The 102,919-nt window shown below is 38.9% G+C and overlaps 4 protein-coding genes across 8 annotated transcripts; 1 reads left to right on the top strand and 3 right to left on the bottom strand.

Moving 5' to 3' along the window:
• Window positions 1-483: 483 nt before the first annotated feature.
• On the bottom strand, window positions 484-11,407 carry LOC103058878 (uncharacterized). Of its 3 annotated transcripts, none has more exons than XM_007436022.4 (4): window positions 8,976-11,407; window positions 6,357-7,273; window positions 5,000-5,126; window positions 484-3,764 (listed from the first exon to the last, which is right to left on the bottom strand). In XM_007436022.4, the coding sequence occupies exons 2-4, from the start codon at window positions 7,053-7,055 to the stop codon at window positions 2,722-2,724; spliced, it is 1,869 nt and encodes a 622-aa protein (XP_007436084.1). In that variant the 5' UTR covers window positions 7,056-7,273; window positions 8,976-11,407; the 3' UTR covers window positions 484-2,721. The 3 variants fall into 3 exon arrangements, with proteins under 3 accessions (XP_007436084.1, XP_025027467.1, XP_087999016.1); XM_025171699.2 differs by lacking the exon at window positions 8,976-11,407 and adding an exon at window positions 8,127-8,964; XM_088142890.1 differs by lacking the exon at window positions 8,976-11,407 and having other exon boundaries at window positions 6,357-8,964.
• Window positions 11,408-11,538: 131 nt separating this feature from the next.
• LOC103058636 (uncharacterized) lies at window positions 11,539-24,664 on the top strand. Of its 3 annotated transcripts, none has more exons than XM_025171701.2 (4): window positions 11,539-11,657; window positions 13,441-14,424; window positions 16,618-16,726; window positions 18,570-24,664. In XM_025171701.2, exons 2-4 carry the CDS (start codon window positions 13,726-13,728, stop codon window positions 19,553-19,555), a joined length of 1,794 nt encoding a protein of 597 aa, XP_025027469.1. In that variant the 5' UTR covers window positions 11,539-11,657; window positions 13,441-13,725; the 3' UTR covers window positions 19,556-24,664. The 3 variants fall into 3 exon arrangements, with proteins under 3 accessions (XP_025027469.1, XP_007436083.1, XP_087999017.1); XM_007436021.3 differs by having other exon boundaries at window positions 16,600-16,726; XM_088142891.1 differs by having other exon boundaries at window positions 11,552-11,628; window positions 16,600-16,726.
• A 6,895-nt stretch (window positions 24,665-31,559) lies between these two features.
• Window positions 31,560-68,399, bottom strand: LOC103057442 (scavenger receptor cysteine-rich domain-containing protein DMBT1-like). Its single transcript, XM_007436017.3, has 13 exons — window positions 68,221-68,399; window positions 53,325-53,672; window positions 51,603-51,908; window positions 49,994-50,308; window positions 48,371-48,676; window positions 46,603-46,917; window positions 45,670-45,975; window positions 42,317-42,631; window positions 41,261-41,575; window positions 38,256-38,585; window positions 35,513-35,836; window positions 35,289-35,417; window positions 31,560-33,433 (listed from the first exon to the last, which is right to left on the bottom strand). The coding sequence occupies exons 1-13, from the start codon at window positions 68,312-68,314 to the stop codon at window positions 33,270-33,272; spliced, it is 3,567 nt and encodes a 1,188-aa protein (XP_007436079.1). The 5' UTR covers window positions 68,315-68,399; the 3' UTR covers window positions 31,560-33,269.
• A 21,069-nt stretch (window positions 68,400-89,468) lies between these two features.
• Window positions 89,469-102,763, bottom strand: LOC112542690 (uncharacterized). Its single transcript, XM_088142550.1, has 9 exons — window positions 102,673-102,763; window positions 102,073-102,147; window positions 100,183-100,473; window positions 98,652-98,717; window positions 97,665-97,745; window positions 96,692-96,749; window positions 95,601-95,653; window positions 90,109-90,140; window positions 89,469-89,795 (listed from the first exon to the last, which is right to left on the bottom strand). The coding sequence occupies exons 1-9, from the start codon at window positions 102,692-102,694 to the stop codon at window positions 89,781-89,783; spliced, it is 693 nt and encodes a 230-aa protein (XP_087998676.1). The 5' UTR covers window positions 102,695-102,763; the 3' UTR covers window positions 89,469-89,780.
• Window positions 102,764-102,919: the final 156 nt, after the last annotated feature.

The following is a 102,919-nucleotide window of genomic DNA, read 5'->3' as shown; positions in this document are numbered from 1 at the left end:
GCCAACCAGCACAGAACCACGGCTTTCGGCTCCTTCCCCATCCCCTTGCCTGGCATATTTAAAACTGTAGGAGGGGGTGGTTTATAGAATATCCCACATTATGCATGATAATACAAGAAGAGACATGGTTAAGAATGAATGAAGCAAGAAGGGAGATTGGATGCAAAAGTGAATGGTTTGGTTGCACAGAGAATGGATGAGGATCCTATCACAAAACAAATACAGAGAAGAGTGAATGGGTCAAAAGAAATAGGAATACTGAAGTCCTTCGATAAAGTTGATGAGATTCTCAAAAAGAGAAGGGTGAAGAGTTCAGAGAATATAATCCAGCCTTCAGGTTGGCTTTTTTGTGCTGGCACAGTAAGGAGGAAGCACAGATATGTCCATGAGAAGTCTCAGAAATGTTTCCTGCAATGTGTGGTTAGATAATGGCATTCACTTTTCTATATGTAAATGAAGATCAAGAAAATCTACAGCAAGCAATTAACTTTATCAGGCAAGTACTTTAATAAATCATAGCATTTATTTTATCTCATCCAATATTTCAAGTTTGTCTCTGTTTCCCTTTCCACTTTCAACTTCTGTCTTGCCTTTTCCAGCTATTTATTATTATAGATACCTTCAAGCATACCTTGGCCTTGCATGCAAATTGGCTAGGAAGCATTTCAGGCTGAAGTACTATTCTCAGTTCCAGAAATCAAAACTATCCTCTCAAACGCCACTAATAAATTTCTAACTGGATTGCTGCTCAAATATATTGGGAAAAATCTGTAATCTAATCTGGAAACCAGATTATAGAAGATGCTGAGGAGAAGCATCTCAGTAGCCATTACATTGCTCTCCAAAGAATAGAAGGAATCCTCAAAGATAGAACAATAGATAGAACAACATCAACCAAAAGAAAAAAAAAATAGACCTCTACATCAGGAGTCTCTACACATCCAAGGGAAAGTTCCTAGAAAGTTCCTTTTACTAGTCACTATTTCTTTTCACAAGCAACAGACCTTACAACTCTCAAAAGAGTTTCATGTTTCACCCTGAGGTTTTAGAAACAGCTGGGAAATAGAAAGCTTAGAATTCCTGGTGTTACCCATGGGCAATTTTTCAAGCATTCTCAAGACTCAGGTGGTAACAAAGATGAGGAAACAGAGAGATATATGGTTTTCAAGCACCATCCTCCATTTCTCTATCAACTTAAAACAAGTTCTATCCAGCCTTGGAGGCACACACAACAGCAGGCTATTGGCTAAGAGAGATCAAAACCTACTGTAATTCATTGAAGAGCACACACTTGATAAATCTGAAGTACCCCCATTTGAATTCTAAATTAGACTCATAAAAGTTTCATAAAAGTTTAATCCAAGATCAGTAGGAATTGAATGTATTTAGGTGGGAGGCATAGCAGGAGGTAGATCCTTTTCTCCTTCAAACAGGCAGACAGAAGTTACTGATTAGTCCCTGACCATTTACTGTGCAAAAGTTCTATGATCCTGTCTTTAGGAATAAAGGCTGTCATTGGAAAATATGCCAAGAAAGCCATCAAGCTGGCTGGGATAATGTAAATGAGAAGGCAAGACTAACCTGAGTTCATATTCTTCCTTTGCTGTGTCTTACTGGAGTGGACTGGAGCGAACCATTTTTCTTGGTCACAGTTTGTCATCTGGGGAATGAGAATAAAAGTGTCCCACATAATAAGTCTGGAAGTCAAAACCAGTGAACACTGGAGTGTTCTGGAGGTTCTTCCTTCTACTTTTTACTTCTGCTAAAGGAGTTAAGGAAATGATGAGGAAAGAAAAGCTAACGTGAACCAGCACATCATCATCATCATCATCATCATCATCATCATCATCATCATCATCATCATTTCAGTTTTCTATTCCATCACAGAATTCTGACCTTGGATGTATCAATCGTCCTCCTTCAGTCCCTATTTTGGAAATATGGGGATAATGATTGACTCACTTCATTAAACTGCCAACTCATAAGGCTGTTTCATATCATCAGGTGACTACATAGAATCATACAAGTTCCACCTTGATTTGCTTGAGATCAACATACTGTACTCTAACAACAATTGAATTGACATAGCATTTCATGCACAAGATCAGGGGACAAAATAGGATTCACAAACAGGAAGACCCAATGTAATAACAAAGAAGCACTACAGAAAACAGCTCAGGAAACCCAGCCTCTTTCACCCTTATTTACCTACTTCTTCTATAGATTCTTGAAGGAAGAGCCCAAACTTCCCACCAGTAAAGTATCATTATCATCATCATGTCACAACTTATCTTTGATGTGATAAAAAGGTTTTCATGTCACTGGATAGAAAGCGACCCCAATAGCTTCCATCTCCATCTAATGGCTCTTGATCAAGAATAATGAATAATCACCATTGGCCTTTTGTGATATAAAGTGGATGGAAAAGAAAGAGAATGGGATAAGTGTGTGGCCTTAATGGGTCTGGAAAACTGTATTTTACTGGAAGGTTCTCTCTAGGTTAAAAAGACTGGAAACAACTGGAAAAAAATTTTTTGTTGATAGCAGTAGGGGCAGTGGATAGGAAAAACAGTGTGATAAGATAAATGAGGGTACTGGAGTTAAATCTTTGGAATTAGATCTTTTCCTTCACCCTTTCTGAATTTCAAAGACTGCAAATATTCATTTCCTATATATAAATCCAATGGCAGGAAGGCTTTTCCTTTGCTGTGGGTACTGCTGTTACAAATTTGCTATTGGGTGAAGCCTTTGATGCTTGACCAGTGTCTGTCTCTGCCGGAATCTCCTCCCACATGCGATGCAGCGATACGGCTTTTCCCCTGTATGGATTCTTTGATGGATGTTGAGGTCGGCCAGCCGAATGAACCTCCTATTGCACTCATCACAAGGATAAGGTTTCTCTCCTGTGTGGATTTTCTGGTGCCTGGTGAGAGAGGAGAGCTGGTTGAACCTTTTCCCACACTCAGTGCAGCTGTGAGGTCTCTCACCCAAGTGCGTCTGCCGGTGTCTGTGAAGGTGAGCGAGCTGGTTAAATTTCCTGCCACACTCGTCACAGGGGTGGGGCCTTTCTTCTGAGTGGGTCCTCTGATGCCTGGTTAAAGCAGAGGAAGCAATGAACCTTTTCCCACATTCGGGGCAGCCATAGGGCCGTTGGCCCACGTGGATCCTCTTGTGCACTGTGAGTGCTGAGAGATGACTGAAAGATTTCTGGCAAGAAGTGCAGTGATAAGGTCTTTCTCCAGTGTGGATTCTCTGGTGGCTGATCAGATGGGCCCGCTGGCTAAAGGTTTCCCCACACTCAGTGCAGGCGTGAGGTTTCTCACCGGTGTGAATCCTCTGATGCCTTGTGAGGTGCGAGAACTGGTTAAACCTTGCTCCACACTCAGCACAGCGGAAGGGTTTCTCTCCGGTGTGGATATGCTGGTGCTTGGCTAGATCTGATGGACAATTGAAGCGCTTGCCACATTCGACACAGGGGTGGGGCTTCTCTCCAGTGTGGATTCTCTGATGCCTAGTGAGGTGTGACATCTGAATGAAACTCTTGGGGCACTGACCACAGTGATAGGGCTTCTCCCCTGAATGCGTTTTCAAGTGCTTGGCTAGGCCTGATGGGCGGGTGAACCTTTTCCCACACTGGGCACAGGCATGAGGTCTATCTTTCTTGTGAATGCCGCCGTGAGCTCTAAGTTCTTCCTCTCCCCGAAACCTTTTCCCACAATCCGGGCACTGGAAATACTGCCCAACTCTTCCCAAAAACTTGGCACCTGTTGAGAGACAGAAAGGAAAGCCAGATGTGTTTTGGTGGCAAAAGACCCTCTGAGAAAACTACCGTATTTTTCCGACAATAAGACGCCCCCATGTACAAGACGACCCCCACTTTTCCAACCCAAAATTAAGAAATCAGTATTTTAAAGATAGTGCAGAACACATTTTTATTTAGTAATTAGTTAACATTTACCTGATACACTCGGTGGGAGGAGGTCCAAACCGTGTCTCTGCAGCTCTATTTCCAGGCTCTTTTGCATAACTGATTACATTCAAGCACGAGTGAAACTGCTTGTCTCTGCAAACAGCCTTCCTCTAATTGGTTTGTTCAGCATCAGCTGATGTCAGTTACATCAGGCTCGTGATTGGAGGAAGTCTGTTTGGGAGACAAACTATTTCACTTGTGATTGGAGGCTAGCAATAGGAGGAAGCCTCTCTGCAGAAACAAAGTATGGGCAGTTTTGCAACCGCGCGATTCTCGGCTGACTTCCTTGAATAAGACACCCTTCAATTTTTAGGGTAAGGATTTTAGAAAAAAGTATCGTCTTATAGTCGGAAAAATATGGTAAAATATAAATATCTATATACTGTTTAAATATTATATATTAACTCTGCTCCTCAAGAAAAAAAAGATGCTTGGAACTTAACAAAAAAAGATTTGCAAAGTAAACTTATTCAACATCATTTAGCTAAAAAAATCCATAAAATGGATCTGTAAAATGCGATACATACTGTTCAGTACAGCGTAAGCAAATTAATGCACACAAATAGAATTGCTGTTTAGTGAGACACCATGGCACTGAACTTTTACAAACTCCATAATTTGAACTTATCACCTCAGTTCAATTATTAAAGTACACCACTGCCCAACATATGAACTTCAGAAAAATGGCTTTCCATTGACTGGAGGTGGCAAATAGTATTTAACTAACTTCTACATATTTTGACTTGGTAAAAGATCTAAGATACCACTCCAGAAATTGCATTAAAAAAAAAATAATGTCAATATATTGGACAATTTGACTGTGAACTTTTTTTAAAAAAATAAGATAGGAAAATATGAAAATAAAGGGATGGGGGAGGGTGTATACTGCAGAAAATCAGTTGATTTTGCCTACGCTCACTGAGTATTTGAAAAGCAAGAACTACAGTGGTGTATTGTGTAGTTATCAATGAGAGGCCTATGGGAAAGAGACTCTTGTAAGATATCATGCACAGCTATTCCCAACCTTACCCAATATGCCAGCATTCCCATTATCTTGCTGCCTGGCTTCCTTATAGATGTGCTTTGGCCTGATGCTTGCTGGAGGTCGTTGTGCCTTGGAGCAATTGCTGAATCCTGTTTGGATTGTTCCCCTTACCTGAAACAGCAGCAACCGTTATGCTGATACTGACAGGGGGGAAAAAAAAACAACAACCCACAAAAGCTAAGGCAGCCCTCCCAATCCCTGGATCATGATCCTTGGGAGTTCTTTAAGTTCTAGCTCCCACTCATTTGAAGAAGAATGAGGAAAAAAATATCTAAACTGCAAGCATTTAGATAACCACTAGAGTCATCTTGGGAATCTCTCCTGCCATTTAACAATCACCTCAATTTTTGAAGTCCAGTCAGACTAGCCCAACAAGAGGTGCCTCTTGCCATTTTATCAAGTTTTAAACTAGCTGACACTCCCTGGATTACAGTGGGGCTGAATAATGACAGAAGGCACGGACATCTCTCCAGAGAGGCAGTAAACTAATCTTATGCAAACTAAAGCAGACAGCTAGATTTGGCTTACTCCAAGGCAGACAGAAAACATGGTGCCCTGGCCTGGCCATCGTTCAGGTCATTTCTTGCAAACCTAGCATGGAACCTTAGCAGCAGCTTCATTCTAGCTGAACCTTCCTCATAGCAAACTGGGATGAAAGACCTCTAAGATCTTGAAACCTTCTACAAAGAGTGAGCTTTAAAAACCCTGTGTGCAGTTGCTGGGCAACTATGGATGCACTTCCCTGAGGGAATAGGTGTACTGTTGCTATGCAACCACAAGGTGCACTTCTCTGTATCTTCTATATTATTTCAGTGCGTCAACCAGACATGAAGAAATAGCTTGTCCCTGAATTACACCACAAAGGGGTGGGGGGTGGAGGACATGCTGTTCATCCTTCAGTAAGGTTTGGGATCAGATGTGGATTCATTTTCAGATTCAGTGTTCATAGGTAATAGCACACATGCCTCTAAGTGCACAGAAAGTACATTTTACTATTGTTGGTTAACCCAAGGCTGGCAGTCTGCATCAGACAGCATAACTTCCAGGTGGTAACACCACCACATAAAAGAGATATCTTTTTCCCTCCTACTCCCCTGCCCTCCAATGACACTTTCCTTTTCTGCCCCCTTCATAGTTTCATTTTGTTCTACTGGAATGATTATTCCAGCAAATTCATTTTCTGCAAATTACAAAAGGTATACATACAGGTTAGTCACTTTATTAATATTTTTATAGTTTGTGGTTGCTGCAGTCCCACAATGTATGGACTGTATGTTAGGATCCTTGGATATTCTGATGAATTGTGGAATCTTTTCAAAAAGATTGATTAAAGGACCTGACCTGTTTTTCTCCCTCTTGCTGCTTTAGCAGAAAACCCTCCACCAAGGCCACAGCCTGGGCACAGGTCTCCGGCCCACATTCTCGAACTTCATTTTGGATTTCCTTTGGCAGAATTGTCAAGAATTGCTCCAAGATCAGCAACTCCAGGATCTGTTCTTTTGTCCGACTCTCAGGCTCCAACCAGCGATGGCACAGTTCCCTTAAACGGCTACAAGCTTCATGGGGCCCTTTGGCTTCCAGGAATTGGAACTGACGGAAGTACTGGCGCTGCAACTCCACATTTGTAGACCCTCTCTGTAGAATGGGAACCTTCACCTTTCCACAACTGTCCCTTTCTTTGGCTTCAAGACTCTTAAAGGCCTGCTGGGTTTCTCCGTTGAGATTTGGCATGGCTTTGGCTATACCCTCGCTTCGTGGCCATTGGTAAACATCAACCGCCCGCTCAAATACAGACAGCTCATCCCAGGGTGGCAACTCTGGCAACTGAGAATTTGCCCAGCCTGAGTGAGAGTTCTTTACTGTTTTTAGAAATCCTTGCCACTGGAGTTCTCTATGGGGGGTCATTCCCTCCTGTCTCTCAACTCTACTGTGCTGTGGCAAGGCCCATCTTAAAAACTCATTGATTGCCCCATTCTGAATGACCCAATATTTTCTTGCCCCTTCCCCTGATTCCAGATTTGCTGGGTTTGGTTCTTCCATTTTTTTCTCTCTGGATTGTTCATAAGGGCAGATACATTGGAAGAGTCAGTCTTATCATTTTTATTGGATTACAATTATTTTCTCTCCTTGATATTGGCCTTAGCTCAGATCAAGTCCACATCTCCTGCCCCAGAACTGTTGGATCTTCACTAGCATTAAGTTAGCTCAACAACAATACACAATATAGCAATCTTCCATTCTAAGGAACTCAGCTAGTTCTGAAAAAGAGAAAGAAGCAGAGAGAATCAACCTAGAAATCTTTGCGCATAAAGAAATGCAATGATCATAATTTCCTATTATGCAACTCTTGCTCCAGCTGTTGGCTGAGGCTATGGTGTCACAAAATGTTTACCAAAATGGTGACTTCTTGTAGAAAATAGTAACTGAATCAACCCAGCTGCTTCAAGGAAACAGAAGGCAAGTTTCATGAGGTGAAAAATATTTTCTAGGACCTTGACGTGGGGAGGGGAAATTAAATACTGAAGACCAGGAATGAAATCAGCTGAAGTCCAGGAATGGAATCTAGAAGACTTGTAATTTAAGAAAATACAGAGAACTGAGAAAGCCTGTGATAACTTTTCTGAGAGGGTTTCCTCCAAATGTGTTGGATTACAATTCCCCAAATTGTCATTGGCCATAGGACTGCAAATTCCAGGAGTTGTAATCTAGCAAACTGGAGCCGTTAGCTTACAGCACGTACTTTATGCTTTACATATCAATTCAAAATTAACGAAATATATATTGAACAACAGCTGCACCAGGATCAGGAACTGAAAGAGAAATGATTCAGGTCATCCATGATTCAGGACCAATGTGCCTTTTCCTGGGAGAGCTGCACAAGCCCAGGAAAGTATAGTTTCTTGAAGCAGTTGCCATGTGCTCAAAATTACCTTTTCCGTTCTGAAACCAATTTGCTGCAGCCTTATTGGACAACTTGCGGAAAATCACAGCAATGCCACAAATTACTTTTATTGCAATATAGGTTTGTGTGCGTGGCCACCTGTCTGCCTGCTTGTGTTGGGGTGAGGGAGGTGGATGTGGCATTCTCGCAGGTATGGAAACATTGCTCACCTTTCTTTCTGTCCCCTGAGACTTTAATCGCAACCGCTCACGTGCTTTTAGGCTTTCTTCACAACTTTAAAGGCAAACTGTTGCAATCTGCAAGTAGTTCAGTATCTTCCCGCAAGCAAAGTGACAGCAGAACATGTGGCCATGAACAATCTAATGTTCTCTTGATGAAAGTGCCTTGTCATGATATTATTCTAAGCAATTACAGCAGTGGGGGGGTATTTTTTGCTAACTTGGTAATAATTTCTTAGTCTTAAAGATGATTCACACATGCACGTGCATGATTTTGTCTGCAATCCTCTTCCTGCTTACCTGGAAACTACACTGAATACTTACTTTGGAGTAGATATACTATAAGATTATACTGGTACTGGCTTTTCTGGATTTTTAAAGAAAGGAAGGTAAACAAAATATCTTTAAAAAAAATAAAGGACACATGCATATGAACTGCAGATATTTGATCTGTGAGCTTGCTCAAGAAAGGTAATTTCACACATTTAAAGCAATGCTGTATATTGCAATCCATTGACACAATAGCCAGGGAATATCCTTAGTTCTCCCCAAATGCAGAATGGGGGCAACAATGACCTGTCTCACTGAATAAACTAAAGATTGTGAAGGACCTGTTCAAGATTTTTAGCTTGTGATGTGTTATTATAAGATTATTAGGGCCATGGAGCCCTTAATGGGAAGGGCATCCATTATTTCCAGTGATTTCTCCCAAATGCTGAGGGTCATCCTAATGGACCTGCCTTATTCTTGAAGACTCATCTTCCCTCTTGTTAACAAAATGTTCATCCAGAACGTCCCTCAGATCACAAGGATCCACCTGCAAAACCATTGCTGACTCACCTCTTTACTCAGCTTGGAAGATTCTACTGCCAGATGTTGTTTTTGCTGTTGCTGGAGGGGGGGTGGGGGGGGGACCAAACTGCCTCTGAAAGAGGAAGCTCTCTACCGAATTCTGTCCCCCTCTCTCTCCACAAGCAGTAGGAAGCTCTAGGACCCGGAAAGCTCCACTCGTTTAACCCTGTGTGATCTGGTTCAGAAGAGTCTCCTGGTTACAGGCTCTCTGATTCAAGGCAAGGTCTCATTCAGACCAGTTCAACACTCCCCTTGTTTAAACTAGCCCCTGCCACTGCCATCGAGGAAACCGGAAGGCTAATTTGGAGTGCTTATTCTACAGTTAGTTGCACGGACTTCATAGAAACTCATTCATAAATAAGAATATGCAGATTACAGCCCTACAGGCAAGTATAATTTCTTGCAATTCTACTCTGGTTTCAGTTTGCTATCTGTAAGCTATCAGAAATACTGACCCAACTCACATCTCATGTTATGCCATAATGTGGTTTATTTAATACTGGCTTAGTGTCTTGTGTGAACCTAGACAATAGTGGCTTACCTAACAAATCATAGCTAAGCAAATCATGGCTTAACATAATGTATACATCAGACAGTTGCTTAATGACAACAGCTAATTTGGTATCCTGCAGATATTTCAGACCATAATTTACATAGTCTTTTGCCACAGGCTATGCTTTCTGGCGCTGATGGGAACTGAAGTCCAAAAAAATTCTCCAGATGCTTATTTTACAGATCTATACAATCTTGCAAGTTGTGATGCATTGGGAATACTATGTCCAGTTGTTCCCTTCAGTATCAGACAGTTCAAAAATGTGCACGAGAAAAAGCTTTAATGAAAATATGTTCAGGTGCTGGGATTAAAATTAAAATTAAAAAAATAAATTTAATTAAATTCTTTCTACCCCAAGGGAATGTTGGAAAGAAATTAGATAATGGGATGCAGGACTTTGTCCATCTGTCAGCAGGGTAATTCTCTGAAAGCGGAAAGAATGCAAAGAAATTTGGTGTGCTGGCAGAAGCTGGAAAAAAAAAGGTTAAGTTTGGAAATGGGTGAGGAGAAAAACTGCAGAAAATTTCCTGGATGCACCCCTATCAGACAGACTTTGGATAGCAGCACAGCACATTCTAAGGCCCCACCCTCCTAGTCATGTGACCCAGAGGGGACCCTCTGCTGCCTGCCCTGGGCTTCCCAGTACACAGTGCACAAAAGCATTAAAGCACACCGTTTTGTATAACAAGGTAATAAATCCAGCTATGACTTTTGCTGACAAAGGGGTTGGAAATACTTCAAAAGGCTCTCTGCATGCTTTTGCTTTCCTTAAGTTTAAAAAATGGATTGCTAAGAGGGGACATAATGGAGGTTTCTAATGTGCTACACATGGGGGGGGGGAGAAAAAGCAGAATATGTTTCCCACATTCTCTCACAAAACTAGTCATCTCCTGAACAAGATGCAGGGCAAAAGATGTGACTGGCTCCTTGAGGAGGAGATGTTGGACTACTGTGGTGAGCCTTTTATTTGCGTGCTTTGATATGAACTCTGAAAATTAAAGAGCTAAATATAGCTGCAGAAGATGTTCCATTACTATTTTTTTTTTTTAATTCTCTTGTTATTAGGACACCTTCATTTCTCCCTCTTTGTAACAACAAAAGAATGAGAGGACAAACCGGAAAAATGGGGAGAGACACCACTTTTTAGTTAACTGACAGTGCAATTTGAAAGACAGAAAACTTCTGAATTCAGTGGAAGGTATATTTTGGCAAGTTTAGGTTTGCAGTGTTAATTAGCCTAGGTGTTAAAACTGGAGGACTGAAGTTAGCTATTAGATGAAAATATCTGTACACAAAACGCAACTTAGAGCAGTATCTTTATTAAGGCAACTACATTTTTAGTTTGTGCTCTAATAAAAACACTACTATTATACATGGTAGGCAGAAACCCTGCTGATACAGCCGCCTCTCCTCTATTCCCCCCCCCCTTCAAACTGAGAAAATAATGCCTTGTTGAGCATCTGCCTGTTTGCTACGGTAAAGAAGCCTGTTCAGGAGGGAGGGAATACTGGGGACGTATAAAACTGAGTTTTGCCGCCGCCCCCTTCCCCGCAATACATATATAGCAATGCAAGTTACAGCCACAAATCTTTTCTGTGCTATATGGGGTTTCCTTCACAGAGCTGAGCCCGAACAACCTTGAAAGAACCGCCTGCGGCTTCTTGCAGCAGAAGCCCAAGTCTGATCTGGGCTGGGGTTACTGCACGCGTTCACACGTTCTTCTCGCAGAACTCACGGGCAGATAACCTCGTTCGAAACCAACCCTTCCCGCGAGCCGTGGTGTTTTCCCCGGGAAAGCCGTTTTTCAAACCTTGCAAGGAAGCCCCTTCATCTGATTTGGCTTTAATTGCTGCTTGGAAAGAAACCAGCCCTACCGATTTGAAACACGCCAAGAGTTAAACCGAGTGTGAACTCCCAGCCCTAGAGAGGCTCAGGAAGCTGGGCATGAGCGAGAAGGGGATGCTTTAGTCTAGGACACCCTTCCTGCTCCTCCTCTTCCCAGGATCAAAACTTGGGATTTGATTTTAATAAGATGGGTCTCTCCGGGGTTGCAGATCGGCTGCAGCTGGGCTTTGTTGGAAGGAAGCAGTGAGTGGAAAGGTGGAAAGCGGGGGGCGGTGAGTAGGTGAACAGAAATGGGAAGTCGTGCTGCAAAGATCGAGGGGAGAAACATCTGGAGGGGGTAAAAGGCTGGTGGACGAAGTGGAAAATTCAGGGGATTTTTGCACGGCTTTATAACCCGGTCTCCTCTGGCGATCTGGTGCCGTCGTAGCTTGTACCGGACTCTGTTTACAGTCGTACTGATTGATTGATCGACCGTATCTAGTGGGCCAAAATATTTCACAGCCATCGCTTTCCCAATTAAAATCTCTACCACCGTATTTTCAGTGCCTGCTTTTTTTTTTTAAGTAAGGAACTTTGCATCATTTAAGAATTTAGATTCTCCTCTTTTTGTTGTTTATTCATGTTGATAATTATAATTCCAGTCAGAACAGATGACTCTGTTAATTCTTGCCCTAGCCCTTGGAAATGGATCACAAGTTGGTGCATAAGGTACCCTATCTGCAAGTTAGCTTCTGGCAACAGAACTTCTGGCATCATTTGTGGAACTAATTTTATTTATTGCAATTTGTAGTTCATGGAGTGTTTTAATGATGGTTTGTCAAACACACCATAATGGCCTGGTTTATGCATAACTCTCAGCCATAAGTATGGGTTTATAAGCCACAGTGGGTGATTTGCTCATCAGCTAAGTCAAAACTCTAAATAAGCCATCCTGTGACAGCTTAGTGTGTAGTTATACCTTAGTTAACATCTTAGTTAGATGCTTGTGTACACGTGGTTTGAACAATTATAAGTTATATAAGGTCTCTGGAAGTTTTTGGGGAGTTCATATAAGTTCCTTTGTGGCAGGAAGACACAACTTCCTTCAGTTTGAGGACCACAATAACCCTTGTGAGTCATGCTGAGTCTACATTCTATAAGCAGACAGGATAGGACCCATTTTGCAGCCAATTCAGTCATTTTAAGGGGTGAAATGGGTTTCTTTAACCTCTTCGAGGCTCAAAGCAAACATTGGCTCCTTAACACACCCACCCACCCCATAATATCCCAGAGAAAAAAGGCTGATAATTTGGGCTCTGTCCACTCTGGGAGTTGCAGAAAGCAGCTTTTTGCTCCTTTGGTTTACAAGATCACTCCATGGTGTCATTTCGGGGTTGTGGGGGGATGATAGTTTGCCCACTGGTACCAGTTATCTTCTTGAAAAGCAAAGAGCAGAATGTTGGTTTTGTTCTTGAGTATACTCTCTATTCGCTTTGAGAAACAGTGAGCCCGGTAGGCTAGGCCACAGCTCTAGCTGTGCACTCAGACATGCTCAAGAACCTTACAAGGTTCCTCATCAAACAGATCAGTGTAGAATGAATGGCCAAAGATAAATAGTCTTTAAGTCACTTCTCTTTGTGAAAATACCCTGCCTCCTCCTTTTTTGTGGGTTACAAAGCAGATAATTCTAAAATAGTGTTAAGCTTGCAGTTGTTTTTCAGTGTAGTTGCTTTTGGGAATAAACTACTTTTCCTGGGCTGGTGTCTACCCATTCTTCTTCTAATCTGGCTACAAGTTGGAGTTTGAAAATTTTTTGCCTGGCAAACTAAGGTTAACCTTAATTATAATGAATCTGAAGGCAGTTTCAAATAATTATTTTACAAAATTGGTTTGTCTCAGCAAACCATGATTAAAATGAATTGCTATTTAGAGTAAAGCTATAATCCTATACGGTGAAATTCACTGAAATAGGAAAAAACAACTGGGCATGGAGCACTCAAAAATAGGATTTTTAGTAATGTCAGGAAATAGTTATAGTTTGAACTTTTTTTCCTGCTTTTTTCTCTCTTTATTCAGGAACAGGCATACTTTCTTGGCTGAGAACTTCTTGGCTTCAGATTTAACTGCTTTGTAAGCTACAACTTCTGGGTTAATGAGAAGATATCTTCATCCAGTTTCCAAAGTGGGAGCTGTGAGGTGGTATGAGGTCTTTCTTTCATCTATTTGAGATACCACACATGGATTTGGAGAGAGCAGGCTTGATTTTTTTTGTTGAGAGAAGTTCAGTCCCTTAGCCTCCAGGTGGGTAGAGGTGGACTTCCTTCTGAGGGATCCAAATCTATGTGACTTTTTTTTTTCAAGATGGAAAAAGAGGCCCAAGAAAGGCCTGGGTCAGGAGAAGGGCCTGTGGGACCAGGAAGAGACACTATTTCAGTACACTCTGGCGGTGCTCGAGATCTGTTCCAGTGGGCAATACCAACACAGGAAGGGATTTCCCAGTGCCTCGAAGGCCAATGGCAAGAGTACTTGAAAACAGTCCCATATCCAACCTCAGGATGGGGAGTCTCACAGTTGCCAGATCTGACCTTGTGGGATGACCTGGCTACCCTTGACCGTGTGGTTGGTGCCTGCCCGTGGTCTTGGGAAAGGGTGAGCCGCTTCCTGCCCACACTTAGGGCTGAAGCCCAGCAAGTCTTAAGTAATCTGAATGCTAGAGACAAAGGGGACCATAGGAGGATTAAAACTACTGCCGGGAGCAACAATTCAAGTACTGCTGAGACCCAGCGCCAGCGCTTCCGCCATTTCCGTTATCAGGAGGCCGAGGGACCCCGTGAGGCCTGTAGCCAGTTGCGGGAACTCTGCCACCGCTGGTTGGAACCAGAGAGCCGTACAAAGGAGCAGATCCTGGAGCTGCTGATTCTGGAGCAGTTTCTGGCAGTTCTGCCAAAGAGAATTCAGAGCCAGGTCCGAGAACGTGGTCCTGAGACCTGTGCTCAAGCCGTTGCCTTGGCAGAGGGGTTCCTCTTGCGCCAGCAGGAGAATTTGCAAAGTGAGCCCCAGGTGAGGAGATGGATTGCAGAAGTTACATAGAAAACAGTCAGTAGTTTATACTTCAGTGAGACCAAAATACCAATTATGTTGCATAAAAAACCAACACATGCCAGCAGCATAAATATACATATCTTTCAGTTTATCATGGCTGAGTTCACATAACAAGTTAAACCTTAAATCTAGATTAACAATATAACATTGCTGAGTTCATGTAAGCTTATGCCCAAACAAACCTTATGATGACTTAATGAATGTTAAGGCAGTGGTTAGGGTCCCAGAATACACGAAGCTTGTGAACCTTACCCATATCTAGTGCCTTGTTTCAAACTAAAAATGATTCTCTGACAGTTATGTGGCAGTTATTTATCCAGCTCAGAGTGTTCACATGAAAAGACACAGCTGTCCCCCCCATATTAGTCCAGTGAATCATGTTATACAATGTGTAGGGCATTTTGTATAGCAGGCTGTTCAGTCATGTTCAGACTATGGGGTTGCTGAGAGTCATTCACCAAAGGTTGAAGGTTGAATCCTAGCAAAGATGTGATTTTTGACACCCAACTGTTCATGGCCAAAAATATATATATATATATAAGTCTCCTGGGATTGGAGAGCAGGTAGGCTGCATATATCTCACAAATTATCCTTACTTGGCATTGACTCTGGGGCCCTGTGGTGGTGCCCATGTTATCAGTGTGTAATGGTATGTGGGAAAGACCTTGGGAGATGGGGCAAAGAGATGCTGCCTAGGAAACAGATAAGAAAGAGCATAGCCTGCAGCTGGATAGTGGGCAGGGCAAGAGGCTCAGAAGGGACCCTCCCTAGTTTCTTGGGCTGTAAAGGAGACAGCGGGAGAATTGTAATTTCAGACTTGCAAGATTGATGTCAGCCTTACCAGGTAAACCAGACAGGAAACACAACCTAATGAGCTAATTCTACTTTATTGTAAGGCTATGTTAACAGAATCTTGCAAGTCTGAAAGTACAATTCTCCCACCATCTCCTTTACAGCCCGAGAAACTAGGGAGGGTCCCTTCTGAGCCTCTTGCCTTGCCCACTATTCAGCTGTGGGCTGTGCTGTCTCTTATCTGACCATTCCCTAAGCAGCATCTCTTCACCCCATCTCCCAAGGTCTTTCCCACATACCATTATAGTGTGCCCAGCAACACTTTTCTTTGTGCCTGCGGTACACCCTGCCCCATCTGATGTTTTATATATTTTAATTTTAAAAATGGGGAAATTGCATCAGTTACAAGCAAAATCTGTATTTCTAACAATGTCTCTTGCACCCAGATACCGCAGAGGCATTCTTAGAAAATGCAGTGACAGATGGTACGGCCCAGAAGTTGGTTTGGAAGTATACTTGAGGCCCAAGCAAGAGAGAAGTATAGACTGAGTTGGGTCGAAACCATTCTGGGAAGCTAGAGGGGATGAGGGGAAGCAGTCCCTCCATACTGCTTCTAGTGTAATTAGCCATGCATACCATACCTGTTTTCTCAGAATGCCTATCACGTATTTTCAAAATTCCAAATGTCCCCACAGGTCCAGAAAGTTACAAACATTTGGCCTAGCCTTGCAGTCTAAACATGCAGGGTTTTCAGGCATCAGAGTGGGCAACTTGTTGGCACAAGCAGCTCTGGAGCCTCTTATTGTGGCCTCTGGTGCCAAGATAGCAGCAACAAATTCCAGCTCATTCTTTTGAAAAGGGGGGAAAGCTAAAAAAATAAAGTGTGCTAAGACCCTAGTAGGAATGTAGTACAATAGGTGCCCGTCGGGGTGGGCATCTATTACACTATGTAAATATATATCCTCAAAAAGTAGGAAGTGGGTGAAATCCTAACTCTTCTGAAATCATTGTGTTACTTTCCTTGGCCTTGTGACCATCAGTTGACCTCCTCCCCGCCAAAAAAGAAAAACTTTATTCTGTGCTTTGGCCAAATATGTAGAACTTAGGGGTAGTGCCAATGGGTTTGCAGGTGATGGTCCCCTCCTTTCTGCTTATTTACTAAATGTTCAGAAACATCTAAACAATGTTCTATATAGTAGCTAATGTTTTAGTGCATTACTTCTTATCTGCAGCTGTTTTCATCCCTGTTTTTGGCTTTATCCATTGGCATGATGTCATTTTGCTAAAAATTGTTTTTGGAAAAAGTAGGGGCTTGGATATTAACTTGCAGTGTCATTTCAGGAGTCTGACTCATTTCAGGAGGCAGCTATGAACCTCTCTGAAGGCCAGCAGGCTGCGTCAGATGCCAGACAAAGACTTCTTGCCAAGGAAGTCAGGAAACACGATAATGGAAAGGCAAGCTTGTTAGGTAAGCCTTTAATTTGCAAGTGGTGATAGTCCTGCTCTATTCAGCACAGTCTAAGGTCACGTGCTCAGGCCAATGTCTCATTCTAGATTGCAGTATTCTGAAAAGGAATGTGGAAATGCTCAAACTGATGCCAGGAAAATTTTGAAGATCCTTGGCTGATCATGAAAAGCCAAGATGAATTAGACCTAATTAGTACTTGAACAGGAAACCATCTGGAAATCCTGGGGTTATGAGATAGACTGTGAAGGCAAAACTTTTCCAGTAGAAGAGAGTGGCAAACCACCCCCATATTGGGACCTGGCTTAGAACAGGTGGTAGACCTGTAGTGGGGTGTTTGTATAATTGATTGTTGCTTTTCTCCAGGCTCTTTTGGATGATGTATTTTGTGTTTTATTGTTGCATTTTGTAAGGCACCTGGAGTTACACAGATTGGGGCATCCTCTCAATCAATCTAATAAATATCTAATAAATATTGTTGCCAAGAACACTGTATGGACATGTCCATCCTCAAGCCTTGAGCCTAAGAGATTTTACCTTATGAAGATGCTACACTTGAAAAAGGTTAATTCAGTTGTGTTATAAGAGTAAAGATTCCTCCAGCAGCAACTTTTAAGAACACGCAAATGGATTTTGGTATGCTCTGGGGAAGTTCTGATTACGATGTGCAGACTGAACTTTAATCACTGTTAGCACAAGTATTTCTTCTCATTTCAACTCCTGGGGCTTAGGGGCTGCTGCAGGTGACAATGAGAATGACAGCACAGGATGCCCTAGCCACTATTTATCTTAAGAGTCAGTGGTGGTTTACCTCTAAGAGCACATCAGTCATTTGTGGTAAAACATTTCAAGTATGACATTTTGTAAAATGTCCCACTTCTAGTGTGAAACAAATGCTGTTAGCATAAAACACATTATTTCTAATGTTTTAGAGGTATTTTGAACTCAAAATAGAGATGTTCCACCACAAGGTGTTCTAAGATGTTCAAAGCAGCCCGCTTCACTCTTGAGGTGTCCCTTTTGCACTTTGGATAGGCCATTCTGCACAATTTCACTCTCAAAACATTTCAAAACTACGTTTTACAAACTCCTAGCTATATTTCAAAAGAAGAAGATTTCTACAGCAAAATTAGGAATTGCAACCTGTGAAACCCTTTTTTTGGTGACTCCTGGAACCCTTTGACTGCACTGCTGAATTTTGGTTTCTGGGTTGGAGCAAAAACATCCACAGATAAGCCTGAAATAGAAAAACAAAGCTGAAATCCCAGCCCACGCTATCAACGTGATATAAGGTAAGGTTAAGTTTGAGTCAAACTTGATATCCAGTGACTTCATGGACATAGTTCCGTATTCTTAGCAATGATACAGGATGGGGTTTGCACTGCTTTTTTACAGGACTTTTTTCTGTCTAGCCTATGTCTAGGGATTTCTTGATTTCCCATCCAGGAACGAATGCATCCTGATCCATTGTAGGATCAGCTAAGGTCAGCTAGATGCTGCCAACCAGCTGTGCATAAACATGAGACAAACCTGCCCATTATACCCTCCTCTCCTGCCAACTACAGCCTGTGGTCCTCCGCCTCCCGCAAAATACCAAGTTGTGGTTCCTAGCCACCAACAGGTTGCCATTCTCTGCTGTACAACATTATCTCTGGAAGTTTTCTAAACAATTAATTTAGAATAAACCACTGGTTCCTATGTTGCAGAGGTATGAAATATCTGTTGCTGGTAGAAAAGAACTTTTAACAGATTGGGATATCTTTTCACTGTTTTCAAGATCTTGATCATATCAGTGCATTAAGTAACAGTTCAACCTCTGAATTTTTTTTCCCACACCATCTTATAGGTTCCAAAGTCACAAACAGAGGAGCAGAGGCCATTCAGAATCAAGAGGTCAGAGAGGAGGGGACACATGATGCTTTTGGGGGGACTGTCAAGAAGGAGAAACCCTACATCTGTATCGACTGTGGGAAATGTTTTGCGAGGCCATCAGACTTGGCAAAACATGACAATATTCACACAGGTGCCAAACCTTTTCGCTGCATGGAATGTGGGACAAGATTTAGTCAGTTGTCCCACCTGACTAGACATCAGAGAATTCACACAGGGGAAAAACCACACATCTGCAGTGAATGTGGTGGATCATTTGCCCAGAGAGCATCGCTGGTTAGTCATCAGAGAGTCCACTCCGGAGAACAGCCTTATCACTGTAATCATTGCCAACAGTGCTTCAGCCACCAGTCAGCACTTAAAGTGCATGAACGTATCCATACGGGCCAGAAACCTTATATCTGCCTGGAATGTGGGAAAAGGTTTGTTTCTTCTTCCACACTCAAAATACACAAGCGGATCCATACAGGAGAGAAGCCGTTTTCCTGTGCTGAGTGTGGGAAACGATTCATCCAACGCTCCAACCTGATTTCGCACCAACGGACACACTCTGGGGAGAAACCTTTTTGCTGTGCAGTGTGTGGAAGAAGATTCAGTTACCCATCGGACCTCACTCGGCATCAGAAAATTCACACAGGAGAAAAACCATTTCCTTGTGATGAGTGTGAGAGGAGATTCACTAGGTTTTCAGATCTCCTTATACATCAGAGAATCCATACTGGGGAGCGTCCATATCGCTGCCTTGAGTGTGGGAGGAGATTCCGCCAGAAGAGTGCATTGGTAACGCACCAGAGAATCCACATGAAAGAGAAGGCAGCAGAAAAAATCAAGCCTGTAGCATCCACACAGTCACAGGAAAATAACGAACTGAAAATCAATGAGACAGAAGCAAAGGCGTGCATTCCAGAGGAAAGACAGGAGAAAGATGCCGCAGAGACTTAGAAGGAACCAACCTCAGCTTGTCTTCCTGATTCCTGATCCATCATTTTCTCATGATCTAAGGGAGAAAATCTTTAGAGGTCCTGTATTGTTTCCTTGATCACTCCCATACTTCCTCCGGTGCTGATCTTCTGAGGAACATTGCTGGACCTTGTCCCTGGTCTTGAGACTTAGCCTGGAATGTAGTAGAAGCTGGAATATTCTGCCTTGGTTTTACTTCTGACATTTAGCTGTTGTCTGACACTGATTCATTGGGGCATTTGGACAATATTTCTTCATACTGCAATGACTGGAAAAGAAATTCAAGCCCTGATTCCTTGCTTTCTTCCTATTTTCAGTTTGAAAGGATGACAAAAGCAGTAGTAAGAAGAAGGTTTTTTACTCTCCTGATTTGTCAGGTAGGAAAAAGCATCCTGCATAAGACTTCAGGAAAGATCATATTATTGAGGATAATCTACGCCATCATATTTTATAAAATGGAGATGGGAATGGGTCTATAAGAGTTTGTGAAATAGGCATCGCCATTTAATCCAAAATAAAAACCTACAGGAGAGGAGAATATGGAGCTTTTTATGTTTCAGAGGCAGCACAAGAGCTGATCTGGCAAGTGCTGAGGGCAGACATGAGGGCTCTTATTTGAGAACTTCTCAGGGGCTTCTAGTTTGGCTGTTTGTTGGATACAAAGAAGTGAAGGATTTAGACATTAGCTTGATCTACAGGGTAATTCTTATGCTATGAATCAAGGGCAGTGGAAGATTAGGAAATAGGTCATGCAGAATTTTGCACATCTTTTCACCATGTATGTTTCATGTCCTACATTTTGTGAACTTTGTCTTCTAGATCACTGAGGTGATTGATATATGGAAGTAATAGAAGTTGTGAACACTGGTTTTTGGCAGAAAGGATCTGAATTCAAATGCTCTGGAGAACTATGACTTCACTGTGTGGCCTTTAGCACGTTGTGCTCTCAGCCTGAATTGTCCATATATAAATGGAGTATAACAAGGGCTTACTGCATAGGCCTCTAGGACACTAAAAGGCAGTCAATACACTGAAAATACCATAGAAGTATTTCATCATCATTTCAAGTCTGAGGTGTTCGCCATCTTTCCGTAGATGGATAGACTATTGTCAATGATATTGCCCTGATTTGAAATCAGTTGCTGTGCAGTTTAGTGTCTGGATGAATCCTTCCTGAGAAGGAAATCCTGCTGCATTCAGGGGGGTTTACTCTCTAAGGAATATGTTCAAGATTGCTCCCTTAAGTGGATCTTCACATAGCAAAACATCTCTTAAAAATGCAGTCATGCTCAGCCTTTTTGTAGAGTCAGTATATGTCCTCAGCTGGATTTTACTTCTTTCCTCTGTTGCAAATTCTGAAAATAATTGCAAAGTTCCCTCCCTTTTCCTGCCCTCCCTCCATTGGAGAACAGCATTATACTACAGGTGCATTCTTAGCTTTGAGCTATATTCTCTGTGGCATATCATCACCCCTATTTCTTTCTTTCCACTGAGGTACCTTATTTGCCCTCTTTTCTCATTGTGTTTTCTTCTGCTATTTTCTCCTTCCTGGTTCATGGCATATCTATTTTTAAGGGTGTGGGGGGAGAAGAGGAGAATGTTCAGGATAGATAGCACCCTTCACAATCATAGATTTGCTTCTAAACTGCTAAGGTGTTGGCAATGGAGAGCTGCAGTGGTCTTATTTTTTGGCTTAGAATTTCATTATTCTGAGCTATGAATGACAATCACATTTATAATACTGAAGGAAGATCATACCTCATACTGGGCTTTGAGTAAGAAATGGTTTGTAGCACTCATGTGATGGGAAAACTAGGTATTTGGTAAGGCAATACCAGTGTTATCTATGTGCCAGTATGTTTATCTTTTAAATTAGCTGTATCTGCTTTCTGAGCATGTTTGCACTAATGGTCAGTAATATTGAATTCCAGCTCACCATGTGGAGAACATAAAGAATCATACTGAGAACCTAGACCTCACTTGTTCCTTGTTATTGGCTATGCTTGCCTAAGACTGATGAAGGTTGGAGTCCAAAACATCAGAAGACCATAGATTATCTACATTTGGCTCACTCTGTCAAAGAGCTAAATTGGGTTTTGATATACCTGGGCTTAATCATGGATGGCTGACTATAATTTTTAAAGTCTATCCCACACCTGTGCTTCAAATTACAGGGCATATTAATAATTTGTAGGTTAGACAGACTACTATTTGCAAATAAAATTACATTATTTTACATTATATTACTCTGCAATATTGCTTTTCTCTTTGTAGGGATTTATTTCTGTAGATGAGTATTCAGAAATGTGATCTGTCAGTTGTTGCCTAGAGTACAGCCCCAACAAAGGTGGGCAAGCTGTGGCCATCTAGATAACTGGTGAACTACAATTCCCAACATTCCTCATATTAGTCATGATAGTTGGGATTGTTGGAAATTGTAATTCAGCAACAACTCATCCACTCTTGCTCTATCACTTCATTACCTTGCATATATGAACCCAGTCTGAAAGAAATTGGTGCTGTTTGTGTGCTCATGAGAAGCACGTGTAGGAGAAGAACCTGCCCTAACACAGAAATTCTGCTACTGGTTATTCTGACAGTTGTCTCAACACATCTGGAAGCTATGAGACGGGAAGGGAAGTCTGGCTAACAGGGATAGTAATAAGGCAAACTTAAAGACCTGGGGCCTGGTTTCCTTTGATGCAAGGATTACAGCCTCTGCAAATGATACATGAATCTTTTTCAGTTGCGTGCCTTCCTTTTTAATATACGGATTAGTTTGATCCTTTTGTAACTCAAATTGACATGGCAGTCAATTAAATATGTATATTTCACCCTACTATATTACTTCCAGTGAAACTTTCAATGAATGGAATCCAACAAGTTTCAAACATACAGATAATTCTGTATGTATCTACTTAGAGGTAAGACTTATTAGTTGTATGTCAAACAGGTATAGAATTGTAGCCATAGGTGGAAATTCTACCTGGGTGGAAGTATTTGGGAGGGGAAACAAATTGAAAGTACAAAGCATTGGAAGGTGAAAACTGACGTTTAAATGCTTTGGTTTATTGAGAGACTGGCAGTCATAAAAGGCTGAAGAATGTCCAGTTTGCGGATTAACATTATATGGAGATGCTGAGGGGTCTTAATTCATTTCTGTACAACATTTTCCATTATTAAAGTTGGCCATTTGTGTGTTTATGGGATAAGGGCACCTATCATTCCATATATTGAATGTGGCCCTCTCTTTCCTTCATCATATCCTTTTGTACAGCCAGAAAAATGAGTATATGGTATCCTAATTGCATAACTTCATTGTCTACATTAGACTAGGGAAAATGGTATTTCAGGGAGAGAGAAAAGTAAACAAACCAAAAAACCCAACAAGGTCATTGCATGTAACAATAATCACTTAATTTCATTACCAACAATTCAGCCCTACAGAATAGATGGCATTCAGTTGAGAAGCCCTGCTATAAGGTGTAGGCCTCATGAATATGCATAGTAGGAGTTACTGGATTGATCATAGCAGATGTGATCTGGTGTTCTGAACTGATTTGTTAATTTTCTTGCCGTTATATTGTACTTCCACTCTTCTTTTTTATGGGAAAAATTGAAAAGTGGGAGGGAAATACCTGTTGAATTGGAGTTTTGCCAAAAACCCTACCCCTTCTCAACAAACATGTATATACCTCCCACATTTAACATAGGTACCTCTAGCAAAGCTGTGAATTTAGAAGTGAGCATGAACCCTCATACCGTCATGTCCACAGTTGTTTCACAGATTGGATAAATTCCACAGTGGTGGGGAAATTGCTGCTCTCTATTTTAGATATCATATACTGCTAAAAAATTGGTTTGAATTGTTTTGAGCCTTTCTGCTTTTAGATTGTTAACATATCTTATTTAATTCCAACACTGGCAGCTCTGAATTACTTTGTAAAAAAATAAAAGTAGTGTTCATTTATGCAAGTTATTTTTCTGTTTTTGAATTAACCACTTTACCTGAAGTCTCAATGAACTTTTTTTCCTCTGAAAAAAACCCAGTGGGGATTATTATGATGCAAACTGGCATAGAATTGATATCTAAAGTAGTAAAGTTTTCAAAAGGAATGTTAGTCACAATGTTAGGTAACAAAACCAGAGTCCTGGGTGTGCAAAATATAATTCTACCCAATAAGCATGCCTTTTTATGCAATTTCTAGAGCAGACTTTCATATGCAAATCTGTTATGCTAAATCTGTTTAGTTCTTAACAGACTAATCAGGTAATTTAACTTGCCAAGATACTCCTTGCAGTTTTGCAAAAGACACCTAAGAATTTAAGGACTTTTAGTAGCCCAGTGCAGGGTTCATAAAAAATGTATGCTAGACATAACAGTCCTACATAGATTTACTCAAACTAAATTCCTTTGTATTCAGTGGGATTTAATGTCTGCCTGTCTGACTATCTACACATACATAAATACATACACATTTTATATTATTCAGAATCATTGTTAGTTTTCTTTTAGATGGCTGGATGATCAGTGTCTGAGATATTTTCCATCCCTGCCTTCTGCACCTTAAAACGGTGATCAGAATCTATGTTGTGATCAGTGATCAGAAAAAAACAAAGCCTTTTGAAAAATAGATGTGTGCTCAAAGAAGGAGTATAAACTGTTCTGGGAACTTGAATCTAAGGGAAAGGTACCCTGTTTTTTTGAAGAAGGGTTTTTGGGGCCTTTGAAGGAGTGATAGCCCTTCCTAAGATCATTTCTGGATTTTGGCTAATGCCCATTGATATAAGTACTGTTCTTTTAAACAGTGTGTTATATACTTTTGCTTGATGACAGTTACTACACTAATTTGCTTTACACTGAGAAACCTGTAGTTTCATTCTCTTGATCTTGCTCAGTGTGACAGAAATGCCTAAATGCATATCTGAATGCACATACATTTCCTAGTTTATCTATGCAGAGATGGTAGCTCTGAAAAATTGTCTAGACCTGCTAGAAAATAATGTACTCTCCTTTTTCATATCTGGGTCACAAAGATTCTTCCAAATTGGATGTAAATGTTATTTCTGTAAAATGAAGAAAAAATAAAATCTAGCTGTTATTTTGCCTTATTGCTTCCACTGATGTAGGATGGAATTCATATATTTATATTTGACTTCCTGGCTGGGGGTTCTTGAAAGTTGAAGACATCATACTGGGGAAAATTACTCTAGGTCAGTGATTCTCAACCTTTTTGAAGCTGCCGCCCCCCTAAGGAGTAGAAAATTTTTCAACGCCACCCTTTGTGAAAATCCTGTAATTTAGGGTATGGGGAGGTGGGGGGGGGAATTACTGAATTATAAAAGGCAAACATTTTAAGTAATTTTTTTTCAATAGACTTACACACCAAATTTGTTCGATTTAACTTGAAACTTTTCCCCTGGAAGGTAATTGCATTCCGTTTATTAAAATTAAAATGACTAATGCAAAAAAATAAAGAACTAATAAGCGCACTTACCTAGCCGACTGGCCAAATAAACAATGAAAGTAAATCGAAACTGAGGGGAAAAAACAGAAATGAAGCGAACGAAAAGCAACTCAAGAAACACGGGTCAAATCAAACATTCATATTGAAAGGACGCTCAACGCACGCACTGTGATTAATCGCGCGGGAAGACACCTGACGCATGCGCTGTGCTGGTTGGGATCGGAGAAGAATCGTAGTGTCGAGTTCTTCAAGGTCAGCCTACCTAGAATACAAATTCGTCTCACCATTCTTAGAAGCGCGTGAGGGCAGCCGTCGCGTAAGTTCGTTTTATTGCTGGTACAAATGGTGTAAACCGGATAATCGATTTAATAATTTTTGGGGGAGTTTTAAAATTAAGTTCGAATGCCAAAACATGCTCATCGCCCCTCTACCGCCCCAAACATGCCCACCGCCCCCCTACCGCCCAAAACAAGTTCACTGCCCCTCAGCATCTTCCCACTGCCCCCCGGGGGGTGGTACCGCCCCCGTTGAGAACCAATGCTCTAGGTGATAATGCTGTCTTGACCCAGACAGAGACTACAAAGAAGAAGAAGGGGATCTATTTATTTTTTTCTATGTTCTACCTTTCTAGACCTGGCATCAAACACAGATACATGTTCATATCCTGAGTAAGCAAAAAATATACATTTGTTCTCCCTGCTAAGTGACCTGCATTATTGTTGCCGCTACTCTTTTTATTTTTTATAATATTTAAACTAGGGTCTGCACAGACACCAAGTGAGTAAAAAAAGAACTGCATTGTCTGCTCAACATACTTCATCGGGTTTGGGGTGGAAATGAAAGTGCTCTGTTTCCCACCCTCAGTCCTTCGGAGTTAGGTAGGATAGAAAACAGGTACAACAAAAAATAATACTTAAAATTTTTGGACTCTGTATAGAAAATGATTGTCTAAGACAGCATATTGCTGGAGATGTAATAAGGACAATGCTTCTTTAAAACACATGTTTTTACAATGTCATATACTTACTAAGTTTTGGGAAAAGTACTGAACAATGTAACTGTGCGACAAAAGCTAATTTTTTCAGAGGATAATATTCTCTTGAATTACGTACATACTACATGGAACTTGACAACTGGACAACGTAAATGGATCTCTATGTACTTACTATGGCTAAAAGACTGATATTGCAGCATTGGAAAGATAAATGTATGTGTCAAAAAGTGTGATGCTCAGTTCCCAACGAAAGCAATTTCAAGGATTTTGACAGGATGGCCCCATTCACTCAATGGACTGAAGACCTGATTGCACTTGCCACTTATGAGAGGATTGCCTATAGAGGTAGACTTTGTATGGACAAGTATAACGAAATACAGGACTCATTTATACAAAATACAGTAGGTTAAAAAAATGATAAGTCATATAAATGTATTAGAATACATACTTGAATAATATTTGCATTAGGTAAGTATATATAGAATTGTAGCTGTTAATTGTTATAATGACAATGACATATCATACTGTGTTTTTTTCTTTATTTTTTTCACTTCTTTGCAAAACACTTTTTTTTCCTTTGATGATATATGTGTCTCCATCATTATCATTGTTTTCCTTTTTCCTTTTTCTTTTTGTTATTAATTAAAAAGCTATATAGATATAGATATAGTAGGGTAGAAAACAGATTATGAAATTTATGTATATTTAATAAGAGATAAATAATTGCTCCATTTCAGAATACAGAATCATGACATGACTGGCATTTAATTTCCCAGATTTAAAAACTCAGGGTAAAGTGGTACAGTTGGTTTCTGCATCCAGCTGCAGTCTGGTAGTGATCCCCATATTTTTGCATTGGGGGGCAAAGTTGTAATTTTGAACACAAGCAAAATGGCTGCTGGAGGGTCACGGCCAATCATTAAATGGCTGCCCTCAGGGACATAACTAGTTAAAAAGCAACAAGTTACTAGGATGTAATTTAGCACTCCTTTCGCTCAGCCTAGAGGCGGCTGCTTGCTGTCCCTATTTACTAGGGGAGGCCACTTCCAAGCCAAGCATAGCATTGCATTCATTCATTTTTATTTTCTAAATATAGGGTGATCACATAGCTTTTGCAACATGCCAACTTACCTTAAAAAATTAAAATTGGGAAAGGGGAAATAATTTTGGCAGGCCCAAAGTTATTCTCTGCAAGAGTGCTTGGACCCATTAGCACCATGTTGAGTATCCTAGTGTAGCCTGATTTATAGGCAATCCCCATCCTTGTATTACACCAAATGTTCAAGGTCATATCCTTACACATGGCTTCAAATTGGAATCCACTTTTCCTCCCTCTTCTGATCTTGCACTTCAGCTAACATAGGTCAGCTGCACAGGTTACACATTAACAGCCACCCAGGATGTGCTTTGGTGACAGAAGTGAGCAAATTCACAGGTTAAAGCAAGGGAGACAAATGACAGATCTTAGAGAGGTTGAGGAAGCTGGCAAAAAAAAAGGGGGGGGAATGTAGTTGCCCAGGTATGTTTTTGCTGCTACATCCTATGCATTTAAATATACTTGGATGATGTTCTTTGAAGGGCAGTAAGAGATTTTCCTTGGTAAGACTAGAGGTCTTATAAAGTGACAGCTTTGAAGGAATGAGTTGAAGGGGTCAGAAGCATGAGAGAGAAAGCAGAGGGCAAGGTCCCCTGAGGATCAAAAGGAAATACCCCCTCCTTTGTTGTCAGAGGCCAAGAGTGGAAGTACAGGTAGTCCTCAACTTACGACCACAATTGAGACCAGAACTTTCATAGCTAAGCAATGCGGTTGTTAAGTGAGTCACCCAATTTTATGACCTTTTTTGGTACCATCATTAAGTGACTCACACAGTTGTTAAGTGAATCCAGCTTCCCGCATCGGCTTTGCTTGTCAGAAGTCCCCTGGGAAGGTCACAAATGACGATCATGTGATCCTGGGATGCTGCAACCATCATAAATACATCTGGTTGCCAAGTGCCCGAATTTTGATCATGTGACCACGGGGATGCTGTGATGGTCATAAGTACAAGGACTGGTCGTAATTCACTTTTTTCAGCGCCACCGTAACTTTGAACGGTCATTAAATGGTCATAAGTTGAGGACTATCTGTAGCAATGTCATTTTGATAATAAATTATTGTGTCCCTGGACTTTAAAAGTTCTGAAAGAAAAAAGTGCATTGCATTATTTCATCAGATTTTAATGTACACAGCTCAGGCACAACTATTTTTGCGAAGAGAGGATATCTGGTCATCTTTCACAAACAAGGTTTCCAGTATGGGGCCCATTTGAGTTTGATTTCATTGCACCATTGTTTAATGAACTATGTTTATTCAACTATTGAAATTCAGGTTATGAGTAACAGACAAGAACTGGTAAGACCTGATTCAACTTCTATTCAGTCATGAAGCCAATTAGTGTCCTCAAGCCAATCAGCACTCAGCCTCACTTATAATCTGAATTCCTTGGATGAAGAGAAGGAAGGATTATAAACATATATAAGACATTCAGATTAGATTTAAACTAAGCTAGCTGAAGTCTGGCCTCACTGAAATCTGTGGTCCATCTTAGTGGTAGCTGAAGTTTAGTCCCTTAGAATTAAATGCAATTATTTATATCCTTTGTAGAAAATCCTCTACATCTGACAGTTTTGCTTTTCCTTCAGCTCTCTGAAGCTGAGTTTTGGTGTTCTCACATACCTCTTCAAGGCCACCAAGCTCTGGGTCTTCCTTCTACTCACATATACGCAATTGAAAATACCACATCAGTATCTCTGGGATGACTTCCTGGCTCTCAGTCCTGATCTGTGTGGTGGCCCACTGAAGGAACTCCCAGATTGCACCAGTCAGGAAGTTGCAAGGCATTTTTCCAAATTGTGCCAAGCTGGTTGAGGAAGCTCCTCCATCACTGAAGCAAACAGGGCAGTCTGTAAACTCTTAAACCACCACAGACTCCTAAATTACCACTTGCTTTATGGCTAGTTTTATTCCACAGATAGTGTACTTTCACACAGAAGAAACTGGCTTACTCTGCATGTATGAGTGTGTGTGTGAAAATTGGCTAGATGGGAAATGGAATATCACAATGCAAGCCCTGCCTCTTTCGTACATGCATCAACACATGTATGTTCAAAAGGGACAAGGCTTGGATCATGACGGTACACCTGCCATCTTGTAGATTTTGACTTCTTGCGTGTGTTGCTGAATCTTATCATGCTTGCATAAACAGTAGCAGGAGTTCCTCAAGACAGCCCAATGGGGAAATCCATAGTTTGTAGATGGGATGTTTTGGAGTGACCTTCTCTTTAGCAGGCAGCTGATGCCTGCTGTTGGTCTCAGGCCAGTGGGTAACTCAGCTGACGCAGAACAATGGCAGAGAATCTGAACAGCCTATGGCTGCTTGTAGGCAAGAAACGGAGATTATGGCTAAGGGAAGCCTGTTGCCCTGCAAGGAAGATTCTGGTAATTTGGAAAGATGTCAGTATTTCAGGTACTTCTCCTACCAAGAGACCAGGAACCAGAGATCTAAACATATCTGAGAGCAATTCTTAACCATTTAGCCTAAGGAAATCCAAAGCCACTTTCAGGAACCTGGCCCAGAGAGCCAGGCAGAGAGTTTCCTGCTAAGGCTGAAGGAAGGCAAGAGACTGGAAGAGCAGATAACAATGTTTACACTAGTATGTCATAATCCTGAGAACTTCTGAGGCAACAAAGGAACATGTATTGAGAAGTAGTATCTTCTTTAAGAATTCTATGCCCTTACCTAGCAGTCGGCCCCCCTGAAGGTTTAATTTATGCCTGACATGTAGAATTGGGAGGGCAGAATATCAGAGGAATTGTCCAGCAGGGGACTGTGGTAGTGGGTAGTCCAGACTGAGTCCCCGGCAAGCTGCCTCTGATGTTTCCCGATCCAGACAGAATTTCTTGAAGCCATTTTAGAACCAGTTGGCATCAGGAGAGGGCAGAAACTTTGATCAGTAGTTTTGATCAGGGTCACCAAAGGAAACAAACCCACAGGTGCAGATGTCACCTAGTCACGAATCCTACAGGAAATGACATGTTTGCCTCTAATCTTTTTAGGAAACCTGTTGCTAACCCTAAAATTAATGATTAACAGCCCTGAAGAAGTCATTTTCAGTAAACCATATCCCTGAACTTGTCTGCATTGATCCTAGGTCATTAGTAACCCTTTTTTTAAAAAAAATGTTTTGAAATGCACTATCTGAAATGAACATAGCAATCAGCACCACCCTCACCCATTTTGGGGTATTTTCGAAGCAAATGAAACCCAAATGTTTTAAAGCTGTTTGACTTTTGAAATCTATATTTCTGTGGTGTTTTAAATGCAATGCTTTCAATGAACATAGCAATCACAGCAACACATGTAGAACAGGAGCGGGGCTTTGTGTTGTCCAAGCTGCTATCTTGACTTTTTGACTCTGCTATGAATGTCCCTGCTTGAATGAATTGTAAAATGAATGTTTGTAAGAGTTCAGTTCATATCGTGGCCAAAAACCAAAACAAACAGAAGACCCTTTTCCTGGCAATTCTCAATCAGGAAGAAAAAGAAAACAAGGGATTCAGGGAAGGGAAGGACTCAGGGAAAGGAGGGCAGCCGAAAGAGAGAGAGAAAGAGAGAGAGAAATGGTGTCAGAGAGAGGAAAAGAGGGTGTCCCTGTTTACCACAATCAGCTTTGCATTTCCAGACTTTGGGCTCTGGATCTAATGGGTTTATGGAGGCTTTATTTTGTAACCAATGTTCCTCTGGGAGGGGAGTGTTTTGATGGCCAGTTGGTATTGTTTGAAGAATTTCAACATCTAAAAGCCAGTTTGCCTATGTTTGAGGACACTTCCTACTCCTGCTGCTGCTGTAGAGAGAACAAAGAGAGGCTAGCAACTGTGCTAAAATCCTGAATGCCAATTCCTCTGCTGATGAAAGACACACTCCCTTCTCCAACCCCACCCCTCTTATTAGCCCAAGAAAGAACTATGATAGTATTATATTACAGAGACCTTGGATTTCTGTTCTAAAATCTGTCTTGCTCTGAACCCATTTCTACTGAGTTGTATTTCAGTAGATCTCCTGAAAGGCTATTCTCTGAGACCCAAAAGAAAAAAAGCCATCTCCCCAGCAACAAACTTCAAATTTCTAATCATTTTAAGGCAGCTCGAACATGTTAGATTCAGTGGAAGGAATTAAATGGAAGAAGAGGCAGAGAATTAGGAGAAAAAGGTTAGAGAACTAATCAGGAGTCTAGTTTGACTAGAAGGAGGGGTTACTTTTTAGGAACTGGAACAACACTTTTTAGTACATTAAAATTCAGTAGCACCTTTTGGAGGGGCTACAGTCAAATTTTGGGGACCACTGGATTGTACACTGCTTTTCTGAGACATAAACCTTTGAATCATTAAAGACGATTTCATCAGCGACATTACGTCTTAATTATAGCTTCTTTCCTATTATAAAAAAACATTCATTACAAGATAGCCAGTAAGTTTCAAATTAAAATTCCTAGTTTCACTTTTGTATTCTTCAAATGGATGGAAGGAACATGCCCATTGTCTTCCTTCAAGCCTGTGTCTGTATGTCCTGTTGGGTGAGGTCTTCTTTGCCCTCCCACACCTTCTTTCTTAACTAGAATATTGACAGCTTATTGATGGGCAGCTCCCCCTTTTTCTTTGATTTTATGTTTATTGGTTTCCCCCAATCATGTATTCTTCTTATACAACAAGAAATCTTAGTTGTACAGATTGTTCCCAGTAGAAATGCTCACAATGAAGTTACAAGACAAATATTTTCATAGTTTAGCTTTAAATATAAAATTCAATTCATCTGGATCAACACAAGCATTTCCCCCAGTTAAACCATTTGCCCATTAGACCAGTGGTCAATTTACCAAAGGTTAAAATAGGCAAGATTATAAAAGGGAGTGAAGTTTCAGATAGACATACATAGGATGGAAAAGAAATTCCATACAGATTTTAAGGGGCACAAATGGTACTATTTGCTAAAATGGCCTCTGGTGTAGCCTATATGCATTTGTCTTTCCCTACTGAAAAAAAATTGCACAAAAAAAATGAATATTTGGAAAAGATATATTAAAAAATGCCCATTTTGAGGGTAGGAAAATACAATCTCCCTGAAGCTGAACTTGGCTTCTGATGATTACATGGATATGTCCATGCTGTTTCCTTAACAGTAATACTGAAATGGTTTTTTATTGCTGTCTTCAGGAATGTTCCCAGTTTAGCCTACATCATTGATATTTCCTGGTGGTTTCTCATCCAGTAGTAAGCTGATCTTACTCTTAGCTTTTTTTGAGATCAGCTAAGGCTAGCTGGATTCTGCCACTTAGCTAGCTGATGTAATTGGGGTAGTTGTATATAAAAAAGTATTTGCCAATATTTATAATTTAGAAAAATATACCCAAACAACTTGTTTAAAAAGGGAATTTTGAAGAAGTTATAAACAACGAATGTACCTTGTCCAGCATTCAAAAAATGCAAAGAAATTTTTGATAGAAAATATAATAACTTGTGAACACCCTTAATACCAAGATGGACCTATTTCAGATTGATCTGTTTATCCTAATATGCTTCACAGATTGTCCAAACCTAAAAGCTAAGTCAGTTCAGCTCTGCTTATATTTTGATCAGGGTCTGCAGGAAGATTGATTCAAGTGTGTGAGATAGGACTTGTCTAGCCCTTATACAAGGTCTGTACTTTCTAATATTTTTCACATGGAGAGGCACTTCCATCCTGTGTGAATGTTGGCTTTTTTTAATAATTGTATTAGAGCTGCAGAAGGAAGCATGATTTCTAGGTCTTACTTTTTAGTATGCAGCAAGTGTGATCTGTGATGGTTCTAGTAGGGATATTAGATCAAGGGTTGTTGCCTATAATGAACAATAATAGTTTGAAAGCAATTTCCCAGAGCTCCATCTTATAAAAAACATTAGCATTATGGATATCCCTAAGTACTTCCATTTTGTTGTCTTCAGTCCTTGCCTAATTAGTTCAATTTCTGGGGTAGTGGGGATAGTTGTATGATCCCAGGGATGCCAGCAAAAAAAGTTCAAATCTCTAGACATTCATGCTAACAACACAAGAACTGATGACATGGTTATGGCCTCCTGTGAATGGATCATAGAATGACCTATTTTCTGACAGATGCTTCTGTATCCCTAGCACTTAAGCTGTTGTCCCTTCCCAGTCTATCAATCAGTGCTGCTTGTTGAAGGATCAGAGGGGGCTTTCACGAGGCAGATGGTGTCACCTTCAGGATCCTCCTCAGAAGTGATTTGTTCTCTTCCCCGACTATACATCTCTCGAAGACCGTTAACCATATTTGACCCAACACTGATGTTTTCCATGAAGGGTTCTACAAGAACAAAGAAACGTGTTACACCCACCTCCTTGTATTCTATTTCTATTGGATTTTTTTTTTTTGTTCCACTTGTTTCTTCACACCTTTAGTACTGAACCTTCAGGATGTTCCCCATTGCCATTTTTTCAAGAACAAATTTTATTAAGAAATGTTGTTATATTGTTCCCATACCTCTGTGGAAGAGTGTCTAAGAATGAGAATGGCTGCAAAACATGCACAATGGTTTTGCACAATATTATAAAAGCTCCTTCAGTATCTTGGAGAAGAGTCTTTCAAAAATCCATCATGGTCTGATCCATAGAGTGAGTACTATGACTATATCTTCCAAAATGGTCATTGTCCCAAATCATCAACATGGACAGAAAACTAAAGTGGAGCAAGTGTTCTGGGTCCTGTGGCATACTCTCACTTTGTAGAGTTGCTTGAGATTGATTGCAGATCAAATACAGTATATCAATTCACAAGTTTTATTCTTGTTGCACCCACCCATTCTGCCTTGCCCTTGAACTCTTTATATCTGATAGTGTTATGATTTTCATTCTGGCCATTGGGCAAAAACTATTATATTTTTGCATCTAGAATCAGATTCAGACATGACAGAACAAAGAAACAGATGTCATCTTCTGAAACTGTGAATCTTAAAGCAGTCTGTTGCACAGGGAGAGATGGATGACCTATGAATGAGCTTTTTTCTGGTCTCCATTCTGTGCATTACCTTCCAGAAGGGTCAGCAATCCAAGCTGGAAGACATGAGTCCCTAACCCACAGTTTATAAAGCCTTTTCCCCTAGAATTCCTTTGATTGTATAGAGAGGCTCAGAAACAAAGCAAGATGGGGCCAATTTGTTAGTACTTGGATGGGACTCCACCAAAGAGTTCCAGGACTATGGGCTCAAGTGGGAAGTAAAAAAAGCACCTCAGAAGACAATGGCCATCTGCTTCCATATTGCTTCAAAGAAAACTTAAAGGATGTGCCTGTATTTTCAGCAGGAGTCAAGTACAACTTGACTATACATGTGCAAATAAGGTGGTTAAGTAATGATCCAATTAAATATTTTTACAAAGGGAAAAAAAAAAGAATCTGTTATTGTGGTGGTTGAGAATAACCTGGACTACAACTTGGATTTAAGGCAATGTAGAATTCTTATTCCAATAATTATTTGTAACATAGAGAAAATGCAAAAACGCTAGTATGTGCTTTACCAGATAGAAATCTGGATCCCTCCCTCCCTCCCTCCCTCCCTCTCTCTATATATATATAAAATCAAGAGGAAATGAACTAACTGAAGTAGGACATAATTATTAGGAGGCAGCTTTTAGAAACTATGCACGTATACCTTCCTCTTTTTTTCCTACATGCTCTCAGAGAGTTTTGTGATTTTTATTGGTCTGGGCCTCATGCTAGGGGCCTTAAGACTGCCTTCCCATTAGGGAGTGGGGCTTATATAGCTTTAGATATTATATTAGCTAGTGACCAGTAGGAGGCACTAGATGACTGGTTTCATCCTTATTGGGACTCTTCAGGTGTAGGTATCCTCCATACTAGATGGTCTACGTATCCTGGGCCTGGGGCCGATATAGCTTTAAAGTTAAATGTGCTGTATGTGCAAGACCTGTGGGTTCAAATCCTGTTAAAGGATAAAACATCTCATATGGAGGATGCCTAAACTGAAAACTTCCAATAAACACAAACCGGTCACGTAGTGCCTCCTATCGGTCACTAGCTAATATAACATCTAAAGGAAGAGACTTTGTCAGCTGTTCTGCAAATAGTGAACTTGTGCGCATAAGCATATAAAATCTGGGGTACAAAAGTGGTCAAGCGTACAAAACTGTTGTTAACTTCTTACCTCGCTTCCGATTAAAAGGATTCAGTGTATATAATTTCACTCCCCTTTTCCGCAGGTAAAACAAAACACCACCAATGAGCAAAACAATAACTAGCAGGCTCAAAATGACTGCAGCGGTTTTGGCTGAGCCTGGAACGTGGGAAAGAAGAGAAATCAAGAGTGAGAGAGCTGCAATGATGTTCTCTTACTGATCATCATTCCTAAAATTTGGACTGGAGATATACCTGACTGTCCTTCACATACGGCTCCTGCATAGGAGCCGCAGATGCATTTCTTAGGACCTGCAGCTGTGGCTTGGCACTCGGTAAAGAATGACTCTGTTCCTTTACATTTCACACCATCCAGAAATGCTGGGCCGACACCCATGCCATATTCATTGCCCTTTGAGATAGACAATGCTGAACCGCAGCCCAGTTGCCGACATATCACTTTGGCTTCATTAAGACTCCAGCCAGAATCCCCAACAGAGACCCAGGAGCCATTATAGTTCAACTCTACTCGTCCAGCACAGGAATTGGGGCCATTTGCTAATCGTACATCCAAGGGACCTGGAAAACAAAAGGGAGGTAACTTGATCTTCCCAGCTGATGTGGTGTGTCCTGGTGCTCACTTTGAGGTCATTTCAGCCCCAGTTAAGATTTTAGAAATATTTGTTTTCCTCTCCAGCATTCTAAGTGTGAGTTTGATCCTTCTTGTTCAATTGTGTTTTAACTTATCCCCTGTAGAGGGAATAGGGAATGGCCTTGAAGGATAGGAGGAAGAGCTGCTACCAACACAACAGTCAGTTAAGCAGGGCTTGAGTCTGGGCCAAGAAAATAACTTGAGAAAATGTCTCAGATAAGCCCCTCCCTAGTTCATCCAAAGATAGAGTGAGGGAGGGGAGAAGCACATTCAGACTGGCAAGAATCTGTTACTAAAGTTTTACAGTACATATTTCTGATCTACAGTATATGGTATTGGTTTCTTAGTCTGGTCTACTTTGAAGAGCTGACAACCCTTGCCCATCTTCAGCTGTTCAATTTTCTAGTTTTATTATATAGTATAAATAAAAAAACTTATGTGGTTGGCATAGTTTTGTAAGGAAAGGCTTTAATTATTTCATATAAATTCACCTAATTCATTATTTAATTACAAATTGGAAATGAATACTGAAAACATTTAATTGAGCAACAAATCACATCAGGCAGCATGCTTTTTCAGCCACACTCTCTTAGAGTTCATTTAAAATCCAAGCTGACAGATGTTAGTAAAGTAGTTTACTGTTTTTTGCAGTATGTTAAGAGCAACTTTATTATTAAGTGATAGCTGACAAATCGACAGAGGTGGCAAGAGGAGGAAACATTTATATAATGCTTCAGAATGATGGTACAAAACTTTTTTGGCAAAGGAATAGACTTGCATTGCCAAAGACCAAGATTGGATGGGGCCAGGACAAAACACATTGAATTTATTTTAATTAACTTGAACTACATGAGGATTAGGCTATTAATCATTCACACAATTAGTCTCCATGTATTTAATTGTGTCCTTCTGCCACATGACAGTTTGATAGTAACTTCTGGAGAGGTGCAACTAAGGCATCAAGAGGCCATTATGGACTAGGCTGTGCACTCATTTTCATATATTTACTATAAGGAGAAAGTATGGTTTCTTGATACATGCATAATTCAGACCAAAAGGGTTAGGGTTTTTCATTTCCACTTTAAAGTAATCAAAGTTCCCTGCTAATCCTAAACTTGGAAAGTATGATTTTTTAGAACAAGCAAAAAACCAAAACCACAGTTTGCTCTGGCTTATTTCTGCAAACTAGTTTAAAGGAAACGGCGGGGGTGGGGGGACTGTCAGGCCTTGTCTAGCACTGATCAAAAGAAGTAAAATAAATTGCCTCTGATAGATCTGCTTCCTTGAACATAGCTACTAACTCTTTAACGGAGGGCTAATGTGAGATGAGGGGGCCCATCTGAGAGATTTGCTTTGAGGCCCAGAGAGCTCTCCTTATGCCCTTGTGGGGAAATTTATGAGCGTGCAGGCTTTTGCACATAATGGAAAGCCTACAGTTATATTTGGATTGGTCTAACATGCAATTTCTGGGTGGGCACTCTAATGGGGAAGGAGTATTGCCTTCTTTGAAGAAGGATGTACACTAACAAACTGAAAAGCTGTAGGAAAGAGGGACGGATAAGTGTTTTTGGCTCCATCTTCCTTCCTGTTTGTTGCTTTCCGTTCTCCATGTTTTCGCTTGTGCCTTTGAGAGTAAATACCCCTCAGGAACACTTAAAGGATTTTGAGCTTAAAAGCAGCCCCTTCCTTTACTCCAAACTGGAGTAGAGCATGCACATGCGTGCACACACACAATATTGATGGCAGCAAAATTGGAGTTAATTGATAGAGTTAGAGTCAGATTGGGGTCATAAACTATTGAACTTGCATCCTTCAACAGAACATGCCAGCAAGCTCTGTGGTTAAGTTTGCAAGAGAGTTGAAACAGGAAGATATTGATCAGGTGTGCAAGTTAGCTAGCAGAAGAACAGGAGCAGAGACGTAGATATGTATTCAGATAAAGCCTAAAATAAAGATGTTCTAAAACCACTAAGCGTCCCAGATACAGAAAATCACCAGTTGTCATGGACACAGGCACATATGGTTTGAAAATGTGTTGTGTTATTATGGGATGTTAGCTATTAAGTACGCACGCTCAACTATGTGACCAATCATGTAACCTCTGATTATGATGCCATTTTTGAAAAGGTATAAAAGATTTATGCTTTCTATTTTCAGGGCTCTCTTCTTGGGAAGGAGTCCTCAGTTACTAAGGTGCCTTAATAAATGAGTAACTGAGTTTCTCGAGTCCAGTCTTTCATTGGGTTAAAGGGCTGGGCTGAAAACCACAATTTGTGGCCAACAATATTAAACTTTCAGCTACAAGCATTTGTACTTAATTTGTAATTTCCCCCATCTGTAAGTTACCTGAGCAAATCACACCAGCATCTTCTCCATGATCACAGTCATGCTCTCCTACAGAGCGTCCTGTGCAGTCTTTGAGTGATCTTTCTGTCCCAGTGCAGTTCACATCATCCAGGAAAATAGGACCAGAACCTCTTCCAAAGTGTGCCCCAGACAGGGATTCCAAAGGAATGCCACACTTTAGCTGCCTACACACAACGGCTACATCTTGAAGGCCCCATCCATCATCACACACAGTTCCCCACTGCTGTTGGTGAAAGACTTCAATCCGCCCTGCGCAGGAGTTTGGACCATTTTCTAGTCTTATGTTCCCCACATTGAGGGTGGATGTTTCTACAAAATGAACAGATTTAAAACAGGTTAAAGGGTTTGACTCAGGCTTTCCATCCACTCAAGGCTGCAAGTAGAGCTTCCTGCCCCCCCCCCCCAAGAAAACCGTTCTGATGACAGCCCCCAAGCATGAGAGAACTCAAGTGCAAACTATCCCCATCATGTTGTGGCAGTTGAGGGCTGGAGGAAGAAATGGAAGAGAAGAGTCACACAGCCACTTCCCTGCTATAGCCTCAAAAGTATCTTCCTTCCTCTTCTTCCACCCAAAGTATTGTATTCTTTTCTACCCTTATTCACCATTCAGTTCAGGAAGAACCTTCTCTCCCCTCCCATTCAGAATAGACTCATGACTCCTCCTCTCAGAAAACCCCTTCCCACTCAGCTGCCTCAAAATCTTTATCTTTTAGACATACTAGACCCGCAACTGAAAACATCTGGACAATCACTAGACAGCAGCAGGAAGTTTTCTGCATCTCTTCCTTACCATGTAACGGTCACCCAGATGTTTGCAGCTCAGATACATTTGGCGTATTCTCTTTCCCCTCATTCTTCATGAGCCAGAAGGTAGTGGAGGAAGAGGGCCAAAAGAGGGAAAAAGCAGTCTGCAGCAAAATTTGGGGAAGTGTTCAGGGTCTCTGTACTACCAGCAAATGCTGGGGCAACAGCTGACTCAGGATTAGCAACAGAGAAAGAGGTAGTAGCAATAATGTCCCTTTACTCACTCACTCCTTCCTTCCTTCCTTCCTTCCTTCCTTCCTTCCTTCCTTCCTTCCTTCCTTCCTTCCTTCCTTCCTTCCTCCCTCCCTCCCTCCCTCCCTCCCTCCCTCCTTCCTTCCTTCCTTCCTTCCTTCCTTCCTTCCTTCCTTCCTTCCTTCCTTCCTTCCTTCCTTCCTTCCCATTTGATAATGTTCCTACTGAGGCCCAGCACTTGTGCAACCATGTCCAATGCAGAAATCCAGGCAATCACTAGATGGGGCAGCAAAGATATTTATATAATGCTTCAGAACGATGGTACAAACCATTTTTGGCAAAGGACTAGACTTGCATTGTCAAAGACCAAGAACTGGGTGGGGACAGGACAAAAGATGTTGAATTTTATTTTAATTAACTGGAATTAGGTGATGATTAGGCTATTAATCATTCACACAATTAGACTCCATGTATTTAGTTGTGTGTGACATATACCATTTCTTTGCTTTCCTCTAATAATTATCCACATTTTTGTGGTCCAGATGGAGTAGTCTTTCCCTGAGCAATGAAGGTGTGGGGCAAGGAATGGGCAAGGGAGTGTGATGGGGACCTCTTGCCCCCAAGCTCCAAGGAGTCTAGCTCAACTGCCTTCCCTCTGTTTCCACCACTGCCTCTATCTAGCATGATATTTGGCAAAAGAAAGGAAAGGAAATAATTGTAGGCTCATCCCAAGTTTGAAATGAAAACAAGGAAGATTCATAGTAGGGAAAGTTCAGTTTTGACAAGACACACAGCTGAGCTAATACGGCAAAATGTTTTCCATTGATTGAGGCCACAGCTTTGTGGCCAGTGATCTTGCATCAGAAAGCTCAGAAAAAGATAAAACTGCCACCCGGAAGTAAGTTTTTAAAAGAAGATTTTAAACACAGCTGCTGACTCAGTGGTTCTTCTTTTGTTACAGTAAACAAAGCTTTGTATCTCTTATTACTTTACACCAAGGGGGTCCAACCTAGGCTCCACCCCATTTTTGCAATCCCAAAATATTTCCTTCAAATAGAAAATTTGGTAGTACATTTATTGTGTTTTCTTGGATCTCTTATAACATAGATGCACTATACTTTTGTAGAACTTTTGTAGGACTTACCATCCTTCCCTAAGAAATCAAAAAATACAAACTCTGCTGAGGTCACTGCTATGTCCTTTTGACTTGCAAATTGAAAGAAAAGGCCCAATTGTCTAATGTCTATCCCTGTATGAGAATATTGTTCCTATTTTTTTTTTCATTTTAAGTTCAGAACCTGACACTCTTCCCCTTTGCACATATACTGTACATAGGTGATCAAGCTGGATGGCCAAAGAAAACGAGAAAACTTAATAGTCTGTGTTCCCTGAATGCAAAGGATGTCATCCATTTTTAAAAGATGTTGCTTTGTTTGTTTTAAGATGTTTCTTTGTATGTGTGCTAAAAGGGCAGGTAGTCTTTCCCACATTATTAGAGCCAGAACCTTTTCTGAACTTTCCCCCAAATATGATTTCTAAAGGAATTCCACAATTTAGATACCTATACACAACACTTACTGTATATCTGGAAGGTTCCATTTGTCATCTCACACAATCCCCACTGCTGTTGGTTTACCCACTTTTAATCTGTTTAGTAACAGTTAGAGGCTACAAAGACTTAGCCACTAGTGCAAAAATGACCACAGAGAAAATTAAGGCAACTGTCAATTTTCTCTCCAGTGCTGGGCCAAGCTAAGCTCCCAAGAAATAAATCTAGACCTTGTTATTACCACCATATCTAATTGACTGTTCAATCCATATAGCTTCTTTCAAGTTTGTCATGCTACTTATTCCAATTCCTTGTACTAATTGTTCCCTCCACTTCTCCATCATAGATGACATAGAATTCAGGTGGTCTCTTCATCCCATCCCAGGGCACATTATTTCTCCTCCATTTTGCAAATCACAACTTTGGCATCATAAATTACCTGAACAAATAACACTTGCATCCTGTGCATGAACACAGTTGTTAGTCCCCTTGGTATTTGCTCTGCATTCTTGAATGGAATTTTCTGAGCCTTCACAATTGACATCATCCATCCAGATGCGGCCTGATCCATGCCCAAAATGAGCTTCACCTGGGGCTGATCCAGCACTTCCACAGCCCAGTTGCCTACACACAACTTCTGCCTCTTTTAAGTCCCAAGTCCGGTCACAGACTGTCCCCCACTCGTCACTATCTGGTGTCCGAATCTCAACTCTTCCACTGCAGCGATTTGTGCCATTGACTAGCCTGAGATTCTCTGAAAATAAAGAAATCAAAGGGATAAATGGATTAGCCTCCTAGAGAATGAGTTTAGATGGTTCTGAAAGATCAGGATGTGAATAAATATTTTCCCAAGAGACAGGAAGGGTATTTCAAACTATGCTGGACCTACAGTGGTCTTCAGAGAAACCAGCAAGAACAGAATTGGGAGAGATGATTTTCTTTGTAAACGTATGTTCTGATTCAGATTATGGGGATACATCGGAATTACTTTTATTAAATCCCCTCTCTCTCTGGCTGATTGGGTGTATGACAGATGATACCAACTTGTTTCCAGTGTGAATTTGAGTCTTCTCTAGTTTTCTTCTCTTGTTGGAATTGATTACATTTGCAATGCAGCACACAACCACATACTACTCTTTCTAGAAATTAAATAATCTCCTTTCCCTGAGGAAGGAATCATCACCAGCTGACAAAATTTAGGAAGAAGTTGGACTGGATAAGACCAAATGCCAATCTAGTCAATATCCTGTTTACCACAATGGCCAAACAGATGTCCTTGTGAAATCCACAAGCAGAACATCAGTGGAATACTCAATGACTCCTGCTGAGCATTATTCAGAAGACTTTGCAAGAAGAATATGAGACGGTTTACAAAACAGTTCAAGCCAGTGATTTCTCTGAAGATCAGGAACAGTTGAGAGTTGGAAACAAACCTGATTTCACTGTCCTTGTGTTGCTTTCTCCTAGTGTAGGATACATGCTCAAAGCCAGTTACCTGAACATACAACGCCAGCATCTTCCCCATGGTTACAGTCATTGCTTCCCCAAGGCTTGGCTTTGCAAGCAGAGAGGGAAGTTTCAGCTCCTGTGCATTCAACATCATCCAACCATATAGCGTCGGATCCTCGGCCAAACCGAGCTGAACGAGGGGCAGAAATGGCTGTTCCACAATCAAGGTATCGGCACACAACAACAGCTTCATTCAAGTCCCAGTTGTCATCACAAACGGTCCCATACTGCTGGAGATGAAATACTTCCACCCTCCCAGTACACCGGTGTGAGCCATTGACCAACCTGATCTCCACCGGATCTGAAATGATAGAATATATTACAGCAAAACAATTGACATTGAGGAGATTCCCCCTAAAAGCGATGTGAACATGTTTACACCTGGAAATTCTAACAGCCCTTGTCTCAGCTAATTTGAGGGGTTCTGTGTCAAGGAAATCTCCTCTAGGCTGAGATCAGCACAGTATCTTATTCTGACAAATAAGATTCTTTGAAATTCTTTCATTTCTCAAATGTTGGTTACCTGCAAGCACACATCATTTAAACTCTTTCATTGTGAAAAATCAGCAAGTATGTCTGGAGGTGCTAATCCTTTCCTGAACCTGCTGATTATCCCCCCAAATATATCCTGGATTGTTTTCGATTATTTTTTTTTTCTACTGTGCCATTCTACCTTCAGAATGCACTGGGTCAAGAAATGTGCCAGGCATCATTCTTCTTTGTTTATTTTTCAGCATCAGGTTTTTATCTGCTGCTGCCTGCTAAGTGTTGTGTTTATTTCTTAACCTAGCCCATTGTTACTTCTTGTTTCTATGAAATTTAGTTATTATTAACTATAATTAAATTAACTGTGATTTTGTTACTATTAACTGTTATGGACTGTGATATTATTTTTCTATTGCTGGCCACTGGAAGAGCATTAATAAAGACTATCCTTATTTCCTCTCTTTTCATGTATTTCTCAACCTTAACAACTTTAAGATGTGTGGACTTCAACTTCCAGAATTCCCCAGACCTGGGGAATTCTGGGAGTTGAAGTCCACACATCTTAAAGTTGCTGAGGTTGAGAAACACTGTCAGACTTTAGACTGCATGTTTCTTTGTGGGAGCATGTAAGGCAACAAACAAACATTATTTCTCAGCTTGGTAGGAGGAAAAGCTGCAGAAAAGCTGACAGATAATGGAGCAAGGGAAGAGCTAACTATTCCACCCATCCCCCTTTAAAAATAAGCAATTAAAGAATAACATTAAGGTAAATATTAGTTACTTGCAAGAATTTTGGAATAAGAGGTTGGAATACCTCTTATTAAATCTCAATAGTTAAAGGGTTTAAAGACTATTTCTTCTTTTGAATTTAAGATAAAGCTAATTCAAGAAAAGTTTGTTTTTTAAAAAAATCTGTATTGGACACAGATGCTGGCTGTCAATTTCATTTCCTTACATTGGGAATTGGAAATGATGGAGGGGACTCTCACATATATGATATAGGTCTGTCCCTCTATTGTACCATTTTGGTTTAATATTCATAAGTTTATTAACATGATTTTTGGAAGAGTAATATAGTATAAAGACGTAAATGAGATTTTGAATTATCTATCTATCAACTCTATATCTATCTATCTATCTATCTATCTATCTATCTATCTATCTATCATCTCTCTCTCTCCCTCCCTCCCCCCCCCCTCTCTCTCTCCCTATTAGGAGACAGAGAGAATGGAAACTATCAAGCATGTGGAGTAGCAAGAATAATTACTCTTGTAGAATGGAAAGTCATTGCTCCCTTGGGTTTACAGTCTTAAACTGATGGTATGTGTTCATTTTCTGCTTATGAACTTGCTGTCAGTGTAATGGAAAGAGTTATTAACTTTGTGGTTAGGGTCCAGTGCTATTTGTTTGTGTGCTTGCTTGTTTAATGAAATGTTTACTATATATACCTTTCCCCCTTTTCTTTTCTTTTTACCCCTTTTTGCCTGTTTTCTGTTTCTTTCTTTTTCCTTTTTTGGCATATTTTTTTCTTTTTCTTTATACCTTAAAGGAAGAAATAAAATGTCCCACATCCCTTATTTGCTGAGTTTTCTAACAAATGTCCAGACTTTAGATACTCCAGTTACATCTGGTATTATTATCGTAAGATCCCTGGTTGAGCTGTAGTTGAAAGAAAGAAAGCAGCTTTTGGAAGAGTTTAATCGATAATGTCCCCCTCCCTCCATCTTCATGATGTCATCTGCTGGAGGAGAAGGGCTCTCTGTCTGTTATGCTCCCCTGTAGTAAACACCCCACTGGGAAGGACAGTCTGAAGCCTTTTTCATTCTACACTTCACAACTAGCAGAGACCCAACTTCACACATTGAGCCTTGCCACACCGTCAACTGTTGGCCCAAGGAGACACAACCCTAAACTGCATTTGCTTCTGGTTGTTCCCACTTACATTCATTCCCACTTACATTTTTCAGAAGATACAGAGAGGGATGACAGAGAATGCCAATGTTAGGAAAAAAGAATCTTGCTTATTCTTTCCATTGCTAATGGCAGCAGCTGTTCTGCTCTCAAAAAAAAAAAAAACCCACAAAAAACACAAATAAATACTCAACCAAGAGAACCATGTATTCCTTCCATGCTAGGGGGCTGAAAGGAAGCAAAACCTGGCTTTCCTGATCTGACCAGCAGTCAGAGATTTTTGCATTTTATTCTGAGTTTCCATCCCTTTGTAACTGGCATCACCAGAGTCTCAGGAACTGATATGGGATTGATGCAGGTGATAATGCTCATTGTGGTAGGTCATAATGTAGCTTATTTGCTTTTGATGTCATGATGCAATGTGTGAACCCGGTCACTGTGACTTGCAGATGATGGATTATGATTATAAACTACATGAACCATAATAACTGAGTTTTTCAACAAACCAGGATTTAAAAACCCTTGGCTTTGTGTGATGTGTGAATCTAGTAACTGAAAGACTCTAGCCTGATTTTGCAAATATCAGGATGAAGGTCTCTTTACCCTCTCTGCTTGTGAATTGATTCCCAGCCACAAGTTCATTTAAAACTTGTGAGAATTGCTGGTCTACCTTGAAACTACCTTCAAGCAGAATCTGAGAGCACTTTTCCTAATTTACTAAGAAAAGTAAGCTCACCCTTGTTGGAAATAAGAGGAAGATCTTGTAGATGAGACAAAAACATTATTTCAACCATTTGTATCTAATGCTCCCTCCGTCTCAACTGTATATTCTTTATAGGCTTATGAAATTAGAATGTATATCCCAATTTTCAGCCATAATAAATATCCCCAAAGCAGTTGGAATAAATTTTTTTTAAAAATCCAAAGACAACTAAAACTAACCTGCACACTCCACCCCAGCATCTTCTGCATGGTTGCAGTTGTTCGTTCCCCAAACGCTTGCTGTACATTCACTGAGGGCGCTTTCTGTTCCTTGGCAGTTCACATCATCCAGCCAAATCGGTCCTGTTCCCTGTCCATAATATGCTTTGGTTCGGGCTCTCAAAGCGACGCCACAGCCCATTTCCCTGCAGATGACCTCAGCATGCTTAAGGCCCCAGCGGTCATCACACACTGTCCCCCACTGCTGGTTGTGGAAGATCTCCACTCTTCCTGAGCAGCGGCTTGAGCCATTCACCAGTCGGAGTTCTGATGGGAAACAAAAGGTTGAAGAACCACAACATTAGAAAATAAGTTGCTGGCAAAGTTCTTGAATATTTAACTGCTGGGCTGCTTCACCTGAAGGGGAGGAATATAAGGCATAATGGCTTCTTCAGAGGAAGCATGGTTTTACACATCATCGTCATCATCATCATCATCATCATCATCATCATCATCAACACATCTCATTTTTATTTTTCTCCACAAGGAGAAGCTGTTCCTTCCTGACTCTTTTTGCTTCCAGAAAAGTTGGTTCCTGACATTTACAGAAGAGCATTTTTTAAAAAAGCAAATGACTTTCTTGAGATAAGCAAACTCAGTCTTATTGAGGAAACAGCATTTTAATCTCAGTATATCAGAAGTAGAGGTAGCAGGAGCTGAGAGGGAACGAATACCCAATCAAATAGACACTTACAATCTCCTTCAATCCAACAGCTACACTTGGCCATTGGACAACATGCCAAGAGCCATACGTAGGGCAATTGTATGTGGGTTGCCAAAATCTGAATGACCAGTAGATGGCAGAACAAAGAGAAAAAATGCTAACCTATTATTTGTGGTCAATCTCCAAGCCCACTATATATTACCACCACCACCACCACCCCCAGTGCATACCTGAGCATATAGCACCAGCATCTTCTCCATGGTTGCAGTTGTGTTCTCCCCAAGATTTTAGACGGCAGTCACGGAGGGCAGCTTCTGTTCCTTTACATTTGACATCATCCAGCCAAATGGGATCATTTCCTCTTCCAAACTGTGCTCCTCGTGGGGCTCCTAAGGCTACTCCACAGCCCAGTTCCCTGCACACAACTTGGGCATTGCTGAGATCCCAGCCATCATCACAGATTGTTCCCCATTGTTGGTTGTGAAGCACTTCAACTCTCCCAGAGCAACGACTTGTACCATTCACCAGTCTGATTTCATTGGGGTCTGAAATGGTTAGACTCAGTGTTACTTTTCCACCTCTCACAGTTGCCAGTATGAAAGCTATGCAGAATCAATATACAGGAGTCTGGACCTATATCTGGCTTCATGTATTACACTATCCCATAATGTGCCTTGTTTGGCTGTGATTGTGAATGGTCAAGGATTAAACCATGATTTATTCTAACATAGTAAGTCATGATCTGACATTGTTGGCTTCAACTGATGCTTAGCATGCTGTATCAGCAGGAATATGCAGTGTATGTATCATTTCCTGATTTATTCCTGATCTGTTTTATGCCGCACTCAAGACTTTAATGAAGCCTAAAGGACAAGGACACAAGACGACAACCGCCAAAAAGGAAGGGACACAAACTAAAAATTGGCCAAACAAGATATTCTTTTCTTAATCTACAAGACTGTTTTTCTTTTGGCTTGGTGTGGTCTTGAAACAAACTATGGCTTAAAGTGATGCTTGAAAGCATGTATTTATGAACAATTTCTAAACTCATTATTAGTGGCATCCATCGGCGGGGAGCAAGGGGGCATTCATAACATCCTGATCCAAGCCCTGCTGCTTTGGTCTGTGTGTTGACCCATACAAAAGGGCAACGCTTGGAGAGTAATGCTGCAACTGGCATCTTGCCTGTTTCGACAGCCTCCCACCCCCATGGAGGCTGCTGCTCATTATACAAGATTTCTTACTTTTTCACCAGGACTAAATGACTAAGAGGTCATCTTAGATTGGTTATGTGCCATCAAGATATTGTCAACTCTTAGTGACCACATAAATAGATTTTCACCTTGATTATTATTATTATTATTATTATTATTATTATTATTATCATCATCATCATCATCATCATCATCATCATCATCATCATCATCTACCCAACTCCCAACAAGTTGGGGAGCTTACAATAATTAAAACATTAAAAACAAAGAACAATAGAAAAAAGAAAAGACCACCCACACAAAAACAGCACAAGGCAGAAGAATATTGATGCAAAGGAAATAAATCTATTATCAATGAAATGCTCTGAATATTTAAACACAATAAAACTTGGGCTCTCCCTCCCTCCCTCCCTCCCTCCCTCCCTCCCTCCCTCCCTTCCTTCCTTCCTTCCTTCCTTCCTTCCTTCCTTCCTTCCTTCCTTCCTTCCTTCCTTCCTTCCTTCCTTCCTTCCTTCCTTCCATAGATACATACATACATACATAGTCTTGTGAGAGACTATTCAGGTACTGCTACTTTTAAGATTATTTGCAGCACTTTAAATGCTGGTATGATCTGTCTGCATATCTGCCAAATATTCCTAACTTATTTCTAGGAATCATTGATTACCCTGAGCTGAGCCAAGCCATGTAGGTTTCATCCAGAAAGTTGCCAAGCAACTGGCAACCCAAGCAGGAGTCTGATCTTGATCTGGGTTCCTGATTCCAACATAGCTGACCAAATTACCTGAGCACTCCACACTTGCATCCCTGCCGTGGTCACAGCCATGTTCTCCCCAAGGTCTTTTCGGGCACTCATTCAGAAAAGCTTCTTTCCCTGTGCAGTTCACTCTGTCTAGCCAAATGGTTCCAGATCCTCGGCCAAACTGTGCTCCTCCAATGGCTTTTGTGGCAGTTCCACACTCCAGTTCCCTGCATACCACGTTGGCATCATTTAAATCCCAGTCTGTATCACACACAGTCCCCCACTGCTTGTTGTGATACACCTCAATCCTTCCTGAGCAACGAGTGGGTCCATCCACTAGTCGAAGTTCTGACGGGACAAAAGACGTAAGTGCAGTAGTACATCCTCTGAGCAAAATTTCCACAACCTTGAGGGGAAACATATTTACCGGGGGAGACAAAATTGTGATGTAAACATTGTTCACACACACACACACACACACACACACACAATTTTTAAAAATATAATCATGTGTTTGAAGAACCTAGATGCTATTCTTGGGGTAGCAGAAAGGACTCTGTAAGCAAAATCACATCCAATACTTTCTGACATGTCCATGCCAGTCCAGTTAAAGCCACCCAGGTTTTTTGTCATTGCTCACATCGGCTCTCTGGGTGACCATTTGAAGGGCTTTGAGCTACGGTCTTTTGGACTGGTCTTTGCTACATCACTTAATGTGAAGTTTTTCTTTCCTATCCTAAGATGAGCCCAATTAGGTAGCGAGACCTTGGTTGATCTAGAAAAGTAAAGCAGCACTGGGTCTATTTAGGGCTTGAATGGGAGAAAGCAGGATGTCCCAGGGCTGTAGGCTAGACTGGGATGTCAAAAAACAAAACAAAATAAAGCCCATGCAGCAGACAAACTCCCTCCTGGAAGAAAGCAATAGCTAGCAATGTCCATATTGCTTCAAGAGAGCGGCATGGACATGTGCAGATAGTCAACTGGAGTCAAGGCTTATTGCACAGGTCTTCATCGTTCTACCCTGTCAGGAAAACAAAGTGCTAGGTCACCACCCCTTCTCTTGGCAAAAACACTTATCAAGAGAGGGGAAGAACTGTCTTATTTCCATTGGCCACTTCCTCTTCTTTCAAGCATTCCTGACAGCTATCTGGAATAAGAGGTGGTAAAGTGTTTATGGGAAAGATATGTTTCAGAAATGTTTGCATCTGGTGTATCACAACAGGATACTGAAAGCTGCATGTATTTTATTGCACTGCGGTGATTTTTCAATATTATGTTGATTATTTATTTTGTCATGTTTTTCCAGGTCTTCTTTCCTCTTGATGAGGAAACAACCTGAAGGAAACCACAAACCAGTTTTAGCCAACTTCTGCTTTCCTATTACTTTTTCACTTAGGTCTCTATTATTCTTTCCTTACATTGAAACCACTTTGGGATTACTTTTAAAGGAATGCTGTTAAAATGGATGCATATATAAAATAAATAAATGGACAAATATAAACAAAAACAAATAAACAAATACATGAGTAAATACTAGGCAGTCTACTAACAGTATCCACCAAACCATGAAAAATGAATCTATGAGATGTTTTCAGAAAAAGATTGATCCAAAAAAATCTCATACTCAGCTTCAATCCTGAGCTGAATGTCATGAGTGCTTCTTACCTGCACATATCACAGCAGCATCTTCTGAATGAGTGCAATCATGTTCCCCCCATGCTTTTGCTGGACATTTGCTGATGGCTGTTTCTGACCCTGTGCAGTTCATACCATCCAACCAGATGGGACCAACTCCCGGTCCAAACCGAGAACCTCGCGGGGCCGACAAAGCACTCCCACAGCCTAAATACTGGCATACAACTTTGGCATCATCAAGGTCCCAGTCGTCATCACAAATAGTTCCCCAGAGTTTTTCATGCAAGATCTCAACTCTCCCAGAACAATGATTGGGACCATTCGATAATCTGATCTCGGGTGGTTCTGAAGAGGAAAACATCGATAAAGAATGAACATTTCTGGAGATAGTTTACTGCATAATTGCTTTTCTACAAGGTACCAATGTCTCTTTTAACACTGTGGCCTGCAAATGAATATAAACAGAGTCTTGTGATTGCTGAGAAGAGCACTAGCTTATGTTTGATTGAAGAAGAAAAATCTTCTCCTAGTAATGGCCTAGAACCCCTGACATGATGGCTCCCTCATCAACTGTTCTGAGTAGTTTTGCAACCATTTTAAAGTTTAATACTGAAGATTATTATGTTATTTTAAGGTGAAAAACTGTATAAAATCATGCTTTTCTTTGCCATTCCAAGTGATCATTTTTGTATGTCATTCCCAGCCATTATGTTGCTTATAATTCCATACATCTGCAGTTATTCTAACCATAAAGCATAAACGATCCTTCCTTTCCTTTCCAGGTAGAAATGCCCAGATGTATGAATGCAGACATACAAGTGCGAAAGTGTGAGGGAATTGAAACAAAGGGCTGAGCATCTGAGTGGAATTTTTGGAAAAAACATCTCTAAGTTGCTATGTGACAGGAAAGGGAAATTATTTTCTATTTTTCATAAAAAAATAATCTCTAGCCTTTTCCTTCTCTGCAAATCAAATATTATTTTCCTCTATGGGTTTTAAGAACACCACAGAACCTTGCTTTCAGAAGGTATAGTAGGAAATAAAAAGAGATTTTCGTAAAGATGATTTAGAGGATCTTTACCAATGCAACACTGAGGAAAACAAGAGAGAAACAAAAAAACAACAGTTAAACAGCTCTTTTGTCCCATCTTTAATTTCTGGAGGGCAGCAGCTCCCCTTGGAAAATTTTTGATGTCATCCTTATGACTGGTGGATGACATATGGAGAAAAAAGGAAGGGGGAAATTTGTCAGATCTTTTATCTCCATCAAGGAGTCTTTGGGCAAATTTCCTATTATTCCCCTTCCCCAAGGCAATAATTGCCAGGCTATTTCCCTTTTTTCCTTTTTTTTTTTTTTTGGTCTAAGCTCCTTTTCTTTTATACCTGCCTGACATCTTTGAAAGAAAGGGACAATGACACTATGTAAGACAATTGATGAATGAGGAACACTCTTCAGGGAGTGATTTTCATCCCACAGTCTGCCAGTTTCTAATCCAGTTTGGTGCTGGAATAGGTACCACCGCTCCAGAATTTTAAAAAAAGAAAAAACTGAACATAATATGAACAGAAGAAACAAGGGGTATAGACTATACGATATTTCATTAAGATTTTTTTTCCTCCAACATCTTGTGATTATTACCTGCACACTCCACACCAGCATCCTTGCTGTGGCTACAGCTGTGTTCTCCCAAAGTTTTTGGTGGACATTTTCTTAGACTGTCTTCTTCCCCCGTGCAGTTCACGTGATCCATCCAGATTGGACCAGTTCCTTGTCCAAATTTAGCTGCACCTGCTGCTGCTAATGCATTGCCACAGCCCACTTCCCGGCACACCACATTGGCATCAGCTAAATCCCAGCCATTGTCACATACTGTTCCCCATCTTTGATTAAGCAGCACCTCGACCCTGCCAGTGCAAGAGGTAGAACCACCTGCCAATCTCATCTCTGTGTAGACAGAAAAAGAGAGAATGGAAAGCTAATTCAGTGCAGTGGATGCTAACATGGCAGGCATTCAGAATAGCCATTCCTGGATTAAAAAACAAGCAAAGAACATGTTCATAACTTGCAAACAAAAGCAGTCACAGCTTCAATGACACTAATGCCAACATTCTCTGCATTTGGCAGGAGCCCATCTAATTACTTGAGTGGGATCACCAACAGCATCTACGGACAGAATCCATCACCTTTGTTTATTCCAACATCATAGAAATCTACCAATTCTGTTTTATTTTTAATAGTTGTGGGCTGACCTACAGTACCTTCAGAAAATCTCCTGAATTATTTTAAAAACAAATATGGACCACATTACAATGGCAAAGTGATAATTAACTTGACGGTGGAAGGAATGCTTTTGTTCGTTCCAACTGAGCAGCTACTGGGAGATGTTAAGTTTTCAGTTAAGACAATTTTGCCTTTCTCATCCTTGGCCTGCTATCTTTCCAGAACTTGATCCCATCTGAGACTAGGTCTTTTGGATTTCATACTGATTGTCACTCCATCTCCTTTCTCTCATGGAAAAATCCTATGTGAAAAATAAATATGTTCCCCTTGAGGATGGCCGTGCTTTTGTAGCTTCTGGTAGGGTTCTTGTAAAGAAGGTTAGAGTCCCTTCACACAGAGAGTAACCATATCCTTTTTCTTTCATTACTCCTCCCCTTCTTAAATATAACAGTACTCAAACTTGGCTGATCTCAGAAGCTAAGTACAGTTAGATCTGGTTAGTACTTGGACAGGGGACCTTGTGGAAAATCCAGAACTGTTAGTTGGATTGAGATATCAAAAAACCATCTCAGGAAAAACAATAATCATGTTTTATTGTTTATAATGATGCCAGGAAAACTACAACCACCAGAAGTCAAGCTCAACATGAGGAGGACATCTTTACCATTTTTAACTCTCATATTAATTCACAGGTATTGCTGGTGTTGCAGACAGGTCATTGAGTTTAGTTCCAAGTGACAGTTAAATTGTCCTCTTGTAATATCCTGGAGCTATTCTATGTATATGCCTTTCCCTTGTTGTGGTAAATACCACTTATCACCACACAAGAGCATGTTTTCACTGAAATATGTACAACACAAAAGTTATCTGGTACATTATTGCTTGTGATAAGTTTATCATTCCAAGGTTGCCATTCCAAAGGTGCTATTCAACTACTATCCTGTAGTGCATATGTACACTACAGTTGCATAGTGTTCAGATATTAGTGGGTTAAAAGAATTCCCTCCAGGCCATGAAAAGCTTCACTTGTTGAAACCTCATATCAATAAGCTTTAATAGTACATTCACAGGCCATGCCAGCTGGCAAACTTGATTGTGTTAGAAGGCAAGTGTGAGATAACTCATAGTTGATGAACTCACCTGAGCAGATAACACTAGCATCTTCTCCATGATGGCAATCATTGTCTCCCCAAGGTCTTGCTGGGCACTGGCTGAGGGAGCTCTCTGTCCCTACACATCGAACTTCATCCATCCAGATGCGTCCAACTCCTCTGCCAAAATGTGACTCCCTTGGTGCTGATATTGCACCTGCACAGCCCAGCTGCCGGCATACAACACGGGCATCTTCAATGCCCCAGCTATCATCACAAACAGTACCCCACAACCCATTATGGAGTACTTCCAGTCTTCCAGCACAGCGACTTGAACCATTCACCAGGCGGATCTCTGCTTGCTCTGTATCTGTTGTGTGAATGGTCCAAGCTATACCTGCAAAAGCAAATTTCACAGAGTGAATTAATAAGAGGAGGGGACAGGATGGGATGGATAAAAGAAAAGCTTCCTTTATATAACTGCTTTGAGAATAGCAACAGGAGAAAAAGAAGGGAATAAGGGAAAAGGTTTGAGAAGCACTTGCTGGATTAAAATAATATGTAGGAACTCCTGATAGGCTATAAGGGTAGTGACATCATAGCTTTGCCAAAGCCTCTTTCACCACCTTTGCTTGAATGCCAAACTTACTACTTACTACTTAAGTAAAGCAAAGCAAAACAGGTTGTCCAGGAATTTAGAGTAGGCTAAGAAAACAATGATAAAAGAAATGGTTGATTAATTGAACAGATCCTGATAATTTTGGGATCTTTCTTTTTTAAAATGTCCTGTGGCTTACAACTCTGTTCAGTGCTGCTCTAAAGAAGTTAAAAACATTAATGGGAACTTACCTACAATTGTCAAGAAATCTTTTAACAATAGCAAGATAGTAAGATGGAAATCCTGTTTCCAAACTGAAATATAACTTATGAACTGAACCTAAAGAAATATTAGTGAGCACCATTACTACTTTACTTTGTTTAGCTTTATAAATATATTGGGGTTAATCACAGAAGCACAAATGATGCCTTATGGATATCTCCCAAGACACTTTATTGCAGGTCTTCATTTTGGAAAAAAAAGAAACTTAACAGCACAATTGACCAAGAGATTGTTGAACTCACATCCATCAAACGGTTTCAAGCTATCTCAAAAGGTCTCAACAAAATGGATTTTATAACACATTACAATTGTTAAGTGAACCTGTGTAATCTACATCTGTATAACCAATCTGCCTTTCCTTCCCTTCCCTGCCTCCTCCTCCCAATGTAACTCCTATCTTAGTTTAGCCACTCCATACATCTGATAAGTGAGCTTAGTTCATGAAAGCATATGCCTTTTAATAAGTCTGAAAAGGTCCTACCAGACTCCTTGAGAAAAGATACAGTGTTGTAACAATATCAAAAATACAAAATCTTGCAAGTTTGCATCATACAACCAATTGCTCTTTGAGAACAAAAATGCAGTGTATACTTTACAGAAATACTGTTGCTGCTTAAAACAAGAATGTCATACATGGCATATTGATATGTACTGTGACTCATTGTCAGCAGATCTTGATCACAGTGTCTCTGGCACAGTTAATTCTCACTGGACTATTGCAATGCACTCTGTATGGGACTGCTATTTCATAAGGTCATACACTACAATTGGTCCAGAATGCTGCAGCCAGACTCTAAACAGAGATCACATATACGGAAGTATGTAGTACTTTATTTAAACAGCTATGTAGGTTTTCAATTCATTTATGAGCATATTGTGAAAGACTAATTTTTAAAACCCTTAAAAAAAGATGTCTAAAGGATCCTTAATTTAGCCACCAGCAAGCTGGTGACTTTCTGCCAATGTAGGCTAAACTATGAGCTGAAGTCCTGGAAGGCAACAGCTTGGGGAAGATGACCAAACTTCATATTAAAATTTGTACCTATTAAAATCTAAGATGGAACCTGGTATATCCTAACATCTCCAGAAAAATTGAGGGTTTTAAAAATGGGTCAAAGAGAAGGCCTTTTCCGTAACTACATGAAACCTCGGGATCTCACTTGTTATCTCTTCTTTAGCCTAATGGCCTTCTGTAAAGTAGTTCAAATCTTCCTTTCTGAATATAATTTTTTTAAAGAATTTTAATTACAATAGTAAAAACTAATACAAACTAAACTTAAAGAAAGAGATGAGAATGGAAAGAAGAAAAAGTGCAGAAAGAAGGAAGAAGAAAAAGAAAATAAAGAATATAATAAAGAAAAAGAAAAGAATACATACATACATTTGACTTCCAACCTTCATCAGAACAAGTATAAACAAATTTAATAACTATTCACCCCCTATAAGGTTACAAACAGATATCCCTTCATTTTATATCCCACCCCTTATCTATAAGCAAATCCATAGAACATCAAACTTTTCAGTCCTGGTGTTAGCAAAAAGACCATAAAGCATTGCCAGAACATTGTAATACACACACACACACACACACACACACACACACAGACAGACATATAGAAACATTGATCAAATAAGCCATCTTTATATTCCTTCCCTTTACTTCTAACAGTCTTAATTTTTAATTCAATCAAATATTGTCATATGATTTGATTTCTTTTCAATTCTTCTTTATCCCATCACACAGATTTCAAGGATTTAACAAGCCTTTTTTGTAGATCCAATAAGAAAACATTTTCCAGGTCATTCTGTTGGTTTATCATGTGTATTTCCCTTTTAATTTTTAAAACTTCTTTTGTATATCCAGTAAAGTATCCTTTTCCAAATCATTCTCTTGGCCTGTCATTTGTATTTCCATTTTTAATACTTTCTCTGTCTTGTCAGATAAAATTTGTTCCACATTGGTCATTCCTTCATTAACATCTTTTGGACATAGTCTATCCATAGAAGCAGACATCATTACTGACAGTGTTGAGATTGTTGTTACTAATTTCTGGTTCCATTCTTCAAAGATCTCCTTTAATATTTCTGATGTTATAATGTTTTGTGTCATTTTGTAAGTCCCAGTATTAACTGACATCAAGAACAGGCTTGTATTTTTTTTCTTCTGCTTAAAATCTTTAGTCCCCTCTAGTGTCCAGTTTCTAAAATCATCACTTATCTTTTGTTATGACTTGCAATAGCCAGGATGGGAAAATAAGTCTGTTTCCATGAGAAGCTGTTCATGTTTTATAGTTAATTCCAAAATCTTATAGTAAAAGTCAATATTCCAAATTTATCTGGACCCTTAATCCATTTATAACTTTCTTAGATCAAAGTCTTATTTCATTTTTGCTCTTTATTTCAAATTCTTTAAGTTCTTAAGCATATAATTAATTTTCCTTTTGTTAAGAATTCATCAACTCACCCGATGAAGACTTTTCGAACTTCTTGTTCCAAAGGTCTTGAATAGCTTTAAGATGGTTAATAGACAATTTCCAAAAGTGATTAGAAAGTGAGGTTTGTGAACTTAGTGTCCTTTAAAAGACCGCTGTGGTCGCAAGCAAGATGGCTGATCCTGTCATCTCCTGGTGCTCAAACCCATGAGAAACCACTGTTCTGCAGATTCCTCATGAGCAGCAACTGTCTGGAGCATATGTGGGTGATCTGCCATCCTCTGTTTATCTGGAGAATTTTTAAGGAACCAGTCTACTCACAGGTTCCTTGGTCTTTGGCCACAGTTCCCAAACCTTCCTTTTTGGCAAGATTTAGATCATAAGTCATTGTTTCCTTACTTTCTTAGAAAGATGTAATGTTATTGCTAGGCTAAATTATTTTTTATGATTTTTATCTGCTCTTTTGGTGCTTTGCTTGGTCATTCAGATATACATTGCCAAAGAAATTGTTTTGAAAAATTGTTAAAATGTTATTTATTTATTCCCTTTATGGAGCCTCCCATCTCACAGCAGTGACTCTGGGCAGTATACAAAGATTAAAACCATTACAACAATGCAAAGTCATGATGCCCTGATTAAACAGTAATCCCCCAAATGAAACCACATCACCAACTGAGCTTGCCTAACTATCTGGCCCAAGAGCTTGGAAGAACTGTTTTATAGAATGTTTCTTTAGCTAGTTTGGGTCTGTTGAAGAATGGTTGGAATGTAAATATGTTTCTTGTCTCGTCTCGTGTCAGAAATGCAGGAACTGGAAGGGAGATCATTCTTAATCTAAATTTTAAAATTTTTAAAAACTTTAATAAAAACATAGATTTATATAATTCTTGCCGAATGCCGGGCCACGTTGATGGCAAAGGTATTTCTGACCAGCAAGTCATTCTGTGTGCATGTCAGTCCCAAGGGGCACTGCAAAAGATGGATAATTGTTTGAATAGTGCAACATTCACAATAAATGTGAGGCAAGGAAGGAACCTCCAAGTGGTGCCCCTGGTAACAGCAAATTTAATTTTTTTGCTGGCTAATCCTTCCAACCCAGAATGCAGGAAATGTAAATATGTTAAATAATTATAAACCATAATAGTGCACTAAATGTGCTAGAGGATGTGAAATGTGTTATGAAAATAATGTCATAGGTTTCATCTTACATGTGACTCCAGTGTCAAACTACATAGTCCATACTGCATGAACCATTATGAAATTCTCTCAAAAGCTGCCTAATACTGAACACTGTACTGCAAAATCCATGTTTGCCACATATCAGTTTAGAAATGAGCCTTTTAATGGAACAACCTACTCCATTCTTAATCTGATTTTCATATCAGGTAAGATCTACAAATCCAGTTTGCATCCCTGAGTTCTATAAGAATGTGACAAATAACAGACATGGTCTTGGTTACGTAAACTTTTTGTTTTGTTTAGTGGTAGTTTTAAGAAATGTGAATTCCTAATCAATTATTTCCCTGTTTTAATTTTTGGTTAAAATGAGCTGAGCTACTCTTGGCAATCATTAATTTTTCCCTTTCTCAGAAACCAATCCTGTCCACTAGATTTTTTACATACATAATTTACTTATGTGCTCCAACATCAGAATGCTCCAGAATCTATATGTCCTATTGGCTTTAACTCTCCATCCTGTGTGCATCTTTCCATTCCCTTCCTGGAGTTATTTTTGTTTCCTTGTGTATTTTTGAAATATTCTTCCATGACACCCAACAGAAGAAAAAGATTAGGCAGCAAAATGGGAAATCTAATTCCCTTCTACCAGGCCAGAACCATGCAAAGGACAGATGCAGCTTAGGATCCCAGGTCACTTGAACCTTGCTCATTCCTTCTTGCTTATTCCCAGCCAAACTCTTGGTCCAAAACTTTTGCTGGTTTCCAAACTCAAATTTTTCCTGTCCCAGAAAAATCTGGCCTCAGAGGGTAGTGAGGATGTCCTAATCTTACATTCCCTCCTCTAAGACTGCATATCTGTTAGAGCTGGAAACCAACTTCTTTCATGAGACTTGGAATACCATCCCAGGGATCATGAGATTTCTCCATTCCTCTTACACTAATTTGAGTTGGAGATTTCTTGATACCCACTGATAATATAATAAATGAATTCTAGTTTCAAAGGCAATGTTGTCTCTCATCATCTGACTGAGAGAATCTTGCTAACATGAAGAATGTAGCAAGTCATTCAAATACTCATAACATAATAATATGTTGTCACCAGGCACACTATCTGTCAGCCCTATGAGGTAGACAAGACCATGAAATAGACTCTATAGAAGACTAATAACTACTTCCATTTGGACTGGCTATAGTAACATAATCCTGTAAGTCTGACTGTGCTTCTCCTCCCCCTTTTTTATTTTTGTGAATTAGGGAGGTGTCTGTCTGAGATGTTTTGTAATCCTCCCTCACTGTTTGGACTTAAGCAATGTTTCCCTTTTTGTTGCTTTGGTAATGGACCTTCCCTCTGTCAAGGTCATCCTCTTTACTCTCTGCACTGTTATACCAAGTCCCTATATGCTCCAAAGAGTTGAACCAGCCTGCCACCACTTTAATCTGCCTCTTTCCCTTTTCCTCCTACAATTCATTTTGTAAGTCCTTGCAGCAGGGACTAAGAAATGCAGTAAAGTCTGAGGAGTGGGGAGGCAATTCAGGTATCTGAAAGTATTCAGTATATACTTATTTGAAAGTAGTTTGATGCAGCTCTTTTCAGGTTGAAGGAATCCTCGTGTATTGGTAGGTTACACTGACAGAATCTCCCAATGGAACCATCACTATCACCAACACAGGACTCTCCTTGTACTGGTGATGGCAATGCTGGTTATAGCAAAATGTGGCTTCTACTACTTTACAGGTCCTGACAGGACTCAATATGAGCAGGGTAGATGTAATGTGACCTTGGATTTCCACCCCCCTCCTCCAACCCTCTAGAAGTTATTGCCATTTTAATTTCAAGGAATGCAACAAAGGGGTTGATTACATAAGGATCACTGTTTGTACTGGGATGAACCATAGATTTACTGTATCCACAAGTTTCCTAATCCTCAGATAATTTCAGTAGCAGTGTGTGTGTGTGTGTGTGTGAGTGTGTGACAATGTCTATATGTTTTAAATGGTCAATGAGGTGGACAAATACCAGTCTGCTCCATTTTCATCCTACCAGGAGTCTGGTGATAGCTTTGGATTTGTTGAAGGCTTTGCCATTAGAAACTCTAGATAGGACTGCTGTGCAATAAATAGATATAGATAGATAGGAGAGAGAGAGAGACAGAGGAAGAGAGAGAGAGAGAATACACATATTTAGAAACAGTTCTGTTTTTTCCCCCCCTCATGCTTAAAATTGGAGTGTACTGTACGCCAAAAACTCTGAAATGCCCTGTAAGATCTAAGAGGTCTCACATTGGACAGATTGAGAGAAACAGAAGCATGACGGAAGTTTGCTGTTAGTTCTAGCTCAAGAACACTCCCTTTTAAGCAACCTATGAAGGTACTGCCTTCTTTCTGGGAAAACCAAAACAGTACACACAGATGAGTTTAGTGGCAGATATTGAACTTTGGAAGAATGACTCAATATGTTAACTTTGAACTGCACCCTCCATTGCAGGGGAGCAATGAAGCAAGCAAAGCTCTGTGAGGGTCCAAATCTATTTGACTGGAAATCCAGATTTTGTGTTTTTCACAAAATTTGTTCTTCCCTAGTTCTCTGCATGAGTCTATTGAAAATGGCTAACTAGCACCATAGAGGCCACGTTGCTTTAGTCACAATCCAGATGAAAATTACAAGCCCCCGCTATTTGAATGTTCCCATTGACATTGGTCAGTGAGACAAAAGATTAGAACTCTTCTCTCCCCATGCCTTGGTTTCAATGTGGCTGGGACAAACAAGGCTACACAAGGGTGACTGTCATCCGGTTTAGCTTGGCTCCGTGTCTGTACTCTTAGCAATCAGCTTTTATTCCATGTGAATGCGTCATCTTTTACTTGCATCCTTGATTTATTTTACTCTCTCAGCATTTTTCAGCTGCTAATGCAACAGATGTTCTCTATTTCTGAAATGCTCTGCAAGGAACACATTTCATAATCTTACTGAATTTCTAAGAAGGGGGCAGTTGCTTAGAACAGTTAATCATGAAATAGAAAATGGGGAATATTGCTCCGCACTCCTAGCTGGTTTGTTCTATGACAGAAGTTGCTTCAAACCTCAACTATAAGTGCTGATATTGCTAGCTGCAGAGCCAGAAAGTTTCCATGCAAGATTGGTAGACATTTGCTCTCTTCCCCATTGTTTTCAAGGCTTTGTCTCTCTTTTTACAAACAATTGCTACATACAGTTATGGGCAGTGGTGGTGCTTGCAACTAGTTATCTCTGATGCATCTGTTATGTAGCCTTTTTATCTGATCTGCACATCTAAGGTATGTTTGCAGTTCTTCTAATGAGCTATCTATATTGAAAGTTTTGTTCTCTTCAAGCTCTTAGGGAATATTGAATGGGGCCTGAGAAAATCACTCTGTATATTACATGTATGTAGCTTGATTCACAGATGAAACTCTTGCACCCTAGATTTTTAAATTCCCTCCAATAGAACATTATAAAGAGTCTGTAGTTTCATGGTAGTTCACATCCCTGATTGAAAACTTGAAAAATTGCTGGCATTAGATTAGATTGACCAACCTTTTCTGTTCTTGTATAAAGGGTAGGGTTTAGGTCCCACATTAGGCCATAAACCATGGTTTACAAACTACAAAGAGTGGCTGGGTTCATGAAACAGATGATAAAAGAGGAAAAGCCAACACTATTATGCTTAGAATGATGTATGAATCAGTCAGGGAAAATCCTGATTAAAAAGATCTCACGTGCACTAATTGGCATAATTTAATACATTTTGTTACAACAGTACACTAAGAAGCAGAAAAGAACCCAGATTTGACTTAGCTAGCTATCCGGGATTCACCATTTTAAAGTAGCAAATGTAGAAACATTGTGGAAAAGAGTAAACTTGATTTAAAGCAAAAACAGGTAGAGTAACAATGAAAACTGAAACTTCATTAGTAGATTTTAAATCCAATGTAGTATAGTGAGGAGTCAGAGTTTTGGATAGGTCTGGAGAATCCCAGTCCCATTTATTTATTTATTTATTTATTTATTTATTTATTTATTTAATTATTTTATTAAACATTTTAATTATAACAGTGAAAGATAATACAAACTAAAAAAAAGAGGTGCAAAAAAGCAAAAAAAAAGAAAAGAAAAAAAAGAAAAAAAGAACCACCTAAGAAAGCAACTTCCCACCATCATCATGACAAGTATAAGCAATTTCATAATTTCTTCACCTTCTCTCAGTTAACAGATATAAAACTCTTCATCCTATAACTCATCTCTTAACTATAGGCAAATCTAATAAGTAACATCTTGTCCAATCCAGTTATCAGCAAAAAGTCCAAATAGAGCCCTAAAACAATAACATTAACATATATAAAAGTCCACAATGTTTTTCCATTCCAAATGCCAACAGTTCCAAAGAGAACCACCCCAAACAGCAACATAACAAATAAACATTTCACATCTCAAATCTTAACTATAAACAAATTCACATTTAACAAATATAAAGTAATCCCAGTATCCTAGTATACATAAAAGACTAAAATTTAACATAACAAAGAGGGATATACTTGACAGTTAAATGCTGTCAAATTAGAATAATAAAGTTACTGTAGAGAAAAAAGCTTCAACACAATGTTAAATATAAGCAAATCTAATACACATCATTTTTCCAGTCCAGATATCAGCAAATCCAAAAAGAACCATCCAAAATAGCAATATGTCCCATTTTAGCCCTGGTCAAATAAACTGACGTTGTATTCTTTCTTTTTAGGCAAAACAAATTGTTCTTTAATCTGTTCAGATGTTTGTTGATCCTTATTTTGAATTTCTTCAATACTTTGTATAGCCTCTTTTGTAAGTCCAATAAAAAGAAATTGTTCTAATTGTTCTCTGAGATTGTTGTTTTTTTTATTTCCCTCTTAATTTTTAAAGACTCATCAATGTTTTCTTTCTATCTGATGACAAAGTTTTATTCAGAATTTTGAATACCTCTTTCTTGGGTAGATTTTGTTGCATTTTGTTTTCGGTAAACAAGAAAATTTTCCAAAGAAAATGCAACATAGCTGACATAATTGATTCAAAGTCCCTGTGTAGTTCCCAGTGCAGTTTCAAAGATATCTCTGAATGCCATTAATAAGTTACTTATCTTGTTATGTCTCCAGTATCAAAAATTTTTCTTTCCCACAAAAATGCATTATTCTTTAAGATTGATTTCAAAGTCTTAATATTCAAAATCCAATATTCCAACATTTTCTGAGCCCTTAATCCATTTAAAACTTTCTATAGCCAAAACCTTGTCTTGCTTTTTGCTGTTTATTTTAAATTCTTAAAATAAAATTTTAAAGAGTATAAAGATACATCTTCATTTTCTTATATTAAGGATTGAAGGCACTCAGTGTTTACAGACTTGCCACTTTGAAGGTGTCTAATTTCTTTGAAGGAGTTAATAAGCAATTTCCAGAAGTGGGTTAACAAGGGAAGTGCAAACTTAGCATCCTTTAAAAAGGCTCCATTGCAGCTGGAGCAATTATGGTGAATTCTCTTATCTCTCAATTCTCCCACCCTCTGGAGACAACTACCTTCTGGTCTCCTCACACAGAGCAATCATAAGGAGAACCGCTTGGGCAATCTCATGTCCACTCTTTGCCCAGAGAGGGTCAAAGGAGCCAATCTATTCATTGGCTCCCTGTTCTCCACTTTTTGTGGAGACATCTTCAGTCTGCCATCTTCCCTGGAAGTCCTGGAGAATCCCAGTTTCAATTCACCTTAAGCTGAATTAACTGAATGATTTGGGAACTAAAAATACTAGATTATCCTGATGATAACATAGTAGGTGAGTGAAGAGTATGACACACACTAACTTAAATGATTGAACAAAAGGAAGGGTATAAATATAAGAAATATTTAAATGAGAAACAACAGAAGGGGCAAAAAAATTAGGGTAGTCCAAGAAGAGTTATCAAGTTTGCTTTTTTGCTCTGTTTTAGAAATGGTACTGGAGGAAAAAAAAATTCTTATAAGATATTCGTGATTGCATAGTTCAGAATTTTTTGTTGATACCTTCAATTGCCAATTACTCTCACCTGATATTTTGTTACCTCCCCTCTCCACCCCATGAAGGCTTCCTGTTCTGAGTCCAGCCAATGAGTGATCATAGCACCAATGTAATTAAATTAGCATGGTAGTGGTTTATGAGAGAAACATTGTTCTTCCTATTCATATATTTATTTTTAATTATGACAGCCATCCTCGTGTTAAAGTTAAAAAATCTTTCTAACTTCCCTTCAGGAAGTTTTTCTGTCTAGAACCCTTTAGAAGGCACCAGGTTGGAAAACTGGCATACATTCTGCTGAAATAGTGAATCTGTTGGTAGAAAAGGAGAAAGGAAAGAAAAATTATGTCAAGTAGAAACTGGAAACTTAACTATTGAGAGGTAGAGTACACTAAGCTTACTTTGAGACAAAGAAAAGAAGGAGCAAAGCCAGAACCATTGAAGATAAAGTAAGAAATGGTCTGAGGACAAAAGAATGTAATCTCATATGCCAAGAAGAACTGTGGTCCTATATCTTTGACAATTACACATGAGAAAAAATTTGCTAGCTCAGCTTTTCTAAAACCAATGAAGGAGGATGACGGTATGATACACTCCTTTGCTTCTATGTACTCTTAATAACCTGGGCTAGTGTGGTAGATTACAGTCCATAACTTTCAATGAAAAGGACTTCATCCTGCAGTGCATTGATTTGGGCTGATAATAGGTAGATAGAGATTGAGAGATAGATAGATAGACAGAGAGAGAGAGAGAGAAAGAGTCTGGAAAGAGAGACAGGGGCATGAGTTGTAAAGAAAAGGATTTATTTTTCTTTAAACTTTCAATACTTTTCCTATTCTTACCAAATACATTCCCTGCAAACCACTATTTGTGTTAGGTATGGAAGCTATTGACCCGAATAGCAGCTTTGGGAGAGTGCGTTTTGCTAGGGCTAATCTGGAGTTAAAAACTGTCCTCTTGGCCACGATCCCACTTTTAGCTCCATTCCTGGTAACCACTATTTAGAAATTATTTGAAAAAAATAAAATAAAAACATGCAGGTTCAACCTTTGTGTAGTTTGGCCTGGAGGTATTTTGTTTGTGTGCCTGGGTTAATTTGGCAGCCTTGTCGTCAGTGATCAAAGTCTATGTTTTCTTTATCTTCCATTTTTAATTATTTTTTTAGGAAGCAGGAAATGTTCCTTGTCTGATGTCTGGGTCTGGGTGGTCCAAGGAAACCTCCCCACAGCTCTTGAAGTTTCACAGGCTCCTGGAACAGGCAGGGGTGTGGCCTGGAAATGATCATAACCATTCAGTCTTCTCAAAGAGCAGCATCTACTCAAATAATTGGAAGCTCCATCTTTACAACCTACAGTTGCTTGCAATACCAATTGTATTTGCATATACAAATTGATGACTAAATCCCAATACCTTTAATACACACGCTCCTTGTGGCCTGAAACCTACTGTGACCTATGAAATAAATTTAGGCTTTGTGACAACACATGCCAAATATTTGCTTTAGGTATCATTGGACTCTGACATACATCATACAAAACCATGATTTTTTGAATAATCCACAAATTTTATTCAACATGCTAATGCAAAAACAAACCATCTAATTCTGTTGTGGGAACCAGTGGCCATCCAAATATTACTGAATTTAAGATTACCATATTTGGGCTGCAAAATTCTGGTATTTATTTATTTTATTTATTCCTCATATTATATAGCCACCCATCTCACAAATATGACTCTGGGCAGCGTACAAAAAAAAAAAGAACTATAAAAAACATTCTATAATAAGAACATCAGTATTATTAAAAAAAGACTAGGAGTATCCTCATGGTGCTGCCTTAGTCTCATCCCCAACTAATCTTGGAAGCAGCCTTAAGTTGTATATAGTCACTGATGTTAAAATAGCATTTTTCCTCTTCATCTGAAGCATCTTGCTGTTAGGAACAAACTATGAAGCCTCCTTGATGATGCTGGTGATGAAGTGGTCAGGGACTAGGATCTACCCAGTTTCTGTTAGCCACTTTAGGGTCTGCAGGGACCTCCTCCCCTCTGGTCACTCTACAATATCCTCCATAGCCATTTTAGCTTGGCCTGATGAAGAGATCAGACATCTAATTTCCATAGAGCTAGTTTGTAAATCACTACTCACCCACCTCTGCTTGTCACCCATTTTGGCAAGAGTAGCGAAGGGTGCTATTTTTCAGTATGAATCTTTCAGTCTTCCACAAAAAGGCATTGGTGGGAAGGAGATTAAAACACGCCCCTCCTCACATGGTTTACAGGAGAAGTGGAAAGGGTTACTTTTAAACAAAGATGCTGCTAGCCAGATGTAGCCATCTGTACAAACTGCCTCCACCCTTGAAGATAGCAATGAATGGTTGTTGTTTTTCAAACTGGCAGGTGACACCAGGGGAATCTATCAATCACTTTCTTTAGACTGTCCTGCATGAAATCAGTCACTGGCCTCATTGCAGAGGGACAATAGGGGTCAGCAATCAATGAAGTAGAAAGTTTGCTGGCATATTTTCCTGTTGCCTGAGGAACTAGAGGAAAGCACGTTAAGATGAGGAACAGCCCTCAGAAACCTTAGACTTCATGGCCAATAGTGAAGGACAGTATTTGGAAAGTCCTATTTCCCAAAACCTGGCTTGGAGCAGGGTCTGAACCCAACCTATGTGTTATATATATATATCTGTCCAACAGATCCCAGGAACAACATCAGAGCTCTCTGTCCAGAAGAGTGCAGTGCTAGGAACAGCTAAGATACTGCACAGAACCCTCAAACTCCCAGGCCTCTGGTAGAGGACCCAAGATTGAGGAAGACACATACCACCCATAGGGGTGAGAGGGGGATTTTTTTTTTACACACACACAAGCACACATATAAATACAGTGAAAGCTTAAAATTAATTTTGGGGGAAGTGGGCAAACTGGATCCATTCATTGCCCCCATTACAAGTGTGTTCAGACCTGCGTTCCAAAATTCCAGTCAACCATTACAGTGCAGCAAAGTCTGTATCTCTTTCCTGCCATCAAATTTCATCTGGATTTTTACAACCTCAGTTGTTTTCTCATTGTATGTTTATGACTCCTTTCAATTTAATTTCAGTTCCTCAGTGGTTTAAGTGGGGAAGAAGTACTTCCCTGCAGCAAGCCCACCAACTATTTGTTTGTCATTTGCCTGACTGCTGAAATATATCTCCAAGTATGCCTTTCTTTCTCCTTCTCTCTTCCTGGTCTGAAATTTAAACAATATGAAGAGAATACAGATTCAATATGCTAATTATTTGCATGTCACCATGATCTTCCCTAAGCTAATAAAGACCCATCTAAACACCAGAACTGTTGTCTGTTGAATCATTAGAAAGAGCATAGTCCAAAACAGATTATTGTCCAAGACAGAGAATACTGCTAGCTTAAGTAATTCCCTCACATTTCTGATAAAGTGCTACTCTACAAAAAATGCTATGTGGAGGAGAAAAGAAAAAGAAAAACAACCCAGGATCCATGACATATCTTTCCATGCTGATCTTTCTGATCCACCTTTTACTCACTGAATAATTGTAGAGGCCTTTCCATGTGCTTCTTGACTGTATTCCTCACCAGAACAATGAGATAAAATTAACATGCTCTAGTACTTACTTTTTAGCGGCAGGGCTTAATGAAAATTTTATCTGGTTTCTAAAAAAGATCTATATCACCTAAAGATTAGTAACACTTTATTCATGCTCAAAGCAGTTTTCATTTTGGAATTCATTTATTCCAGGGCTGAGATTTAATAGTCTAATCTGAGAATGGGCTTATTTAGTATTGTGAGAGTAATGCTATCACTATTAGTATCATCATCATCATCATTGTAAGGTACAGTTAAGGCACAAGGTAAAGCACTTCTAAGCATGCACTCTTTTTAAAGAACATTGAGAAGAGCTACTGGATCAGACTAGTCTTTATTTAGTAAACATTTCTTTGTAAGAACTTTGGCAATCATCAGATACCAGATATGCCACCAAGTAGATCATCATCCATCTTTTACCCACTCCGGTTTTGGCTTGAAAGCTTATATTCTGATAAATTCTCTTGATAAAAACACAATAAAAGAAGCTAGCAGGCATTAAATGGTCCATTAGAAATTAGCTAGTGAGACCAGTAAGTCATCAGTAAGTTACAATCATTGACTAGGAAGCATCAAGAGGTCCACCAGAAAAGAGTCAGGAGTTACCAATAGTCAACAATCACTTTATACTAACAGCTGACTTAGTGTGATTTCTAATAATTAAGTACTACAGAGAGAGAGAGAGAGATTGATAGATATAGAGAGAAGGAACTTGCTCTGGCACATCCACAGTGGTGGAAGGAGCTGAAGTTGGAGGAAACAAATACTTATTAGCTTGTTGTAGGATAAACAAGAAAAGGATTACTCACCCCAAAGAAAGGTCTGGAATAAAAGGATCATTGTAACCTCTTTGAATCTTTTTCCTAGGTATTTCTCCCCAGAGAGGAGAGAGTAGGAAGCCATAGATTCCAATTAGGTAGAAGCAGATTATTCACTTGGCTGTAGTGCTGAAAGCTTGGATTTTCACTTAGACCACAGCTTGTCCTGATGGGACATCTCATAGGTCAATGCCACGGGCAAAGGTTGGGAAGCAAAATACCTAGAGGGGGCTGGCTGAAACTGGAGGGAGGAGTCTAATAACTTCACTTGGCTATTTGCCAGTACTGCAGATATTTTCTACATTTCGGACATTGGAAACAACTTTCAGTTCCCCACACATACCAAGAGCCAAGAAGTCATTGAGATGAATCTCATGAGTACAGTTATGGTTTAATGTGCATCATGTCTCTATCCCAGGATTAATTTTGCTGTCAGAGATAAGCTTTAGACTATGCCAAAAAATAAAAAATGCGCCTCTGAGCATATGAAGTGTGCCTTTTTCTCATTAGTGAATGGTACACACATACATACACCCCAAACTCTTGATGTAGGTTTGCAGTTCCTAAGTAAAGTTCATTTTCTAAGCAGCCTATATTTCCCTCTTCCTCTGTCTCTCTCTCTCCAAGTAAATCACTGAATTAATACCAAGGGGTAGCAATGTGAAGAGGAAAATCTTTCAAAATGGTTAGTATAAAATGTGGCAAGTAGATCACTGACTGGAACTGAGCATTATGATCACATTATGCCCGTCCTGTGGCATCTTTATGAGCTCTAGTTCATTGCCATGTACAATTCAAAATATTGCTATTGGTTAGACTAACAGTTTTTCCTCCCTGCATTCTATGGCGATGATTTTCACAGGCCCTGTTCTAAATGCCATCCCAGCTTGGTGGTCTCTTTATTTTTAATTGCTGTCCCAGAAAGGCACATCAAGTGCTATCATCATCATCATCATCATCATCATCATCATCATCATCATCGCCAAGCAAAGTTTGTTTTTTTATTCTTTTAGTGAAATTGTCTGTTTTTTGTGCTAGAAAGTTGTTTTTGAATAAAATAGATCTTTGCTGTTTTCCACTCCTGATTAATGTTACTCTGAAACAGATTGGTTTAATGTACTATTTTAAGATTTTGTAAAAAATGTGAACTGTTTTTCCTATGCAATTTGTTTTATACTATTGCTTTTAGTTTAGATTTTTAAACATTTTAATAATAATTCTTGTATGCCATTTTAGGAAACCTCCTTTGAAAGGTGGCATATAAATTTGGTACATACACAGATAGATGAGGATCAGAAAAATCCTTATTTATGTAAGGTTGCCATATTTTGAACCTGTAGCTTAATGGTGGGGTAGAAACTTTGCACATTGCTTAACCTTCCAGGTACAGATGGAAAAGGATTTTAACAGATGAAATCAAATTTTAAAAAACAGGATCAGGCATACACATACATATATACACACAAACACACATTTTTATATTTTGAATATATTTTCATCATTTTACTCTTTGTTTCTGAACCCTGGTCATAACAAAAACCATCCTTCCATTTAGGACCCAGTAAGGGTTTCTATTCTATTGGTGGAATAGTCTTGTAACTTGTATCCTGTTCCTGCAGCAATTCATAAACCAGAGGCTAAGGAGCACCTTTATGCTTGCTCATCATGTGATTACTCGGGGGAGCAGGGGGCTGCTAACAGTTCATTGACACAGGGTTGGATCTAAATGTTGTTTTCAAGTTGTTCCATTGACTTTAGTAGATCTAGGTAAACTTTCCTTTTAGTCAAGCTTGACGCCTACTCTTCATGGAGACACTCACGTAGGTTTTCTTTTTTTTAAACAACAAACGCAAGTGATTTGTGACTGCCTTCTTCCACATTTTTTTTTTTTTTTACTTCCCATAGTAATGTATACCCTTCAGATTACCTGTTGGTCTCCCATTAACCAGTTCTTATTTTTTAAGGTCAAGTGACAATTAGATACTGCCAGTTGGCTGTGGGCTCAACTGATCAGCATAAAAGCTGGTTTAATCCCCTATAAATGTTAAGAGCTTATGCCTAACTTGAAAACTTGCACATTCCTCACTGACCCATTGTTTACCGATAGAAGATACTTTCTTTCTTTTATACAATAATGAGCTCTATTGTAAGTGTTCGAAGAAAGATTTTTTTTTTAGATTTTTTATCCTGCCTTTATTATTTTTATAAATAACTCAAGGCAGTGAACATACCTTAGATACCTTCCTCCTCCTATTTTCCCCACAGCAACAACCCTGTGAGGTGAGTTGGGTTGAGAGAGGGCTTTCATGCCTAAGGTGGGACTAGAACTCACACTCTCCTGGTTTCTAGCCTGGTGCCTTAACCAGTAAACCAAACTGGCTCTCTAATTTGGCCAAAGTATAATGAAAAGTGTCCATTCTGATGCAAAAATAAACAAATTGCCTTCATGATGGTATATATTTACATCTTAACCATTTAATTAAAAATAGGAAATTATTAAGAGATGGTTTCACAAAGAAAGGAGTGAAAAGAGAGAGACCATCTTTCCTGCTTTATTGCTTCCATTTTGGGGCAATAGCCCACACGTACACATCACTGATCATTATTCATTCTATCAACCATAGATCTGTCTATCAGCAAAATTTCATTCAGCCTCTATCACTTATTAAAGAAATGCATTGCTAACTAAGTTGCCTTCGACCTGGATGTGTTGACATTTTTCAAGCGGTATGATCAAACAGAAAATTCCCTTGGGCACGAAGGTATCTGTTTGCTGAAGCTAACTTTCAACCATACACAAACATGACAGAGAATTGCCCAACATGAGGAAGATCATCCAGATCATCACATGAAAGGCATGTGTGCAAATGCTTGAGCCCAACCGGGCTTTTGTTAACAACTTTCTCTCATATGTTCACTGTGTGGATTGAAGCACAGCTTAGATTCAGTAGAGGTGCTACTGATAGAGAAGTAGTTGGAAATGAATTTAGTATTTGGCTTATTTTGGATGGGACTGCATTTGTATGGAAGGATCAGGCTTACAGATTGGGTATGTTATTAGATCTAACTCTGTGGACTCAAGTCCTCCTATAAATTATAACACATATTACTAGCTTTGGTTGGTATATCAGCTGTACCTAGCATTTACAACATAAGACCTGATTCTGTTCCAATGAAATCACAGCAGTGCATATGTTTTAATGCAAGAGAGACTCCATTCTGAGATTCACCAACTGGATGTGATCTTCTCAGTTCCATTTCCAGAAAATCTGGTTATGTTCCAATGTTGATTAATCAGACATGAACTGGGCAGATTTCATATGCCTAGTCATTTCTTTAGAACACACTGTTCCTCTTTAAAGCTCAAATAGCTTCTGGAGTTTGACCACACAGTATTTATACTGTAACATAAGAAAAGAAGAAAAAAAATCCTTAATCACCGATATTCTCTTTAATTAATAATTTGAAGACAGTAATAGCTCCAGCTCTATAGTATATATCAATAACTGAGCTTTTATGAGTATTGAACCTATTAATAATGCCTGATGAAAAAGCTAGCAGTTCTCATCCACTTCTACCCAGGAAGAAAATGAGATGATGAACCAAGAAAATGTGCAGTAGTTACAGCAGAAATAAAACATGTTAAATTGAATGTTTTAAGAATAATAAACTTAGATGGACAAGAATGGGCCACATGAAATCATGACTATACTATTCAGAGTATGAGAAAGAATGGAGTATCAAATATACTCAAAAAGGGCATACCGAGGAGCTTTTCTCAGCAACTCAGTTAGTGTTCTCCATCTGTCCTTGAACTAGCAAAAAACTAAAAAAAAGTGTAACATTTGCTTTCCCTACTGCTGATCCCTATCCTGTCTCTATATCCTTTGTTCTACTTTGGCTGCCAGATAGTAGTATCCCATTTTAGGATGGGCAAGACAGGTAAACCATAGCCACAGGTTCAACCCCCTGGCTTTGCAGTCCCCCCTCTTTCTCAACATCATAATCTGGTAGGAAACCACTCACCAATCACAACATTGTTACAACTGCTGAGTGGTTTTGACAGACAGCTAAATCCATGGATTTAGCCATCTGTCAAAATCTAGGACCAAGACAGCAATCTGTGGGATGGGGCGCTTCCCTCCTTTACAAGGCAGCATCTACCTCCTTCTAAATCAGGTGTTAAGATTGCAGCTGATTAGAACATGAACTGTATAGTAAAGGAGGAAATAGATAAATTGAGGAACAGAGAAAACAGGTTAAACTTGTAATTAAAGAGAGTAGATATGTCACCAAATTTGTCCTGGAAAATAGTTACAGTATAAGTTCAACATAAGGAACAGATTCAATAGATTAATGTTATGTGAAAGTGAGCTTGAGTTGCTATGGGAAGAAATAAGAGATATTGTGAAAACTGAAGAGGAAAACAATATTCCCAAGCAGAAAAGATCTAAGTGGATTTCAGCACATGCCATCTTGACGCCTAAGGAAAGATGGAGAAGAAAAGTCTTGGGCAACAAGAGGAAATCAGTAACAAGAGGACTCTCAATATCATGCAAGGAAAGACAATGGAAGAGATTTAAATTAAATGTAGACAAATAGGGTAAACTATCAAAACTAACAAGACAAGAAAATGAGAAATGTTTTTAAGAAGATTAACAATAAGATTACTCAAGAATAAACATGGATGAAATTTAATAGAAGAAAACATGAAATGAAGGTAGTGAAAGATCTTTTAAACGGGATTATAAAATGACAAAATATTTGGAGAATGTATTCAGGAACCAACCCCAATAGAAAGTGAGATATGAGAAATGATAGAGTTGCTGTGAAATAGGAAAGCAACTGGCACAGATAGAATATCCACCGAACTGCTTAAAATTGTGGGAGAAGAGGCAAATAACATATTAATTATGTCAACAAATATGAAAAAAGACTCTCTGGCCTAGAGACAGGAAATGATTGGTGTATATATCCATGGCAAAGAAGACAGATGCAAGACAATGGGAAATTAACAAACCATTCTACTAGTTCCTCAGAGAAGTAAAGTTTTCCTGAAGATCTTACAAAGAATAATACAGTTACGCATGGAGAGAAAAACCAGATGAATAGGCTGGTTTCAGAAAAGGCAGAGTAACAAATCAAATACCTAATATATTCTGGAAAGAGCAAGAAAATTTAAGGATTTTCTTTGGGGGGGGGGGTTGTTTTTACTACAGCAGGCTCTTGATTATGTAGTTCATACCAGAAAATGGAATTAAAGCTAACAGGAATGCCAAAAATCTGATTTTTTTATTCAGCAAGTTTTACAATGAGCAAGAAGTTACTATGAAAACTGAGTTTGGAGAAACAGATTTTTTTTTACAATGTAGAAGGAAGTGAGTCAAGAATGCACGTTGTCCCCCTATTTATTTAACTTGTACAGCAAAAATAGACATGGCATGACTGGAAGTACAGTTGGAATCAGAATTAGAGATAAATTGAGATATGCAGACATTTTGTGCTGTTCTACTGAAAGTGGAGAAGCCTTAAAAGAATTCATTGTGACTATAAAATGAAAGATCTGGGTTAATGTTAAATATAAAAAGAAAAGTGACTATCAACCAACATGTTTAGTGAACACACAAGTGATCCCAAAGTAGGTAAAGTGGTAGAATTGTTTCTTTGCTCAAGAATAGAGATGGACTATGCTGGAGAAGTAAAGAGGAGATTAATCTTTGGGAGAACAGAAAGATAAATTTAGACAAGATCATGAAAGATATTTCCAAGAGAACCAAGATCAGTTAAAGCCGTGCTTTTTTCTAGTGGAAGAGTTTTCTGTGGAAGTTGGTTGTGACAGAATGGAGAAAGTAGAACACTCCCTGCCTTCTTGTCACATGGATACCTAGACATACAGATTGTTCTTGCATTCTGGTCAGCACATGCTGGGAAAGTACCTTAGAAAGAAAAACATTGAGCTAAGGAAATATAAAATCCACCCCTGGTTTCCCAAAGCTTTTCTTCATTACTGTACTATTTTAGATAGGAGGGAATGATCTTATTGCTGCATGGGTTAAATATTTGTCAATTGAATATACGTACAACCTTTCTTGGAGGAAGGAAGAGGAAGTGAAAAAAGACTGATGAACTGGCAGAAATAGGAGTTAATCTTGATGTAGGAATTTGGGAACAGAAGATGACTAGTGATGGATTTGGCAACTTTGGGTGTTAAAGTTTTGTCTGTTCCAGAGTGATGGGAAAAGATTGTAGAGATGTCCTAAAGTTCATCAAAAGAGAAATGCATTGGGTAATGTGCACAGATGGTCTGAGGAAGGTTGAGTAACTGAAGAAGACTGCCATCCCAAGAAACCACCAGCCAGGCATAATTACTACCTTTGCTTAATTCTAACAACCAGAAAGGTTTTAGAACTCATGAGTATAGGCCTTATGACTTTAGAAAAAGCTTTACTTTGAAGATCCAGGAGTAGCTGACTGAGAAAGGCTTGAACAGGAATACCATAAATCAAATAATCAGGATACTATTTGTTGCTGCATGCTCATAGCTGAAGTTGTAGAAAGGCAGGAGAGTGGGGGAATCAACAGAGTTGATTATTAGCTGCCTTAACTAAATTCTGTCCAATTTAATGAGCCTTACATTCCTAAATTCCTAAATTCCTTATCTTGATTGTATTTTGAACAATAGAGTTGGAGATGGTTATTCAGATTATCATGGACTACAAGAAGAACCAATCAATCAGTCCTTGACTAAATAAATACAGACAATGATCCACAAGCAGAAATTCACTACTGTGCTTGGGTAGGTTGATGGAAAAAGAAGAATGGAAAGAGAGTAGATAAAGTTCATGGTTCAGAGCAAGGGGATTGTTGGAATAATCTTGGAAGAGCTATGAATTATTGTTGGAAACAGATTGCAGTGGAGGGCGTTTGTCTGTATAGTCACCAGAAGTCGGACCTAAGTTGGTGATACCTAACTAAATAATTAAGAACTATCCATGACTTAGAACTTGATGCAAAAGCAGACCCATTGAACTTAAAGAATGCAGAGTCCAATAACTTGCTTTTGAGAAGTAAAATTACATGGAGCTTTAGTACATCATAAGATGAATTAAAGGGAAGAGCACCACCTAGTCACTGAAACGTATCATTTTATTCCATACAAAATCCACCCCTGGTTTCCCAAAGCTTTTCTTCATTACTGTACTATTTTAGATAGGAGGGAATGATCTTATTGTTGCATGGGTTAAATATTTGTCAATTGAAATTCCTTAGTTCAATTCACTTGATTCACTTCAAATCATCTAGAGAGGTAACAGTTGATCTAGCGTTGACCTTTTCCCATGCCCTTTAATTTGCTGATCATGTCCGTGCATGCAATATTTCCTTTAACAGTAGATTATGATGAATCTGCAATTCTGATGTACTTTTCATGTCCTTGTTACTGCCAAATATTGGGCAAAACTAGGATCTCTGCAGCATTCAGCATTTTTTAAAAGAAACAGGAAATCAGCTATGAACATTGTGTAAATTTAAATTGATAATGCTGCTGCGTAGACAACTCCTGCAGAATGGTAGATCAAGATAATGATGAGTATGTGCAAAACAGAAAGGGAGTAGCTTTTTGGTTATTCAGGACAAAATGTTTGTGTTTTATTGCTATGTCCTGGTTTTTATGTATGTATGCACGCATGAACACACATGTATGCCTTTGAGACTTTTCCCGGTGACCACATGCATAAATCCATGCAGTTTGCTTGGCAACATTTTTCAGAAGTGATTTCCTATTGTCTTCTTCATAGGATAAGAGAGAATGACTGGCCCAAAGTCATCCAGTGGGCTTTGTGCCTAAGGCAGGACTCCAACTCACAGTCTCTGTTTCTAGCCCAGTGCCTTTAATCACTATGGCTGTCTATGCCTTGGTAGAGATATATGTATTTGCTTTAAACAATATAGTAAGATGCATCTCATTATCTCATTCTCATGGAGAAATGGAGAAATTCTCATGGAGAAATGAGATAGAAATAGTACTGTATGTTTGTTGGTTTAGAAAAAGCATGTGATAAAGTGAATAGCCTTGATTGTAGACATTTTTAATGGATACGGAGTTGAAAGTTGCATGCTGGATTTCATAAAACCAGTGTATGATGGCAGTAAAGCATGCATGAGGATAAATTATTGACTTAGAAAGAGGAGGGAATGGCCTTGAGGGACAGAAAGAAGAGCCACTGCCAAGGCAACAATCAGATCAAGAAACCTGAGTCTGGAGCAGAACTATAACAAACACAAATATCTCAGAGGAGTCTCTCTCTACTCCACATGAAGATAAAAGGAGAGTGGAGGGGAACTGCATTCAGACTTGCAAGATTCTGTTACTATAACTTTACAATAAAAGTAGCACTGGTGTACATGCCTTTGGTTTCTTAGTCTGGTCAACTTGAAGGGCTGACACTGATAAGCAAATGGTTCAACACTGAACCAGGGAGTTAGATGAGGATACGTGAGTTCCACTTGATTGTTTAATGTATATACAGATACATATATAAGGGATGCTTGTGATAATGATAAAGGTGTGTTGGTTGGGAATGTGAAGGTATGTGTGCTTTTTTATACGGATGATGCCAAGTTGTTATCCAAGACAGAATGATCTGAAGTGAATGTTAGATTGTATGATGCAACAAAGAATGTGCATTTGATTGATTGATATCAGAGACCAAGGTAGTTGTATTTAACATGTAAAATAAAGTAAAAGTTTACAATCATACATAAATGGGGCAAAAAACTACAGCAAGAAGCTGCATTTGTGACTTTTACTAGAAAGTTTACTAGAGTTGCAGAAATGTACAGCCTCTCCTCATTTAGTGACCACCTGGGTTAGCAACCATTTGCAAATACGACAATAGTAAATAGTAATTAAAAATTAATTTTCTGACCGATCCGTGCATTTACAACCAGATTTCATGTGCCTCACAACAAAAGCCTTCAGTGTGCAACTGATTAAGCTCTGGTCAGTTTCAGGCAGCAGCCAGAGCCCAAAGGGTTCTAATCAACTAATTAAGGTCACAGAGCTGAGGTTGTTAACTTGCACTTAGCACCTTTTAAGGAAGGGCTGCACGGTGGAGAAAAGCAGCTCAGTAAGAGATTGCTTGTTTAAGCAATCTTTCTGCCCTGCATGGGGCAAAAAAAAAAAAAGGAAAAAAGAACAGGGCAGGCACAGGACACTATACAAGAGAACTTTATCTGAATGAGATGGCAGCAACCAGCGATCTTTGCAGCATCTCTCTCTCTCTCTCTCTCTCTGTCACATGTTCACTTAGTGACCATTTTGTTTAATGTTAAAGTTGTTGGAATGGAATGCAGTCACTAAATGAGGAAAGGGTGTATAGAGAATATTTAAGATGTATATATGCTGTTAAAAATGTAATGGGTAATACATGGCCTGTTGTGAGAATGTTTATATATAAGACTGTGTCCTTGCTCACTTAAAAGTAAATTGAATGCAGTGGGAATGGGCTACCTAAGAACTGTGTTTGATAAAATAAGAAGAGTTAGGGTCAAAATGAATGGATGATGGATTGAATATAAGAGAGAAAGACCTGTATTAAAGAAGCCTGTTGAAGTGGGTAGGTCATATAGAGAGAATTAACGAACATCAAATTGCATCAAATGGTTTGCAAAGATAGGAAGGTATGGAGAGGTATAATGAATGGTACAGTAAAGTAGTTACTTGTTTCTTATTTTAATTTCTCTGGCTTACTATTTTTTACTCCTTTTCTGCATAATGTTGCTTACTGCAAAAGTGAATAGCATGAGGGGTATGTACATACAGGTACTCCTCAGCTTACAGTGGTAGTTGGAACTGGAACTGCTGTCACTAAGTAATGTCCTAAAGCACAATATCACGTGACTGCATCAGCAGTCCCAGTTGCCGTTGTTAAACAAGGACCATGTGGATCATTAAGCAAGGACCTCACATGACCGCAACTTCCAATTTCCTGCCAGGCTCCCCATTGTGGGAAGCTGGCAGGGAATATTGGAAATCATGATCATGTGACTGTGGCTTGCTGAGACATCATAATCATAAGCCAGGCACTGAACACCCAGATTGCAGTTACATAACTGGGGGGATGCTGAGACAGCCAGAACTACGAGGATTCATCTTAAGTAACATTTGTTCAGCACTGTCATAACTTTGAACAGTTGCTGAACGAATGGTCATAACACAAGGACTACCTGTATGTATGATTAAATCTATTAGACTGCCTATGTCCAAGAAATCTTCTTTGAGAAATTCCCTAAGGTTTGAGGCTATTTGAGAGGAAGTAATTTGAGTGTTGTAATGGTTTTTAATTAGTTGTATCCAATTAATTCAATATCTACCTGATAACCATAGACACTGAAAGAGAATAGCTGGACAAAACAGTGGATGTCAGTTTGCATCTGAAAGTGTTTTCTTGAAACAAGAATTTTGTTAAAATTATGAAAACCCATTACATTTATTTTGTGAATTTTTGTTAGTTGCCCTGTATAAAATGCCAAGCCTTTGGTTTATAAGACACTATCCATGACATCCATGATCTTGAAAACAAAAGGAAATTTGAAAATCAAAATAGCTTCTAAGTTATTTACTTCAATTAAAACTGATATATATGTGTCAGATGAAAGATCGACACATATAATAAAATATAAAATTGAGTTTGCACTAATGTCTTAGGCATCAGTGAACTGAAATGGACTGTTCAGTCAGAAGATCATACTGTTTACTACACAGGACATGAAAAGCAAACAAACAGAAAACCCAACTTTGCTTTGTTAATCAAGATATAATGAAGAAGTACTTGGATATAATTCAGTCAATGACTAAATAATATCAATTAGATGAGGAAAAAAATGGAAAATTTTCCAAAAGATCTCCAAACTCAGAAGGAGGTTCCAACTTTGAATTGGTATGCTAAAGGATGCCAATGGACAGACAGTAACTGATTCAAGGAAGATCAAACAAAGATGGAAGGAGCATACTGAAATTTTGTACAATAAAAATGTCAACATCCAAGATATCTTAGAAGATATTCCCTATTTAGAAGAATCTCTAGTAACAGAAGATGAAGTTAGACCAGCACTCCAGTCATTACCATATTGGAAGGCTAAAAAGAAATTGATGAATTTAAATTTAAAATTGGAAGAAGAAACACCAATAAGCTACACTATGCTGAAGGCACTACTCTGATAGCTGAAAAAACAAATGATTTGCAAGCTCTAGTAATGTAAGCCAAGGAGCAAAGTGAAAAATGGGACTAAATTGAATTTAAAGAAGACCAAACTAATGTCAACATGCATTGCAACCAACCTTAAAATTGACAATGAAAATATAGAAGTAATGGATAGCCTCTGCCTTTTAAGATCAACATTCAACAGTGATGGAAAAAGTCGGTCAAGAAATATGCCACAGAGCAGTATATTATAGAGTAGCAATTAAAGCCTTGGAAAAGATATTCAGATGCTGTGATGTTTCTGTACCTATAAATATCAGAATTGTACAGGCAATTGTTTCCCCTGTAATGCTCAATGGGGGTGAAACTCCCAACTGAAGAAACAAAAGGATTTTAGAAGACTCCTGAGAATATCATGGATAACCAAGAAAACAAACAAATCGAACACAGGAAAAATCAATCCAGAGTTTTCACAGGCACCAATGAGCAGACTTAAATGATCTTATTTGGACACATTATTTGATGACCTAGCTCTCTTGAGAAATCTACAATGCTGGAAAAGGTGGGAGGAAAGAAAAGAAGAGGATGCCAGAAACAAGGTGGATAGACTCCATTAAAGTGGCAATGGGTACACTGCTGAAGGACCTGAAGGGCCAGGTTGGGGACAGATCATCTTGGAGGAGATCTAGCTACATGATCACTGAGAGTCTACACAGACTTGATGGCACATGATCAACCAATCAACCATTCAGTATCAGATTAATGTTAGTACAGATTTTTTTTTCTCTTATTCTCTTGTAACAACTTTGTAGAGTTCGTGTGTGTATGTGTGTCTTCTTTGATATTAGCAGTTAAATAGTTCTAGTTTTGATGGAAATTTAGGATAAGCAAAATAATAAGATTCCTCCACCATTTTTCTGGGGCAAAAGTCACTGAAATTTTAATTGTAAAACTAGAAAACAGAAAAATAAAATTAAGGTATGATGTGGACCTAGAAAAATGGCTTTTAAGCTGTTGCAAACAAACAAACAAAAACAAACAACCCCCCCCCAAAAAAAAAACTCCAATGGGAAGCTGAAAATAGTTTCATGAATTTTAGGATAATAGTTTTGATTTTATAATAATGTAAAAGGACCAGTGTGAGTACAGTACCTGGTTAAAATGCTGTTGTAAAATGTAAAATTTTGCAACTACTTACAAATATTTCTCTATTGCAAAAATATTGTAATCGCTTACTGGCTATGAAATATGTATCTGTCTGTCTGTCTCTCCTCTATTAACTGCTGATCAGTAGCTGTCCTGGATGAAATGGCTGCCAAGGGCACTGACCAGCCACTAGAGGGGAGGGACCACCAGGCATTGCAACCTCTTGGAGCTGAGGCTGCTGCTAGACTAGAACAAAACAGTGGAGTCCATCTACTCTGAAGGATGAAAGATGGCTTGGGCTGAAAAACAGCAGTTCTGAATCAAAGCTGGAAAACAGTGGGATGCATTTGTGATGGGCTGGGAATGGGAGGAGAATCATGTCATCTGTTCCTGCACTCAGGAAGTGTTGAGTGACCCTTACTGGTGATAGTCCAAATAGGATGTGCAAATCTCCTGATGATGCCATCATTGATGCCAGTGATGATGTTGGGGCAATAATGCCATGATAGTTTGAGCTAAGGGAAAAATGATTAAGCATGAAAAAAGCATCTGAAAAACAGTATAAAAACATGACAGTGTCAACATGGCAAAGCCAATGTGTGGGCATGGGTGAGTTTGATAGTTTATACCAGTGGTTTTCAACCTTGGCTACTTTAAGATGTGCGGACTTCAACGCCCAGAATTCCCCAGCTAGCATGAAGTCTGCGCAGCTTAACATTGCCAGGTTTGAAAAACACTGGTTTATACCAACAAATAGCACAATCCATGGTTTCTTTTCCAGACCTAACTAGAGATTCCTACAATGAAACTTCTAAATGTGTGTATGCCAAACATGCACTCTTAGCCTTGAATGATAGCCTTTCATTCAGGAAAAATGGCAAAGGGAGATTCTCTCCCTAACTTCGTCAACACTGAGAACTCTTCAGCACTCTTAGAGAGCAGAAAAAATGGACACTTCCTGCTGCCTTAATAATCAGTTCCTTTTTTCTCTCAGTTTCCCGTTTCCTTCTTAGAATTCAGCCTGAACTTCTAACCTGATATTGCTAGAGTTTGACTGCAATTCCTCAGCTAAGTGGGATAATCATTTGGGAAGATCAGACCTATTTTCTGAGCAGTGGTGCAAACAGAATCCTTCTTTGGAAAAGGAAGTAATTGATCCTGAATGGCTTCAAAAGATATCTGGTATTAGTCTGCTATTGAGAATACAATGTAGTGCTCCAGAAGCCTTGTCTTGAAAGGCTTTTAATATATATTTGTTATTTTTTAAATATATTTTGGTGTCCTTTTTTTCTATTGCTTTTATTTTGCTGCCTCTCTTTTAATTTCCCCCCCCACACACACACACACACCTTAAGTGCAAAACATATCTGTGTTTTGGGAAATTCACAGTCATTTTATCTAAAGCCCATTTGTGAAAACCAATCAGAAAACTATCCAGACTAAAAGTAAAGGAAGTAGAGAAGTTCGACGGATTGCTGAGAGCTTCGGTAAGTACGACAAAAACATTGCTGGTACTAAACTTTTGTCTGGTACCAACAAGGTTTAGTCAGCCCACAAGCGTGACAGTCTCTCCCGAAGTAATTTGTCAAGGAAATCAGAGGATTCTGATAACAGAAGAACAGGGCACACCCTGAGTCATTGAGCCTGAAAATAATGGTAGTTAAAAGAGAAAGAGAGAGAGAAAAGAACAGAACAGAACAGAAAGAAAGATCTGCCCTCACGATAGAATGATTTTGGCAGATGTCACTCAGATATAAGATTGGGGAGGTCAACAAACTTACCAAAGTGATTCACTTGTCAGGAGTCTGGGAAAGAATAGCTTTGATAGTCTAGACCAGGGTTTCTCCACCTTGGCAACTTTAAGATGTGTGGACTTCAACTCCCAGAATTCCCCAGCCAGCTGGGGAATTCTGAGAGTTGAAGTCCACACATCTTAAAGTTGCCAAGGTGGAGAAACCCTGGTCCAGAACCATTCTCATTACTTCCAAATACCAGAAAAGGGCAGGTTGCAACCTCTCTTGTTAAATTATTTTGTAGTTTATTAAATTATTATAGTATAGAACACATCTAATTGTGCCAACTGTGTCAGGTCAGTCTCAAACCACAGTCTCCCCATAAAATCTCTAGATTGCATTTGTAGAGAAGGACTGTTTGCTGCCTTTGAACTCTTCTGGCTAGAAGGTAGTATTCAGGGTTAGGACTTACCTTGAAAAAAGCTAGTTTTCTGTCTACAGATAATACTTTTGTATAGAGCAAAATCTCCATCAGAAATCTGAAGCATAAATAAAAGATGCTGACTACCATTCTATCGGTTTTCTCACAATGGGAAGGAGATTGAAATGGCCTTCAATGAGTCTCTGCTTGAAGATATATAAATTTTGGATAGGGTGAATGTTGCTACACTATAATTTCTACCCACATCGCCTTCTTTATACTTATTAAAATTGGTTGCCATTAACAGGCTTCAGCATTACATACAGTGCTTGAAAAGAAAAATCAGGAAATGTATTTATTTATAAGAGTTTGCCAAAATGGGGATAGGTGTGATGATTACTTCCTTTATGTGCTCTTTTGGCTGCCCAGGAGCATCCTTATCTAATCAGTCTGAAGACCATGATTTAATTTTTCTTTATTTAGTCCATGATTGAAAGCATGTGCTATTTTAAGCTTGAACAGCTTCTTTGGATTTCAGTCCTGGAGTATTGTAGCAAAAGGTAGAAAGACACTCTCTAGAACTTAGTTTTATCTATTAAAAGAGAACAAATGTACCTGGTCATCGGAACTATTAGAAATGGCAGGCCTGTTCTCTGATGTTCTCAGGCCTTAGATTTTTTAATCTGCAGCCAAAGATAAAAGTGAGAGCCGCTGTGGTGTAGTGGTTAGGGTGTTTACATTAGGAACCAGGAAACCTAGGTTCTAGTCCACCCTCAACCATAGAAGCTGACAGGGTGAAATCACCCTGGGCTAATCACTCCCTTTTCGCCTAACCATAGCCCTCAGAACTGTTGTGAGGAGAAATAGGAGAGAGCCCTGTCTATACCATCTTGAGCCCCTGTTGCAAAAAACAAGGATTGAAATCTAATAAATAAAACCTAGAGTCTGAAGTACAAACATAATAGGTCAAGAACATTCAATATATAATTCAAACAGTTCCAAAACTGTGTTATATTATCTGATGAAGAAAGTGGCTGATGAAGAATGTGAAAATAAAGTGAGCTTTACATTGTCACCAAGTATATGTATTTCATTCCTCTTCGAAAAGATATTTCACACGTATTCTGCTGCTAGTTTCTACGGAATGCTTAGCAGTGTTTCAAAGAGGACAGGAAGGATTGCTACTCAGTGGTAGAGTCCTATTTTTAATCACGATCTTTTTCAGATAGGATCTGGATTCTTGAAATGACATGAGAAAGAAATACATTTACTTAAGATAGTAGTAAGACAAACCCAATGTGTATTAACATAAACCTCAGAAGGCAGGAACTGATACTAGTGGTTATCCCAAATATAAACAGCACACGGTTGATTCAAAATAACATTTATTTTGAGGCATGTATTAGCCTTACATTGCATTCCTCTGATGTTTCCATTAAAGGATTTAACATATTTTAGCTTGCTAAATATGTTTTGCTTTACAGATACAACTTGCATGCCACTACTCTGTCTTTTATGAAGCTATTCTTTTTTCAGAACTGAATGTGGAAGAAGTCATAAATTCCTGTTTAAATTAGTGAAAATTATCTGTTCCTAACTACTCACATTTTTTAGCCTTCCTATTATGCAAAGTATAAAACCCTAGAAGCTCTAGTATATTCCCTCTTTGGACCCACAGTAGAAATTCTTTAAATGTTGAAGGATTGGGAGGTAATATTGTCATAGATATATTTAATTTTGCCCTAATTCTCCTAGAATATTTTTAACATGCACTTAATCTCCCATGTACTTTTTTTTCCTTTTCAGATATTTTAAAAGGAAAAAAAAAAAGGATAAGCTTCTTACTATCTTCTGCTTTTATTTAGAAGTTAAATTAGAATAAAATACAAATACTGACCTATGTCTTTTGGTTCCTGGGAAATTATATTTATTTGTTTCAGCTTTTTAACAACTTAGTGTGCCAGTCAAATAGGTGTGACTTAAGCTATAATTCTACCATCTCTGACAAGGCTAATCTGTGGACCTATTTCCATATCCACCTTCAAAGAGAAAAATGAAATCTTGGATTTTCTGTGGGACCCTCTGCAACCCTTTTTATTCCAGCACAGAATTTTGACAGAGGAAGATGCAAACAGGGGCAGATCTGGGAAGAAGACATTACTTCCTTAACCAGTGAACAGGCCAAGGTATCTTTAGGATTCACTACTCTCTTCACCCCTAGAGAAACCTAATCTATGCAAGCTTCCCTTTCTTTTTTATCAGAGTGATTTGTAAAAAATAAATTAAAAAAATTTTTTTTTAAAAAAAGGAGTAAGAAAAGCAAAAGCTCATTAGATAATTTTGGACCAATCACTCAACATACCCTATAGACAACATTAAAGAACAGAACTAAATGGAAAGCATTGTTATTCATTAATATGTATGGTTATATTTTTTTCAATTAAGCTTCACTTTTTTCAATTAAGCAATTATCCTCCAAAAATCTCTAGGCAAAATGGAAGAGCCATTCTGCATTTTATCATAACTGGAGAACAATTGTCAAGAATCTTAATTAAAAAGAGTAAAAATTAAGAGTAAAAAAAGAGCAATAGTATTTGGTGTATAACAAAAGACACATAACAAAGAAATAATAAATATATAGTATAAGAGATATACACAAAGTATAGTAAATGAAAATATCTTCAGTATTAAGTAATTAAAAGTATCTTTGCTACTAGAAATTCACATACTATTTTCATAAACACTGCCAGATTTTCACAAGCAAAATGTTTGGGCAAATGGAATATCTTTAAAACTTCTTTGAAGTGCCAAAGAAGGCATGATGCAGTTTCATATGGAATATCTTATCAGAAAAAGAAAATTTATGTACAGAATAATTAGAATAATTAGGAGCAGAAAAAGGTCAATGCTTTGTTATGTTTTCACTTTATGGGGAAAATGTGTGTGCTCCCATAACCAATATATGTCCCACTATGTTAAAAAAACAAAAATTCTATACAGGTAGTCCTCATTTAACAGCCACGATTGGGACAGACAACTCCATCGCTAAACGACACAGTCATTAAGCGAAACATCATGTGACCGCAATTTGTGATTTTATTGCTGCCTTCTCCATTGACTCTGCTTGTCAGAAGCTAGCTGTGAAGCACACAAATGGCAATCATGTGACCATGGGACACTATGTCAGTCATAAATGTGAGGACTGGTCATAAAGTTATGTTTTCAGCGCGAACATAATTTTGAACAGTTGCTAAACACGGCAGTACTTAAGCGAGGTCTACCTGTATTACAATACAGTGCTCTGCCATTTCTGTAGTTAGTACTTGTACTTCTTTTGTTTGTACTGCATATTGTTATCTGAATTTAACAAAGTAGTCTCCTTTCTTCATTGCTTTGTTCATAGAATTCTCCGATGCCCATTCCTGTAAATGTGAAAATAACAAATACTTCCTTTAAAAGAGTGAAGTGAATGTAATGCCAATTTGTTTTAAGTTACACTAAATAGATTAATAGCAGAAAATAGGCTGTGTTTTTCTTTGTTTAAAGTGCTCATTTTAGAATTCCTTTCTTTTCTTTTTTCTTTTAAAACATTTCATTTTCAGGGGGCAGCTGGCTATAAATAGATGCCCATAGATACACTCATTTTATTATTTATTACACATGAATTTTCTGCAACTCATATTTTCTTCACTGGTATAATACCTATTCCAAGGAAAGTGAATATATTTAGAAGCAAATCCAATTTTATTTCTGTAATGATTACATTATTTAAATTAATTTGAAATACCATACACATTCTATGAATATTTGCTTCCTTCAAAAAAGAAATCATGGTTGACAGATTGATTGATTCCACTTACCAAACCTGTCAAGAATAGTATATCAAGAATATGCACAGGTGAATTCTACCTCATCTCCAACCTCCCCTATTTGGGGAAGCTGTTTGAGATCTTGGCAGGGATTCAGCTACAGAGGATCCAAAGGTAATAGGTTATCTGGATATGTGTCAATCTGGATTCAGATTTAGCCATGGGATAGAAACATCATTGGTCACTCTGGGGCTGACCTGCAGAAATGCCATCCCTCTTTGTCCTATTAGATCTTTTAGCACCATTTGATACCATCAACCTTTAAGGAATGTTGGGATGGGCATCATTTTGCAATAGTTTATTTCCTTTCTAAGCAGATGGTTTCTGTCGATAAGCATGGGAGAAGGAATGATCAAGCCCTTGGTTACTTAGGTGCAAGGTGCCCCACTACTCAGCCCTGTAACCCATGATGTTTAACATCTGCATGAAGCTGCTGAGGAAGGTTATCAATCAGTTTGAACTGAGGTATAATCAATATGCCAATGATTCCTAGCTCTACAAAGCCATCCAAGACTGAGTAGGAGATGCTATGGAGGCCTTGATCTAATGCCTGGAAACTGTGAGGGGTGAATGGGTGAAAACAAGCTGAAATTAAATCTCTGCAAGACAGAGTTGATCTTCATAGCACCGCCTTGATCGTGGTTCTGACGCTGGTTGTGGCAGATGGTAATATTCCTCCTAAAGGAGCAGTCCCAGGACTCCAGGGTCCTCCTCAACTGAGAACTGCTCTTTGAGCAGCAGGGGAAGACTATAAGCAGTGGGCATTTCTTCATTCTCAGTTGTAGGCCTATATGGACTAGAATGCCCTTATGAAAGTGACTCATACTCTTATCAACTCATGGTGGGACTACTGAAATGCCATTTATATGGGGCACCTCTTGAAAATAATTTGGAAGCTGTAGTGGCAGAATTCATTTGCCAGGCTAGTAATAGGGAGGAGATGATTTAGAGTCATTGCACCAGGTTTTATTTAAGGATTTGATGGCTGAAAGGCTTCCAGATCCAATTCAAGGTATTGGTTTTAACGTATAAGGCCCATGTTCTCATTAGTAATGATAAAAACGCCTTGCTCTCTGAGATATGGGAAGCCCACCCTTTCATGCCTTTGAAAGGGTAATCAAAATTTCCACCTACATGAAAACTGCATGGCCTTTCCCGTGTAAACCACATGGACATTCCCACGTAAACATCAGAAGCTGAGTATGATTTACCTTAACTCCAAATTCTTTTTTAGTCTAAGAGTTCAGTGATACTGTATGGCATGTTTAAGTCTCCAATGCGCATGAAAGTTCCCCAAATGTATAGGCAAGCTGATTATGCAGATATTATCATGAATACTTAATCACTTAGAACAGTTCCACACCGACACAGGCTTCATTCCCAAACCTACATATTTTTTTTCACATTTTCTTGGCTTGAAATACTGAGAACAAGGAATGAACATCATTGTCTCTCCCTGAACTGCTGCAAGTTTTGAAGCAACATGATTCCCTTCCAGTCCATACAGCAAGGTAAATGAAAAGAAAAAGGAAGAGAGAGGGAAAAAATATAATCCCCACTAATGCATCGCTTTCCATGCTGGTTCCTCTGATGCTGAAAAGAAAGGTGAACACACCAAATACTTGTCAAATTCACCGCTATTTTTTTGGTCTTCCTCACTCAGCTGCAAAACATCTGCTTAGCTTGTTACTGCAACTGAAGTTCAGGAAGCAGAAAGAGGAGGGAGATACGAATTCACCCCATTGGGGAAATGGCACCGGAGCATTATTTTTTTAAAAAGTTTGCAACTATTTTAATTAGGCTGCATTTAAACTGGAAATAAACCAGGTTTGTTTTTGAACACTGCTGAGATTACAGAATTATTTTTTCAGTCTGGCTGTCCTCTCATCAAAATGCACCAGCAACAATTTTTGAAGGGAGGAATAAATGACTTCTCCCTCCTGCCACAAATGTGGCCTCTGATACATTTTCTTGCAGAAGGACTGTTTCCCCCTAATGTTACCACCCTCTTCCTTTAAGGAAGTTAATTTGTTAAGAAAGTTCTTCCAGGGGCACAGCGGTGATAACTTTTTGCTTCACAGGCAAAACTTCTCTGGTTCCAAACACAGCAAGTATGTGAAAAAAAGAAGAATATTTGTTTGTTTCTGGAGATTTTGGCATCAAGCTCAAAAGTTTATACTTCTTTTTTATATTGTGAAAACAACTCTATGTGCTCTATATTCTGTTTAGTATCTTTTACTAAGTTATATTGAGCATTATTTGTATAACTGCAGTAATTATCAGTCCATTCACAGATTTTTTCTGAAAATGCACCATTGTTTTAAATAAAAGGGTTTTTAGAAAGCACAAAGCAAGAATGATTATTATTATCATTATTTTACATTCCCTGGCCTGACCATTTTCCTCTGATTTTTTAAAAATAATTTCAGAGGTGCAGTGTTTCATTACTCCGCAGTCACTTTAGGTAAAATGGTTTTAAGATACAGCAATGCACCCTAGGCCAGGTGGCTGGCCTGCTAGTTTGTTTGCTTAGGAAATTATACAGCTAATGCCCCCCCCCCCCCTAAAAAAAACCTGCTAAATTTCAAACCACCAACACTCTCTGTGCTGGACATGGATCATAGCCACTGCACAATTTTCAGCATCACTGTTAAAAGGAACTTTAAAAGAAGAGAATAACAGGGCTACAAAAGGATTTTATTTTAAATTTTAATTAGGCTGTTGTATTTTAAAGTTGGTTGTTATATCTGCAATATATTTGCATTTTAATGCTTTAACTTTGTAAATATAAATGTATATACCTATTTTGATGCTTTTATGTTTGCTTTGTGCATATGAAATATATGGGTATGAGTGTATTAAATCCATAGGATGTGCTATAAAAGGCAGGAATTTCATAAAAGGAATACACACAGAGTATTCAGATATATGTATGCATTTATGAGCAAGAAAAGGATGAGTAAGGTTATGGAGGGACAGATGGCTCATTTGATCCAGATCTTTCCAGAACTATATGGTTTCCAAATTGTACAGTTTTCTCCAGCACTTTCAGATATTTTATTCCATAAATTTCTGTCCATTTTGAGGCTCTGGCATCTACACATGATGTGTTTGAACTCCTAAGGAAAATCTTTTCTTATACTGTACCAATGGAGGAATAAGTTGTAAGTTCTGTGTTCTAGAGTGATGGTGCCTTTGAAATGAAAACAACAGGAAATTAGTACTATAGAGTCATTACAGACCAACTGTTACAGAAGAAAGGGATTGCATGTCTTCACAATTTCCTAGCTAGAAATAATCTAAAGTACACATTTATCATTAATACCATCAGGTTCATGATATTTATCAAGTAAATTTGGGGTATATGCAGAGCCAGAGAAAAGATAAATGACTAAGAGAACAACAAATAGAATATATTACATTATATAAGGAAAGATTGCATTAGGCTTAATAAGCTAAGTATCCTTAGGTCAATTAATAATAGAATTAGCTGTTATAATACTCACCTCTGTTTGATGGAGCTCCACAAGGTTGGTATCTGAGAAAAAAATAGTGCATGTGTCTCTGTGTGTGTGTGTGTGTGTATGTATGCACACACACCCACATAGTCACACAGACATTAAAATACATATTCACAAACACTTGTTATGAGGATAAATCTTCCCCAAATGAACCCTAACCAGTCAGTAACACTCTGAAAGACTTTCCCCATCTCAAAGATGGCAAAGGTTTATGGATGTCGCATGTCTGTCTTACAATCCTATTCCTAATAACAGTTAAAGGGGTGCTGGATAACTTTTTTCAAGTAGGCTCTGAGAAAGATGTAACCCTACTTTAAAAGGTGGGGTGAATTTTGCAAAGTGAACTTCCTGTCTATTTATATCAAAACCAACTTTTTTCAAGATAAGTTTAGTATCTTCATATACTCAGCTTCAAGGCCATTTCAGCCATCCAAGTTCCCAAACATATTTCCCATCCCTTTCTCTTTTCTTCCATTTCATTATAGCACTAGTGGCAGTGAGTGGCAAGACTAAAGGGGAGACATTCTTCCTCACCCTTACTATCCTCCATTATTTACTTATTTTATTTTATTTTATTTTATTTTATTTATTTATTAATCAAATATGTATAGCTGCCTATATACATTATCCAGGAAAAAAAATTGGAAATGTTAGCTATTGCCATTGTTTTCAAAGGTTCCAGGAGTTAGTGAAACTGCTGGGAAAATACAGTTCCTATGACTCTGTGCATTCTATTCCCTTCACTGAATAAAATGGTTGAAAAATGAAGGTATAGAAAAAATTCTTTGTTTCTCTATTTTTGTTAAAGAAAGTTTCATTTCTGTATTTCATTCTTTATAATGTCATTTGAAATGTTTCCATTAATGAATGAAATTAATTCAAATTTTGAATTAAATTAATTCAAATTTGCTTAATTTTTTTTAAAAATGCTATCAACTGAATTATATTTAATTAAGTTTATTAAAATATATAGTCATAGACCCCCTTCATGGATCACTGCCTTGTCGTGGCAAAGGGGCTTGCATAACTCAGTGAAGCCATGAGCTATACCGTGCAGGGCCACCCAAGACGGACAGGTCATGACAGAGAGTTCTGACAAAATGTGGTCCACTGGAGAAGGAAATGGCAACCCACTCCAGTATCCTTGCCAAGAAAACCCCATGGACAATGTTAAAAGGCTAAAAGATATGATGCCGGAAGATGAGCCCCTCAGGTCGGAAGGTGTCCAATATGCTACTGGGGAAGAGCGGAGGGCAATTCCAAGTAGCTCCAGAAAGAGTGAAGCGGCTGGGCCAAAGCCGAAAGGACGTTCAGCTGTGGATGTATCTGGAAGCGAAAAGAAGGTCCGATGCTGTAAAGAACAATATTGTATAGGTACCTGGAATGTAAGATCTATGAACCAAGGCAAGCTGGATGTGGTCAAACATGAGATGACAAGATTGAACATCGACATCTTGGGAATCAGCGAACTGAAATGGACGGGAATGGGTGAATTTAATTCGGGTGACCATTATATCTACTACTGTGGGCAAGAAACCCTTAGAAGAAATGGAGTTGCACTCATAGTGAATAAGAGAGTGGGAAAGGCAGTAATGGGGTACAACTTCAAAAACGACAGAATGATCTCAGTGCGTATCCAAGGCAAACCATTCAATATCACAGTCATCCAAGTCTATGCCCCAACCACTGATGCTGAAGAAGCTGAAGTTGACCGCTTCTATGAAGACCTACAACACCTTCTAGAACTAGCACCAAAAAAAGATGTCCTTTTCATCATAGGGGATTGGAATGCTAAAGTAGGAAGTCAAGGAGTAATCGGAATAACAGGCAAGTTTGGCCTTGGAGTACAAAATGAAGCAGGGCAAAGGCTAATAGAGTTCTGTCAAGAGAACAAGCTAGTCATAGCAAACACTCTTTTCCAACAACACAAGAGATGACTCTACACATGGACATCACCAGATGGTCAATACCGAAACCAGATTGATTATATACTTTGCAGCCAAAGATGGAGAAGCTCTATACAGACAGCAAAAACAAGACCAGGAGCTGACTGTGGCTCAGATCATGAGCTTCTTACTGCAAAGTTTAGGCTTAAATTGAAGAATGTAGGGAAAACCACTAGACCACTCAGGTATGACTTAGATCATATTCCTTGTGAGTACACAGTGAAGGTGATGAATAGATTTAGAGGGTTAGATTTGGTAGACAGAGTGCCTGAAGAACTATGGACGGAGGTCCGTAACATTGTACAGGAGGCAGCAACTAAAACCATCCCAAAGAAAAAGAAATGCAAGAAAGCAAAATGGCTGTCTGATGAGGCTTTACAAATAGCTGTGGAAAGAAGGAATGCAAAAAGCAAGGGTGAAAGGGAAAGATATAAGCAACTGAATGCAGATTTCCAGAGAATAGCAAGGAGAGATAAGAAGGCCTTCTTAAATGAACAGTGCAAAGAAATCGAGGAAAACAATAGAATGGGGAAGACTAGAGATCTCCACAAGAAAATTGGAGATATGAAAGGAACGTTTAGTGCAAAGATGGGCATGATAAAGGACAAAAAAGGCAGGGACCTAACAGAAGCAGAAGAGATTAAGAAGAGGTGGCAAGAATACACAGAAGAACTATACAAGAAAGATCTTAATGTCTCTGATGTCCACGCTGGTGTGATCACTGACCCTGAGCCAGATATCCTAGAGAGTGAAGTCAAGTGGGCCTTAGGAAGCATTGCTAACAACAAAGCTAGTGGAGATGACAGTATTCCAGCTGAGTTATTTAAAATACTAAAAGATGATGGTGTTAAAGTGCTGCACTCAATATGCCAGCAAGTTTGGAAAATGCAACAGTGGCCACGGGATTGGAAAAGATCAGTTTATGTTCCAATTCCAAAGAAGGGCAATGCCAAAGAATGCTCAAACTATCGCACAATTGCACTCATTTCACATGCTAGCAAGGTTATGCTCAAAATCCTACAAGCTAGGCTTCAGCAGTACGTGAACCGAGAACTACCGGATGTACAAGCTGGGTTTCGAAGAGGCAGAGGAACTAGAGATCAAATCGCCAACATTCGCTGGATCATGGAGAAAGCACGAGAGTTCCAGAAAAACATCTACTTCTGCTTCATTGACTATGCAAAAGCCTTTGATTGTGTGGATCACAACAAACTCTGGCAAATTCTTAAAGAGATGGGGGTACCAGACCACCTTACGTGTCTCCTGAGAAATCTGTATGCGGGCCAAGAAGCAACAGTTAGAACCGGTCATGGAACAACCGATTGGTTCAAAATAGGGAAAGGTGTACGACAAGGCTGTATACTGTCACCCTGCTTATTTAATCTATATGCAGAGTACATCATGAGAAATGCCAGGCTGGAAGAATCACAAGCCGGAATTAAGATTGCAGGGAGAATCATCAACAACCTCAGATATGCAGACAATACCACCCTAATGGCAGAAAGTGAAGAAGAACTAAAGAGCCTCTTGATGAGGGTGAAAGAGGAGAGTGTGAAAGCTGGCTTGAAACTCAACATTAAAAAAACTAAGATCATGGCATCTGGCCCCATCAATTCCTGGCAAATAGAAGGGGTAGAAATGGAAGCAGTAACAGACTTCATTTATTTGGGCTCCAAGATCACCGCAGACGGAGACTGCAGCCATGAAATTAAAAGACGCTTGCTCCTTGGGAGGAAAGCTATGGCAAGCCTAGATAGCATATTAAAAAGCAGAGACGTCACCTTGCCGACAAAGATCCGCATAGTCAAAGCTATGGTTTTTCCAGTAGTAATGTATGGCTGTGAGAGCTGGACCATAAAGAAGGCTGAGCACCGAAGAATTGATGCCTTTGAACTGTGGTGCTGGAGAAGACTCTTAAGAGTCCCCTGGACTGCTAGGAGGTCAAACCAGTCAATCTTAAAGGAAATCAACCCTGACTGCTCATTGGAAGGATTGATAATGAAGCTCAAGCTCAGATACTTTGGTCACCTAATGCGAAGAGAGGACTCTTTGGAAAAGACCCTGATGCTGGGAAAGATTGAAGGCAAAAGGAGAAGAGGACGGCAGAGGATGAGATGGTTAGATAGCATCACTGAAGCAATGAGCATGAAACTGAGCAAACTCAGGGAGGCAGTGAAGGACAGGAAGGCCTGGCGCAATATGGTTCATGGGGTCACAAAGAGTCGGACATGACTTAACGACTAAACAATAACAAATAGTCATAGACAAAACACTCAAGTCTGAATTGCGTGCCCTGTTTAAAGGCTGTTAAGAGGCACAGTCCCTATATATAACACAGTTTTGAAAGTGCAGTTAGCTGGCAGATCAGTGAAAAAGCAAATGCTGTATATAATGCAAGCATGTAAAAATACCTCTGTAGTAATTTGGACCACTCTTATCTTAGCCTTCCTGTGTAGGCTGTGCAGAGCAATCTTGCAAAAATATTGTAGCTATGTGTTGGTCAAAGCCTCTACAAAGAATTGGTTGTGTGACTTAAGAACTACAGTGTGTAAGGTGAGAATAAACTACAAATTCTATAAATAATCCCATTTCACCAAAGCAAGTTTTGTAGTATTTGAAGAAACACATGAAATGGAAGCTTTAATGAATTAGAAATGACCATAGAAAATTCTGATTTTTACTGAAAATATCTGAATGCATTTGTATTGAAGTTCATTACCATCATCATCTATTAAATGCATGTTTGTTCTCACATAATACAGTCATGCCACATACCACAGAAGATTGCCACCGATTTTTAAGAAATCAAACCAGCCTCTTCTTGTATCTTTACCAGCAGTAGAAAATGAAAAATAATTAAATCAACAACTGAAGCTTTCTGTGGAAATAAAGATAGTTCCTTACTAATTTCTGCTAATCAAATTGCCATTAAAGGCAGCACCACATGTACCAACTGAAGAGCTGATAATTTTACATGATATTTTAGAAGAGCCAGTCCAAGAGCTCTGGGGAGCCAGGTAGACCCAGATATATTCCTTCATACCCATCAGGGTTCCATCTGATTTTTAAAAATATTATTATAAATAAATAAGCAAATCAAGAAATAAATAAGAAAGCTGCCATAAACAAAAAAGACCAAAACAAAAAAAACAAAAACAAAAAAACCCAGCTCCTAATATCTCATGATTTAAAGGAGCACTTCTGAGACCCTCAAAGGGCCCACTGAAGTAACAGGGAACATCCTGAAGTCTGGTTTCTGTTCTGGTTAGTGGGAATTTAGTGAGGAATCTTAGCCACCATGGCAGCCATTTTGTGAATATAGTAACCACATACCTTTTAAAGTCCAAAAACACCTGCAGCTGTAAAATCTTACCTACTTCCCTTAAACTAAGGGTGGTGGTGGACCTTTCTGAAGAGGCCAATTCTCTGCTCCCTCAAAATAATGAGCTAGATATTATCCCTGTTGATGCTTAATGCTTTGTGGATTTTATGCCCCTGATTTTTAAGGAGAAAAGAACAATCAATTCTTACACTGAACTTGTTCACTCAAATGTTTCCTGTTGTTTCTGATGTCAGACACTTCCCTAAGAAAAACATGAGACAACACATTAGTGATGTTGCATATTTTCCTTCTCTGTAAGTGAAAAAGACAAGAATTATATTACATCCCTTTCTAGAATCGGAAGGAGCATGAAGGCACCCTACTAACACATTCTTTTTAAAGACACGGCTTTCATGAGCTGTAGCTCAGTTCATACAACACACAGAGTGGTTAACCCAGTGTTTCTCAACCTCAGGAACTTTAAGATGTGCTGGCTGGGGAACTCTGGGAGTTGAAGTCCACATGGCTTAAAGTTCCCGAGGTTGAGAAACACTGGGTTAAACTGATGTAAGATTTAAAGCAGGTTGAGGAAGGGAAGACATGATGGTTATGCAGATGCAGGCTACATGTGCAACAGATTACAAATACCTTATCAGTTAACAATATGCACATCAGATTAGAGATTCCTTCACCTGCTCTTCCTCTAATGTAATATATGCTATCATCTGCCAGCAATGCCCCTCTGGATTCTACACAGGACAACTGGGAGAAACTTTGTGCAAAAGAATTAATGGACACAAGTTGGACATCAGGCCTCAAAACAAGGACAAAGCAATATCAGAGCATTTCAACTTCCCAGGACACTCTATTGCAGATCTCAAAGTGACCATTTTGGAAAAACAAGACTTTAGCAGCGCAAGTGATTGAAAGGCTGCTGAACTCACATGCATCAAAAGGTGTCAGGCTATGTCAAAAGGGCTCAACACATACAATAATTTTTAACACATTGATTGCTTGATTATGTGCCATCAAGTCGTTTTTGACTCCTACCAACCACATACATGATTTAACACATTATAATTATTAATACTTGTAATCTGTCTCACATGGAATCTGTATCCACATAATCAACCTGTCTTATCCTTGCTTCTCCCTTCTTCTGTTTCAGGCATATCATTTGGGTACAATGATCTTTCTTTTTCAGCAATCACGTCCACACCAACATCTTCTGATACCTTCACATTTCTAGATTAGCCCTCAAAGAAGAGAATCAATAACAAAGTTTACGATAAAATATTACCCATTATCGTAAGGAGTGTTCTGAGGATTGGATTTTTCCTTTAACTGACACAATGTAGCTAAAACAAAAAGAGAAAAGGAAGCAGGAATCAGTTTTCGGTTGCTTTCATGTAACTCTTGGCTATGTAGGAGCCACAGTCAATCATGTTGGTGGCCCAGGATTTTCTGCCTTTTCTGAGATGAGGAATGTGTGAAGCGTGTTACTTTGTTTTCCTTTATCCATTTAATTAAGCAAGAAAAAAGCCACTCTTAAGATTTTCTCTAGAATTTTCACGTAATTCCCACCCAAAATGGCAGGAAGCTCTTCACCACTTTTCAGCAATTTGGGGAATAAATATTGTAGTTAAGGATTTTAATATGATGCTGAATTATATTCTTAAAATATGACATTTGCCACTTTATGAAGAGGTGAGTTTTCCATTCAGTTTCTGTAGTTGAAAAGAAACCGTCTTTCCTAATTTTAAGGAATGGATCCAGGATATCAGTTTATTATGTACTTTTGAAAGTCCACGTGTTCTAAAAATGAGAAAGTGATGCAATATATATTTAATATGGTTTAGATTTGATTATATGCTTATAGATTGTATCATTATCTATAGCTATTTATATGGATCATTTTTTACTGTTAACCCCCCCATTTAGCTTATTTTAATCACTGTAATCTCTCTCTCTCTCTCTCTCTCTATATATATATATATATATATATATATTGCTGCTGTTTTGTATTTCACTAATTAATCAATCAATCAATAATTTAATTCTTTGGGAGATTATTGAAAGAACAGTATTTCATCCCCAACCAATCACCTAACTATGAAGGACAACATTGTTTTTCACTCCCAGTTCCACATACTGAGATTAGGGGTCAGCCCTGATGATTAGACTGATATAAACCCACAGAATAGATTTGGTACCACGCTCAGCACTTTCCTCCCACCTCTTATCTCTATTCTTTTCCTGACCTCATCACTCACCTTTCTTTACCAAGTGATAAGTCAAGGCAGCCAGAATCAGAATAACAAAGACTAGAACCAATGTTATCCAAATTTTCTTGTCTACAGAAAGGAAGAATAATCCGAATTACTGTAGATCAAAGAAGAAAAAGTTTCACTTCTTGATTCCCACCACAGAGGTAGAACCAGCCCTTTGTAATCCAGGCAGGCACCTCTCCTCTATCTTGTCTTTAAAACAGCCAAGCTATTTAGTTTGTTCTTTCCTTCACAGCTCACCCTTTTTCCTTTTATTCACTGAATACAGAAAACAAACACAAAGAAAAAATACAGAAAGTTATGAAAAAAGAAATAAAAAAAGAAACACATGCTGTGTATAAAACTATACGTGTTAATGGTTCTTTCTATGGTTTAGGCAAAATGGGAATCTCTAATTCTTTATTCCCTTCAAGAATTATTATTTGTATAGATAATTGAGACATTGCTAATAGATTTTCCAAGGCTGAAAATGCCACAGGAAAAAACCATCAAATGTCACTTCCTAGAAATAATGTACCATAAACTTTAATTAATGTAAAAATGACATATTCGAAATAGATTATAATTTGATTGCAAAGCAGTCCAACTAACTGAAGGTGTAATGGAAGAAAGGGCATTTCCAGTTAGTGAAGTCATCCAAAATGTTGTACTACAAAATTTCATTTGTGTCAGTCATTCCCATTGGAGGACCCCTATTTGTACAACTAGAAAGTCTTTCATTTGCCAAATTAGAATTATATGTGACTCCTTAACAGCATATGACAATTCTCAATATTAATGGAAACTGACAAAAAAAAAAAAATTATGATTTTTTCAGTGCAGTTAGGGCACAATGGAGCCCTCTAGTTGAAAGAGAGGTAAATGTTCAGTGTCATCCATTAGATTAATTAGCACAAAAGAATGAAACACAAAAGTACACATAATCAATGCCTTCAGTATTAAAGCCATCCTCCAATTACTAATTTATCTCACCAATGAAATTTGTAGTCCCATCGATTTCATCACGTTCAGGTGCATAGGAATGGAAATTATCCTTTCCTTCCAAAAAAAAAACAAAAACAAAAAAATAAGATCACAAAGAGGCTAAGAACAGCACAGAGATGAAGATCTCCATAACATTACATCTATGTTTATGCTGCTGTCAAAAATTCTGAATGTGTAACTCTGCTAAAGAAATCTTTATGGGTGAATGACTCTCCCAAGCTGAAAAGTCCATGGAGGGATTTAAAACCTAATTTATGATTCCTTGGTTATGGTCCCATTTGTTTATTGCAATTGCAGAAATAGGAAACAATTCTATACTGCACAAGGCAATAAAGAATCTAGGAAAATACTAGGCGTTCCTTTCATATATTTCTACATTGATTCAAAGGCTAGTCATGTACGGAAAAAGGTGTCAAATAAGGCTAGCAACACAGTAAATTCACCACAATATCTGTATCTGAACATTCTGGATCATGAAAGCAAAACAGCATGAATATTTCCTACACACCTTCACCAACCCAGGCGTAGCAGTGCTTTGTAAATAAGTTGAGTATGCAACTGACCTAGAAATGGGAGCACTGGAAAGATACTATTATGTATGTGGTCCTGTTGCCCACCCCATTTTTAGTCATTTTCTTTCACATATGACTAAAGTATCCAAAATCTTATAAACAACTGCGAACACTACTTCAGTAATTACTGCATTGTTTAGGAAAGAAAGTCAATATTCTCAGAATCAGAAGAGAGATCTGTGAGAAAATGTTACAACATTATGTGTTCTAGAAGGTTTTAGCAAAGCAGCAATGCCATGTCCTTGATTAGGAGACTCTATTTCACTTTTTATCTACACTTTTTGTCTACACCCACCTTTCAGTTTTCAGTTTTCTCACTAAAGTCAGACACTTTGCAGCCATACTTACTCCACCCTAGACAGCTTTGGAAGTCGTTCCCCTTTCCTCAAAAATTAGTTTGGCATTTTATACATGCTTGAAAATATTTCTATCTTGTGCATTAACAGGTTTGTTATAGCTAAAGAGAGTTTGCTGTTAATATACAGGGTGAGAGGAACAGCACAGCTCTTGCAAATCCATTTTGTTGTTTCCAGAGCTTGTTGAAATCAGTAGCAAAATCAGCAGCAAAGTTGTGATTAGGAGTGTATTTTGAAGGAAAATTGGAAGAATACATGAAAAAGTGGTTTTTTTAAAAGATTTTTTATCCTGCCTTTATTGTTTTTATAAATAACTCAAGGCAGTGAACATACCTCATACTCCTTCCTCCTCCTATTTCCCCCAAAACAACAACCCTGTGAGGTGAATTGGGCTGAGGAAGAGTGACTGGCCCAAAGTCACCTAGTTGGCTTTCATGCCTAAAACAGGACTAGAATTCACAGTCTTCAGGTTTCTAGCCTGGTGCCTTAACCATTAGACTGGAAGAATACATGAAGAAGTGCACTCCACAAAGCAACAATGTATTGGTTATCTCAGTGGTTTTTGAAAGCTTATTGAATGTTCTTTCTTACCTGGAGGGACAGTCAGATTCCAGAACAAACTGAGAACAGACTTTGTCTGCTGGTTTAGTCCTCCCTTATGTTGGTACCCACAAGAATATTGTCCAGTAGAGCTTTGTGTGATATTAAATGTATACGTAGCCATGTTGGATATTGATTTCTGGGCTGAAACAAGGGTTTTATCTTTGCAGAAAAAAAATCTTGTTATGTTACTGTTTGTATGATCCATACACAACAGTGAGATTGAGTCTCCAATATGAAGAGATCCTGCACTGTGAAACAGCTCAGGAGCTGGATGTTCACCTAGAGAAAGAAACAGAGCAGAAATGAAACTAGTGCCAGATTAAATACTGATATTCCATGAAGGATTACAAAGACACATCTATCAATTTTAGTTTCTCTCCTTTTCTCATTTTTCTATTGAATAAGTTCAGTGTTGGTTTACACTCACATTTGAGTTTTTTTTTTTTTAAAGATATTTATATTTATTTTATAATATCAGTCTGCATAGTTCAATAAACATACCTTCCCTTATGTACAAAGTCTTAGCAATCATTTCATTTTTACCAATTATTTTCCATACTATTATTAATTTCTGTCAGGAATTTATGCGTATCTACCTTTTATAGATTTTCCCTTATCATCCATCTCTCTCTGTCTTGCACACATTTGCACAAATATTACCATCATCTTTTTATTTGTAATATTTTTAATAATATTTATGATGAATTGCATTGCCAAATCTTTTTTGTTGTTCAGTCGTTAAGTCGTGTCCAACTCTTTGTGACCCCATGAACCATATTGCACCAGGCCTTCCTGTCCTTCACTGCCTCCCTGAGTTTGCTCAGTTTCATGCTCATTGCTTCAGTGATGCTATCTAACCATCTCATCCTCTGCCATCCTCTTCTCCTTTTGCCTTCAATCTTTCCCAGCATCAGGGTCTTTTCCAAAGAGTCCTCTCTTCGTATTAGGTGGCCAAAGTATCTGAGCTTGAGCTTCAGTATCAATCCTTCCAATGAGCGTGCCAAATCTTAGAAATGCATTAATTTTGAATAAGCATATTTTGCTTTGGATATCATTCTAAAATGCAAAATGAGATAATTCTTTTCTCTCATCCCTAGATCTTGCCAAGGACTGTTCTGCAGAAAATCTGTTTAACCCCATGGAATCAGATTTCTGTAAAGTTTGTCTCATTCTTTATCTTTTCATCACTGTAGTGATAAGAGAAGAAATGGCATATTGACCATAATGTTGTATCAGTCCAAAGAGCAATGAACTTCAAGACAGAAAAGTTTTAATCTCCAGGGGTTGTACATGATGCTTAAATTGACCCAAGCACTGAGTTTTAAAGAATGGAAATGCCTCTTCAGCTGTGAATGATCACAATGACTAGTGCAAAATGAATAAAATAGAATAACTTATGTGCTTGGCAGAACTTTATGTACATTCCGTAAAACAAATAACTGAATATAATATACAACCAACCATATATATCACATATAGGTCAGTGCTATTTGGGCTGATAAAACATTACAGTCAACACACCATTTCTTCTTTGACATAATAGACAGCTTGCCATGTGGTTTCCCTTAAAGATGGGCATGGAATCAAATATATAAAGATTTTTTTTTTTTTCAGAGCACCTGCTGTCATTTTGCCCTTCATCTCAATAATAGCCTTTCCTCACAGCATCCAAAAATGTGAAGGCTAAAAATGATCTATGTGTCTTTGGTGACATCCCATCTAAATTCTTAACCTGCAGACATCAGAATACCTATGTCACATTCAGATATTATGCCTGCCTGTGTGTCTGTCTTATCCCTCAGGAAATCTTTAATATTGATGGATGTTCTTAGAGGCAGAAACTTACTATATATTGTATGGACTGTACAAAAAATTCACCTGTAGAGTTGCAGAGCTCCAAATGTTGACTGCTAATAATTTCAACCCAAAAGCAGTGTGTTGCACACAAAATATCTGCAATGACATCAATGCAAAAAATCCAGTAAGTGTTTTGCAAAAATAATAATAATAATTTAAAAAACTGCAAGAAGAATGACTGTTCATAAATCTCTTAACCTAATAAACAGCATCAAATCTATTTGCTCAAATGACTTATAATGAACAGAAGTTGCTTCTACATTTGTAAGAAAAATAAAGGTGTATAAGAACAGTTTAAAACCATGCATTTCCAAAAGTTCTTTATATAGCAGTGCACAGTCTGAATCCATTCTTATTTGATGCAGTTCTTTCTTGATGCAGAAAGATATTTTTTCCCCAATCATGTCTCTGAGTAAGTGCTTATGCTGGTCTCAGAAAGAGAAACAGAACAGCAAAATATCTACGTTCCTAGATGAAATATCAACATGAAACATTTTCTAAAAAATATCGAATTTCAAGGCAATGTTCACATGAATTCAACCACTGGAAGAAATAAAAGAAGCTGCTTTCTCAACCGTGAAGTCTCCCACTCCCTTTCTGTCATGGTTTTAGGAAACTTACTGAGAAGCCAGTGGAGGATCATCAGGATGATTTAGGTACAGGTCTTCAAATGGGATGCACAAACTTCTTCTCTTCCACACCACTGTCCTTTCCCCTGCCTCATGGAAGAACAAGAAATGAGAACTTTTGTAGCATGCTTGGTTACATTTCCTCCTCCAGTATGTACACTCACATGTGACTACATCTAGGGGATAATAATCTATGCATTTATACATTTTCTAGACTATGCATTATCTTGGAGGTAAAA

Source organism: Python bivittatus, unplaced genomic scaffold (assembly GCF_059951505.1).
Source record: "Python bivittatus isolate LINGU-HERP-01145 unplaced genomic scaffold, Pbiv_v1 ctg000440_np1212, whole genome shotgun sequence".
Classification (NCBI taxonomy): domain Eukaryota; kingdom Metazoa; phylum Chordata; class Lepidosauria; order Squamata; family Pythonidae; genus Python; species Python bivittatus.
This window is presented reverse-complemented; position numbering and strand designations above follow the sequence as displayed.

Excerpts from the sequence above, each read along its gene's own strand:
- LOC103057442 (XM_007436017.3), bottom strand. The coding sequence starts at position 68,314 with ATGGCTTCCTACTCTCTCCTCTCTGGGGAGAAATACCTAGGAAAAAGA. Across the intron at positions 53,673-68,220 it reads ATTCCAGACCTTTCTTTGGG|GTATAGCTTGGACCATTCAC; the intron begins GTGAGTAATCCT and ends TTGCTTTTGCAG. Across the intron at positions 35,837-38,255 it reads TGCTGGTGTGATTTGCTCAG|GTCCCTTGGATGTACGATTA; the intron begins GTAACTTACAGA and ends TTTGTTTTCCAG.
- LOC112542690 (XM_088142550.1), bottom strand. The coding sequence starts at position 102,694 with ATGATCCTCCACTGGCTTCTCA. Across the intron at positions 98,718-100,182 it reads GAATCTGACTGTCCCTCCAG|GAAAGGATAATTTCCATTCC; the intron begins GTAAGAAAGAAC and ends TTTTTTTGGAAG. Across the intron at positions 90,141-95,600 it reads TTTGAGTGAACAAGTTCAGT|ATACCAACCTTGTGGAGCTC; the intron begins GTAAGAATTGAT and ends TTTTTTTCTCAG.
- LOC103058878 (XM_007436022.4), bottom strand. The coding sequence starts at position 7,055 with ATGGAAGAACCAAACCCAGCAAATCTGGAATCAGGGGAAGGGGCAAGA. Across the intron at positions 5,127-6,356 it reads AGCAAGAGGGAGAAAAACAG|GTAAGGGGAACAATCCAAAC; the intron begins GTCAGGTCCTTT and ends CTGCTGTTTCAG. Across the intron at positions 3,765-4,999 it reads TGGGAATGCTGGCATATTGG|GTGCCAAGTTTTTGGGAAGA; the intron begins GTAAGGTTGGGA and ends GTCTCTCAACAG.
- LOC103058636 (XM_007436021.3), top strand. The coding sequence starts at position 13,726 with ATGGAAAAAGAGGCCCAAGAAAGGCCTGGGTCAGGAGAAGGGCCTGTG. Across the intron at positions 14,425-16,599 it reads ATTTGCAAAGTGAGCCCCAG|GAGTCTGACTCATTTCAGGA; the intron begins GTGAGGAGATGG and ends GTGTCATTTCAG. Across the intron at positions 16,727-18,569 it reads TGGAAAGGCAAGCTTGTTAG|GTTCCAAAGTCACAAACAGA; the intron begins GTAAGCCTTTAA and ends ACCATCTTATAG.